Genomic DNA, 144,179 nt, shown 5'->3' with positions numbered 1-144,179 from the left:
AATTTTGCACGGGGCAGAATTAGGATGTGGTGTGCGTGCATACGGATCAATATCCTTCCAGTACTGCACAAGATTTTTCTCACCTTACAGTTTAAGATTTACTCTCATTCCGTTTGGAATTCAGGCTAGCGCAGGGACAGTATTATTGAACTTTGAGATTCGTGCCAAGTTATATATAACGGGCCGGATTCACTAATTGTAAAAGATTCCCTTTTTAGGTAACTGGGAGATGTGAATTCCGTGCCTACGGGCTATCCTAAAAAATGAAAAAAACTATTGGGCCGCAGCCTGCAAGTCTCTTTCGGCCCACAGATAAATATATGAAATAGCGCGAAAAGAAAACACGCTAGTAAACAACAGACGAGTTAAAAGGGGAGGAGGGTTTTACTGTAGACTTTAGGCAGTTAGGCCGAAGAGAAAAAAGAAAGAGAAAGAAAGAAAAATGGGGGCGGGGCGAGAAATGGAGGTATCGCTGGATGCCGTAAGAGACAAGAACATGATGCAGCTGAAGAAGCTAAACACTGCCATCTTCCCCGTCCGATACAACGATAAGTACTACGCCGACGCTCTCTCCTCCGGCGACTTCTCCAAACTAGGTTTTTTTTTAACCCCCTTTTCCTCTCTACCTCTCTCTCTCTCTCTGTAATTTGTTCTCTCAGATTCGATCTATCTGAGGTATTTCTACTTTTCCTTTTTTTTTTTTTGACTGGTTTCTAGTAGGTGATTGGGTGTAATTGAGGCTTGTACTGGAACTTCTGGTAAAACCCTTGGTTCCCTTTAGTTAGTATTAGTATAAATCTGGATAAGTGCTGTACTTTTTTTGGTTCCAGAATGAATGTAGGATTTGATTGCCTTGATATTAAGTTTAAATGAGATTGTTCTATTGACACCGCTTTGATATGTTTTGCGAGTGCTCCGCTTGAATGATACTTTATGCTTCTTTTAAGAAATTTCAGACTTAGAGCTTTTTTTTTTCACATTATTGGATAATCGTTTGTTCAGTACATTCAAGTTCTTCCTCTTGTGCAGCAGGGCTGGAGCCAGACTTTTAAACTATGGGGGTCAACCGTGAATGGTCAATCATATAACAATTTTATACTTAGAATGGGGATCAATCTTACAGTAACCAGGACATTTTGCTCTAAATTATATAGAAAATCATATATAAATATAATTTTTCTTTCAAAATGGGGGTCAATTGACCCCCATTCAACCTATATGCATCCGCCACTGTCTGCATTGTTAGGACAGAGGATCCTTATTTTTTTCAAAAAAAAAAAAAGTGACTCAGTTTTTATATCATGAGGATTATGTCTGGCACATGACCCGGAGATATTATTTTTATTTAGATCTCTCTCTTAATAGTGGTCTCAGTTAATAATGCATTCAAAATTCAGTAGTAGTTATACATGGTTATCTCTTTCCTCAATCAGACGTATAGTCGCACGTAATTGATTTAGTGATTGCATCATGTGTTTGTGATTATCTCTATGACCAAAGTAGTACTGTACAATGGTGGTAAGTTGAAATATTTAAAAGTTTACTATTACTTCTGAAGGACCTAAAAAACGTGAGTATTATATTAATATAATTTCATATCTTGTTCATTGATGAAGTAAAATGATCTCCATTTCTGGCATCTTCTTAGGTTTCTTTTTTTATGCGCACATCAAGGAAAGGATCGCAATTCCAGTAGTTATGCTGAGAATTTGATTGGGATTTATCTTGTAGTGAGCTAAGTAACTGGTATAATACCTGACCAATATGGAAATTGTTTTTTACATGTGATCAAACCCCAATTTAGCCTCAAAATAAGCCCAATATACTTTTAGTTTACCAACGCAGTTACAAAAGGAAAAAAAAAATTAAAGAATGCTAAACTGCAATTTGTATCATCAACAAGGCACCTGACTGACTGCAGCAGAGGAAATAATTTACTAGAGGCATAATATTACTACTATGTTCGATTGCTCGATAATTTTGAATCTTTTTAAAATACCAACATAAAAATAAGCAAAGGGTGTCTTCTAAAAAGGTAAGTGCCAAAATTGCTATATTAATTACTGCTACAAGGAAAAAAAAAGTGAGACTAATGGCAATGCACACCCTTTTGACGATTTATTTTTATTATTCTTGGTTGTGTTAGCTTACTTCAGTGACATATGTGTTGGAGCAATTGCTTGCCGCCTTGAGAAAGTCGAAGGAGGTACAGTTCGGGCTTACATTATGACATTAGGTGTTTTGGCACCTTACCGTGGGCTAGGGATCGGTAAGTTCTATCTTATACTGTGTACAATCATTATAATCTGCTATTGGGCCACAAATCTTAACCCAAGTTGACCTCTCAGTTAAGCATAATCAATCTGCCAACCCACATAATGAACGGGTATGTTTTTTGAGTGATATAAAAAATGATACATTAATCCTTCAATTTTGTTATGTCCATGGGATATGGCCAGGTCAAAAATAAGGGTACAATTTTGCTATATTATCTTATTACGTTTTAGACTATATTGTCTTACTCCTTGTATGTAATGGTTGGGGCAATGCAATAGTTTGACAGTTATATTACTTTCTCCCATGTGCTTATACATCTTTATCCTTTTTTTCCAGGAACAAAGTTGCTGTCGCACGTACTAGATTTATGTGCAAAGCAGAATATATCAGAAATATACCTTCATGTGCAAACAAACAATGATGATGCCATTGCCTTCTATAAGAAGTACGGGTTTGAAATAACTGAGACAATTCAAAACTACTATGTGAACATTACGCCGCCTGATTGCTATGTACTTACCAAGGCTATTTCTGGTACTGCGCCCAAGAAATGATCATGAGGTGCCTTATATTTGTTTCCTTCGGATTTACGAGATGAGATGTTTTTGCCTATGATGTAGTCTTGACATTTGTTTTAGATTTTCATCTCTTGGAAATTATTTAAATCAAATTATGCTTGATAATTTGTTAATCTCTTAATTCTGAATCTATGTGAATTATTTTATGTTTTGGACAGTTCTTTAATCTACGAATGATACTTCTCTCCAAACTTAGAATATCCTGATAAATTTACGGCACCTTTTTGAAGTTCTTTAAAAGTGGTAATTACATAAAATTACCTCCTTGATGAACATAAATCGTCACAACTTCATGTAAAAATTGGACTGTAAGGAGGGATGTCAGTAACGAGGTCCTTGAACATTTTCTTCAGTTGTACCGAAAGCTATTTGTTATACTATTCTTTTTTGTAAATAAGTGATGGTATTACAAATGTCTATAATTTTTCAAAATATATATACTTATATTAAAATTATTTATGCCCTACATCACTAGATGCAAAATCTAAAGTGCATCTTTACCTTCTCGGCATAATGTTTAACTTGAAAATTCTCGTTATCGTTTAGAAAAGAAAAGGCGATACTCACGTATTGTAAGTGTAAATACTTTTAGAAAACATGTAAATGTGTACAATCTAAAATATGAGCGCACAAATATTTCTCTTTTGATAATTGCTAACACTTGTCTGATTGCTCAGTATTAATCTTTGATTGCTTTTTAGGCATCTCAGCATTTAGAATTTTCAAGCTTACATTTGAAGTGCTAGTCATGCGACAAACTTTGGCTTGAAAAAAATCTGGAGAACCAAAGGTAAAGCTTTTTTTTTTTTTTTTTTTTCACTACACCTAGTCGGACAGAAAACAACATTACAAAAAAAAAATTCAATAAATCCATAATATTTTGCTGCGTGATACAAATTAAGACAGTATAACTAAGACCTCACAATGACTTGGATTATGGTTGTGACAAGTCACTGCAACATTATAGAATCAGCACAATATGGTTAGGGTCTTACAATCCAGTGTTAACTAAGGTAAAAAACATGACATAAGATAGCACTACAGTCACTACTCCTAACTGATAATATTTACACAATATCCAGCATTACATTCGATGGTAACTTCTTTGCCATGACAAGCAGCCAGGTGTTATGACAAACCAAGCAGACGATGATGCTGCCTAAAGAAGTAATAAAAAAAAAGAATTAATCAAAAGAAAAAAAAAAACAAGGCCAAGTGTCAGAATGAGATTACAAAAACAGCACAGTACATGTTACATAGCAAAAACCATTGGAACCGATATTTGATATATTGGAATAATGTGTTTTGTTATTGATTGACCCTAGACACTGAAAAGAATAACTGAAAGAAAATAAATCTAACCCATTAGTTATTTTATTCAATGAGCTGAGTGAGACGAGGATATATAGCATGAAGACATCGAAAAAAAAAATCATTCACTTGTATCAGGTTTTAGAGGAGCTCATTCAAGACATACTCGAATGATTATTCAACAAAAAATAAGAGGTTTGTTTTACTCTCGTCGAGATAGAGGCAGGAAAAAGAACTCCCACTTATTCAAACCCTACAAACCAGAACTATACCATATGGCCCTACTAAACAAGGACCTCCCATCATTTCAAAAGAACCCAGTTTATGGCCGCTTTGTCTTGCTAGCAGGGGGGCATTAGTATAGCCTCTTTAAAAAGATGGTGAATAAAGCTGCATGGCAGTTTCCTCTCATGTTTGAGCAAACAGGATCCTCTCTTTGGGGGCTTGCAGTAAAGATGAAAAAAAAGGTAGCAAACAAGAAAAGGCAATAAATAATAAACTGACATGTTTACTTAAGCAATTTGGGCCTGGTCACGCTCGATGAAATCAAGAGCATCTTCCTTGGTGATAACATTGACATGGCTTACTCTATTTTTGTGGGTCACCCCATATATCTTATCAGCCACCTTCACCAGCTCTGGCCTGAAGGTTGTGGTTATGAACTGTGTGTTTGCCATATCAGCCAGACGACGTACCATATCTAGCACACATTAAAGAATATAACATGGGGCAACAGTTGATATATGTCATGCACAATTCAGCTAGCAGGCTTGGAATGTCTTCTATGTGAAAAAAAGTTTAGTTATGATAAGAAAATGAGAAACATGTTAGCTTGAAGAAACTACTGCAGTTACAAGAATGTACAGACAGAAACCTGGGACAAGGAATAAATATTCATTCAGATAGGATAGTTTGGAAAATGTTTAAAAAATTAGAGAATAAACAGGGGATTCTGCTTGTTTTTAAGGTACATATGATAACCTTCTATGAATTTTTCTATAAGAAGGATACTGCCAACAGCTGTTCTGTACTGAGGATCAAGTGCGGCATCAATCTCATCAAAGAGATAGAAAGGCGCAGGGTCACATCTTTGGATGGCAAATATTAAGGTGAGTGCCACCACTGTTTTTTGACCACCTGACAGCTGCTTCATTGACTGGGTTTCTCCTTGGCCCGTGAATGACACCTAAAAAGATTATAATTTATTTTGCTATCTTCAATTAATTTAACATTCTAAAACTTTCACATAAGAACAATAATAATATCTGCGGGGAATTTGTATCAGTTGATTTCCGGTTTGTACAACAAGCAAGATTCTTTCAGTCTTTCATGTTTACTCAATTTTGTAATTGTAAACTTTTAACTCAATGAAATTGTGGCTTGGCTCCACTGATGCATCAACGCTATAGTATAAAACAGTATCTCCACATTATTTCTGATATACCTTTCAATCCACTTCCATACCACAGTAGTGTAATCATGGTCTAGGTCCTCTAGGATCAGTTGGATCCTCTTTTTTTATTCAATTATTTTTTAATTACTCTCCTTGGTTTTCTTGGTGCTTATTAGAGATTTTCGGGACTCAATGATTGAATAAAAGCTCAAGAACCAAATTCTGTGTTACCTTCACTTTAACACCGATATACTTCTCCATTCTCCTTTCAGGATCTGTGTCGTGGACATCATCATCATCATCAAGGTCATCAGGGGTATCACCATCCTACAAAGACAAATCAAATGAAAATCTTAGAAAAAAATATTTCTATGATTTCTACGATGAATGATTGTAGGTAGACATCAGAAGGATTGCACTGGATCTAGTCATATTTTAAAAAACAAAATAAAATTTCCTAGCAAATTGGCATCTCTATGACTGCATCTCATGTTATGTTTGGTCTTGCAGTTACTGTAAAACATGGTTTTTTGGTACTATGTTAACTTATAGGCAAGAAGCTATTAAATTTGTGTTTTCTATAAATTAAGCAAGATCTTGGACTGATATGATCTAAGCAAAGAGTGCGGTTGGGCTTGGGTATCAGTAGATACTGCCATATTTAACCAAACAAATCCAAAAAGATACAGTAGCTTTCTTTATGAAAGTAAACAAGGACCTTTTTCTTCATCATGACAAGATACCCATGGCCACCTTGCACAAGCTCGGAGAAAACTTCCCGAAAATGTCTCGCAACTCCCTTAAATGTGCGCTCAATTGACTCATCTTTCCTTTGGTCCAAGACTGTTATAAGCTCTCTAATTTTCTGCAATATCAATATCAAATCAACATCTGAGGATAAATATCAACTCATAGCTCCTTTTGCCATTTTTAAAATTCCTATAATAGATTAGTTCAGGATTTTCCAACAATAACCAATGAGCATCCTTTCTCTAGTCTCTCATCAAATTTCATGTGACAATTTTGGGCCATGCGCTTATATAATGCTATCCTGATTTAGCATTCTCCATACAAATAATAACCTAATAGCATTAACTAACCAAATATTTCCTTAATAACCCTCAAATGTGCAACTAAGCCCAAAAAGAACCCAACCTTCCGAAGTGATCAAACCCCAACAAATCTGCCCCCGCACCCCCCCCACAACCCACCCACAAAAAAATAATAATAATAACAATAAAAAGTATCTCTGACTCATACATCATCACCAGAATCCAGCTCAGCACGTCTTTGTTGCAGTTGATCGCGTTGTTCCATGAAGCTCACATATTGGTCCAGAGCCTTTTTGTTGACATGACTGAATTTCTTCAAGTCCTCGTTGCATTTGTAAAGCATCTGTGTTAGTTGCTTCTTGTTCTTCTTTTTGTACCTGCATAAACAATTCTATTTGTTAAATATTCAGTCTAAATGCTGCTGAGAAGATCAGTTGATTAATCAACCAGACCTTGACGTCCTTAAAATTGGAGGGATCAGTGTATTATTGATGCCTAGGAAAGATTGTCAATAAAATAACAAGCACCTTTTCTCCTGTGACCAAATAAGTATTTTCCATTATGGTCGTACATTCTAATTAATACCATTGGAATCATACTCTAAGACATTCTGCCTACAATTCAGAGGTTAGCTAAAACACCAATATTATGTTACATTGCCAGCATTAGTTAACTTCAATTAGAACTGTTGAACCCATGCGCTTAATGTTGAAATGTGAGTTGCAACCTTCCTCAAGAGTAATACATTCATACTAAGCAGATAAGGAATCTTGGAACCTTTTAGGACAGACTGGATGGTACCAAATCATCACTATATCCAATAACCAACAGGCAGGTACTGAAATTTAAAGATACCAAAATGGAAATTGCAGCATTGCTTGCACTTAAAGACACAAGTATCTACTCAGATGGAAAAATAGTGCTCCAAACAATTCAGGAGGTTATCAAAGTTCAGGTCTGAGGGAGAAAAAGAAAATTTACCTAACAATTCAGGAACCAATATGCAATTTTATTTGAAAAAATGTCATATCCAATTCAAGGGAGAGAACTCAGAAGAAGGCTTACGTATCAAAAGCATCAGATGGCAAGGAACCCAAGTCACGTATCTTTTTCATGCACTCTTCTTGCTTTGCAAGGTGGGTTTTCCTGTCGAGAATAAACCGCTCCAAGTCTTGTTTTCCATTTTGAAGTGTTTGTTCATGTTTCACTTCATCTGACTGCATTAATAGAAAAAACATGAACCATAGCTACTCTTATCTCCATCGAGGACTGAAATCAATCAGGCCAAATTACCTACATGTACAAGCTCCGGCCAGGGAATATGTCTTTTGTAGGTACTCAATTTCACATCTGAGGTTAAAAACAATGGCATTTTCTGTTAAATCACACTAAGCCATAATTGCAATGAAACCCAATGCAACAGTGCTTTTTATCTTAATTTTTATTTTCAGATAAATATGGGGGGGTCAAAGCCTCCTAACTTGAGTATCTATAAGGGATCCCCTAGTCGGATTACAAACCACTAGATGGCACTTTGATTTTAATTAAAGAAATATATAGACAAGGCTTGGATATCTCCTTCGTTAGTCCCGAACCTTAAGTTTTTCTTTTCTCCGTTTACATTCTTCAATCTTCTTTGCTTCCTTATTTATCTCGTCAATGATATCTGTAAAAAGAATGTTACTCAATCAGAGGCGACACTAAAAAGAGCCAGATGTGTGCTAAGTTGCTAACACACATAAATAAGACAAGTAACGCACAAATTGCACAGCATTGCGGTAGAACATGCCGGTTACCTGCCGTTGCGGTATAATACCGGCTGGTGTGGTTATATCTCATAGAGAAACCATACTTTAGCACATCCAGCAACTATATACCATGAAATCAATATCATAATTTACCGTCACTTATTGGAGTCCAATATTCTAGTGTACCAGTTCCAGTTGAACTAATTTAAGTCAAATTTTCACTCAACGTCTCAAGCTAGCTACTGTACAGATTCATTTCTCTCCGAACCTGATACAATTCGACAGCAACAAAGAGGAGGATAAAAATACAGCAAACCTTTAAGCTGACGAGTCAGAGCATCAACTTTTTTCTTCGAAGTGACAAGGTCCTCTCTTTTCAATTTTTCTTCCTGTCTAAGTTCCTCAGAATCAGCAGGATTTATGCAATCATTCAGCTCTTGTTCCCGTCGAACAAGATTGGTTGAAAGGTTTGTCTCCAGTTCCTCCTTCCTTGTTTCAAGCTATTTTTTTTTTTTTTTAAAAAATATATATATTAAACTAACAACTAACAGCATTACTAATCAACAACAATAATCAATTTCAGAATGATACATGTCAAGCTAAGAGCATTTTGCTGATCCATATGCAGCTCTGTTTTCCCCTCACCAGGTTATTACTTATTAGAGTGTAGTTCCTTTTCATTTCCATTTACTTATTTGGTTTTGGTAGCTGAATAGTTAAATGGGTTTTCAGTTACAATCACAATTTACGAATACAATCAATGCTAAGACAGCAAGGTATGGCTAATTAATACTGAAATATAAAAACTCTTGCTGAGTTTTAACTAACATCTATTCTGCTTGTTTTACATTGGAGAAGCATCTCCTTGAGTTCACTGATTTCAGGGTTGAGCCTTGAGAGCATATGCTTTTCTTCAGGGGTTAATTGATCAATGAGCTCTGTCCCCATCTCAGCTTGTTTCAATGAAATGCCAGCTTGGATTTGTTCAATTTGGTTATGAATATTTGTCAAAGATTTTTGCTGCAGACAGATAAAATCAAACATTAAGAAAGAGGCAAAAGAATGGATGCATTTCGTGCCATTCCTTTGCGCAAACATACTCACTAAAGCAAGGGTTGCAAATAGCAGTGCTTTCAGTAAGGTTGCTTCTTTTAGGAAGAGGTATGGTGTGTTGTTAAGTTATTTACTAGCCTAACCAAAAGATTCCGCCTTTCCTAAAATTTACTTGTTTGGAGCTTATTTATACATTTCAGGTAAATTGAGCTTGGCTTGGTTAAATCGGGGACCATTTAGGTACCCCTTAACAGTTAGACGGTAGCTTTTAGTAAACTGAGAGTCAACTGGACTAATACTGGCCCAAAATTGTGGTATGACAGCCCAAATAGAATTCTCATAGTTTTGCACCAAAAGCTCCCATTTAACCATTGAAATTGCAAGTATGAATGGTTTGTTTGCATGTACCAAACAGAAAAAAGAATAACCTTCTTCTCAAGTGATTTAGCAATTGTTGCTTTCTGCTTGTTGGCTAAAATGAAGTCACTTCTGATCTGATTGATTTGTGTTTTCACATGATCCTTGTCAGCATCCATTTGTTGTTGCCTTGTAATTAATTGCGTAATTTCCTGGTCTATCTGTATGCAAGAGTTAACGAAAAACAGCAGTGGACCATTCTCAGCTATTGTGCTGTTCAAGTTCTTAATTGAGTCTTTTTAAGTAGGCCATTTTCAGTTCCATTGAGTACAGTTGAGCATTCAAGCTGACTTAGAGGATTTAAACCAGCTTTTTTGGCACAAATAACAACAACAAAGCCTTTAGTCCCAAACAAGTTGGGCAGGCTAGAAATGAAACCCAACCAATCGTGAGGGTTTCATTTCCATAAAAAGGCTGTATTTTATGTTGGCTCACCACACCTATCACAACCCTCCTCTTTTTTCCTGGCTTGGCACAAATAAGGACCATTAAATAATCTTTCATCCATAAATTAAAAAATTTAGATTAGCACTAAGCAAAGGATATCCTTGAGCATTACTTCAATTTCTTTCAGTTCTGCTTCCTTCTTTTTAATCAGTGTCTTATTCTCTTTAATAGTTTTCACAAATTTCAACTTTGACTTCCTATAGTCATAGTATCCACCTGTCATGCCTCCTTTCTTGTTTACTTGATCCCCTGTGTAAATGAACAATTGAATAATTAAGCTAACCAAATAAAAGCTCAATTTATATTTTGAACTCTTAGAAATTAAATTTGATTTTTCTCCATTTGCCAGGTCATGCTATTTAACATATAGAGCTGCCAATGCCACAACAACAGAAAAATGATTGTACGTGATAAAGGATCCACGAATATATCACAATAGGGTGTACCATAGGTAAAATTCATACAGAGAAAAGAGTAGCACATCAGCAGTTGTATGTTACCAACAATATTTCGTAACACACTAGGCAATTCAAACAGTACTTGACAAAAAAGACAATTGATACAGGAACAAAAAAACAGCAAAAAAGTTGAATGAATGCTTTGCAAAAGAACCTAAAGTCAATAAATTATTAGTATCAATAGAACATTCAGTATGTAACCCACCTTCTAAGGTAATGCAGTCAAGGTTATTGCTGCGCGCAATTCTAGTCGCAGTATCCAAGTCTCGGCATATGACAGTTCTCCCAAACACCTACCAAAGACATTACAGTATTGAGAATGCTCCTCAAGATTCAAAGAAAATCAAATATCCAAGAGCTTGTGACATTATTAAGAAAATGAACAACAAATACCAGAAAACCGCCTACTCTACCAGAGTAGGCTTTTAGCACAACTAATTGGGTAACTTGGTATTACAGACTCAAAGATTGCAATACCAGTTATAATCCCTAAACTTCTCCTAACATCTGGTGCTTTGTCCACAGATCCATCACATGGGGTTAAATTGTTTATTATAGAGACCATGCAGAAGATGAACTCAGGACCTTTAAACCGTCAAGTTGGTCCTAAATTTAGCACTCATTTAGTTTAAGGAGCCATCAATTACCTTATTGAGTATTCATCTAAAATAAATTTCTCTTTAAGTATTCAAATATAAATCTATTTAAAGGTTCAGGTAACAAAGCAGTACATGAGAAAATTTGTGAAAGAGCAATAAAGAAAGAAATATTTACTACTTGCAGGAATTACACCAAAAACAGTACTGAAGTAGATATTAGTACCAGTAAAAACACAATACTAATCTCGAGAGAAGAGTACCTGCTTAAAGGCATGGGAATACTCGGCCCTGTACTTGAGTTTCTTCAAAAGAGGTACAACATCAGGGCTTTGGGGATAGTTTGTGTCCGACACTTTCACACGGTTCAAGGGTATAAATGTCACACGGCCACCCTTCTCTGAGGTCAAGTGTCTTATTATCTGTGTGGAAATATCGTCTGACTCAACTACTACATGGAATAAACTGTGGCAAGAAAAAAAATGGGATATGCTGTGAATACTGAAAACATGATGATGAAACAGAGAAATGAAGATAACTAATGTATGAGTTAATTAGAAAGAGGTGGTAAGATTGTACCACTTTTGTTAAAAAAGAAATGTACTCAATATATACAATTGATTTGGCCAACTTATTGCTCATTATTCGGTTAAGGAACCAAGCATGGGATTGCAATGAACAAATTCTTTTTCCCAGATAAGGACAAACTCAATCCAGCAATAAGTGCCATCGAACTGGCACGTATATATCGGTCAGAGAATGTTTGGCCATTTGTTTTCCCTTTTCCTTTCCTTTTCTTTTTTTGCTTTCCTTTCTTGACCTTCACAGTGCCTTATTTCAGCCTTAAATTTCACATTAATGTCTATTCTTGAGCTGCAAGTGAAATTTCAATTAGAGTGTACATACTGGTCATACACTCTCAGAATGAAGGCCTTATTCCAGAAATGCTGTTCTATTACTAAAAGGAGCTTAAAGCAATGCCTGAGAAAGATAAAGCATGATTTATAAATCGATTTTACCACAATTTTGTAAGTAGATAGTACCTATTTCCAGCAGTGACTTCAACAGCAGTGAAAAACTTCTCCTCACAGTCAATCAGTTCTAAAATTGGGCCATACACTCCCTCTATGTTATAATTATCAACAATCCTATTGACAGAATGCAACCCCCTTCTAGTATCCTGTTAAAATTAATCACCATAGTACAGTGATATATGAGAGAAAGAACTTTCAGTACAAACAAGCTTACGTTAATGACTTAATAGCACATTTTAAACAAAATGCACAAGTTTCATTCTGGATATTCAATGGATTCATTTTGAATTTTCAAAGAAGTCATGTCTGTACGCTTTTTTCTTTTTTTTTTTCTAATTGTTTTTTTTTGTGACAGTATAGGCAATGTTAAGGCGCATCACTGAAATCCAAGGCTCATTTCGGGCACCGACTTAATTCAGTTGGCCAAGTGAGAATTATCTACTTGTTTTCTAGAATACTAGGTATCATCCATTACCAATTCTAGACAGTCGATCTAGTAGTGTAAATCGGGATGAGTATTTGTTTGATTAAAGCCTCCAAAGAAGAAGGCATAACAGAGAAGCGTAAAAGAGTGACACTGGTGAGTTCTCTCCAAGTTGAAGTGAGGTAATCCTCTCCAAGTGTGGGGAGACAGAGTAAGTGAGGAGATGAGTTTTTGTGATGTCAAGTATTTGAGTAAATACTGGTCATACAAGAGTTACTATGTAATATAAGCAGAGTTGTTGTATCGGTGCTTCTGCATCCGACTCTAACAGTACTTGCAAACAAATATATATCTGTTGCAAACAAAAATATAACTGACCCCCGGTTGTGCCATATCAAGATTCTTCTGCGCCTTCACAATTTCGGAGTCCAGCCTATCTATCTCATTTTTAAGTTCTGTTTCTTTCTTCCATAGTGACCTGAAATCAGATACCTTAGTAATTAAGCAATATATGTCACTAACCCCATACTACCATTCACAACAATCAATAACAACAATGAGCATGGCAATTATAATACAATCATAATAATCATCGTACTACCAGTACAAGCAAGAGTGGTATAAGAATAATTATAGTAAGGGTGGGCATCCATTGACAACAAATATGTTTAACAATCCTGACAACTGTAATAAATGACTTGTAATTTTGAAATCCCGCAGGTGAATGTAATCTTGACCCATTGGTTAGTCAACATAATCCCAAACTTAAAATTTATTTCTGTCCCTTCAGTTAGTCATATATTCTATGATTTCATAGTGTACTTAATTTACAAATTGACACACAGCAACAGCTAAATGTAACTAAAGGGAGGTGCAATTTGGAAAGAGGAAAAAAAGGGACAGAAACAGAAAGGTCAAAGAGCAAGCAAGAAACCCAAGTACAGAGTCCAATCTTACAAAAGAAAACTATTCTATGGATTTCTAGTGGACTTAATTTACAAATAGAGAAATCACAGCAACAGCTAAATGTAACACAAGATAGGTGCAAACTGGAAAGAAAGAAAAAAGGACAGAAAGAAAAGTAAAAGAGCAAGCAAAAAAACCAAGTAAAGAGTACCAAAAATTCTCCCAAATTCTATATCTAAAAGAAGAGTAAATTAAATGACCCTCACTACCACTGGCTTCAATTTTGGGCGCTCAAGTTTAAAACTATCCACTTTCGTTCTTAAAAATTCCGATGTCCCTATTATCCATCTGATCAACAATGATATCAATACTCAATTACATTGACAATGGAATGGGTACATTGGAGGCATATTCTCAGACAAAAATAGGCCCATGGACATCAGTGACCAATGGGTTCCCATCCATCTTTTTATGAAACAGGATGGGGCGGAAAACTAAGGTACAACATGGAAATTTAGCTACCACGACTGGAACTTTGGTAATTTGACAAACAAGCAGGAGATAGGTGATACTTTATAACTATTTCGGAAACTTTCCATTTAAAAATGAGGAACTTATTACGTACTTCCTCTTATCTTGTAGCGCATTTCTCTCCTCTTTCAGGCTCTTGTGATCATACTTGCTGCTTTCAAGCTCTTGAAGCGTCTTCAGTTCACCCTCCCTTTCCTTAATGTGTGCTTCTAAAGCAAATAGCTCATCTTTTAGCTTCTTTATTTCACCCTGAATTAGACCCTCCTGCAGAAATAAAAGGATTGAACAAATTTACTTTAACAGGTCTTTGCAAAAGAATGAAACATGGAAGTACACGTGCCGTAAAAGTCAATTTCGTCTGACAAAACAACCACGCTGATAACAAAAAATAAAGGAATCTAAGTGCTAGACTGGTGTTTCGAGTTCTTGAGCAGCGCTGGATGTTTTTTTTTGAAGGACAGTTGGCCAGTAGCCAGCTGTCAATATATTGAATAAGAAAATTTTATTTACATCTCCCAACGGGAGCTTTTTATCCTACTTTACACAATCTTAACTCGTAAATAACACACTGATTAGGGGAGCGGCGCTGGATGTTACTAGCCAGATCTCAGTTTGAAGTTGTTTTTCAATTCTTTTGCTTTTTGCTTCTTTTGAAACAAACTTGGTATTGACTACAGAAATATGCAACTCAGACTCAACAAAACCAAATTTAAGTATGTCTTGGACAATGCAATAAATTGGTATATATTCCCAATTTTCACCATATATTGCAGAACACAACAAGGAAGAGATGCGTTCGCTTCTTGTTAATGCAAATAATAATCATAACAACAAGACATTGAAAAACATTGCGTATTACCTGTTTGCGTGTTTTGAAAGAAAGTTATTACCTGCTTTTGGTTTGAAGAAAGCACACGTTCAAGATCATCAATTTCCTTCTGTAGCCATTTGTCCCTGTGTGCTTTATCACCAAATTGGGTCGCTCTCCCTTGCTTCTGGTAGAGAATGCTCAACTGTTTCTCCTTCTCCATTATCCTATTTACAATCACCCCCACAAAAAAAAATTGATGTAAATGACTGATCGGCAAAGTATCAGAACAACAAAATAAACCAGTGGGACAAATGATTGAGTGAATAACAATTGCTCTGAAGGAAAAGAAAAGATCAGCTGTAGTCATTGCCATGAGATTATGCCACAAACTTCCCATGATGTAAATTACTGGGAATAGCTCTATCATAGAGAGTGAAAGATAAAGAGCAGATATCAGTACAGTACAGCACATATGGTCTGTGCAAACTGAGGCAGATTTGAACTTTGAAAATATTGTATCTGTGGTTACTTCATGCACCATATTTGTACATCCTCAAACTTCTTAAAATTCCATCCAAGTTTCCTAGAGAGAATTCCCAATGCCCAAGTTCTCTATCAACCCACTTGCAAGTGTTTCACGTACTGGTATCCTTTGTTGAAGGTAAGAACGAGACCCACATTTGTAAAAAAAGCTAAATAACAGACTCTGTGAACTGAGAACCATCATTTGGTCTAATGGAAAAAGACAATGCTCTCCATGTGGGAGTTGGCAGGTTCAAACCCCAACCTCTACTCAGAAAAAAAAATAAAATAAAAAAAACCAGACTTCATGAACTTAATCAATTTATAGATAATGGAAAATTCACAGACTTCTTGGAAATTTCTTCTTCTTCAGTTACTTTAGAGTGGTGCAAAGGCTTGATTTTGTTGAGATCATCCCTAGATTTTTGGATTTCCTCCCTTAGGCTTGCTAACTGCTTTGTTGCTTCTTCCTACAAGGTATAGAAAATATATAAAAAAGATAATAGATAACGCAATGAGCTTCGCAGTGCACTAAACTTAAATTATTATACACATTGCGAAACTAGTTTAGATATATTCCTGTAGAAATCCAACATGGAATGTATGCAATCCGAAAGCAATTATGTTCAAATTTTCAGTGATAAGAAGCTTCAGAAGATATGCTTGCAAATATCTATAGATTTTTTTTTTCGTATTAATGAAAGAAAGTTTACAACTGAGGTATAGTTTGCAAATATATATAGAATTAAACCAAAGGAAAACATACGGAGAATGTAGAACCTTCAGAAAACATACATAGCGTAGCTAGCTCTTATAGTAAAATATAGTTAGTTGCAAGGACATCTTAGCAAACCAATTTTAAAACAAACTGACGAAAAAGAAGAACATACATAATAATTAAGAATATCTGACACACAAAGCAAATATCAAGTTAGGGCTGCTGTATGTGCAAATTATAGAAACTGCACGTTATTTATATAAAGAGAGCATGGGCAAACCTTGGAACGAAGTTCGGCCTGAATCTTCTCTTCAAGCTCTCTTAGATCCATCTCGATTTGTGCATGTTCCTTGAATGCTTTGGTTTTGTCCTCATTTTTTTCTTTCTTGATCTTCTCAAACTCATTCATATTATTTGACAAGGCTTTGGACTCCCTTTCCAATTCTTTGGCCTTTTGATGTGTTTCCGCCAACTTGTTCTCGGCAATAGCCATGTCTGCACTAACTTTCTTACGATGCTCTTCTATCTACAAGAAGATTTTGCATACTAAGATCAGGGAAACCGATATAATGTTATAAAATGTGAAACACTATCTTTTTGTTTACATAGAGAATTGGATACTAAAGGAATTCAAAAATCTGAAGAAACTCAATAAAAATGGGACCTCACAAGCTCAGCTAATAGGGGTATAGCAGAGTACTCATCAGCTGTAGCACCTACCCAAGTGGTAAACAGATGAATTCATTTTGTTTCTCAAGCTAGTTCATATGGCTAAAATGCAATTATGATCTTAATATTCCAATGGAAAAATGAAAAATGGATGAAATTTTTGTGCTGCATGTAGCTATATACTCATTGTCAGTGACGTGATAACTGTGGTCAACTCAATCACTATTACAAACATGAAGATGCAGGTAATCCAAATTGCAGACTATTACCGGTTTGTGGGCAACTTTGCAAATGTTAGTTGGCCATAAATTTAGGTTCAAGCTTTACCTAAACGACTAAATCTGAATCAGTATCTTCGAAGTGAGAACAGAGGGGGTTGAATAAAATAAATAAAATACATAATATCAAGGATCTAGATGGATGCATCATGTACTCGGCTGGTACAACACTCATTGAATTAAATTAGTGCGCTCACCAGAGAGAGTGCATTTCTGGCTTCATTTAGTTCATGGTCTAAAAGGGTATACTCAAGGGCTCTCCTTTGTTTGTCGAGCTTTTGGTATTCTCTGAGCTCTTCTTTCTCTTCATCCAGTTCCTTTAGCCTCTCCTCCAGGTAACGAACCACCTGGTCTATCTGCTTCCTTTTGTTTCCTGAAAAGAAATGCATTTCATCAATTAATATTTATAACTGAAGCCTCTTTTGCTTGTATCTGTCTTCCCTTGACTTAATTGCTGTTTCATTGAAAAATTCAGAGCACTTGATTTGAGTATTGTTGAAAATCGATTGAGACTAAATTGATTTAGAAGCAGGGATATGCAAGTCTTCATGGCACATGAGCAAAGTTAGCACATAATAAAGTGATTTGTTGATTGCATCCAGTTGACAGCATAGATTTAATCAAATCGATCCCTTCTTATATCAGCAATTTGTTTTGCACTATTTGGCCTCATTTAATGACAACAAATTTGAGCCTAGTTTAATCTGAAAACAGTCGGGGCTAAATTCATTTTTATTATCAATTATTTGCAGAGGCGTCAATTGGTTCAAATTATGACAGACTTGTAGAGTCGAGCTTAATTCAATTATCAAGGGCAGCTTTCTAATGTACAAAGATTTTAAATTGACCCTAACTATGACAAATGATTTTAAATTGCAGAAATGAGGGTCAATATAAATTCACTTGGATAAATTTCAGAAATGAGTTTTAATGGAAGAAACAAGGCGTCCATTTGAGACTAAAATGGTGTGTTACCATACTGGTCAAGTCCACTACACAGACCAACCAATATATATGATTAAGTGAATTGTCTGCATTATATGGGTATTCAAAAAGTTAAGAATGAACTAGCCTGTTTCCTGCATTATCTTCAAGCTCTCGCGCCTTCTCTCTTCATAGACACGGGTCCCACCAATCTCCTTCAACAGATCTAAGCGCTCTGAATCTTTCATTAAGGTCAGAGATGAAATCTGCAAAAATCAATTTTGAAGTTGTTAGTAGAAAATGAGGAAAAAGGAAACAGCAGGAGTTAAATACACACAAATTCCTTATTTGGTCGACTTCAAACTTCATACATTTTTTGAAACAAAATTGAAGGTAATTTATACATTGATGCCGTTGCTATTGTTGATATTTTTCTGATAATAAATTAAATTGTTCATATGAAACATGTTTCAACACGATATGATAGGAGTTATCACCACATAAAAAGAGTGTTTAAATGGATGTGCATAAAGAATAAAAATTTCTGGCACAAAAATCTAATTTCAGGTGTCCAAACACTAGAAATAGAGATGGATGCAGTTACATCAATTTGTAAAGCCAAGAAACAAATTATCTATAATCATACTAACCTTGCCCTGTTGAACAACATAGTATGGGTTTGATCGAGAAAAACCAGCACTCTCTAACAAGTTCATCACCTCAGTTTTACTGATGCATGCACACAAATCAAGTATTATACAAAAGGAGAAAAAAAATATTGTTATTATTCATTCTTCAATTTTATAATCCTGTTACCTGACATGCCTTCCATCCAGAAAATACTCATCCTTCTTCAGAGCAACAGTTCTTCGCAATCTCACCTCCTCTTTATCAATCTGGACCACATATGCATTTAATTACATGCTGGTATAGACAGGTCCAATATTTTTACAATTGATCCACACCTATGCTATTCACGGAACAACAATAAAATTGTACTATGACACTGGATGGATTGCAAGACGTCAAATAAAGCATTAATAATTACAAGGACAAGGTAAATTATAATCTAACCAATATACGAATGAAGAAAATAGAGGGTTCTTTCTGCATTTGATGGTTTAACTGGGGGCTCAAGACTGAAACCGGGACATAAAAAATAAGAAACATATGCCAGATGGAAATGCGAGCTTGAAATACACAAGAAATTTTTTACAACATAAATTACCGGGATACGGTTGTCAGAGTTGTCAAACACTATCTCAACAAAAGCAGATACTACTTGATGGCCGGCCCCTTCCTGTTAATCAGAGAAACAAAAGAATCAAACAATTAGAGGGTGGGGGGAGGGTAGGTGGTCTCCAGCATTCCCTTATAAAACCCCAATTATGTATACTCTGCAAAATGAGAACGTCTTGCAAAGCTTATAGTATATGGGAGATGCCATTTTAAAATGTACCCAAAAACCAAGCTCTTCCTTTCATGTTGTTAATGAGGGACAGAGGATGTGTGGCCACCTTAAACAAAATGGAACAACTAAGGTGGAGACGGTACTCTCCGTATTTTGCATAAGCATCATGATATTCCCATCTTATGTGAAATTGCCCTTGATAAATTGGTAATTTGGCCCAAGTTCAAAAAAAAAAAAAAAAAAAAAACATACATGGAGAAGAGCATGTCTATCCTCTGCTCGAAGGTTCTGGAAGAGGTCACTGAGCACAAACCGAATTGCTGCAGATGTAAATAAGTTCTGCAAATCAGCCTAAGTAATTTTAAAATTAACAGATACTGGAAAGAAACTCAAATTTAGGAAGCTTACCGTGGAAGAAATTTGACTTCCCAGATCCATTTGCACCAACTGACAGATGAAATAAAAACTTCATTAAAATTTGATGTGTCTAAGGGTTAAAATTCCAGCTTGAACACAGAACCATACCTTAACTGGTATGACATCAGTATTGGACTATAGAGGTTATTTTTTTTCTAGGACATTGTTTCGCCATATATTGAAGCAACCAACCAGTAAAGAGGAGAACATTAGATAATAAAAGGATAGAGCAACAATACACTAATGATGCAAACCATTGGAGGTTAAGAAACTTCAATAAAAGCCAACAGAAATAAGACTTAAGAAAAAGTATTACCGACTACATTTACTTTCGGGCTAAATATCTCGGTAGAAACTTCCTCTTTGTAGCTCTTAAACCCTTCGATTATAACCTTAATTGTGAAAACAGAAAAAAAAAAATGTTACAAAAGTATGTAAATAGAAAATAGGGGGAGGATAGTAAATTCACAAATTGAGAAAAAATTACCTTCTTTATGTACATCTTCTACAAGCTATTCGGGCACCAAAGGCACCATAAAAGTCTGCACGAACAGACCAACGAAAAACAACACAAATCAGTACCGAGAGAAGTAGATTATCCTTGGGGCTTATTGTGAAACTATGAACGACTAATACAAAGAGACACGAAACCCTAGCTCCACCTAAAAACTCCTTCAAACAAGGTCAGAGTTGGATTTCCCTTTCTCAGGTGAACTCGAGCAAGGGGTGGAAGAGAAAGAGAGAGGAGTATTTGCTGCAGGCGGGAAAAGTAAAAACTCTAGCCAAAAATGAAAAATAAAGGCGGGAAAGGAAGTTGGAGAGAGAGCAGCGGGAACGGAAATTGGAGGAAAGCTAAAATTAGATGAGAGAGAGAAAGAGAAACCTTATAAAAACCGAACGCTAGGTTAAAATTTGGTTGAGTCGAGAGAGAGGGGGGGGGGGCGATCTGAGAGACTGGTAACCGGTAAGTGGGGAGCACGGGAGTGCCTGGGTAGCTTCTGAGGGAAGCTGAGTGAATTATTTTGGTAGTTCCGATCTGCAAGAGATTTTGTTTTTTAATTATAAGGCCTACCACTGGAGGAGGAAGTAAATTTTCTCTTATTCCGATCACAACCGTTAACTTCATTGAGATTCGTGTACGACAAACTTAATTTGTTAAGATTATCGCATATAAAAACTTTAACGGTTGGGATCGAATAGCAGGTTCCTGTTATTCATGAGAATAACAGAATATTTATTTCCCCCGGAGAATGGTACAAAATTGATATGGAGTTCGTATCCTCTGAGATTATCTCATATTTTACGCGACTTTCTGGAAAATCTCAACCGTTCAAATAGGTTCTGCACGAATATCAAAGATCAGAGAATACTGGTCCCGTGCGCTATCCCCAAAAGGCATTGAACACGTCGGTCACGCAAAATATGAGATATCTCAGAGGATGTCCCGTCCTTCCGTGCAATTTGCGTGTTGCGAGTTGCGAACCAGGGTTTCCTGGTCACTCCGGGTCGAACCAGCGAATTAGAGCAATCAGCTAGGCTCGATTTTCATCAAAATTCTTTCAGGATTTCGCAACGCAAGCTTTTACTGATAATTATGTAGAAGGTATTTCAGAAATTCGAGTTGGATACATAGTGACAAATGAATTATTCGGATTCGGTTCGGCGAGGTCAAAAATTTGTGATTCGGGTATAATTCGGATATAATTCGTGAATGATTTGGTACAATAAAGAAAAAAAAAAACCAGAAAAAACCCCCAAAAAAATAAAAATGGAAACGCTTAATAAATGATTTTTATGTATCTAATACAAATGTCTATATTGTTTGTTCATAAAGAATCTCTGTAGAGACTTGACTCAAACAAAAAAATAAATAAATAACATTTCCATCTACTCGGTGCAAACTCCCAGGCAGTGCACATGGATAAATAAATAAAATAGTGGCATTTGTTATAATATTTCTTAAACAAAAAGGATAGTTTCTCAAAAGAAAAAAAATCTGGAGGTTTGAATAAAACGCGAGGGCGACGAATTGTTTCGAAAAAAACACGTATTAAAAGTAAAATTCATCAAAATCATGAATAATTCATTTAATACGCGAATTACCGTTATATTCGTTGTTTGATACGTTGGTGGGTCAAATCCGTTTAATTGCGAACTGTGTCACTATACTTGAATACGGAAGTAATCTGTTATGCTTTTACCTGATTATCAACATCACATAAAATCGAGTAACATGACAGCACACGGATTTCTTTTCTTAAACCGCATGAGATCATTTGTGGATGTACTTCGTGTAACTTTCGTGTAGAACAGAATTTAATTTAATGATTCCATCATTTCCATGCTTCGCAATTCGCATCATGAAAGAATGCATAATTATCTCCACTTCTCCGTCATAAATCAGACATTTTATTTATTTTCTTTCTTCGTTTAGTTTAAATATTCTTGAAAATTGTAAAATCTATTTTTAATAAATTTTGAAAATTTTAAAATTAGAGCACAAATTTTCAAATATGAGTCTTTGACCAATTGAACTTAGCTTTGCTCAATTTGTCAGAATAATTTTATAGGCCGAATTTTTTATTAATAGAAATAAAATAAAAGAAATATCGAAAAACGGGGTTACTTTTGAATATTTGCGAAAAGTAGGTAGATCGGGTTGTCACAACCCGTCCCACCGGACGGGTCTAATTAACCCGTCCCGGTTACTCCCTCCTTAATCAAATTCGCGAAAAAAAAAAAAAAAAAACCCGGACGGGTTTACAGGGCCCATCCCAAATTAAAAAAAAAAAAAAAACCGGACGGGTTTACAGGACCCGTCCTGAACTTAAAAAAAAAACAAAAGAAATATGCAAAGTAAATATCTTGAGTTAGAGAAAATACTTTTCTATTTATGAAAATCAATAATTTATGTTTATGCTGATGGTAAAGGGGCTGGGAGAGACCCTTATAGGAGCTTGTCTAGGTTGTGCCTTGAGCTTTGTTTGTAAGAAAAGTGACCTTAACTCACCTAAGGTAACCATAAACTTTTATTTTACCATCTACATCATGCCAAATACTTGTCAATGTACTGGCCTCTTTTTCATTATTAAATTCTGAACTTCAAAAACAGGTATTGGGATACCCAAGTAAGCCCAATGGCCTCTTCATCAAGAGATCAATAATATTCAGATCAGACTCTAATGGAGAAGATTTAGAAGGTTATGCTGGTGCTGGGCTCTACGACAGGTAAATCCGCGGATTTTTTTATACAGTAAAAAAGTGAGGAATTCAAATAAGAGGTTCCAGTTCAAATTAGTCTCTATGGTAACTTCTGCTGGGCTCTACGACAGGTAAATCCGCGGTTTTTTTTTTTTTTTTTTTTTTTTTTTTTTTTTTTTTGGGACGGGTCCTGTAAACCCGTTCGGGCTTTTTTTTTTTTTTAATTCGGGATGGGTCCTGTAAACCCGTTCGGGTTTTTTTTTTTTTCGCGAATTTGATTAAGGAGGGAGTAACCGGGACGGGTTAATTAGACCCGTCCAGTGGGACGGGTTAACACAACCCATCCTACCTATTTTTCGAAAAGACTCAACAGTACTCTCGAATTTCGATATTTTATTTATTTTATTTATTTTATTTCTATTAATAAAAAATTCGGATTTTATAGGCGCTAGCACTGTCAGTGTCAATAAATTTTTAAGAGCACCTTCGCTGACACCATCTAATTTTTTAGTGAGATCTGTTAAACTGACAGGTTTTTGCTGATACTTTAACTGTATTTTCTCTATTTATCTGAGGGTGCGTTTGAATGAAATAAGAATAGTACTAATTTAAAAATAACATTATTTTATTAAGCTATTCGATGTTTGGATGGAACAATAGCACTAATTCACTATTTTTTATTTGTCTTGTATAGATTAGCTCGCTATTCTACTAACCGAATTAAAAATTTGATTAACTACTATTTTCAACTTGGAATTAACTCTATCAAAAGTTGTATTCCTTGATTCATCCAAACGTACCCTTAAACAAAAAAGATTGGCACAGCGTTTCTTGTTTGCAGTAAATATTTATCGCATTACAATTCTTAATTGGAGAACTGTACGATAACTATAACAGTATATCAGGGTGCAATAAAACAAGTAGGATGTAGGTACAGGAAATTTTGTTGTTATGTCTGTTCAAGTTTATTTTCTGGAGGGAGCCAAAACAAAGTTTTGAATTGCATTACAGAATATAGAACTTAAATATTCATTTCTAGGTAAGGGTTGGGCATTTGAAGTATTGTAATTTGAATTATTTAGTAAGTTATTGTAATTACTGAGTATGATTTGTAAGATGTAATTATGATGTGCAAAATGCGAGCCTGTTATTGCCTTCACACTATTGACATCAAAGCAGATTTTTTTTTTTTCTTGGGAATTTTCTTTCGTGTACCAAAACTATCGGGTACCAAAAAATTTAATACAAGTAAGACGTAATTTAATTCAGAGCATGTTGTGCAGAACTGGTATAAATATACTTTCAAGCTGAATCTAGCATCATAAAGTTTCAAATAATTTGACACGCATCAGAAATATAGTAGATTTACTGAATCATGTCCAGATTGATAATTGATTAGTACTAAATACTTTTTGAATATGGACTACACAATACACAATATATATGACAAGGTGTCTGTTTCTTCATCCCAATACAATGCATTATGTTCATGCGTGTGTGATTTTTAAATTAAAAACATAGAAATGTAAAAATGTGATATTTTTACCGAAGATCATTATATTCGGAGTGCATCCACAATTTATTTTGATGTGCGAATTCACACTTGGACCAGCGAACTAGCAACGCGGACAATCACTTTTATAGAAATTTCAAGCATCATACTTCTCATCAATTATTCAGTCCGGGAACCTGTGCAGCAAGTTGTTTTTAATCCAAACTCACCTAAACTGTACATATACGAGAACGACAAGAAAATGTTGGACTACACAATAGGCTGGGTCGGACATTTGAGGCCCGAAAGCGAAGTGCTCGTCTAAAAAAAAAAAAAGAAACTATATTGCTTAGAGAGAGATCCAAATAAGAATTCGGATCCTCTGCATCAACTCAAAAGGGAAATATTTTGAGTTAATGAATTCTGATCATCTGATCTGTTTTAAGATTTGTGCAGACTAGATCTGCATTAATATTAAATACCCTCTATATCATAAGCAGGAGCCAGATTAGCTCCGTTTAAAATCAGACAATTAAGATTCATTAACTCAAAAGATTCATTTTTGAGTTAATGCAGAGGATATGCACTCTCCAAATAAAGGGCGAAGTGAGCAGGTTGCGTGGAAGCAGAAGATTTTTTAATGGCTATTGTATCGAATTTGGTTTGATCTTTGATGGCATCCGTCCGATTTGTATTGAAATTCGTGCAAATGAATTTAAATTTGTATAAATCTATTTTTTCATGAATTTAAATTGCTCGTACAAAGTTACGAAACATGGTTGAAAGTTCACGATTAACCATATTTTTACGGACAGATGCAGTTTATCTTTAATGCATATAATGCGATGCAAAGTTGAATTAAAAAAAAAAAAAGCTTATGGAGAGAACCGATTAAGGGGTGTCAATGGGTACGGTACGGGCCGGGTGGAGACATTTTCATACCCATACCCTACCCATACCCATTAAAAATTGATCTTACTCTATCCTACTCTTACCTGTTAATATTATCGGGTAACGAAACGGTAGCGGATGAATAACGGATAATATTAGTATAATAATTAATTTTATTATATTTTACAAATTAAACATCAAAAACTCATTCATTTTAACACATATATAATTGCATTTCTAATAAAAAATAAAATAAATGTGTAATCAATTCCAACTAAATTATTTTTTATAAAGAATAAAAATTCAAAAACACAAATATACATTTAAGTGGGTTAGAAATTGAATTAAATATACATTTAAGTATGTTGGAAATTGAATTGAATATATATTTGGATTTTATAATTACCCTATAGGGTAACGGGTACAAAATAGTCATTACCCATACCCTTACCCATTTATTTAACGAAAAAAAATTCTTATCCATACCCATACCCATATCCAATAAGCTAACGAAAAAAAAATCTTACCCATATCCGCCTTATCGAATACGATACGGGTTGGGTAAACGGCTAAAAAGGTACCATTGACACCCCTAGAACCGATACAGTTACACAAATACACAATTCACTCAAAATCAATCACTTTCCTTTTTTGAATAAAAAGTACAGACTTAATACTCAATTAACAAACATGCAACAACAATATCTACTATAGTACAATGCACTCTCTGCACAAACCAGAACAATAACAATGTAACGATGATTACTCAAAAAAAAAAAAATGTAACGATGGTACTTAGTACCTGTGGTGGGAAAGGAGGGATTTTGATGGCCACTGGACCGAATTCGATTCGATGTTCGATTTTAATCGTTTAATCCATACTGTCAATTTAGATTTACGAAACTTTTAAAATTTATGCATATCAAAGTCTTTTTGCATAAATCTAAACACAAATCGAACGACTAAAATTGAGCATTGTATTGAATTCGGTCCGAGACCCATCGAAAATCCCCCAGCTCCCATATACTGGTTGCCATGTTATGAATTTGAGTTAACCTCATACAACCCGACAGCGAACACGAGCATAATCTGGGATGCACGAAGTGCCGTCTTGGTCGCAACATTGTAATCTCCATTGCCATCAGCTACGAGCCAGCTGAGCACTATGAGCCCGATTCCAAAGACAAGGAGAATGGCCAAAAAGATGTAGAACACATGGAGAGCGTACTCATTTCCAAATAAACCAAAATTCGGTGGAGAACCGAGGACAGTCAGCATGGGAGCCGAGGCAATGAAGATTCCCAGCTGCACCAGAAGCACCGGTCGATTTGCGTACTCTGGGTTAGGATTGAATGCTTCATCTGGCAATCCTTCAAGAATTCTATTATTTGCCATTTTTTTTTTTGGGAGTATTTCACAAAAGAACGATGCGGTGAAGGACGCTTCGATAAGAATATTTATAGAAGGGGGAAAACTTAAGTCCCGGTCTATTTCAAAAGAAGGAAGGAAAAAAGAAAGGGTTTAAAAGAAATTGATAGGAACTAGTCGGGCTCGGGCTCAATCGGGCCTCTTCATTTGACCTTCGAAGTGTAGCTTAGATGTCTCTCTATTTCTTATTTCTATCATTCAGATTCTTTTTCTAACTTCCGATCTTTAATTTCTGGCTCCTTTACATTCTCTCTGCTCTTTTGATTTTCAAGTTTTATGTATGATATTAAATATAAAATAATGATACCAAGTACTTATTCTGTGCAGTGCAGAAGATGAGAAGGGTTCAAATGCCTTGTAGTTTTTATGCTTGATCTTGCTTTATATCTTTTATTTTTATTTTTAAAATTTAAATAGTTAATCTGAACCAATTAACATGGTCTCTATATTAAAATGTGTTTGGAAATCAAATTTTATATTTTTTAAATTTTTTTACTAACTTTAGATAGGTACGTTTCAAAAAGCAGTACGATTTTATTTTCTGAAAATTACTAGCTGATTACAAATATTTTTCAATTCTTGGGGACATTGAATAATAATAGTTTTTGATGAATTTAGAACACCATCTTGTTCATTCATCGGCCATTTTTATTAATATCCCTAAAAAAATAGAAAATTTTAAAAATAACCCTGTTCCTCATTTTTTTTTAAATATGCCCTGACCGCCTGGACCAGGGGCGGCCCAAAACACCAAGTGAGGCGCCCCAGGGCCCGGCGGCCCATACCCCAAGTGAGGCGCCACCCCCTGGGGCGCCCCATTAGTAATTTGGTTTTTTTTTTTTTTTTTTTTGAGAAATCTTAGTATTTTGATTTGAATAATTTTGTTGAAAAAAGTGTTGGGTTTATGTATATGTGTATGTCAAAAAATAAAATATTATGTATATGTGTATGTGTATGCCAAAAAATATAGCATAAATATATTTACGAAGTGATGTCGTAAATTTTTATAACTTTAATTTTTATTTTTATTTCTTTGGTGAACTATATGTATAATATACACACATACACATACACACATGCACATACACATACACATACACATATACACATACATATATACACATACACATACAAAAAAACTCACATATACATATACACATACACATACACATACACATACACATACACATAGACATACACATACACATACACATACACATACACATACACATACACATACACATACACATACACATACACATACACATACACATACACATACACACACATACACATACACATACACATATACCAAATAAATCAATTCGCATAAGCAAAATAGCAAGTTTATCTGCCACCACGTCTGAATAAACCTAACAAACGACTAGTTCTTCTGGTACCAGTGGCAGGTGCGGCATTACTTGTAGAGGCTTGGCTACTAGATGATTGGCTTACAGGAGGAGGGGGTTGTGTTCTACCGGTTGCTTCAGCAACAACTCTGGCATTTTCTCTTTCGTTGTGTTCGTTTATTGCATCTAAATGTAACAATGCAATTTGTGGAGAGTTGTGTATACTCAATTTGTAGCTTGTGGGGTCCCGGTAATGGACATATATTCGAAGAGGGTTCCCCGCACGAGGGCTGGACCTTCAAGTTCGGCTGGGGCTGGACCTTCAGGTTATGACAACCAGGGGTACCATCAGCACTCCCCTTATGACCACCAGGAGTACCACCAGCAATCCCCTTATGACAACCAGGGGTACCACCAGGAGTATCACAGCCCCGGTAATGACAACCAGGGGTACCACAACTCCCCAGAAAATACTGAAGAGTTACCACTACCACCCAGACAGACACCCATAATCCCTAGATTTCCAACTATGCCAGAGTCAGGACCGGTACCCGTTAATCGAAATGATGTTGATGTTGATGTTGATGCTATTGATGCCGTACCAGAAAGAGAAATGGAAACGGGGGATGAATACCAAGGGGTTTGGGAAGATGATGACTTATCAGATGGTGATGCAAATGTAGCAGGGTTGTCCAGGGCAGAAAAATTCCCGATTAGAGGTCGGGGGAATAAGCATCCGGTTGCCACATTCAACGACACCACAGCTTTCGAAGAGGCAGACATTAGTTTTTTTGGTCCTCGTGTTGTATACAACAAAGAACTTGCCGCAGGGCAAGTTTATACCAGCGTAGACGAGCTTGTAAAGAAAATATATGAGACTCATGTTCACGGCAACTGGGAATGTATAATACACAAAAGGGACCGAACAAGGTTAGTTGTGCTTTGTTCAACTCACCCGCACTGCGAGTTCCGCCTTTTTGCAACCCCTGCGGGTTCAGGGGAAGCATGGATGATTAAGAAGTGCGAACCACCTCATACATGCAAGTCTGCGTCCACAAGGACAGACCATTCAAATCTGACAGCATCACTAATTGCCGATGCAATTGAGGAGGACATTAAGTTGGATCCATCGATGAGCATCAAGGCGGTGGCTATGACCGTCAGACACAAATACAAATATGTAATCCCAAAATACAACAGGCTGTGGAGAGGTCGTGAACTTGCGATTTGCAGGATATTTGGTAGTTGGAAGGACTCATATGGCTATCTGGCACCATTGCTCCAGGCCATGGCAAGTACAAATGTCGGCACCGTATATGAGCGATGGCATGGCCCTTTTTTTGATAAAGACGGTGTACTAATAGAGGGAGCTAAACAATTCAAGGGCATAGCATGGGCTTTTGGGCCTTGTATCCAGGCTGTGCCATACATCAGACCTGTTATCAGCATAGATGGAATTGCAGAAAGAAAAAGCCGAGAAGGGTGGTAGAGATGACTAGCAGTTTTGCAAGGGTACATGCATTTCAATTGTTTACATATATTATTGTACTTTAAGAAAACAATTTTTTTTTACTACAATTGTTTACTTACATTATTCTATTTCCTTATTTTCTATGTAGTACATGCCAAAGGCAAATCTCTACTTAATGAAGGTGGGGAAAAATAATCCCCGAGATGTCAACGAAGATCCAGCATACGAGAAAATATATCAATCCCGGGATGGAGGTTGGCGTTGGGGAATTATGACCACCAACGGATCCGAGTCGCTGAATGCAGTATTCAAGCAGAGCCGGATGTTGCCTGTGGCTGCAGTTGTAGAGGACACATTCTACAAGTTAAATGCCTGGTTTCAGGAACGGCGTGCTAAGGCCGCAGAATTAATAAGGATGAACCAGTCATTTTCAACAAGGGTGGAGGAGAAACTAAGACGACACAGAGACAAAGGTGCAACCATGACCGTGATCCCGATGGGTAACGATGGAACAGAATTCGAAGTGCAAAATCCAAATGAGTACGTTCCTACCAGCCGTAAACCAGACGGCACTATGGCGTTTGTCAAGAGGGCTTGCAAGTACGTGGTTAAATTCGGAGATGCCAGGGCGGTAACCTGTACATGCCAAGGACCCCAGCTAAGTCACATACCCTGCAGTCACGTGATGGCGGTATGCCGAGTGAGGAACTACTGTGAGGATCACTATGTTGCTGACATGTACCGTACCGATTACCTTGCTTCCACTTGGGGTGGATCTTTCCATTCTTATCCTGATCAGCATGAGTGGCCTGCATATGTCGGAGATAGAATATTACCTTCAGAAGGATGGATAAGAAAGGGAAGGAGGAGACACAAGCGTATTGTAATGACCATGGACGAGATGGGTGGTAGGCGACCGTCGGGAAATCGGGCTCGCCGTTCTGTTTCCGACAAGCGCAGGGCAGGTACGTAGAATTGTACAAAATTTATTTATGCTTTAATTATATTACTAACTGAATTGCATTGTTACATTTAGATGCAATAAACGAACACAACGAAAGAGAAAATGCCAGAGTTGTTGCTGAAGCAACCGGTAGAACACAACCCCCTCCTCCTGTAAGCCAATCATCTAGTAGCCAAGCCTCTACAAGTAATGCCGCACCTGCCACTGGTACCAGAAGAACTAGTCGTTTGTTAGGTTTATTCAGACGTGGTGGCAGATAAACTTGCTATTTTGCTTATGCGAATTGATTTATTTGGTATATGTGTATGTGTATGTGTATGTGTATGTGTGTGTGTGTGTGTGTATGTGTATGTGTATGTGTATGTGTATGTGTATGTGTGAGTTTTTTTGTATGTGTATGTGTATATATGTATGTGTATATGTGTATGTGTATGTGTATGTGCATGTGTGTATGTGTATGTGTGTATATTATACATATAGTTCACCAAAGAAATAAAAATAAAAATTAAAGTTATAAAAATTTACGACATCACTTCGTAAATATATCAAATATTATATTTTTTGGCATACACATACACATATACATAATATTTTATTTTTTGACATACACATATACATAAACCCAACACTTTTTTCAACAAAATTATTCAAATCAAAATACTAAGATTTCTCAAAAAAAAAAAAAAAAAAAACCAAATTACTAATGGGGCGCCCCAGGGGGTGGCGCCTCACTTGGGGTATGGGCCGCCGGGCCCTGGGGCGCCTCACTTGGTGTTTTGGGCCGCCCCTGGTCCAGGCGGTCAGGGCATATTTAAAAAAAAATGAGGAACAGGGTTATTTTTAAAATTTTCTATTTTTTTAGGGATATTAATAAAAATGGCCGTTCATTCATTTACACATAAAAAAAAAAAATGAAGTTTGGACATTACAATCCTATCAAACTCAGCAAATAAGATATTCTTATTAGCACCAAGTCAAAAGTAACTATATTTTGCCTACTGAGCATTGCAATAAAGCAACTGGCTTCAAAGCCCGATCACCTCGTCAACACAGGGTTTGACTATAAATTACTAAACTACGATAATTAATGAATTAATGAAAATTGGATATCCGCTCTCTTCGTCTTCGGGCCTCGGGCCATCGGGTACCCGAAGTCTGACATGGTGCCATGTGGCACTTCGTTTAGTTCACTTTCTCGTCATAGAAAAAAAAAGTTTTTCTATAGCAATTGCGTATTATTGTATTGACTAGGCTTAAGGGACTTGGTCCCCACTCAAGTCGAATGGAATCAATTCAACTATTCTTCTAGATCTGGACCGTTCATCTGAGATTGGACGGTTCAGATGGAATCTTGTTATATAATATTTCAGAAAAAAAATTACATACAATCAGAGAGGAACTGAATCCTGAGTTGTAATTTCAACTGTTGAGGCCGCACGCGTCCTACCGATCTCTCTCATTTTGATGATTCTTTTCAATTTTGGTCCTTGCGTTAATCATTTGCAAATTATTTTCTAGTGGTCCGTATTTTTTAGTTGCTTCTAATAAAAATATTATCCTCGTAAGCAATTGAGCGTCGATATTCAATTAATCATTTGATGGTGAAATTCTCAAATTTTCTTTACTATTTATAGTGTCATATTTAAATAAAAGGGTACGTATTTTTTCTTCAAAAAAGAACGGTAAAATTTAATAAATATACCACGCTATAGAATATATTTAATTTAAAATTTTAGACATATATGTATCCAAATAAGAAGCATTGATTGATGCCCGATTGATTAGGTGATGGTCCGGAATTTTTTTACTTATTTTGTAAGATGGGTAGGAAAATTATTGTTTTTAGATGCTTCGGAATTTTCAGATAAAGTGATTTTTTATCTATTTTAAAAAATACTAAAATGATTAAAAAAAAATTGGGTATGTAAGTATATATTTATATGGAATCATGTTGAATGATTTGGATCGACATTTAGAATTTTAAAATAAAAATATTGATCCGTATTACGGACTAATCATGTTATGCATAGTACTATAGACTCACACATTAAAAAATATATAAAAAAAGTTGTGAGAGTACATAAAAAAAATATTCTTTTATCATATATTAAAAACAATTAGCTTGCTAGACTACTAATAAAATATGTCCACACATAAAACATATATGTTACAAAACTAAATACCGGGTGCATCCAACTAAGAACAATGAGATTGACACTTAAACATGGACTTGACGCATATATTTTTTTTCAAATTTATATCGTTCTTGTAACGCTTCTGAATTCGGGTATATTTTAAATTTAGAATCCAATTTGAATCAAAATAAAAATAAGAATAATATATATAGTTCAGAAAATAAATAGCAAAACGTTTTATTAATTTACATGAAAGTTATATCTAAATTCTGCATATAAATTTTAATTATGCATTTCTTAGCCCAATTAGTAAGCCCAAATTAGAAATATGCAATCCTAAGTTTAGCCCACATCCAATAATATAACCAACCAAAGTCTCTCCTCTCTTCTCATTCCCAATTGTTTCATTTTCAATTATTCATGTAAGTCTTTCTCTTTCTCTTTCTCTCTTCTTGGCCGCCCCCCCCCCATCTCTTTTTGGATGCCGCCGGCCCTCCCTCTCTCTTGTTCTCCCTTGTGCCGCCGCCCCCCTTCTCTCCCTTGGCTGCTGACCCGCTGACCCGAGCCCCACCCTTGGCCGCTGACCCGAGCAACCCCAAGGCCGCCAGCCCCCTAGGCCGACAGCCCCCTGGCCGAACCCCTCCCTCTCTCTCTTCTTCCCCTTGCCGCTGCCGCCGGCCACTACCCTAGCCGGACCCCTGCTGGCCGAACCACAGCCCTAGACCCGAACCCAAACCCTAGACCCGAACCCATTAACCCTAGACCCGAACCCATTAACCCTAGACCCAAAACCCATTAACCCTAGAGTGTGATCCTATGAACCAAAATTTTCTTCAGGGGGCAAGCCCCCTAAGACCCCTGTAAGGGGGGCCGCCCCCCTCTAACCCCCGGCCCGCTTACCAGCAAGCGGAACCGCCGATTTAATATACGGGGTAAGGAAACCAAAACCTAAACCCAATAACCCAATATCCGAACCGAACCCCTTCCCTCTTTAAAGTCAATCAAATTAGTACGAGGATCAAGGTTAATACCAATTTAATAATATCAAATTGAATTGTGGGGGAAACTGAATTGAGGGTTTTAATTATGTATAAATTCTTTGGATTTAAAAAGAAATAAGAAGTTAATTAAGCGTTTAAAATTTAGGAGCAAACCGCGTGAATTTAGGAGACGCTGAGAATACGCGAGATCCTGACAACCGCTCAAACGAAGGCACTGAAAATACAGGTGCGGGTTCCTGGTCTTTTTACAAATAATACAAAAAATGCATGGATTGAGGTAAGTAGTCATTTTTCTTAATCTGGTGGATAAACTGCATGTTGTGAATGTCGAACAATCGTTTGAATTTGTGTAGAATTGCATGATAGGAACTCTTGATGCATGAAATTGAATTGATAGGAATTGAATTGTGAATTTGAGAATGGGGAACTTGAATGAATCGTTTTAAATTGGGGCCGTCCGTGTGAGGCGGCTCTGCATGTGTTTTTGAAAAGCGGGCTGTCCATGTGTGGCAGCCCAGTGTGTGAACAGGACAGAACAGAACAGAACAGAACAGAACAGAACGGGTCGCCAAATTCGCGGCGGTTCTCCGGATGGGTCCCCGAAATGGCCCATCTAGAGTGTGATAATTGGGTCGTCCTTGCGTGGCGATTCGCCGGGTTTTCATGTACGGGCATGGATTCCCAGAGTGTGGAATTTTAAAACCTTTTGAAATGAGTTAAAAAGGGGCGGGAATAAAAACTGGTTATTTTAAAGTGATTTGCATATCCGAATTGATAGGGACATGGGGAAAAATTCAAAAACCTTCTTTTTATGTTATTTGGGGAATTAAATACATTGATTTGTAAAAGCACCGGGCTGGAACTAAATCCCGCACTGAGAGTTAGTTCGATCTCTCACCGTACCACATGTTATGTGGGTTCCAGGAAACGAAGAAGGAAGCATGGAGGAAGGCCGCGGGTGAGGAAATTAGCGGAAGTTGTTAAGATAGCCACTCTCTGTTTATTTTATATTTGTATGAACAATATATTGTGTGGACATGGCAGTGACTGTTTGACTAGCCATGTCTGACATATTGTTCCTTTTCTGTTTGTTTGTGAACTCCATTTATTTTTAAATAAAGTGGCTTGTTGAATGTTTTTATTGATGATGTATGTGATGTGCTTAACGCCTAGCGCATAAATGCGCGGCGGGTTGTCCGGGGGTGTGACAGTTCTTCTTTCAGATTCCAAGCAGATATATTAATTATTTTGGTCGATCTTTACTTTCGTACAGGACTAAGCTGCCTATTGATTTACAAAGCAATTCTATCTTAAGTCAGATATATCGCTAAATTTACACACGCGATACAAAAGCTTAAAACCCAGTTACCACTACGACTTGTGAACTTGTTTCCGTCTCAAAAATTTATCACGCTCTCAATCAATAGCTCTGCCTATCCCGGTATTGCTTATATAGTGGGCACAAATAATAATAATTAATTTAAACAAGAAGCGTTACGTTACCGCCAATCGAACCAGAAAATAAAACAAATGATCACAACAAAAAGCCTCAGTATTTCGTCAGAAATATTCAAACAACAATTAAGGAAAAAGGTAAGATTTTAGCCTCTGATAGAATTTTCAGATATTAACATAAAGCTTTTTCCCTACACATTTCCATGCCAAAAAAGAAATCCCAATAGCTGTGACCCGTAAACACAAAAAAAAAAAAAAGTTCCAATCTCTACCTCATAAACTGTCTTTCTGAACAAATTAACAGGTCTATGAACTTACGGTAACAGTAAAGAAGTAAAGCTTCAAAATTACAGCTAAAGCCAGCTGAAGAAGAAATATACCAGCAACAATCAAAAACCATCTCTCTCCAGCTGAAGATATGTGGGCCCGCATGTTGACAGATATAAATGTTGCCGACATGAAACCAGCAATGCCTACCACCAGCCACCTGAAGATCTCCAGTGGTACTACGGAGAGGAACTGTTAAAATTCACAGTTAGTCAGAAAAAAAAAAATCTAGATCACCTGTATCTAAGGTTTCAAATCCAGCTAGTAAGGCCCAGACAGAGTAGAAGGTGCCTGTTGGCCCAGCCAATGAGATTAAGGTATAGTGATTGAGCTGTGATTTCAAATGTTTAGCACAATCTACCCTCGAAATATATTTATTTCAATTGTGCAATAAAATTTTTTTAAATCAACATAAGCTGCTAGTAACATTCAATTGTGGCAGTAATCCTCAAAGCAACCACATTAAGCACCCAATTATGCAATAAATCTCAGTTTACTTACTGTATGACCAAAACCATAATAAAAATCCATGTGGCCCAATTTAGTTCACTCTTCTCTCAATGAACAAATAAAAAAAACCAAAGCCGAGCAAAGATAGAGAAAATGAAAACTGGCATTAAGTAGCATATCAGACAGTCAATACCAGTACTAGGCCTAACCAGATGATTACCAGCAAGGTCCACAAGCAGAAAAAAATCACTTATCAAGAAGCACGCCAATGGCAATTGCTAGGATGAAGATAGAAAAAGAAGAGGTATACAGGGGAAAGACATGTATGGGCAAAGACTAGGCCAAGGAATACAGAAGAACAGGGAAGAAATGGAGATCCCCATAATAATAGCGATAAAGACTTGACCCATCTAATCACACATTGTAAACAAAGGATCCAGATCTTGATAAAGTTTTGTACCGTGGCTGGAATGAAGACGAAGAGGGAGTATCCATAAAGGCACCAGAGCTGCACGAGCCCATAAGGTGCTGAGAAGTACTTGAGAATGAGATACAAGCCGAGAGGCACCAACAAAACATAGCCATAGAACAATCCAAAGGACCAGGTGACCAAGTTGATGTCATAGCTCCAGTCTTTTTTGTGCCACTTGCGCTCCAGGTAGGTCACAAATGCACCTATTGCTGCTGCCACAAAAATCAGGGTAGTGCAGATCCAGAACGGCCCGTACCTGTTCACCCACCAAAAGGAGAATAGCGAAAAAATATAAGTCATTATGAAATGTTTTCATGGGTGTTCATACACAGCACCAAATAATTAAGAAATACACCCAACACAGTGCACGGAAAGATATGAATCTTCTACCATTTTCTTAAAAACACCCAACCTTTTGTATTCATTCAGGGGAAATAAAAAGAAAGAAGCAATGGCTATGCATTTTTCAAGATGATATGTTTTTAGTTAGATGGGAGGTTGTACATCATACTCCTGACCCTTTGACAGGCTCTTACTGGAATTCAGTGTTTTTGTAGTAAAAAGAAGATGCTGTTAATTTGCTTGTGAAATAAAAATGATGTTCACCGACTGCAATATAATGAAGCAAGCTTGTGCAAAGGAAGTGTATACTTGTGACATATATACAAACCTAGGTCATTGCAGCTAGCACCCAATTGCTGAATTTACAAATCAACAAAAAAATAAATAAACAAAAATGCTTTAATCCATAAAATATTTAATAACTTCGACCTCATCCCCTCCCATTACCGGACCTTTTTTTTTGTCTCCTTATATAAAAGCAAGCCAATTCTGCGCTTTCATAATAGGACCAATTGGCAAAAAAATAACTGTCTTTATGCTTTTTCTATAAGATTGTATATGAAAATTTAGTTAATTTTAATGTTGTTTGTTAAATTCAATACAAAAGAGTGATCAATTCGGTCAATGCATCTGGCATGACTTAAAATGAAGTGAGGAACCTATAAAGGGTATTATTAGTCAATTACAAGTCAGGATTCTCAGCTGTCTTCTCCTGGAAGCTCCCCTTGAAAGGAAAAAGTGACTCTCTGATTCTCTCCAGTACGTCTGATGTGTCGATATCAAAATAGGGTTTATATGCCTCGATTGTGAACATTCGAAACCATCCACTGTTCTGAGATTCATCAGGGCTGCCACTGCCTCCTGGGCCCGAAAATGTATCTGAAAAATTGACAACAAAACCCAATACACACTAATGATGTACCGAAACTGGCTTATTTGAATCAGAGTTTTATGCAATTTTCCCTCAATTGACCATCCATTACGCAATCAAGCCTGGAGTTGGTTTTAAATAAGCAGTACACCTACCAAAACAATACAGTATCAGCATATGTATTGTAGCCAATTACAAACTAAGCCCTGTTGAGTAACTCGAGCAATTCAGTTTTGCATTGGCAAGCCTCAAATATGCTTCATTTAACCTCAATTTTTAGACACTCTCTACCCATTGGTCACTACAAACCCTAAATAAACATAAAAAGAAAAATAACATTACCATCAGCATCTCGTGGAGGCTGGTAACCACCAGAGATCTTTCCCCTGGACTCAGTAGGTGGGAAAGTTTGGAGGTTTGAGGCTGCAGAATTACACAAAAATAAACAAATTATAAAAGACAAATGCAAAGAGAAACAATCTAGATGGCTCAAGAAAACTCGGAAACTTCGATATAATTTTCAATATATCTAACATTCTGCAACTTGGTCCTGATTCTTTTTTCTTTTTTTATTCCCTTATTTGAAAATGACAAGCTGAGCTGAAAATGGGATATACAGAATATTACCAAATCAACCTTGGAATCATTTAATAAACTAGCCACCCTAATTACACTCAAACATGCGAGAATCTCAGAAATAAAGTAGACTTGATTGCAAATACGAAGATCATCCGTATCATTTGCAAATATAGTAAAAGTTCCGCAAGAAAAAGTAACGAAGAATGGTACCACTGGTACCAGTTAACTTTGTAAGGGTTTCTTGCAATGAAAATCGGTGGCATAGCCCACTTCTTTCAAAAAAAAAAAAAAATAAGTAACGAAGAATGCGCAAAATATAAAAAAAAAATCTAAAAAATCTAAGGTTAAATAAACCTAGTCCGAGTCTAACCTGCGAACTGGACTGGAGGAAGATCTGAACCAGAGGCAGCCTAGAGAAAGAGAGAGAGAGTAATAACGACAGTGAGACGGATTAGAAAAGAAAACAACAAGAAATTAGAAAAGGAGAAGAGGACAGGAGGTAAGATTACCGGTACGGATCCGGAGACCTTCTGGTTGTCGATGGAGGTGTAGCCACTACCTGACATCATCTCGACAGTGTTCAAGCTTTCAAGAGAGAAGAAGAAGAACTCTCTCCCGTACGCGCGCCAGAAATTCAGAGAGGAAGAGAGGAAGAGATGGAAAGAAAGAAACAGTGCGCGAGAGGGGAGAATGAGGAAGCCGAGCCGAAGCCGAATTCGCGTCCTCTGAGATATCTCAAACTTTGAGTGTTTTTATGGAAACTCGAAACCGTTCAAGCACGTTACGCACGAATCTTAAAGCACAAATAATACTGGCCCCTGCGCTATCCCCGAATAGGCATCGGATACGTCGGTCACGCAAAATATGAGGTATCTCAGAGGATACGCAAGTCGAATCAGAATCGGATGAGGCAAGAATATACTCTCATTTTGTACTGCGAGTCAGCTTGAATCCATTTTCTCAATTGACTCGACCGAAATGCCCATGAAGTAAATCTGAATCTTAATCGCGTTCGTTCCCAGACTTTATAAATATTTTATTTTTTGAATATACACTTTCTTTCCCTTTTTTTTTTCTACTACTTTTTTCCAGTCAGTTATTTACTTTTTTCACCTTCCTTCTATTTAAATAATTTATTTTTGCTCACATGCATATGACACAATGAAAGGAAGCTGATATGAGTATCCGTATCTTAACTGTCATAACTATTTGGAGATCGCAAAAACTAAAACACTGATTTTTTTTTTCAAATTATCTATATTTATGTACAGAAGTATGTCTATGTATGGAAGTATTATACCTATGAGGTGAACAGTTTTTATATAAATAATTGTCTTCCCAACAAATCTCTAAAAATGCATCTACACCATAAAAACATGTGGAGACCACTCAAACTACATGGAGAATCATATAAGTTTTTAGAGATGGTTTTTTTCTCCATTCAACCTCACTCATATTTCTGAATCTAAAACCATGAACGTCTTCTACGTAAGTTTCTTTTTCAAATGAGATCCATAATGACATATTTTCGGACACGTCGTCACATAAGTATATATTTGCCAAGTTCCAAGTTACCGCCGAACTATGAATTAAAATTCAGTTTTTAGAGCAAACACAGTGACTCCATATGGCCAGATTCCACTATGTGCGGCCGCACGGCTGAAGAAGAGAAGATGTAGATTTCAGACTTAGAAGAAATTGAAGAAACAGGATTTTGTGCGGCCTGAAAAGATCTAGTGCGGCCGCATGTCTGGGAAATCCTACAAATCAATTAAACTCAGAATTCTGCAAGTTTTGCTCCAAACAAAGGTGAAAACTCCAGCAGCTTCGTGCGGCCTAAGCCTCTCTTTGTGTGGTCGCATGAGCCGAAAACCTGATAAGTGTTGAGATTTCACGTGTATGACTATATGGTGAGAAAATTAAAATTTTTCTATCACGTTTTCAAATTCAGTGCAGAAAACCAAATTAAGTACAAAAAAACCCTTCCCAACTCTTCTTCGAACCATTGTCCGATTGAGTACCATGCTTCTACAGATTTTAGAAGATCTTATATATTCATAGTAAAAAACTTTTGTCTTCAATCTAATCTGTTCAAATATTTTATCAAAGAGTGGTTGAAACAACCTACAACACCAACATCATTGCAACTTCATGACAAAATTAGTTATTTACAGAGGAGCATCACGGCTTGGACAAAACAAAGAATAGGCAATATAAAAAGCCAAATCAAGGTATGTATTGATTTCATTGGATGGGTTGATAAGGCACAAGAATTAAGACTGCTAACGGATTTGAAGAAGTTGGTGAAGGCATTGATTAAAAAAAGATACATTGATTTGGCAATCCTTGAAGAACAGATGTGGAAGCAAAGAGTGAAAATTAAATGGGAATTAAACGACGATTAGAATACGAAATTTTATCATGCTTATGTTTCGAACAAGAAAAGATATGACACAATCGGCCAAATTGAATATATGGTGTAGTTTGCGCAAATCAGAAGATGAAAGTTGATGTTTTCTTTGATTTTTATGTTAACCTAATGGGAAAGGTTCTAAACAATGTTGATTAGAGTTTCTTATACGATTATACCCGCACCAATTCAATTTTCAATCATTTTCAAGGCCGATTGAACAAGAAGAAGTATTGCAGGTTATAGCAATGTGGCCAAATAACAAGAGCTCGGGACTCGAAGGTCTGACAGGAGAGTTCTACAAGATGTTTACAAATGACCTTTTATCGGATATCATGTCGGTATTCAACAAAGTCACAACCGAACCCTTAGACCTCTCACCACTCAATTCCTCTTATATTACACTAATACCAAAGAAAGAAAACTCTTCAACACCATAGGATTATCTCTTTTTTTTTAGTTGAAGCCCGTAAGCGTACAGCAAGATTATCAACCAATCAGTTTGGTGCATGGAATTCAAAAAATCTTCCCAAAAGTTTTACTAAACAGATTGCAAGGAGTAATTCAAGAACTGTTATGCTCATCTCAAACCAGATTTGTAAAAGGACGGCATATCATAGATTGTTTTATTTATGTGCAGGATAACCTACATTTTGCTAAAACACAATCGTGTCTCATTGGCTTTATTCAAAGCCGATATGCACAAAACTTTCGGCACGTTAAATTGGAACTTTATTATTAAGATAATGGCAAGTTTGGGCTTCACAAAGACATGCATGGAAAAATTGGATTAAGCGGCTTGTATTACAAGGTTCTTCTCAAATTTTAGTTAACGATTTGCTTGGAAAAAAATTACTTTTGAAAAGAGGTGTACGACTAGGTGATCCACTGTCACCGTTCTTGTTTATTTTGGAAATTAGGGTTGTTCATTGGATCCGATTTTTGAACTAAACCGAATTAGTTTGGACTAAATGGTTCGGTTTTTTCAGTTTAATGGTTTGGTTCGGTTTGTTTCTTAAAATTGAATTATCACTTCGGTTCACTTTGGAAATTTTTAAATTTGAAATAACCGAACCGACCAAACTTTTATATATTATGAATTTGGTATGGACTGTCCCGGTTTATTTCTTAATACCCCGATTTATTTCTTAATCGATTGCTTTAAATAGTACAATTTATTTCTTAATACCCCGGTATATTTCTTAACATACTTCGGTTTGCTATAAATCAATTGCTTTAAATAAAAATTTAATATATTCCGATTTGAACCAAACAAACCGAAATAAACTTTGGTTTGGTTCGGTTTGCCTAGTTTGGTTCAGTCCCTGTGACTGTGTGTTTTACTCATTAACGAGTAAAATATTCCCCTGCTAATTGTGTGTTTTACTTGGTAATGAGTAACAGAAGTTATATGGTTCACAGACCTGAAGCTCTTAATAAATTACATTTAAGGCAAGCAGGGGGATATTTGGGTATGATGGAAAACATAGGGAACAAAGGATATTTCTCATCTTTGCTAAACCTGGTCACTGGAGCTCAGCTCTCCCTCCATCATGTCACTGTAACATGTAATACCTTTTTCCCATTGTATGTTGGTAAAAACCTAGTCAAAAACTTTGATGACATGGTTAAAGCTTCCGTTCACTTGAAAAGGGGAATCGTGTGGGCTACTGGAACAAAATATCAAGTAATTGGATTATAAAATAGGATTTTTCGGGCGAGGCAATAATATTTTACAAAGGAAGGGTCTTTACCTATTGTAGACACTTACACTGCACCAAGGTGACTCCACTGGAAAGTGAATATGAAGTTATCAATATAGCATTTCCTGATAATGTACCTAAGTTTTCTTGTTTAGTTCAAGTTAAAGATGATTTGCTCGGGATTGTGGAGCGTTCTCACGTATCCAGTCAACTCGAGCAAATATTTTTTTAAACATACAAGCTCGACGAAGAAATAACCCCCCATTGGATCAAGATCAATAACATTGGTAAAAATATGATATTTCTACATTATAGGAGTAATGTTTTCTCCATATTGTCGAGTCATTTTGATGATGAGAGAATAAAAGAAATTTTCATTTATTTCACAAAATGGGCATGTGTTACGTTAAAAAAAAAAAAAATTTCCTAAAACGTTATGTAACGTTTTTCACCGTAACACTTGATAAAAATGGCAATTTTATGAAGGCTGGATTCAATTAAACCGTTATAACATTTTCAGAAAACGTTATAACATTTTATACACTAAATTATGCGTTTCATACGCTATTTCTGGCGTTTCTCTCCAGCTGAATCGTTATAACAATTTACCAAAACGTTATAACGTTTTATACACTAAATTATGCGTTTTATACGCTATTTCCTACGTTTCTCACCAGCTGAATCGTTATAACGATTTACCAAAACGTTACAACGTTTTATCCGACAATGTGAGGGTCTATTTAGCAAAATTTCTGTTGTCTCTCCTTCTTTCTCTCCATCCTTCCCCCTTCTCTTGTGTGTTCCTTCCAAAAGAAAAAAAAAAAAAAGAGCCCCTCTTCTCCATCTAAAATCCATCAAAAGCTTGGGGAAATTGAAGAAGGAAGTCAGAACTTGTTGATTCTCTCCCTCGTAACCATCCATTGCTTCAATTGGTACTTCATTTTTCTCATATCTTCTCAAAATCCGAAATTTCACCATTGTTAGGGTTTTTGCTTAAACCCAAAATTCGTGTACAAATTGCGAGTAATCTATCTCCCTTGAGCTTCCATGTTGTTAATTTGGTGATTCTCTTCTCGAATTCATCTCAATCTTGATTTTCAATTTAGGGTTTTGCTCAAATTCGAAAATTGGGGAAGAATTGTGATTGTTTAGTCTAATCCAATCTAATAGAAGTGTAATCGGTAAGTCCCTTTCCCTATCTTTTAAACCTAGAAATTATTTCAATTTTTGATCAATTTAGGGTTTAAGTGATCGGGAAATTGAATTGTTATCTCTAACATCTTTTAGATGACCAACCACCAAATTAGCACGAGAATGAATTAATTAAATGAGTATAGTTGAATAAAATCGTTCGGTTATCTTTTAGAATTCTTACACGCTCAACTCTCAAATGTCTACAAAAAATAAATTAGCAAAATAATGAATGACCAAAAATGGGTATGCTTGCAAATGGTTGCATAAATGGAATTGTGTATGGTTTAGAGGACCCAGATGTAAAATTAGTTGAATTTTATGGATATTAAGTGATAAAGAAGAATAAAGATACTCAATACAAAAGTATAAGGAATTGGTTAATGAAGGTATAAGTCATTACTAAACTCGAGTAAGCATGTCGACCGTTGAACCAGGATTAAACCAAGTATGTATATGCAATATAGGCATAGGCTCGGTTGAGCACGATTTCGTGGGACCTCTCGAGACGTCTGAACCTTAAGCGCAAGATACGCTCCTCGTAATCAGGTGCGGGGTTCTTGGACTTGTTTGATGTTTCATTTTCAGAAATTAAATTATCTTTTTCGATTGTCATGTTGTGTGATTGATTGTTGCATACTTGGAATTGTCATGTTGTGTGTTTGATTGTTGCATGATTAGAATTATGTGAATTGTGTGCATAATACATCTAAAACCGAATTGTTGTGGTATGGTTGATTTGCATATTTGTATGGTTGCCATTTTTATTGTTCTCTTATGAATTGACTATGGATAAAGGTCACCACAAATTGATGATTGTGAAATGATATGTGAAAGAAATGGCAAGGTTGAGCTGTATCAGCTGACCTTGAGATGATATGTGAATGAATTTGCAAAGTCTGGCTAGCTGACTTTGATCCCAGGATCCTAATGGCCTTAGGTGAACGGCCCTCGATGTTTCCCAGTACCGGTTGGGACGAGGGGTGGGTGACTATATATATGTGTTGATTGTAATTGTGGGTGACTTATGTGTGACGTCTGTGGCTCGGGGGCATTACCCTACGTGGTAATGCATTTGGACGGTCAATTGACTATGACGACATTCTGAATTATTTCATGTGAATTTTCATTTTATGACTTGGAACCAGACTTTAGTAAATGGTTAAGCCAAAGCATTTACAGATGGGTGTTAGACAAAGGGTCCAGCTCGGTGGAACATCTGTATGTGTCTGTAACCCTACAGATGAGGTCAGATAAAGGGTCTAGCTCGGTGGAACATCTGTAGATGCTACCAGCCATAATAAAATAAGTTAGGCCAAATATGTGTTTGTTTGAACTTCATCTTGGAAATTCCTTAAATTGCTTTTCATTCGATTATTGATGTTAAGCATGTGCATCCATATATATAGTGTAATAGAACTGCTAATGTGATTTTGTATGGATTTCATTTTTGTACATGGAGTATGATTGCAAGTCTAATAACCTGATTGTGGCAAATTCGCACTGAGAAATTTATTCTCACCCCCACCCTTTGGGTTCTTTTTACAGGTATCGGTGCGGCTGGGTCTGGAGAGACACGCTAGTAGTTGACCCTTGGTATAGATCACCATATTACCTTAGTATATGTTTTGTTATTTGACTAGAGATGTATATATGTTGTGTTGTTATATAATTCTCTATGTCATACCTTATGACTTGTATCCGTATGAGATACCATATATATGTTCTACCTTTACCGGATATTTTGTACCTGGACTGTTATGTATATTCTTGTTTTACGTCTTTTATTGTAATATTGTGAATTATATTTTAATTGCCTTGTAACCATACATGAAGTTGTATGCTTACGGCGGGACTCTGTCACTACCTGTGGCTGCAGGGTGTGACAGCATGTGTCAGCTAGGAAACAATTTTTCTAAGATGTTGGTTACCGGTCTACCTAGTATGATCAAATTAACTTAGATCATACGCTAATTAATTATCTTACATTCATATTTTTGTTTTCAGTTTTATATTATGTAATAAATTTTGTATGTTGGTAACAATTTTTGTTCTGCATTTTTGTTTTGTTCTGTTTTTTTTCTTATGGATAAATGTAACCATACATCAAAATGGGTTTACTTTTGATGATTTTGGTTCATTTACTCGGTAATGAGTAAAACACACAGTTATAGGGAAAGTGCTGACTATGTGTTTTATTCGATAATAAGTAATAGAAATTATAGGGTTCAAAGACCTGAAACCCTTAATAAGTTACATTTAAGGCAAACAAGGGGATATTTGGGCATGATGGAAAAAGTAGGGGACAAATGATATTTTCCTTCTTTGCTAAACCAGTCACTGGAGCTCAGTTCTCCCCCCATCATGTCACTAGAACATGTAATAACTTTTTCCCGTTGTATGTTGGTGAAAACCTAGTCGAAAACTTTGATGAAATGGTTATAAGCTTTCGTTCGCTTGAAAGGGGGAATCATGTGAGCTACTGGAACAAAATATTAAATAATTGGGTTGCAAAACAGGATTTTTCAGGCGAGACAATAATATTTTACAAAGAAAAGTTCTATACCTGTTGTAGACACTTACGCTGCAGGATTTCTCAATGATGTACCTAAGTTTTCTTGTTTAGTTCAAGTTAAAAATAATTTGCTCGGGATTGTGAAGCGTTCTCATGTATTCAGTCAACTCGAGCAAATATATTTTGAAGCAAACAAGCTCGACGAAGAAATAACCCCTCCTCGTTGGATCAGGATCAACAGCATTGGTGAAAATATGATATTTCTAAATTACAGGAGTAATGCCTTCTCCACATCGTCGAGTCATTTTGATGATAAGAGAATAAAAGGAAATTCCATTTATTTTACAAAATGAAATATCTGATTGTTTCCGACAATAAGAATTAATGAAATTGGCATGTGTCAGCCATAGTGACAAATGAAAAATATGAGTTCAGTTCGGCAGGGTCAAAAATTCATGATTCGGATATAATTCGGGAATGATTCGGATATAATATGGGCTGCTAAACTTTGCCAAGTGGAGATATTTAATGCTATGGATCAAAAGTTAATGTGTAAACCAAGTCCATACAAGTTATTATTGTTTGTAAAACTCAAATCAAAACTTTGCAAAATCAAACGTTCCATCACAGAAGACAAGAGGGAACCCACCATGTGACCAACCTCAACCACGCGGCCTTCTACAGTAAATGAGATGTTTTTTTCTTTGACGAGCGCAACAATTTTTTGAGAAGAAATCACGTATAAAACAGAAAATTAGTCAAATACGCGAATAATTTACGAATTGACCGTTTAATACGCGAATTGATTCGTTGATGACTCCAAAATGTTTAATTTGTGAATTAAACCCGAACCCTGTTACTATGGTGTCAGCTAGGGGACAATTTTTCTAAGATATTGGTTACCGGTCCACTTGGTATGATCAAATTGACTTAGATCATACCCAACATTTTCTAGTTAATTAGCTTACTTTCATATTTTTGTTTTCAGTTTTATATTATGTAATAACTTTTTGTATGTTGGTAATAATTTTTGTTCTGTATTTTTGTTTTTTTTTCTTATGGATAAATGTAATCATGCATCAAAATGGGTTTACTTTTGATGATTTTGGTTCATTTACTTGGTAATGAGTAAAACACACAGTCATGGGGGAAAGTGCTGACTGTATATTTTACTCGGTAACGAGTAACATAAGTTATAGGGTTGATAAACCTGAAACTCTTTAATAAGTTACATTTAAGGCAAGCATGGGGATATTTGGACATGATGGAAAAAAGTAGGAGACAAAGGATATTTCCCTTCTTTGCTAAACCCAGTCACTACAGCTCAGCTCCCCCTCCATCATGTTACTGGAACATAATAACTTTTTCCCTTTCTATGTTGGTGAAAATCTAGTCGAAAACTCTGATGACGTGGTTATAAGCTTCCGTTTGCTTGAAAGAGAGAATCATGTAGGCTACTGGAACAAAATATAAAGTAATTGGGTTGCAAAACAGGATTTTTCAGGCGAGGCAACAGTATTTTACAAAGGAATGGTTTTTACTTGTTGTAGACACTTACGCTGCACCAAGGTGACTCAACTGTAAGGTGAACACGAAGTGATCGATATATCATTTCTCGATGATGTACCTAAGTTTTCTTGTTTAGTTCAAGTTAAAAGATGATTTGCTCAGAATTATGGAGCGTTTTCATGTATTTACTCAATTCGAGCAAATATTTCTTGAAGCATACAAGCTCGACGAAGAAATAACCCCTCTTCGTTGGTTCAAGATCAACAACATTGGTGAAAATATGATATTTCTACATTACATGAGTAATGTATTCTCCATATCGTCGAGTCATTTTGATGATGAGAGAATAAAAGAAATTCATTTATTTCAAAAAATGGAATATTAGATTATTTCCAACAAGAAGAACCAATGAAATTGGAATGTGTCAGCTAGGGGACAATTTTTCTAAGATGCTGGGTACTGGTCCTCCTGGTGTGATCAAATTGACTTGGATCATACCCAATTTTTTCTAGTTAATTATCTTACTTTTATGTTTTTATTTTTAGTTTTATATTATGTAATAACTTTTGTACGTTCAATTTTTGTTCTGCATTTTTATTTTGTTTTTTTTATTATGGATAAATGTAACAATGCATCAAAATGGGTTTACTTTTGATGATTTTTGTTCATTTACTCGGTAATGAGTAAAACACACAGTCATAGGGAAAGTGCTGACTGTGTGTTTTACTCGGTAATAAGCAATATAAATTATTGGGTTCAGAGACCTGAAACTCTTAATAAGTTACATTTAAGGCAAACAAGAGAATATTTGGGCATGATGAAAAAAGTAGGGGACAAAGGATATTTTCCTTCTTTGCTAAACCCGGTCACTGGAGCTCAGCTCTCCCCTATCATGTTATTGGAACATGTAATAACTTTTTCCTGTTGTATGTTGGTGAAAACCCAATCGAAAACTTTGATGATGTGGTTATAAACTTCCGTTCGCTTGAAAGGGGGAATCATGTGGGCTACTGGAACAAAATATAAAGAAATTGGGTTGTACAACATGATTTACCATGCGAGGCAATAATAATTTACAAATGAAGATTATTTATCTATTGTAGACACTTACGCTGCATCAAGGTAAGTCAACAGGAAGGTGAACACGAAGTGATCGATATAGCATTTCTCGATGATGTACCTAAGTTTTCTTGTTTAGTTCAAGTTAAAGATGATTTGCTCGGGATTGTGGAGCGTTCTCATGTATTCAGTCAACTCGAGCAAATATATTTTGAAGCATACATGCTCGACGAAGAAATAACCCCTCCTTGTTGGATCCAGATCGACAACATTGGTGAAAAAATGATATTTCTACATTACATGAGAAATGTCTTCTCCACATCGTCGAGTCATTTTGATGATGAGAGAATAAAATGAAATTTTATTTATTTTACAAAGTAAAATATATGATTGTTTCCGACAATAAGAACCAATGAAATTGACATGTGTCTGCTAAGGGACAATTTTTCTAAGATGTTGGTTACCGGTCCACCTGGTATGATCAAATTGACTTAGATCATACCCAATGTTTCCTAGTTAATTAGCTTACTTTCATATTTTTGTTTTCAGTTTTATATTATGTAATAATTTTTTGTATGTTGGTAACAATTTTTGTTCTGTATTTTTGATTTTTTTTTTATGGATAAATGTAACCATGCATCAAAATGTGTTTACCTTTGATGATTTTGGTTATTTACTCGGTAATGTGTAAAACACACTGTCACAGGGAAAGTGCTGACTGTGTGTTTTACTTGGTAATGAGTAATATAAGTTATAAGGTTCATAGACTTGAAACTGTTAATATGTTACATTTAAGGCAACCATGGGGATATTTGGGCAAGATGGAAAAAATAGGAGAAATGATATTTCTCTTCTTTGCTAAACCCGATCACTGGAGCTCAGCTCCCCCCCCCCCCCCCCTCCCCCATCATGTCACTGGAACATGTAACAACTTTTTTTCTTTGTATGTTGGTGAAAACACAGTCGAAAACTCTGATGACGTGGTTATAAGTTTTTGTTTGCTTGAAAGGGGGAATCATGTAGGCTACTGGAACAAAATATCAAGTAATTGTGTTGCAAAACAGGATTTTCCAGGCGAGGCAATAGTATTTTACAAAGGAAGGGTCTTTACTTATTGTAGACACTTACGCTGCACTAAGGTGACTCAATTTTAAGGTGAACACGAAGTGATCGATATAGCATTTCTCAATGATGTAACTAAGTTTTTTTGTTTAGTTCAAGTTAAAGATGATTTGCTCAGGATTGTGGAGCGTTCTCATGTATTCACTCAACTCGAGCATATATTTCTTGAAGCATACAAGCTCGACGAAGAAATAACCCCTCCTCGTTGGATTAAGATCAACAACATTGGTGAAAATATGATATTTCTACATTACAGGTGTAATGCCTTCTCCATATCGTCGAGTCATTTTGATGATGAGAGAATAAAAGGAAATTTCATTTATTTCACAAAATGAAATATTAGATTGTTTTCAACAAGAAGAGCCAATGAAATTGGCATGTGTCAGCTAGAGGACAAATTTTTTGTGCTGGGTACTGGTCCTCCTGGTGTGATCAAATTGACTTGGATCATACCCAATTTTTCCTAGTTAATTATCTTACTTTAATGTTTTTGTTTTCAGTTTTATATTATGTAATAACTTTTATATGTTGATAACAATTTTTGTTTTGCATTTTTGTTTGATTTTTTTTCATATGAATAAATGCATCTATGCATCAAAATGGGTTTACTTTTGATGATTTTGTTTCATTTACTCGGTAATGAGTAAAACACACAGTCATAGGGAAAGTGCTGACTTTGTGTTTTACACGGTAATAAGTAATATAAATTATAGGGTTCAGAGACCTAAAACTTTAATAAGTTATATTTAAGGCAAACAAGTGGATATTTGGGCATGATGGAAAAAGTAGGAGACAAAGTATATTTTTCTTCTTTGCTAAACTTGGTCATTGGAGCTCAGCTCTCCCCCCATCATGTCACTGGAACATGTAATAACTTTTCTCCGTTGTATGTTGGTGAAAACCAAGTCGAAAACTTTGATGATGTGGTTATAAGCTTCCGTTTGCTTGAAAGGGGGAATCATGTAAGCTACTGGAACAAAATATCAAGTAATTGTGTTGCAAAACAGGATTTTCCAGGCGAGGCAATAGTATTTTACAAAGGAAGGGTCTTTACTTATTGTAGACACTTACGCTGCACTAAGGTGACTCAATTTTAAGGTGAACACGAAGTGATCGATATAGCATTTCTCAATGATGTAACTAAGTTTTTTTGTTTAGTTTAAGTTAAAGATGATTTGCTCAGGATTGTGGAGCGTTCTCATGTATTCACTCAACTCAAGCATATATTTCTTGAAGCATACAAGCTCGACGAAGAAATAACCCCTCCTCGTTGGATTAAGATCAACAACATTGGTGAAAATATGATATTTCTACATTACAGGTGTAATGCCTTCTCCATATCGTCGAGTCATTTTGATGATGAGAGAATAAAAGAAAATTTCATTTATTTCACAAAATGGAATATCGGATTGTTTCCAACAAGAAAAACCAATGAAATTGACATGTGTCAGCTAGGGGACAATTTTTCTAAGAGGCTGGGTACTGGTCCGCCTAATGTGATCAAATTGACTTGAATCATACCCAATTTTTCCTAGTTAATTATCTTATTTTCATATTTTTATTTTCAGTTTTATATTATGTAATAACTTTTGTATGTTGATAACAAATTTTGTTTTGTATTTTTGTTTTTTTTTTGTTTTTTTTCTTATGGATAAATGTAACCATGTATCAAAATGAGTTTACCTTTGATGATTTTGGTTCATTTATTCGGTAATGAGTAAAACACACAGTCACAAAAAAAAAAGTGTTGACTGTGTGTTTTACTCGGTAATGGGTAACAAAAGTTATAGGGTTCACAGACCTGAAGCTCTTAGTAAGTTACATTTAAGGCAAATAGGGGGATATTTGGGCATAAAGAAAAAAGTGGGGAACAAATGATATTTTCTATCTTTGCTAAACCCGGTCACTGGAGCTCGGCTCTCTCCATCATGTCACTAAAACATGTGATAACTTTTTCTCGTTGTATGTTGGTGAAAACTCAGTTGAAAACTCTGATGACATGGTTATAAGCTTCCGTTCACTTGAAAGGGGGAATCGTGTGGGCTACTAAAACAAAATATCAAGTAATTAGGTTGTAAAACAGGATTTTCCAGGCGAGGCAATAGTATTTTACAAAGGAATCGTCTTTTACCTATTGTAGACACTTACGCTGCACCAAGGTGACTCAACTGGAAGGTTAACACAAAGTGATCGATATAGCATTTTCCGATGATGTACCTAAGTTTTCTTGTTTAATTCAATTTAAAGATGATTTGCTCGGAATTGTGAAGCATTCTCACGTATCCAGTCAACTCGAGCAAATATTTTTTGAAGTATACAAGCTCGACGAAGAAATCACCCCTCCCCGTTGGATCAAGATCAACAACATTGGTGAAAATATGATATTTCTACATTACAATGGTAATGCCTTCTCCATATCGTCGAGTCATTTTGATGATGAGAGAATAAAAAGAAATTTCATTTATTTCACAAAATGGAATATCGGATTGTTTCCGACAAGAATAACCAATGAAATTGGCATATGTTAGCTAGAGGACAATATTTCTAAGATGTTGAGTACTGGTCCGCCTGGTGTGATCAATTTGACTTGGATCATACTCAATTTTTTCTAGGTACCTTACTTTCATATTTTTGTTTTCAGTTTTATATTCTGTAATAACTTTTGTATGTTGGTAACAATTTTTGTTCTGCATTTTTTTGTTTTTATTTTTTTCTTATAGATAAATGTAACCATGCATCCAAATGGGTTTACCTTTAATGATTTTGGTTCGTGATGTCTGCTAAAACTTCTTAATTGCCATCATCTGTCATTGATTTAGATTATATTAAGAAAAAAATGATCATCGTTTTATGTCAAAAGATATAGTAATAGGAAATAATTCATGAATAGTGTTTTTCTTTTTAAGAAAATAGAAGAGGATCTTTATAAAAAAAAATAGTAAAAATTATAAAATTTGGTTTGAAAGTAAAAAATTATATAGAGATTATTATTTTGAGCGGGTTGAATCGATTGTTTGGACTTTGAAGAAATTAACGTTTCATAAAGAACGTATAATTTATATTAATTATATTTAAAAGTATAATTTTAGATACATATTTTTTAGATGTATTAAACAGCTGGAGGGGCAAGTGTCCCCATCTACCTACATATTTATGATTTCGTTCCTGACATAAACTTGAAGTTCATGTTCAAAATCACGTTGTTTTTATTTGAAGAGCACATTCAACTTTTCTTTACTTGAGAAAGCTATTAATTATATATTTCCACATTATTTTAGCTAACTTTCGATTGAAAACTGAATATTCAAACAATTACTCATCAATCTCCCTACAAATATTCTATAAATTATCAAATTGAAAACATCAACACACCTATTAAGTTCGTTAATTATTTTAGCTATTCTTCGATTTGAAGAAAAATGAGGATATGACCTCACCTGCTACAAACTGAACTGTTAATCAGCACCGAAGTTAAAATTCGTAACTCGCAGCTCGTTCATATTTGATTCGATTTTTGCTTAATTAATAAATTAATCGTTTATCCGATCAGTATCGTATTTGAAGACACAGTAAGAGTAAGATTTTTCTTCATCAGCTTATAGGATACAAGTAATGATTTTTTTGTTAGTTTACCCATTATCTTATAAGATAATTTAAAAAAATAAAATTATATATATAGATATATATTTGTATAAAGATGATATATCAGACGCTGAAGTTGTGTATTTTATTAAATTTTCCTAATACAAATTAGTTCTATTCATTATTATTATTTTCTTTTTTCTTGTTTTAAAACTATTATATCTAAAACACAAATTAAGATATTAATGACACTTTTTATCCGCTTACCGATCCGTACCGTATTAAAAAAGACAGGTAAGGGCACATATTTTTTTTCGTTATAATAATTAGTATAGGTCTGAAAATGTCTCCACCTGACTCGTATCGTACCCGTTGACACCCTAGTTGATTATAGTATTACCCTTTGCAAATTTACCATAATAAGTTGATTATAGTATTACTAAAAGGACAAGTAGCTGTGATCCTCAACAGCTTAACAACTTCCATGCGAAGAACAATTTTGTAAAAGAACGAAAAATTGTTCCCTTTTTCTTCCCAAGACAAACAAAGTACTAAAATTTATTGATCACAAATTGATCATGTCATAGGGTCAGCGTCTGCTGCTATCTTAAATCATGTTAGCAGGACTATGGATTTTCATGGGAGCCATCCATCAATAACTGATCCAAACTGTCTGATAAAAATTGCACAAACCCCATCCATCTCTGTTGAAAGAATAGTAGCAGAGTCCATGCCAATCCTCCAATTCTATTTATTTGTAAATGCCAATTCACAAACCAAGGCAATATGATCACTGCCCCATTTCTGCATAAAAATAAAGCTGCATTTAGAATATACCTGTGCATGTCACATAAGTTATATGTGTCCTTGAATAATGGGAAATGTCGTGTATGACTAGAAAATATATGAATGTTTCCCATACTTGCTTTAAGCAGAGGACCAAACTACCCCTCTGTGGATTAAAATGTAGGCTGGGTAGTTTTTATTTTGAAAAAGAGAACAAATAACATGACCAAACTACCCTCCAGCCTCCAACCCTGCCCTCTCACAAGAAAAGGAAAAGAAAAGAAATGATAATTCTAGTGGTGTATAGATATTTTTCATGTCAAAAAAGAGCACAGGAGATTTTCATAGAAAATAAGAAGAAGAAGAATTCCTGTCATGTTGTGCAAAAATATCAGTACCTTCGTCGGAAATCCTTTTGTTTCTTGTAAAATATGTTTAGGTATTGTATCCAACACCCTCACTGTCTTGAGACCTTCAGAACGCCTACAATATTTCAAGCAACTTGCAGTTAAAAAAGGTGAAACAGAAAATCTGTTTTTCCTTCACCAGAAGGATCTCCAGTATAGTGCTCATGCTAAAAATTGTCTAAATCAGATTTGCTCCATGCAACTACAATAGCACAATTTACCAGAATCAAGAACACAGTTTAGCCAAAATTTCACCAAATTTAGTAACATTTTACCCCCAGTTCAACAGTTACACACAAATCAAGCTAGTCACCAAAAAAAAATGGATATAAGGCCGCAATGAACCATTACACACCGGCACCAGCTCGAAAGATCCTTGACATAATACTTAGAAAAACACAATTACTAAGGAGCATTAGTAAAAAGTTACCATGTATAATCAACTGTGCCAAGAAAATTCTGATTATAGGAAGTGGCTTCAGGTTCTCCATGGGATCCTTTTGTACCGTCATGATCCTGCACAGATTATGCATGATTTTCTTAATTCTTATATGCAATGAAGCTTAACATGGAAAAATAAGATAATAATGCATGCCTCCACATCTGTATAGACACTTCTAAGTTTCAAGCCGTGTTCAACAAAAGTGCAGTCTTCACTTCCAGTGGCAGCTTTTATCTCATCAGGGGTCCATTTGTAGGGATCATAGTTATATGGTGGGTAACTGTTTGAAGAACCTCCTATAATTTCAGGTGAGTTATTCATCTCAGATGCAAACTCATCCTGCGTCCATTTAAACCCAAACTCATCCTGGGTTCCCTGGAGCTCGCTCAGGAAATTGGGTTCAGGATTCTCCTCATCAGCACTGTCAATTACACAATTGCCCTTGAAAATCTCGTAATCACCTCGCAAGGTTTCAGCCTGGCTGATTTCTCCAGAATCTGAATTTTTACCAGCAGAATTGGTAGATGTAGCAGTGTATTCAGGTTTTTGTGATTCCTGGCTTGCATCAATATCTGTGCATATTGTTTCGTTTTTCTTCTGAATATGGGTTTCCTCCGGTTGTTTCACGATAACAGCAATAGAATCAGTAGTATTTATGAAATCATCCTTGACATTATCATTATCTTCTACCAAGGACTTAGACTGATTGACTTCTCCAAGATGCAACTTTTCAATCAGAGGGTCTTTGTAATTTGAAGAAATAACACCACTGCTATCATTGCCCAATTTTTGCAATCCTTGAGCTGCAACAAAATCCATGCTCAGAGGTACAATTGCTTCTTGAATAGGTTCAACCACGTGATCATTTCCTATTGAATCTGAAATTTCTGTGGCATCTGATTCTGTGCTTAGAGTTAAACCTTCCTTCTCACTTGACTGCACTCCTTTAGTTACATCTGGATCTTTTGAATGAATTGGAGAACTCGAGGTGGTGCGAGCACTAGTACCACTACCAGTACCAGCATTTTGGTCAATACTCTCTCTGTTTCCATTCATGGTATCAATTGAAAAACTTGACCTGCAGTTGAAAGTTCTTCTGTCAAATCAGGTACTTCTAGAGAATAGTATTAATTATTACATGATTACAGAACCAAACTGGTGAAGTACACTTCTTCAACAAGTCTGACGATAATTTATCGTTTTCCTTTTTCTAATTTGTTTTGTGCTTTTTACACAATTAAGGTTAAAAGGAGGCTCAATTGAGTTCAAGTGAGCCAAATAGAGCTGAAATGGATAAAATAAAGCTTAATTACAAAACAAGTTAGTGTCAAATGAACCAACACTGGCAATTGGGTTAACTGGGACTTGGCATATTTTGGGGATGCAACTGTAATCCTTGCTGTATGTAAAGCAGTACAGAACTAGTTAAATACCTGGGAAATTTATGGTTGCCTGGCACACTTGCTAAGGCATTACCAGTTTCTTGTCCTGATATCTGACTTCGGGCAAGCCCTGACAAATCCAACTGAGCATATTTGAGAAATAGAATAAAACAAAATTAGTGCCAAATGGATGCCTTAAACAACTGATCTGGAATAATCAAATGGAAAAATTGCAGAGAGGTTTTGTACCTTTTGCTCCAATATAAATTTATACAATGGGCTCTGGATATGAAAAAGATGTCAGTATATTCATTGCTAATGCTAGAATCAATTATCTTTTTTATGCATTCTTGTGATCAAGCAACTAGCCTGCACATTCCATGAAGCATTAACAAATTTATATTGGGTATGGAATTTAAATGAATTGCTCATAGAGCAACTAACATATATCAGTTTGAAAAAATCAGGAACATTTTATTTAACATCTGCTTTACTTGGCCACCGCTTTGATATTTGATGCTATTTGTGGACAGTCAAAAGATTTGCTGTTAGTTAGCAAGAATAAGAACTCATGAAAATGCTGCAAACTAAGCCTAATTGAACAGCCAAACTAATCCAAAGAAAGCTTACATTTGGTGTGGCGTTAAAATCTCCACAAAGAACAACTGGAGCATCACCCCAGCCCTTTGAAACGGTGAGGGCTTGGTCGATAAGAGTTCTAACCTGACAAACATCTAACCAGCATATTAAAAAATATATAAAAAAAAACAAAATTAGAAGTGTGTATCATTTATGGTAAGAGGGTCTAATTTAAATTTAGTCTTAGAGTTGCTTGCAATTTAGTTTCCTTTAATGGAACATAACAAATTCATCTCTTAAAAAAAGAAATTTAAATAAATAAACAAAGGTGCTTTATACGGTTTGTGGGGAAAGATGCCATACCTGGCCGAGCTTGATATCTCCTCTCTTTGGATTGAAGAGAACATGAATATTGCACACAACAACTCGACTGGAGCTAAAATCAAGCAGTTATAGTAGCATATTAGCAAATATGGTAAAAACTAGAAGAATATTCAATTATGACCAATTGAGGCTCCATTAACTCCTCAGCATTGCAACTAAAACATGGTAAAACTTTATCTCAATCAACTAGGACTAAACAATCATCCTGAAAGAAAATTCAATTGGCCAAATTTAATAGCAATCAGCCAGAATTAACATTTTGTATCTACAGCTTTCCAACCATTTTGCCTCGATTAACCTTGAATATTAAGTACACTCAACTTAGCCTCAATTTTACTGCCAACATTTTTGCTAAATAAGCACCACCCAGGATGAGGAAGAAAGCAAAGAGTGATCAAACCACCAAAAGATTGAAATACCTAGTTCCTGTTGAAGTGGAATCATTTTCAGAGGTCCTCTGGACTACTGACTGTTCACAAAAAGGAAATATATGAAAGAAAATGATATTAGGGGAACTGGCAATTAGTAACCTAAAAGAGAGAAAAATAAAAAGTGAAAAGGCCGAATTATCTATGTTTTTGCAACATCAATACAGTTCTAGATTGTAGCTCAAGTACTATGGCATTGCCCAAACTCAATCAAAACTTGCATTAACCTCATAAGAATGATTTTAGGAAATAAGATACATTCTGCAGCCTTCATTTATGATAGGATAGTGCAAATTAAAAAGAAAGCACTCAGATACTGAATCTGGCAAGTATATATAATCAAGTCAATCTAAAGTACCTCCAAAACACAAATCTGAGCAACATTATCTCTAAGCCCAAGTGGCCTAAACTCAATGTACTCATGATGCAGCAACTTGAACCTGAGTACCATAAACAAAAGAAGAAATAAAATATGGTTAAAGGTGAAGTTCCACAACAAGGTCAAAAGCTTTCCATGAATCAAAACATACTTCTCTTATCAGGTCCAGAAAATTAGAAATTCACATATTGTCGTGACATGGGAGCATATGATGCTTATATGGCTTAATTGTAGAAGTGCTTTATATTAAGACTCAATCGGTTAATTGTGTGTGCTCAAATGAGGGAATTAGTGAGGAAAAACCTATTTGTTCTCCAAAAGATTGCACATCCATCAATGGCATTTCCAGTGCGAATCTGCAAGTGTATTACATTAACATCTAGATGGAAAATGAGCCTGAAAGTGAGCATACATATCAAGAATTGCAATGAGTGGTATGCTGAAATTCCTAATATTTAGAACAGACAAAATATATATTAAATATTCCCAAAATTTCAGCAATTGACCACAATAAAATTCAAATAAGGCTCAGTTAACCCTTCCGTTCATATGATAAACCCTTGATCATGCAGTTAAACACCACAAGAGCCTAAAAAGTTATGGCAAATATTGGTTCTGCACCACTATTGTCGTAGGCTGGTTCTTACTGGACCAGATTTTACCAAGTGCAATAATAAATCTGTTTATCCTCTATGTACATGGGATAAGAAATTATAGGGTGTGCATGAAATTATTAGTGTTTAAGATGTAACATAAATAAACATTACCTTCCAGATACCACTATACCCTCGACTTTCCAACACGGTTTGCAAATCAGGGAATCTATCAACTTCCTGTAATAAAATGGACACATTAATTTATACTTCTCAGTTCTCAAAATTGCACCCTTTATACAATCTGTCTAAATTCAACACTCAAGTACTTCCTCTAGACCATCACCGTGTGAGGCTTTAAGCATCATCAGCTGCCATTTCAGATATTATCTAAAAACATACCCTTCTTCCATTATTGAAGGAGGATTGAGTTTGAATCTGCTGATTTTGACTTTTCTAGCCAAAACTTCAGAAATTATCTTCCATTGCACAACGGCATTTGATGATCTCCTTGGTACAGCATTTTACCAGTTTTGAATATATCTGTTAGAGGCTTATTTGAACAATTCTTGATATTTAAACATAGAAAAGCTTTCAAACAGTCTCGATTAAAAAATAAACTAAGAAAATAATAAACAGAAACTGCAATGAAAATTGAATTCCCTGATTCACTGAATGTTAGAAGAAACCAAATGACCTTCAAAAATAAAAGAAGAAAACAAATGAAAGAGAGAGAGAGTACCTGGAGGCACAACACATCAGGAGACCACAACTGAAACTCGAAAAGTAGATTGTTCATGCGCCACTGCCAGCTCAACATATCAAACGGTAAATGAGAATAAAGCTTTGAGTGCTCTATTGCTAGGTAGTCAGCAAGGATGTTGTATGAAAGCAGTCGAAACCTCTCTAACATAAACAAACATTCAAGCGCAGTGCAAGAGAAGATAACAAACATTAAAAAATATATAGATAATTACTCTAACACCATCTACAAGTGCAGTTGCAAGATAAGGTAACGAAATAAAATCAACATGGCACTAATTCCTTTTACATTTTTACTTCATATTTTTTCCTACTTGGTCCATACCAAAACACATCAGCAGTAATATACTGATACCAAACTTGTGGTGTATATCTGGCTGGCCAGTACTGTACAATCTGTCATACTATTGAAGTCTTGAAAGAGACCAATACCAATAACATAATTATGTTACATTGACATATTTTTTCCAAGTTAGAAGGCTAGCAAAATGCATGCTACTTTGACATGTATATTATATTAATCATGCATTTACCACATTGAGGTGGAACTCTTGAAGGAGGATACATCCATTTCCTCCTATAGAGTGCCACTTTATTCACTGCAGCAGGCCGTTGGTGCTTCTCCTTATGTTGTGATGCATTTGTTTGCCTATACATGCCATTTGGCGCGCCAATTCTATACCACTGAGGTGGATATTGCCGATTGTAGTATTGTTGAATATTCAACTGAGGTTGTGGCCCCATATATGGTGGACCTTGTCCATGGAATTGAGATGGTCGCTGATGGCTATGACCCGGACCTGGTGCTCCTGGACCCGTATAAATGGGACCTTGTCCATAGAATTGAGTAGGTCGCTGATGGCTATAGCCTGGACCTGGACCTGGTGCTGGTGGGCCGTAGAAGTGAGTGGAGGGATGTGGGAAGTCCTGTGGCGATGGTCGATGGGAGTACGCTGGACCACGTCCCCGCAGCGGCGGATAATAGTGGCCGGTGTAAGGACGCGGTCCACGTGGACCGTCCGGGCGAGAGTTGGGCTTGAGTGGCTCAGAGGAGGCATTGGGGGTCCCATTGGTCAGAGGCGACGGTTGTTGAGTTGGTCCAGTTGGACGGTCACTGTAGCTCCTGTGCCATCTGCCACCCCTCCCTGAAGTCTGAAAATGAAGAGAAAAATAAAGGGAATGAGAGATATTTTAGGATCAAATTAAGGGGTTTAGAAATGTAATTGGGAAAATGAGATCAGTGAATCAGTAGATAGATTTATTTAATTTTTGTTTGGCAATACTTTGAAGCCGGGGTTAGAAGACATGGATATGAAGAAGCGCATGAGAGGAAAAATAAATGAAGTGCATATGTGAAAATGGAGGGAAGCGTATCCTCTGCGGCAGATGGATATGAAAACTTTTTGGTATTTCCTTCCCACCTCTTTTGGAATCGACTCTGTTGGAACTGGGAAGTTGGAAGAACGATGGAGAGATGGGGCGGGGACAGGAGAAAAGACGGAATTCGCATCCTCTGAGATATCTCATATTTTGCGTGATTTTTTGGAAAATCACAACCGTTGCAATACGTTCTGCTCGAAGCTCAAAGTTCAAATAATACTGGCCCCCACGTCACTCCCGAATAGGCACCGGACACGTCGGTCACGCAAAATATGAGATATCTCAGAGGATACGCACTCGACAAGACGGCGAGCAGTTTGAGTGCGTATCCTCTGAGATGTCTCATATTTTGCGTGATCGACGTGTCAGGTGCCTATTCGGGGGTAATGTGGGGGCCAGTATTATTTGAGCTTTGAGATTCGCGCAGAAGTATTGCAACGGTTTTGATTCTCCAAAAAGTCACGCAAAATATGAGATATCTCAGAGGATGCGACTTCAAGCAGTTTTGTGGGAATGTGTATCCTCTGCATTAACTCAAAAGGTAATCATTTGAGTTAATGAATCTCAACTGTCTGATTTTAAACGGAGTGAATCCGGTCTCTGCCTATAACATGGGGCTCTTTAATATTAGCGAGGATCTAGTCTGCACGAATATTAAAGCATATTGGATGGTCAAGATTCCCTTTTAGTTAATGCAGAGGATACGAATTCGTTTTGCGGGAGGGGCTCGTTGATCGACTGTTGAAATTCTTTTGTGTCCGTTGTTGCAGCGGGCTACTTCGAGGTTCGTTTCCTTCTTCTAGGATAATTAGATGTGCAGTACAAAATCCATCACAACTTTTGTTATTTAAAATTTCTCCATCCAAATTTTATATTTGTTCGTCCAAATTTTTTATTGGATGTATCTCCATGCAAACTTAAAATTCTCATAGTTTCTCATATTTAACCCATAAATAATATATTGAAAAAATTTACAAAAATCACTATCTTATTCCTACATAAAATATCTTTCTTATTTTTTTCTTTGAGTGAGGCTATGGTACTTTGCAATCTGCGGATCGTTCCGTGCATTAGATTCATATCTCCATTTTTAAAGTCTAAATAGTCAATCCGAACTGTTCAATATTATTATCATATGAAAATATACTTGGAGACCAAATTTTATATTTTTTTGAACTTTTTTACTATTTTTTGAGATAATTAGAAAATCACTTGATCTAAAAATTATGGTCCATTCGAAAGTGGTGATTTTATACCTACAAAAAAAAATATAAAATCTGGTCTTCAAGTATATTTTCATATGATAATAATATTGAGCGGTTCGAATCGACTATTTAAACTTTAAAAATAGAGATATGAATTCAATGCGTGGATTGTGGAGATATGAATTCAATGCACAGAACAATCCACGCATTGCGAAGTACATAGCCTCAATATTTGAAACCTTTCCTTTGGGGATTACGTTGTTTCTTGGATTTACAAATTCCCCCCAATTTTATTATCAGTTTTTATATTTATTTTTCTTTCGATGGTTTGAAATTATTACGATACAACACATTAGCTCTATACATATTTTTTGTTTGAAATTGTACACATCCAATATGCAACCTATCAAAAACTGTGAATCATATACTAGGCAAATTGTATTACGTACAAAATTCACAGGTATTTTGTAAAGGCAGCACTGTTTTTGTTCTTTTTCATTCAAATACCTTTTTATTCAAATAAAGGCAGTACCGTTAGACGAATCGATGTGAATACCCCATATGCTGTTGTTAACGAATTCATTCTTAAATTTAAATAACTTGGTAACTGAAAATAGTGACAGCGTCTTACCATCATTTTACAGAATATTCCATCCATCTAATCATTTGCTCCATCAAAAACTGAAATAACGAAAGGTAAGCATTCTCTATATTCATATTGGCACAAGTTTCAGTACCTAAGATCAATATCATTTTCAATTGAATACAAGCCCACCCCCCCCCCCCCCCCCCCCCCCAAATTTGTTGAAAGCTGTTATCATTTGTTAAATTCAACTCGTGAAATCAAGATGCCTCTGTCTTACGAAAACTTCAAAAGATGTTCCTGCCCAAAACAGGCAAAATTAACATGCAAGCCAAGAATTTTGTGAGCTTTTTATCCTATATACATTCACACATCGGACCAAGCTTGTGGGTTTAATCTACTCATACGTAATTTGGATAAGAGTTAAAACAACGATCCACTAATAATGTTTATCAGTGGCCCTATTGAGACCTTTTTTAATTAACTGGCCTTCGTTCTATACAAAGAAGAATTACTCAATGGTTGTTTATAGCTTTAGATTATTGCCTGAAAGCATATATATTTATAGAAGCTGGAGCATCTTCAAGCGCCGCTCATGCTCTGGGTCCATTTTTGGAGGCGAATAGCTGCCATGGAGATCTTCAACCACATACTCCTGTCAGTATCACAAATATAACAACAATAATTTAAGTAACAAGTACTTGGTCTTATAAAATGGACATTATAAGTGAACCCTCAAGTATTAGCAGCAAATATACCACAGCCATTTATTCCAGTGTTTACACTCTACACCTAAGCCCACACGGTTATTTTTTTAAGCATTAAATCCATACTAGCAAACTTGTGCAATTCACCACAAAATTCTCATCACAGGAGCAACTCAGAACAATTTCACATATTTGAACTTCCCAGACACAGGTCAGATATATGATCTATGCCCCTTAAATAACAGTAACCAACTATTTAGTCCACTCATAAAAAACAAGAATCTACATTGGCCGCGCATCATCCCCGTAACCTGATATAAACAGAAAGGACAGATACTTTGTGCATCTTTCAAAACAGACAAGGATAAAGCGCATAGACAATATCTCATGATTTGGAGTTCATGATTAGCTCCCTATAGGAGAGAGTCATACCAGGTTGGTACAGGCAGGGGCGGGGCCAGACTTTCAAGCTATGGGGATCAAACACACATTGCGGGTTAAATTTTATAAAACTTTCATGCTGAGTATGGGAATCAGTTTTACAGTACCCATAACATTTTACTCTAAACTATATAGAAATTCATGTATAAGCATAGAAATTTTGAAAATGAATGGGAGTCAATTCACTCGATGTAGATACGCCCCGGGTACAGGGCAAATTTTAACAGGTAATAATTTGAGTAATCATGGAGATTAAAATGTAAAAAAGATTAATATGGAAGCATTAAGTGCCAGGATATTTTTCTCAACTAGTCTAAAGTATAAAAGTTTGAAGTGCATTTGAATTCACAGTTTTTTTTTATTTCCCTTGTGTGTGCTCTGTAAAAAATAAACAGGAAAACAAGGCAGCAAAGTAGCAGAGACTTCACTATAGGCAATTCAGTGTTATCGAACTACTATATTTCGTGACCTTATACATCATACTTCTTGAACAGGGGTTTTGCTTGCACATAATAGCTTTATAAAATTTAGTGATATGCATAATGACATCCACCATGCACATGTGGCCCTATATGAGCAAATATCTTAAACAGGTATACTGAACTTCTATTCTATGCTTCCACACTGTCAGCTTTTGCTTTCCCTCTTTCAAAGGATAAAATAGACAGTTGAAGATTAAGCACAAATTAATTTACCTTAGTAAGCTCACGCTTTGTAAGTATATGATAGTGACTCTGCCAGATCCTCTGGACAGCCATGGTTGCAGCCAGAAACCCATACGCGATCCCAAGAATGGCAAAGACGATGACAAAAACAACAACAAGAGCAAAACATGCCTCCATGGAGGCCGGGAAGCAGTCAAGGATGCCCCAGCCATAGCAGCAGTTGCGACAGCCCGCTAGACATGGGTCGTTATTGTTGAATGATGAACAGTGCAGTATCATCCCAAAGAACCCCAAAAGCACGAAGAACAGCAGCACACCTACAATTTTGAGAGCCCCAAAGTTAGTATGTCATAGCATGGGTTACTGACTATGTGTTTTGTTTAAAGGTGGGTTTTTGTTATTGTTGAAAAAGGAGTAGAACTAGGGTGTTCTTTAAGCTCACCAATCCTTTGGTAAGCTTAACTTCAAAACCTATCGTAATGATTTCAAATGATGAATCCAAACTGTTGAAACCGATCTACTTCACGATTTATGCGTTTACACACCAAATTTATTATTTTTTGAATCTACAAAGTCAAGTGGTCAAAAAAAGGTTTATAAATTAATTTTAATACGTTCATTTTTTACCGCTTGCCTTTTATTAAATTAATTGAAAATTTTCAAATTTAACATGTAGCAATAGATCGATTTCAAAGGTTTGGATTTGACATTTGAAGTCAATCCGATAGGTTTTAGAGTTATATATGCTCACCAGAGAGCTTGGTGAACTTAAGAACACCCTAACTTTACTCGTTGAAAAAGTTCTGTTAATTAGTAAACTTCTTTTTATGTAAATTGGTTCCTTAAGTTTTGGATGCAAAAACAGCAGACACAAGTGTCCACACTGTTCAATAAATGCAATAATATTAGGCGCAGCAGTTTTAATATTGTAATTAATGAAACAGACAGTTAGTTAGTTGTAGTTAGTTGAACAAACAGTTAGTTAGAAAGCTGTTTGATGTTCTGTCACTTGATAGATGATTACAGTGTGAATATGCTGGCTATATAAGCTAGGCTATTGTAACAATCCATTACTAATGAAATCAAGAGATTCATTCTGTCATCTCTCTCTATCTCTCTTCTTATCTCTATCTCTCTCTGTCTCTCTAAATCTGAATTCTATTAAATAATAAGGAAAACAACCCAGGCAACATAGAGAACATACTTCGACACTCCTGACACACAAAAATTAATTTAGATGAAGTTTAAGTTTGTCCTCAAAAAGAAAGAAATGTAATTAAACCATCTGGTTAACAGACCTGTTAAGACCATAAGATACTACCAAAAGGAGCAGCCAGGCTTGTTGCTGTAGTTTAAGCTTACATAGCAATTGATTAGCTGATAGGCACTATCTCGACTGAACACAAAAAGGTTCCTAAACTTTTAAATGAGGATCCACATGTTCCTATATTTTCATGTTCATACGCTTTGTTCCCAAATAGTACAAGGACCTAATTCAAAATAGTGAACCTAGGAAACATGACTGTAGGATATATGTTCAGGTTTCAGTAGTCAAACAATGAAGTTCATGAATAAGATTTTTAATCGCCTTTGAACCCAAAAACCATGCCCACTCCAGCTGATAAGAATTGATCCAAAGAGTATGGTACTTTTAAGGCATACATAATGCTTTTTTTTAAATTATTTAACCTAGGATCGACAAATCGTTAACTTAAATTTAAAAGTTCTCATTCCGATTGTACAAAAATAACACATCACTCGCAGAAAGATAAAAAAAGTAAAATAACCTATGCAATAGTAGAAGGGGACTGGGTGCTTTGAGAGAACCCGGTCCCAGCTGTCACTGAAACTGTTTCTGAAGTCTCCATCACGGTCTAAGAAATATACAACACCACCAAGACAGGCAATGATCTAAAATGACAAAAAAAAACACCCTTTCATTAAATATACAATTGTCATTAATAACAAAAAGAGCATGCCATTCTGGTCAGATTTAGTATTCAACTAAGAGGCACGACCTTAAGCATAACAAAATTCATCTAGTAGCACTTTGCCTTGAGGTAAAAAGAAAGTATTGCACCAGTTTTAAATTGATACACCTTCTAATCCTAAACAATAATTCATCTTTGTCTCGGTAAACCTTTATATTTAATCCATTATCAGCTTATCTCATTCAGGGCAATGAAACAACGATAGTTCCACACGAAAAAGGCAAACACAAATACCCAAAGAGATAAAAAGTGGTAGAACAGGTAAGACTGAAAAAGGACATACTAAGGGAATTGTGATTGCATGAAAATATCAGAGAGATGTGGTTTCTTCTTACAGTCTGCACAATGAGGAATACAAGGAGAACATCTCGGGCCACAAATAGGCGAAACTTAATTTTACGCCAGGGATAGTCTTCAAGAAACTCAACACGTAGGTGAAATTGCGCCTTGCATGTGGTGCAATGCGAGAATGCAAACCCTTCCTGTAGCATAAAATTGAGCTAAGCTTCAGTCCACTAAAAACTCTTTAGGTATGCAATTAAGCACCAAGATCAACCAAGAAAAGGATCCTACAGAACTGCACTGGCACAATAAAACCGATACAACCAAAGAGATATCAAAATATCTGAATGCAATTCCTGAAATCTACTTATGGAATTGGTTTTGTTACCTTAACTGACCGCCAGTGGTCGAGACAGGACCTATGAACAAACTGCTGAGTACCTTTGCACATGCACGGTGAAATCAATTCATCGCCTACATCAGATAACAAAATTGCATTATGTAAAGTAGTTCCCAGGCATATAATTGAACTCTGTTTTTCCTTTAGTGTTGAACCATAACCAAAAAATTTACCCTAATAACTAGCAACAAAATGTGCCTGATCCATCCACTTTAGGTGTAATTAACCCCCATTTACCAAAGTGTTACTTAATTGATCTCCAGTTTACCCTGATGGCCAAAATTATCCTGATTACTTATTAAAAACTCAGTCCGCACCTAGTTCAGCTAAATTATTCAATTAAGCACCACGAAAGGCAGGATAAACAAAACAAAGCACAAAAAATGGTCAAATCCATGGTCAAACTGGTAGTTTCAAAGGCTAATAAATGAACATTCCACACCAGTATAAACCTAACCAGTATGGTGCTGAAATTCTGTACTATAATCCTAGCTCAGCACAACTCAGATAAGACTAAGGAGAAAATTTGAGAATATTTACATTGTCTTGAAGTATGGTTCATAACGTTTTTAATATTTAAATCAAATATATGCAAGAGGAGCTGCCTCATGTCTTGACAACCTAAAAGAATCCACCAGGAAATAAAAAACTGTACCTGGTTCAGAATCGTACTCGAGGCAAATACGACAGCACGCCGCCGAAGAAGACTCGATCTCCTCATCCTTTGTTACCTCGCCCGATTCCGCTTCATTAGACATCTCCGCCTCTTCATTAACGGCCTTCTTCGCCAGAAGCGGGTCCGAATCTTTCGGGTTCGGATCATCCTCCCGAACGATTGCCATACTCATCGGTGGCTCTATCTGCATCTTGATCAATCTAGCAAACTAGAAACAAGCAACACAAACCTGGTAATGAAATGAGGAGAGAACAATTCTTTCTTGAAACGATGACTATGGAACAGGATTTTTATGCAATTGACCTCGGGAATTTAAGAAATTGGATAATAGAAGGGTCCAGAGAGGGATTTAAGGGGAAAAATGATTTCGGAGGATTTATCAGGAGATGGCGAAAGGTTTGAGCAGGTCTGAAAGTCGCATTTTGCAAGACTTTAAAAGGCCGACTTGTATCATGTCAATTGTACGTGATCATGATAACTTGGGACTCACAAAATATGAAGAGGAGGGATCTGATTATTCTTTTCTTTCTTTTTTACTTCAGTTATATTTTATATTTTTAAAATTTAAATAGTTGATTCAAACTATTCAATATGATAAATATATTAAGAGAGGAATCAAGTTACAACAATTTTTGAGTTATAACAAGTTATAATAAGTGTTTTTTACGTTTTCAAAGTCCAAATTATCGATCCAAACCGTTAGATGTGATCTCTACAATAAAATGTGCTTGGAGACCAAATTTTATATTTTTTGGAATTTTTTACTATTTATTAAGATGGGTACAAAATTCAACGATCTGAATTTGACTAGTTTTTGTACCCATCTTAATAAATAGTAAAAAAATTTCAAAAATTATAAAATTTGGTCTCCAAACACATTTTATTGTAGAGATCACATCTAATGGTTTGGATCAACGATTTAGACTTTAAAAATGTAGAAAATACTTGTTGTAACTCAAAAATTGTTGTAACTTGATCCCTCCTCATATATTAAAATGTGTTTGAAGATAATTCAATGATATGAAAATAATGATTTTGTAAAATACTTAGTAAAAACCTTCTCTGGACCCCATTGAGCTTCATCTAGTAGGATAAAGCTTCGTTCAAGATGGATTGGCATCAGCAAGTGATTGAGTTAAGTAGTTTCGCATAGAAAATTATTGACTCTCGAGATATGGTAATATGGAGAAAACTGTTTGAAGCACGCACAGAACTAGAAGCGCACTTTCTTTCAAAGAGAGGAGGGTTATTCACATTTCATTTGATGATCAAAGGCGAAAATGATTCAAAAAATTGTAAAAATTTGATTTGCAATCACATTTTAATAAATCCATAAACGGTTTGGATTAACTGTTTGGATTTTGAAAATTTTAAAAATGTAAGGTGTAATCGAGTTTCAATAAAAATAGTGTAATTGGATCCCTCTTCATATATGAATTAAAATATGCTGCTGAATTATGCGGCCATTTTTATTAATATCCCTAAAAAAAAAGAAAATTTTAAAAATGCCCCTGTCCCCCAATTTTTATCGAATATGCCCTGACCGCCTGGGCCTGGGGCGGCCCAAATAACCCAGTGAGGCGCCCCCCCCAGTGGCGCCCCATATCACAAGTGAGGCGCCACCCCCTGGGGCGCCTCACTGGTATTTGTTTTTTTTTTTTTTTTTTTTTTTTTTTTTTTGAGAAATCTGAGGATTTTGATTTGAATAATTTTGTTGAAAAAAGTGTTGGGTTTATGTGTATGTGTATGTCAAAAAATAAAATATTATGTGTATGTGTATGTGTATGTGTATGTGTATGCTAAAAAATAAAATATTTGAAGAGTTTTGTGAAGAAAAACAGATTAATCTGGACCGCACATCTTAATGGGTAATTTGACTAATCTGGACCGTCGGTTAAAGAATTTTCATGCAATTGACTTCTCTGAAAATAAAATTCTCCGGGACGTAGCCTCAGACATCGCTCGCAGGGGGCTGCCGCCCCCCTGCCACCCCCCGCATACTCCTACAATCAGGTCACCAAATTTTATATTTTTTGAATTTTTTTTACTATTTTTTTAGATTTATTGAAAATCACTGTTTTTGGATGGTCCCGAATTTTCACATACACATACACATACACATATACACATACACATATACATATACATAAATAATATACGGTTACCAATTTTTTTTTTTAAATACCAACCGTAAGAACAGAAATTACATAAAAGACCCTGAAAACGCTAAAATTATAAAGAACGGTCCAAAACTCCATAAAGGAAGACTTGGATCGCGAATCTGAGCCATCCGACGGTCGGATCGAGCTGGAAACGAAGTTAGCTTGGATTTGGGGCTATGGAGCTCCTGTCAAAATTTCAGCACGATCCGACGGACGGATCAAAAGTTACACGCCTTTTCGTAGGACCATGTTGCATCATTATTATTTTTTTTTACTTTTTTTAAAAAAAAAATTTCATGTATATTTTCAATAGAAAAATAAAAAATATTAAAATTTTCTGTTTTTAAAAAAAAGTAAAAAAAAAAAAAAAATTGGTAACCGTATATTATTTATATATATGTATATGTATATGTGTATGTGTATATGTGTATGTGTATGTGAAAATTCGGGACCATCCAAAAACAGTGATTTTCAATAAATCTAAAAAAATAGTAAAAAAAATTCAAAAAATATAAAATTTGGTGACCTGATTGTAGGAGTATGCGGGGGGTGGCAGGGGGGCGGCAGCCCCCTGCGAGCGATGTCTGAGGCTACGTCCCGGAGAATTTTATTTTCAGAGAAGTCAATTGCATGAAAATTCTTTAACCGACGGTCCAGATTAGTCAAATTACCCATTAAGATGTGCGGTCCAGATTAATCTGTTTTTCTTCACAAAACTCTTCAAATATTTTATTTTTTAGCATACACATACACATACACATACACATAATATTTTATTTTTTGACATACACATACACATAAACCCAACACTTTTTTCAACAAAATTATTCAAATCAAAATCCTCAGATTTCTCAAAAAAAAAAAAAAAAAAAAAAAAAAAAAAAAAAAACAAATACCAGTGAGGCGCCCCAGGGGGTGGCGCCTCACTTGTGATATGGGGCGCCACTGGGGGGGGCGCCTCACTGGGTTATTTGGGCCGCCCCAGGCCCAGGCGGTCAGGGCATATTCGATAAAAATTGGGGGACAGGGGCATTTTTAAAATTTTCTTTTTTTTTAGGGATATTAATAAAAATGGCCGTGAATTATGCATATAATGCACTATGCGGCTGCTTATGTAGGTTCATGCAGTCGTATATGCAGTGTTATGTAGAAAATTAAATATTTATTAGAATACTGTTTTGTAATTTATTTTGTAATGTGTTTTGATTATAATTAATCAAATTTATTACTCAAAATTTTAGTAGTATTTTTTAATCTGTAGTGGATGTTTTTTTTTATATTTTTTGTAACATTTTAACTTGTATAACAATAAAATTAAATAAATTAAACTGTATATATAAGTTCACATATAAATTTGCAAATGCGGACGCATTCTATACAGTTTCAAAAACGCATTTAAAAAAAAATGTTTCTGGATATAACTTTCTGAAACATAAAAAAATTGTCATATAATAGCTTTGTAATGATAGTAAACTTTTCTTATTCGGATTGGAGATTTAAATTGGAATTGCACTGCATTTTAAAAGCAATTGTCTTATATAGGACATCGTTAACGAATTCTTGTTTAAATTTAAAACTCAAATATTAAAATAAAACTATTAGATGTGATTTGTATTATTTTTGAATACATACAAAAAAATTATCGAATTTTAACTTTGTCTTAATTAACACAAAAAACTTAGAAAAATACAGTAATTTCTACATGTTGATTTGTAAAAAAAAAAAATTTCCATCAAAATAAATTTGAAATAACATAATTTTATGTCCATATAGAAACAGATCGCATCTGTAAAATAAATTTATTATTACAATTCTATACTTCCTTTATAAAAAAATTAAAAAAGTTCTCCAAAAAAGTAAGAACTACGATGACACAATAAAAATATAAAAATAAACTTGATTTCTGTAAGAAAAAGGAAAAAAAATGTCCCTACCAACTGCGGGGATGATTTGGGATTTGGATATATATACTTTTTAATATAACTAATTTTAATTTTGATGATTTTAACGGAAAAAAAACAGAGGAGTTGGATTTTATAAAAAATAGCTTCATCGATTCTTTGTTTCGGTGGAGGGAGAAATGTGTTTGCTCCACTAATTCTGTGGATTGCTGGAGCCATTTTCTATGAAATGGTACTAAATAAACTTCACAAAATTTAAGTAAAATAGCTCCACCAATTATGTGGATCGGTGGAGCAAACATATTTCTCATTGACTGGGATAAGAGATCGATAGTGCTATTTTTTATAAAATCCAACTCTTATATATTTGTTCCGTTAAAAATATTAAAATTAGTTCTATTTTAAATATTAAAAATTTGAGCTCACTGAATGCTTACTATTAATTTATGACAAAATTGCAATAGATAAAGAACTGTACCGAGTAGTATGGGTTCCAGTAGAATTCCTTTTCGATCGGCAAAAGATAGTTAATATTCTTTGTGTCACATTATCCGTTGTAGTATGGGTTTTTTTTTCTTCACGGTGAACATAGTAATATGATTTGCGAAAAATTCCCGAATTATTCGTGTTTTATTCGTTTTTTTTTTTACATTTTCGAATCCAACACCGAATAAAATGTAAAAAAAAGTATAATACGTTTTATTTGCAAATAACACGCAATGATATTACTCTCGATTCTCGAATAATATACGTCAAATTTAACAGTTCTATTTTGATATTTAAGTTTAAATTTTAATTTATTAACCTTTAAAATGAAGACATAATGAAAAAAATATATATATATAAATGTATTTGAATCCTGCTCGTCAAAATTAGCTAATTTAATTTTTTTAATGAATAAATATCTAAATCTTAAGGTTCTGATCAGCATATAAAAATATTTCTCTTCATCTTTACCGGTAGGGGTGTTCATTGGATCCGGTTGATTCAGTTTTGAACTGAACTGAATTAATTTAGATCAAACGGTTCAGTTTTTTTCGGTACTTTTTAAAACCAAATTGTAACTTCAGTTTGGTTTGGTTTGCTTTTTAAAACCAAATTGTAACTTCAGTTCAGTTTGGTTTGGAAATTTTCAAAACCGAAATAACTAAACCGACTGAACTTTTATATATTATGAATTTGATCCGAACCGTCCCGGTTTATTTCTTAATCAATTACTTTAAATACTTAAGTTTATTTCTTAATACCCAATTTATTTCTTAATATACTTCGGTTTATTATAAATTAATTGCTTTAAATAAAAAATTAATATATTTCGGTTTAAACCGAACAAATCGAAATAAAACTTTAGTTCAGTTGCAATACTAAATCGGTTCTATTTTTTATATTGTATTATAACTTTAATTTGTCTAGTTCAACTGAACCGAACCGAAAAACACCCCTATTCACTGGCATGTCAAATTTCAATTTAAAACTATTAATTTTGATTACATTCTACTATTCGATTTCAGTAAAAAAAATCTGGATGACCGGCACCTGGTAAATTCTAGTCCTCAGATCAACATAGATTGACCTGGTAAATTCTAGTCCTCAGATCAACATAGATTATACCTAGATTATACCTGTTACTAATGAACAAGCAACCTCCATCTAAGTTACACGGAACCTGTTACAAACGAACATGCAGCCCGTGCAGTTAAGATCATGGCTGCTTTGGTCATCCTTTGAAAGGATCTCTCGCATAGGCAATATATATGATATATAGCTATTTTATTTCCAGTGGTGGGACTAATTAAAATCTTAAACCGGAACAAATCATCGTATAATTAGATTTCCAAACAAGTCAAAGCTGCCGATTTTCAGCATCCAATCTATCTTTGTGCGTTCACAAATATAGATTTTAAAATGACATAATTTTATGTCCATATAGAAATAGATCGCATCTGTAAAATAAATTTACTATTTCAATTCTATACTTTCTTTATATATAAAAAAAAAAGTTCCTTCAAAAAAGTAAAAACTATGAAGGCTAAAAATTTAAAAATACACTTAATTTCTGTAAAAGAAAAAAAAATCTGTCCCTACCAGTTGCGTGGATGATTTGAGATTTTGATATATATTTTTTTAATATAACTAATTTTAATTTTGATGATTTTAACGGAAAAAATACAGAGTTGGATTTTAAAAAAAATAGTTCTATCGATTCTTTGTTTCGGTGGAGGGAGAAACATGTTTGCTCCACTAATTCTGTGGATTGCTGGAGCCATTTTCTGTGAAATGGTACTAAATATACTTCACAAAATTTATGTAAAATGAGGAGGGTTCAAATGCCTCCATTTTTTGTGCCTCCACCATACCTCCATTTTTTAGAACTTTAATAACTCAAAATTTAAAACTTAAAAGTCAAAATAAAACCGTTAGATGTGATCTATGTTATTTTCTCTATTTGCTCATACAAAATTATGACATTTCAATTTTATTTTAATGTGAATCAATAAGTTCAAAAATCAACGTCTAGAAATCATCCACATTAATGCATATTTTACAAGCTCTTGATGACAATCAAAATAAAATTGAAATGTCATAATTTTTTACACGTGCATAAATAAAATGACGTAGATCATATCCAACGGTTTTATTTTGACTTTTAAGTTTTAAATTTTGAGTTATTAAAGTTTTAAAAAATGAAGTAATGATGGAGGCACAAAAAATGAAGGCATTTGAACCCTCCTCATGTAAAATAGCTCCACCAATTATGTAGATCGGTGGAGCAAACATATTTCTCATTGACTGAGATAAGAGATTGATAGTGCTATTTTTTATAATATCCAACTCTTATATATTTGTTCCGTTAAAAATATTAAAATTAGTTCTATTTTAAATATTAAAAATTTGAGCGCACTGAATGCTTCCTATTAATTTATGACAAAATTGCAATAGATAAAGAACTGTACCGAGTAGTATGGGTTCCAGTAGAATTCCTTTTCGATCTGCAAAAGATAGTTAATTTTCTGTGTCACATTATCCGTTGTAGTATGGGTTTTTTTTCTTCACGGTGAACATAGTAATATGATTTGCAAAAAATTCCCAAATTATTCGTGTTTTTTTTGTTTTTTTTTTACATTTTCGAATCCAACACCGGATAAAATGTAAAAAAAAAGTATAATACGTTTTATTTGCAAATAACACGCAATGATATTACTTTCGAATAATATACGTCAAATTTAACAGTTCTATTTTGATATTTAAGTTTAAATTTTAATTTATTAACATTTAAAATGAAGACATAATGAAAACAAAAAATATAAATGTATTTGAATCCTGCTCGTCAAAATTAGCTAATTTAATTTTTTTAATGAATAAATATCTAAATCATAAGGTTCCGATCAGCATATAAAAATATTTCTCTTCATCTTTACCGGTAGGGGTGTTCATTGGATCCGGTTGATTCGGTTTTGAACCGAACTGAATTAGTTTAGATCAAACGGTTCGGTTTTTTTCGGTACTTTTTAAAACCAAATTGTAACTTCAGTTTGGTTCGGTTTGGTTTGAAAATTTTCAAAACCGAAATAACCAAACCGACTGAACTTTTATATATTATGAATTTGATCCGAACCGTCCCGGTTTATTTCTTAATCAATTACTTTAAATACTTAAGTTTATTTCTTAATAGTCAGTTTATTTCTTAATATACTTCGGTTTATCATAAATTAATTGCTTTAAATAAAAAATTAATATATTTCGGTTTAAACCGAACAAATCGAAATAAAACTTTGGTTCAGTTGCAATACTAAATCGGTTCTATTTTTGATATTGTATTATAACTTTAATTTGTCTAGTTCAACTGAACCGAACCGAACCAAAAAACACCCCTATTCACTGGCATGTCAAATTTCAATTTAAAACTATTAATTTTGATTACATTCTACTATTCGATTTGAGTAAAAAAAATCTGGATGACCGGCACCTGGTAAATTCTAGTCCTCAGATCAACATAGATTGACCTGGTAAATTATAGTCCTCAGATCAACATAGATTATACCTAGATTATACCTGGACCTGTTACTAATGAACAAGCAACCTCCATCTAAGTTACACGGAACCTGTTACAAACGAACATGCAGCACGTGCAGTTAAGATCATGGCTGCTTTGGTCATCCTTTGAAAGGATCTCTCGCATAGGCAATATATATGATATATAGCTATTTTATTTCCAGTGGTGGGACTAATTAAAATCTTAAACCGGAACAAATCATCGTATAATTAGATTTCCAAACAAGTCAAAGCTGCCGATTTTCAGCATCGAACCTATCTTTGTGCGTTCACAAATATAGATTTGAAAATGACATAATTTTATGTCCATATAGAAATAGATCGCATCTGTAAAATAAATTTACTATTTCAATTCTATACTTTCTTTATATATAAAAAAAAAAAGTTCCTCCAAAAAAGTAAAAACTATGAAGGCTAAAAATTTAAAAATACACTTAATTTCTGTAAAAGAAAAAAAAATCTGTCCCTACCAGCTGCGTGGATGATTTGAGATTTTGATATATATTTTTTTAATATAACTAATTTTAATTTTGATGATTTTAACGGAAAAAATACAGAGTTGGATTTTATAAAAAATAGTTCCATCGATTCTTTGTTTCGGTGGATTGCTGGAGCCATTTTCTGTGAAATGGTACTAAATATACTTCACAAAATTTATGTAAAATGAGGAGGGTTCAAATGCCTCCATTTTTTGTGCCTCCACCATGCCTCCATTTTTTAGAACTTTAATAACTCAAAATTTAAAACTTAAAAGTCAAAATAAAACCGTTAGATGTGATCTATGTTATTTTCTCTATGTGCTCATACAAAATTATGACATTTCAATTTTGTTTTAATGTGAATCAATAAGTTCAAAAATCAACTTCTAGAAATCATCCACATTAATGCATATTTTACAAGCTCTTGATGACAATCAAAATAAAATTGAAATGTCATAATTTTTTACACGTGCATAAATAAAATGACGTAGATCATATCCAACGGTTTTATTTTGACTTTTAAGTTTTAAATTTTGAGTTATTAAAGTTTTAAAAAATGAAGGCATGATGGAGGCACAAAAAAATGGAGGCATTTGAACCCTCCTCATGTAAAATAGTTCCACTAATTATGTAGATCGGTGGAGCAAACATATTTCTCATTGACTGAGATAAGAGATTGATAGTGCTATTGTTTATAATATCCAACTCTTATATATTTGTTCCGTTAAAAATATTAAAATTAGTTCTATTTTAAATATTAAAAATTCGAGTGCACTGAATGCTTCCTATTAATTTATGACAAAATTGCAATAGATAAAGAATTGTACCGAGTAGTATGGGTTCCAGTAGAATTCTTTTTCGATCTGCAAAAGATAGTTAATTTTCTTTGTGTCACATTATCCGTTGTAGTATGGGTTTTTTTCTTCGCGGTGAACATAGTAATATGATTTGCGAAAAATTCCCGAATTATTCTTGTTTTATTCATTTTTTTTTTGGACATTTTCGAACCCAACACCGAATAAAATGTAAAAAAAAAAAGTATAATACGTTTTATTTGCGAATAACACGCAATGATACTACTCTCGAATAATATACGTCAAATTTAACAGTTCTATTTTGATATTTAAGTTTAAATTTTAATTTATTAACATTTAAAATGAAGACATAATGAAAACAAAAAAATATAAATGTATTTGAATCCTGCTCGTCAAAATTAACTAATATAATTTTTTTAATGAATAAATATCTAAATCATAAGGTTCCGATCAGCATATAAAAATATTTCTCTTCATCTTTACCGGTAGGGTGTTCATTGGATCCGGTTGATTCGGTTTTGAACTGAACTGAATTAGTTTAGATCAAACGGTTTAGTTTTTTTCGGTACTTTTAAAACCAAATTGTAACTTCAGTTTGGTTCGGTTTGCTTTTTAAAACCAAATTGTAACTTCAGTTCGGTTTGGTTTGAAAATTTTCAAAATCAAAATAACTAAACCGACTGAACTTTTATATATTATGAATTTAATCCGAACCGTCCTGATTTATTTCTTAATCAATTACTTTAAATACTTTAATTTATTTTTTAATATACTTCGGTTTATTATAAATCAATTGCTTTAAATAAAAAATTAATATATTTCGATTTAAAATGAACAAATCGAAATAAAACTTTAGTTCAGTTGCAATATTAAATCGGTTCTATTTTTGATATTGTATTATAACTTTAATTTGTCTAGTTCAACTGAACCGAACCGAAAAACACCCCTATTTACTGGCATGTCAAATTTCAATTTAAAACTATTAATTTTGATTACATTCTACTATTCGATTTAAGTAAAAATATTATGGATGACCGGCACCTGGTAAATTCTAGTCCTCAGATCAACATAGATTGACCTGGTAAATTCTAGTCCTCAGATCAACATAGATTATACCTGGACCTGTTACTAATGAACAAGCAACCTCCATCTATGTTACACGGAACCTGTTACAAACGAACATGCGAACATGCAGCACGTGCAGTTAAGATCATGGCTGCTTTGGTCATCCTTTAAAACTATTTCTCGCATAGGCAATATATATGATATATAGCTATTTTATTTCCAGTGGTGGGACTAATTAAAATCTTAAACCGGAACAAATCATCGTATAATTAGATTTCCAAACAAGTCAAAGCTGACGATTTTCAGCATCCAATCTATCTTTGTGCGTTCACAAATATAGATTTGAAAATGACATAATTTTATGTCCATATAGAAATAGATCGCATCTGTAAAATAAATTTACTATTTCAATTCTATACTTCCTTTATATAAAAAAAAAAAGTTCCTCCAAAAAAGTAAAAACTATGAAGACTGAAAATTTTAAAATACACTTAATTTGTGTAAAAGAAAAAAAATTCTGTCCCTACCAGCTGCGTGGATGATTTGAGATTTGGATTTTTTTTTTAATAAAACTAATTTTAATTTTAATGATTTTTACAGAAAAAAAATAAAGAGGAGTTGGATTTTATAGAAAAACAGCTCCACCAATTCTTTACTTCGATGGAGGGAGAAACGTGTTTGTTCCACTGACTGTAGATTCCTAGAGCCATTTTTTGTGAAATGGTACTAAATATACTTCACAAATTTTATGTAAAATGGCTCCATCAATTATGCGGATCGGCAGAGCAAACATATTTCTCTTTCACTGAAATAAAGAATCACTAGTGCTATTCTTTATAAAATATAATTCTTCTATATTTGTTCCGTTAAAAATATTAAAATTAGTTCTATTTCAAAAATTAAAAATTTGAGTGCACTGAATTGCTTACTATTATTTATGACAAAAATTACAATAGATAAAGAACTGGACCGAGTGGTCCCTATATTATCAATAGAATCCCTTTTCGATTTGCAAAAGATAGTTGATTTTCTCCGTGTCACATTATCCGCTGTAGTATGGGTTTTTTCTTCGCAGTGAACATAGTAATATGATTTGCGAGAAATTCGTGAATTATTCGTATTTTATTCGTTTTTTTTTATATTTTTGAACCCAACACCAAATAAAATGTGAAAAAAAGAGTATAATATATTTATTTGTGAATAACACGCAATGATATTACTCTCGAATAATATAAGTTAAATTCAATGGTTTTATTTTGACATTTAAGTTTAAATTACAATTTATTAACATTTGAAATGAAGGCATAATGAAAACAAAAAAAAATAAATGTATTTGAATCCTCGTCAAAATTAGCTAACTTAAATTTTTTTATGAATAAATATCTAAATCATAAGGTTAAGATGAGCATATAACAATATTTCTCTTGATCTTTACCGGCATGTCAAATTTCAATTCAAAACCATTAATTTGGATTACATTCTGCTATTCGATTTAATTAAAAAAAATCTGGATGACCGGGACCTGGTAAATAATTCTAGTCCTCAGATTAACATAGATTATACCTGGACCTGTTACTAATGAACAAGCAACCTCCATCTAGGTTACACGGAACCTGTTACAAACGAACATGTAGCACGTGCAGTTGAGATCATGGCTGCTTTAGTCATCCTTTGAAAGGATATCTCGCATAGGCAATATAAATGATATATAGCCATTTTATTTCCAGTAGTGGGACTAATTAAAATCTTAAACCGGAACAAATCATCATATAATTAGATTTCCAACCCGAAGCCGAAGCTGCCGATTTTCAGCATCCAATCTATCTTTGTGCGTTCACAAATATAGACGCAATTTATGTTTAAAATACAAATCAAATATAAGTTACACTGCTATAGAAATTGCGCAATTGCCAGATAAAAGATCAATGATAAACTCGAGCAATAAAATGTGGAGGCATTCCGACGTCCATCGGACCAATATAAATGAATCATTGCACGTTATTCACAAATAAAACGTATTATATATATTTTTTTATATTTGAGAGTAAATAAACATATTATATTTTTTCCGAATAATTATCATTGCGTGTTATTCGCAAATAAACGTATTACACTCGTAAATGTATAATACATGTTATTTGCTTTCTTAGGTACCAAATTATTTCTGAATTATTCTCGAATCACAAACTTTTGACCCTGTCAAACCGAACCGAACTATTCGATCTGTCACTGTAATTAAGGTTCTGAGAATGTGGCAGCATTGTTCGTCGCAAAGAATCCATTGCTGAAAATGTGAAGTGAAAAGTAAGATAGAAATTGTGTCCACTTGGAACTTGTCCAAAAGTCCTTGCTAAAGAAAATCTGAATAAAGAAGAAAAGTGGGGGGAGATGAAAGAAATAGGAATTGGGATAATTTCTGGAGTATATGCAGTTACGTCCTTCTTATTTGAAAAGTATGCATATCTGAAAATGAAGATTTTTTAAAAAAAAATAGAAGTAATTTTTTTATTTTAACGGTACAAGTACAGGAGTTGAATTTTATAAAATTTGTGTTTCCTCCAATTTTGATCTGCGAAATTTTTTTTTTCAAAAATTAGTTCAAAAATAGTAAATATTAGTATTCTACAAGTTTATTATATAACCAATTTATTGAGTTACTTAAATCAAAATTTGAAATTTATACGATAAGTTTTTGACGCCGTAGCACGGATGACCTTATGCTATCCATGTCACCCAAGCCTTACTCTTATTGTTTTTAAATGCTAACAAAAAGAATTGGCATCTCTTAGTTCTCATATAAAAAATAAATAATATGTTTTCGGACATTTATTATTGATTGAACATAAAAATGAGAACATGTAATGGAATATATTATTTATAGTTCATATATTCATCTTTTATTAAAAAAAATCTCTAAATAATATTAATCTCTTTTTTATGTTCTATTCCTAAGTAATATAAATTAGGAATACTTCTTATTAGATAGAATTGGATAATCTTTCTTATAACTTATGACATAAACAATATTAATACAAAATGCCATTAGCCCATTAGCAAATTAAGAGATTATGAAAGAAACATGTCCAAAGCAACAATAATTTAGCGATCTAATTTCAAGTATTTTATGTACCACCATTCATAAATAAAATCTTCAAACTTAATTTTTCGTCCAAGTGATGGTTGAGTTTAATTCTTCTGTTAGCGACTTTGAACTCATCTAAATTGTAATAATGGTGATGATGTTAACGTGCTGCTAACTACCTACATATTGATAGCTATAGCTGATACTATGTGGGGATTTTTTTAATCTTAGAACTGTAATTCAACAGCGTAAGATTTTCTTTTGTAAATGTAATTATTATAATTTGTATGGGGATGAAAAATTGAGGTGGCCAGAGGACAAGGAAAACCAGGACTTCCGCAAATGTTTTTATTTTGTGTTTTCATTATATTTTTATTTTTTTAACAATATTATTTTAAATTTAATATTTAAACATCAAAATAAATATATCAGACATGAGCTGTATCATTTTCTTTATCCATATGTAAAAGATTGTAATATTTTTTACTTTGTTCGATTGTTATTCAGAGCTACTAAAATAAACTGACGTAGACAATTTATAAACACTGATTGGTTTCACTTATTATTTCATACAATATATATAATATATATATAGAGTGAGGCTATGATACTATGCATAGCACGTATTGATCTGTAGTACGGATTAATATTTTTTTTTCAAAATTCTAACGGTCAATCCGAACCGTTCAACATGATTTTCATTTGAATATGTACTTATAAATTAAATTTTACATTTTTTATAACTATTTTACTATTTCTTAAGATGGATAGAAAATCACTGCTTTCAGAATTTTCAAATCAAGTGATTTTCGATGGTCCAGAAAAATCATTATTAAAAGTGTTTGAAAATTGCTGATTTTTAATAAACAATAAAAACTTATAGACCATTAAAAATAGCGATTTTTAAACTATCTTAATAAATAATAAAAAAAATATAAAATATAAAATTTGGACTCCAAGCACATTTTAATATAGATATTATGTTGAATGGTTTGGATCAACTGTTTGGACTTTGAAAATTACAAACTAAATTGGTATGACCACAGCTCATAAACTACCATTTTTATCTTAGCCATAGACTATGTAAGATTTTCAAAGTTGGATCCAAACTATTAGATGTGTATGTAGAATATGTTGGATTTATTGCCAACTTCGTTGGATTTAATGTCAACATTGAGCATATATGTAATTTAATTATGGATTGTTTACTGTCATATATTGTCAATCAAAGTGATCAAATAAGGTAATAGACAATTAATATATTTATTAGGATGTGGTCCATAAATGTGTAGAACAATTTAGGCAAAGATCAAATCATTGATGGACTGATTCTGAAATTTGCAATTAAGGAAACCGATTCTCCAGCTGCTGCACGGATTTTGATGCAGTTGCACGCTTTTTTATGCACGTTTTTTTTAAGTTGGCATGTGGCAGAAAATCGGTTTAGGGTTAGTGTTTGGCAATATGTCGACTCTACATCTCTATAAATAAGGATTGGTCCGCAAGACACAAGATAACCAAGAAAAGCACAGAAACTGAACATATGTTTTTTTCTTAAGAAAAATACAGTTTTGTGTGTCTTCTCTTCTTCTTCCACCATCAAAGAATAGAGAAGAGAAATATATTAGGAAAATTTGGAGAAGATTTCTCAAGGGCCACATCTTGCTGTCTTGGAAGACTTATTCCTCGACTCGACGACAAAAGACGAGAATGACTTCTTGCCATTGAAGACTTGTCTCGTGCTCACGGAGACGGCTTGTTCTACAAGGCTTTGGTTATTCCATGACAAATATCATAGAATCAGGTATTATGTTCCGCACTTATGATTTATGTTTTGAGTCTTTTTGGCATAGGACGGTCCTTAGGTCAAGGTGGAAAACTGTTTCTCCTTCCCCGGGGTGTAAGTGTTTGACCCCTAGATGAAATGTAATTGTTTGATATCTAGATAAGGTGTAATTGTTTGGCCTTTATGATTCCCCAACATAATATAAAGATGAGGGTTCAAATGCCTCTATTTTTGGTGCCTCCATCATGCCTCCATTTTTAAAAGCTTTAATAACTCAAAATTTAAATCTTAAAATTTAAAATAAAACCGTTGGATATGAACTACATCATTTTTATCTATGCATGTGTAAAAAATTATGGCATTTCAACTTTATTTTGGTTGTCATCTTGAACTTGTAAAAATGTATACTAATGTAGATAATTTCTAGATGTTAATTTTTTTAACTTATTGATTCAAATAAAAATAAAATTAAAATGTAATAATTTTTTATGGACACATAGAGAAAATAACATAGATCGCATCTAACGGTTTTATTTTAACATTTAAGTTTTTAAAAATAGAGGCACAAAAAATGGAGACATTTGAACCCTCCTCTAATATAAATGCATCTAAAGAATTTAATGGACAGTTCCTTCTTACATGCCGACTATGTATTTCCCGCTGATATAATGTATGTTTGTGTGTATAAATATTAATAAATATGAGAGGGTTCCAATGCATGCATTTCATATTTCATCATACCTCATATTTTATATCTTTGTTTTCAAAGTTTCAATTATTGATCCGAACCGTTCAACATGATATATATACTAAATATGATTAGGGATGAAATTTTATAATATTTTTATTTTTTTTAAGATGGGTAGAAAATAATATTTTTTAACAGTTCAAAAACAGTGATTTTGTATTATCTTAAAAATTAATAAAAGATTTCATCTCTATGCATATTTTAATATAAATATTATGTTGAACAGTTCAGATCAACAATTTAAACTTTGAAAACAAAGATATAAAATATAAGATATGATGAGGTATAAAAAAGAAGAGGCATTTGAAAACCTCAATAAATATATAATTCATACCTTCATTCAATGCATATTCATGAGCACCTTGGATTGGATAAGATCTTGTTGACTTTGGATTAGCAATGAAATGTCATAATCAAACTAATAAATTACATGTTGGCAGCCAAACTGCCAAATTGGGAAACAAATAAAGAAATGCAGCTGTTCACACCAATTCTTCGCAGACACATCCTCTACTAATTAAAAAAAAAAGGAAATGGAGAAATGAAGATATTAAAATTAAATAAACAGGAAAACTGTTCAGCAAGCACATGCAACATTGCAGCTGGCCAAATTTGGAATCTGTTCATCAGGTCAAACCCTGCACATGGGAGAAGAAATGGGCATTTAATTAGCCTTTAATTTCGTTCAATTATTAAACAGTTTTGAAAACTGGGACTTATTACTAACGACGTGAAGAATCATCATCGCCCGTGGAAATTTTCTTCTTCTACTGAATTTTCTTATATATGCGCATTCAGTGACATCAGTTCTTTCTAGACGAAATTTTTATTTATGTCTTCTCAAAAAAAAAAAAAAAAAATCTAAAACACTTCAAAATATGCGGAATTTCACATCTATCCAGCCGTTAAGTCAATCTGCGATCTTATTTTTGGGGGAGTCACATATTGGTTTGGAGGTCTCTCAAAACCTAGATATATTTAATATTACACTGCAATTTTGGGCTTTTTAGGAGGCCGCCAAGTCAATCTGCGCTCTCCAAGAATGAGACCGCAGATTAGCTTAGCAGTCTGGGTAAATATGAAATTTCTCTAAAATGAGAGTGTTTTAGTTTATTTTTTTATTATGGTATAAATAAAAAAAAATCAAGCCTTTTTAGCTCGGATAATTTATTTGGATCTGAAACATCCCCAAATATCAAAACGATTTCGAGAATACTGAAATTGATAGAAATGAACAATATTGTTCATTTTACAAGTGTCAAATAATTTTTTATTTTTTTTATAAAATAATATTATACTAGTAATTGCACATAGGATATTATATTTGTTATTATACTAAAAGTTAGTTTTTTTTCTTCTGAAAGTTAGTGCCTTTAAATGTCAATTAATAATCTCATTGATAAAAAAAATGTATCTACAACAGTGTTCTAAATAGCGCATTATAGTGGGCTATAGTGTTTTTGAACCCTAAACGCTAAGCTATGGCATTAAAACGGGCTATTTGAGCTACGGATGCTATAGCTGTAATAGCGGTCCGTTATAGCGCAAATAGCGCCCGCTATGCAACATAAGTTGTTTTTTTTTGTTTCTTTTCAATTTATATGTGTTTTAAATAAAGGCTCGGATTGGATTTTAACCGTGATTTTTTTTTTTGCAATAGACGTACTAAGCTTTATATTAAAATATTAATTATTAAATGAGAGATCCATCAAACAAAATCAAATAAGAAAGCTACAGCGCGCTATGCAACATGAGCTGTTTTTCTTTTTATTTTTAATTTATATGGGTTTTAAATAAAGGCTCAGATTGAATATATTAAGATATTTCTTGAAGTAACAAAATTATACTTACTATATGGTAGTTTGAATATTTTGAATAGATTAAGATAGTTAATTATGCCATGATGTCTAGGTTATTTTGAAATTTAAATAAAAAAAATATATTATATCATGATGCTGAATATATTTTGAATAGAAAAAGATCGATAGTTTATGATATTAATATTACTATGGATATTTTGAGTCGCAATTTGGACTTAATTTGTATTTGTTCAATATGAATATTATAATTTTTTAATCAATTTGATGTTATTTATTGTTCTATGAGACTTAGATAATGTTGATATTTAGTACAAATATATGATATAATTTTTATAAAAATAAAAAAACACTATGTAGCATAGCTTTCGCTATAGCGACACTATTCGTTATAGCTTTTTTTTTGTAGGTTTTCCGCTATGACGCGATAAACGCTATTTAGAACCTTGATTTACAACGAGTCAAATGACCCTAATTTCTAGATCTACTATTTAATTCTCACAAAATTTTCTACACTACTATACTATAATATTCTAATCTTACATATACACTCTTCATTATCCTAATACTTTAATCTACATCTCTCTCCACGACTAAGCAAAGACAATTTTTTACGCTAAGCAATTACTAATTTACTATCCTAATAAGTAATAAGTACTAATAGGATAATGTTATTTTGTTTTCTGGAAGTAATAAATGATAGAATATGTATATTGAATTGAATCCATGCCTTTCATCAATACTAGTTTCTCATTGTCTCACTCATAATAATAATGTTTGACGACCTTTTATACAGGTTGGGATTTTGTCTGGAGACATTTGAACAAAACTTCTCTCCAACCACATGATCTAATTTTATAAAAAATAATTAAATTAACAAAACAAAAAGTTCTCTCTCTCTCTCTCTCTCTCTCTCTATGCTAATTTAGAATCAATTCACTGAGCAGAGCAACAATAGAAGAGGAAGTTTCTCTTCTCTTTGCATCTTTTTTCTCTAACTTATTATCTTGTGTCGTTCAATCATTCTCATTGAGAATCAAAATATCCTCTCATACTTTATGAGGTCACATGTTTTCAACCTCTTTTTATACTTTTAATAAGATCTTATCATGGGTCTGGAAAGGTTCATATCAATCTATAGCAGCTTAGAAAACATGTTTCTCGTGAGAGGAATGATTATAACAAGGATTTATGGGACAACCCTGCTCAAATTAAAATTCCTTTATTAGAAACTTCCCCCTTTGGACCTTTGGATCCTCATTAACATGGAATGTTTGATGGACATTTGATCAATTTCGATTCGATAGATATAAGATCATATTCGGTTCAATGTCTGATAGAAGCTGTACGATTTGTGTTAAGATTCATGCGCATTTGATATGCACAAATCTTGATGTAAATCAAACAGCTTTGGCCGAACAATTCGGTATGATTTCCCTCGGTCTGCCCTACATTCCCATTAATATTTGTTTATGTATTCGTTTTGAGTGAGGAATGAGGATATGATACTATGTATAGCGTTGATTGGCCCGCACAATGGATTCATATCATTATTTTGAAAGTTCTAATAATTATCTGAACTGTTCAACATGATCTCAATTCGCGAGGATAAAAAAGTGATTTTTTGCGACGGACTATTCTCATTGTTCAGCTTTTTCTTTTTGCGACGGACGACCGTCGTAAAAGCATTTTTTCTCTCGCAAAAAGTGCCTACTTTGTTGTAGTGATATGAGTATGTACTTTCAAACTAAGTTTTATATTTTTTTTTGCATTTTTAATAGATGGAAAATTACTGTTTTTGGATGATCCATAATTTTCAGATCAAGTAAATTTTTAACTAACTAAAAAGAATGTAAAAAGATCCTAAAAGGTATAAATTTTAGATATTCATATAAAAATCACGTTGAACATTTTATATCGACAGTTAGAACTTTCAGATTAAAGATATGAATCCTCTCCATTTTTTATTGTTTGAATTACACGAGTATTTTTGTATTCCTCCTAATTAATGTTCTAAATAGTGATTATAGTGCTATAGCTTTTAAGATCTAAAAAATTTATAGCGCAACTATAATTAGCTATTTAGAATTATTATAAAATAAAAAACAGTTAATAGCGTTATAGCTTTTGAAATTTGAAAAAACTATTACGCAGCTATTGCATAATTATAACTAGCTACGTAGAACCTCTCAATTTTGAGAACCAAATCCACTCCTATTCTTAAGAATAGATTAAGAACCTCTCCTCTCTCCTCTCTCTCTCTCCTTCCCTCTTTTCTCTCTTCCTTTCTCTAAAATAGGGTCAGGAAAAGGAGCAGATTCTCACCCCCAATTTTGTACCGTCACTCCGTCATGATTGCATGGATGCCTATGTCATGTGGTATATTGCAATTGATTATCTAACAAGAAAAGTATATTTTGCTTCTTGAATATTACTGAAAATTTTATTTTATGGAAGTTTATTAGACAAACAGCGACCGTAGCTTCCTTAATTTATGTAAAATTATTGCAACAACATTAACATAAAACAAAGAAATTAAGACTCACCTTAATTAATCCTATGAAGGAGGAATGCGAGAAGATAAACAAATTAAAATAAAAACACCACTCACTGTGTAAATTCAATGTTGATCGAAGCAGCCGACAGCGTGGCAATGTCGGCAAATGCACGATTAGCGAGAACCAATGTCGTGCCGTTCTTAGAAGGCATCGAGTTCAGCATGGAGGCATGGTCTACAATGGTGACTTGTACTCTTTGGCCGGCAATACAGGCGCCTGTTGTTGCTGAGCTGAGACACCTGACAAGGTATTGCCGGCCACATGATGCACCATTGTCCCATATCGCGTCCCCCGCTGCAGCGAATAAGTCGCCTGGTGGGAACTGTTCTTGGTCATTCCCATTACATGTTGTTGCTGAAAGAGAAAATTCATGATTTCTTCTTAAACAAATAAAGCAAGCACATTGGATTTTCTCATAATAATTAAGGATATTAAAATATATGGCTTACGGAGATAAGGAGGACCATAGGAGGAGGCAGTGCCAAGGTCGGCTGAGGTGAGAACCAGGAGAGAGAATAGAAGAGAGAGAAGGAATTGGAGACAGAGAGAAGGACACATGGGTATTGTGAGGAAGAAAAATATCAGAGAGGAGGACTAGAGGAGAGAATGCTGTGTGTACTATTTAGCAAGATTGAAATTTTTTATTGGAAATGATAATCTTTTGTTGTGTTTTGCTAAGGATCACCAAAGGCGAATTCATATCACCCAAATTAACTCAAATTTTGAGTTTCGGACCGTCAGATCAGTTTTGGGCCTTTTGGCACCATTCATGCATTCCATTTCGAGACAGATTGATCCGGATTCTGATCGGACGATGGTCAGAATCTAAACTCAAAATTTGAGTTAGTTGAGAGGATCCAAACTTCACCCAAAAAAGTCTTTTAAATATTATTTTATGAAGTCTAAATAATATTATAGTATTCGATTTTATTGTAGTAGAATTCTAACATTATTTAATTTGAGTTGATTAATTAAAATTTAAATGTATACAAAAACATCTTAAAATTTTAGGAGTTCAATTTTAATTTGATTTCAACCATATTGTGTTGTTCGCGACCATCACAGTAAGTATGGTAATGATGATAGTAAATTTGAAATTATAGTTTATCCTGAAGAGATTAAAAAAAGTACAGAATATATAATTATATGGCTTAAGTGATAGTTAGAATTTATACTTCTAGTGTCCAATATAATTTACCTTTATCAATAACTTGGAAAGAATTTTGTATGCTATTCTAAAATGTATAATTAATTTAATTTAATTTAATTTTCATGCAAAATACTAACAAGATTGTTAATTGTAGTAATAATGTAATATCAATACAGAAATCGTAGAGAAAATATTACATGAAAAGGTAAATTTGATGTATGCTTCAAAAATTCTCTGGACAATTCGAATCAAACTTCAGCCATCTTGTAAATTCTCACAATCTTGTTCTTTGCACCTTTAGTTCTATGATTAGGAATGTGAGGTAGCATTTGGTGATGTGAAGGAAATCGCTTTCTCAATTTGCCAAAAAAAAAAAAAAAAAAAAAAACACTCTTACACTTCCAAAGGAAAATTAAGGAGAATTTTTATCTATAGAAAATATTGTAAGGTAATAGAGGGAATAAGAAAGAGAACCATGAAATTTCGAAGCATAGATGGATCGGAGAATTTTTTTTTCACCCATATAAATATTGATCTGAACTCGATAAAAGGATTTTTTTTTTTATTGCCACAGGTTTACATGATGGAGGTCACAACAGATTAAATGGAATTTTTTGTAATTTCTATGATATCAGCTTAATAAAATACAGTTAGTTCACCATCGCATAAAAAATATTTTTGCGGGCTGCATGTGCAATCTAGGTTAAAAACGGGTTCAAAAATATTCAAAACCCGTTATGAACTCATTATTTGATTCCGTAGACCCAAAAATATCCAGAACCCATTATTTGAGTCTCGAACCTGAGTCCGTTAAATTTCTAGCGCCTCCCTGTGTTCTTTTATAACACTTCAGTGCTTTGATAACATGTGTTTTGAAATTGTGGGACTAAATGAATGAGTTACAAACCGGATGGACCGCTAGGCTGCTAGCTGGAGGAATTGGGCTGCCGCTGGACTTTATTAAGAGACGCAACACAGCTTGACTTTAATGCAATAATACTTGATTGTTCTCTACACATTAATACATCTACCCATTTATTGCCGCCTAATAAATGTTGGTAAATACTTGACAGTAAATGATCTTTTAATGTTTCTCATTAAAGAAATATTTAGTAAATACTGGACAGTAAATATTTGACAAGAAATTGAGGTAAATCTACTCATTTATTTTAAAATTCTTCATATATAAGTCCGCATAAAAATCCGTATATAGAGTATGTAGTGGCATTTCGCATACCGCATGAAAATCATATTTTATAACACTGATGACATGTACATGTGACAACCGGAAGAAAAAAAAAACAAAAAACTCTTTGGATAAAAAAAAAATTCTCCGATCCATCTACGGTTAGAAATTTCATGATTATGTTTCTTTTTCTCTATAATGTTTTATAATATTTTCTATAAAAAAAATTGTCGAAATTAAGTCGATCGATGCCAGTGAGTCAGCGAGACGTAGATGGGAACCAGCATTACCGGTTTGTGCCTGCGTTGACTGGTCAACAATAGGAAAAGACCGTCTCAGCCTCTCAGGTCTTCGCCTTGCCCCATGGGCCATGGTTGCCGAACTCCCAATTGATAAACAGCTCCCAATATGTGTTTTCAATACCATCGCCTAGTTGGGTCCGGATCATCTATATTAACTCAAATTTTGAATTTGTCAAAAATCGAACCGGACCAAAAAAAAAAATGAATTTGATTGAAATTAAGGAGGCAACTTTAAAAGAAATAAACAGCTTTAAGATTTGTACTAATTTTTAACGGTCAGTCTGAAATTAAACTCAACTTTGTAACGGACAGTCCTTGGAGTTCTGTAGCAAAGCAACAGTATTATAATTTTCGCAATACCATGAGCGTTGTCTTTTAATTTTTTAATTACAAAAAAATAAAGCAATTAGCTTACCTTTGTCTTTTATTTTGTCCTTTATCCAGAGATTAGAAAAACTTAATACATGTTAAACAGGGGCGGAACTAGGTAATTCTCAAAAAATCGGAAGTTGCTTATTGGGGTAGTTATTTTCATATAATTTTTTACAGATGCATACCGATTGACACCCTCTATGCGGTTGTTCTTTTATCTTTCGGCAGCTCGTCCCCCCCCCCCAAATTCAAATCCTAGTTCCGCCCATGATGTTAAAGGTTCCGCAGTAAATGTTCTTATCCCCAATGAAAAGTTTGAGGACCAGGGGCGGACCATAGTTATGATTGGGGGTGCTAAGTCATTCCAAGATTTGATTTTTTTATTATCAAGTATATAGAAACCACACTAATTTGTTTGTTTTACATGTATAAGCCCCTCTAATAATAACATAACAAAGTTAAAGGACTTGAATATAAATTTTGAAAATCAAAATCAAATTCATTTCTATTTGGACAATTGGATCAATGGGTCTTTCATGCGTGAGCAGTGAAAAAGAAGAAAATTAAAACCCTTTTTTAAATTAAAAAGATAATACATAGAAAGAATTTGAAACAAATGATATTTTAGAATATCACCGATAAAGCTCCTTAAAAAGACAATTCTGGTATTTTATTATTAACATCCGATCTGCTGAAATTGAAAAAGACAATTCTTAAATTTCAGCATCTCCGTTCTCCACGACTCCATCAATTACTCAGCATCTCTGTTCTCCATCAAATTTTAATTCTCCGGTTCTCAGAGGCAGTACGGCACCTTAGAGAATTGTAAGAATTTCATATCATTAATTCTGCATAAATTATTCATACCCAATGTTCAATAGGACCTGGTACCAGTTTAGGATAGAAAGAAATATTCAATTTTCATGATTATAATCAAACTTGGAACCAGTTTTAGGATACAAAGGAAATTTAAATTTCCATGATTGCAATTGACCTGGTGTTAGTATATAATAGAATGAATTAAGGATGAAGTGAATTTATTTGTAAATTGACATCTTCATCTATTAAATTATTAGATTGTGTCATGGAACTAAGGATGAAGTAATTTATCTCATGAGGAGGGATCCAATTACACCATTTTTTTGTGATATCAGATTACACCCTATGTTTTTAAAGTTCAAACTGTCGATCCAAATCGTTCAACATGATGGATATGTTAAAATGTACTTGCAGATTAAATTTTATATTTTTCTGAATTTTTTTACTATTTATTAAGATGGGTGCAAAAATTCAATGGTCTGAAAATAACGATTTTGTAAAATACTTAATAAATAGTAAACAAATTAAAAAAAAATCTAAAATTTGATCTGCAAGCACATTTTAATATATCTATCATGTTCAACGGTTTAGATCGACTGTTTGAAATTTGAAAACTTTAAAAATGGAGAGTGTAATTCGGTGTCACAAAAAAATGGTGTAATTGGATCCCTCCTCTTTTATCTCATAGACATGACACTTTGTTGATGTTAGTTATTTATTGTATCTTTTTGGAAATTCAAATAGTGAATGATATTCTTATCTTGTGTTATATTGTATTATGTATTTTTTAATTACAAAAAAAGTAATAATAGTCCCCCTATACTCAAATTATGGTTCCGCACCTGTTGAAGACTACAAAAAAGTGCATGTGCTGATCCGAAATTTTTAATTATATTCTCGACCAAAAGAAATAAATCAAAAGAACATTGTTTCTGTATAATTCAATATTTTCGAACCGTAACGTGATGCTCCCCAAGAAAGGAACCACTATTTGTCGTTGCGACCCCTATTATGAGGCCGCCATTTCACGTTGTGACTTTTTTTATTTCAAAAAAACATAATAGGTTATAAGATTTTATTTTAGTTTATGTGTTTCATATATAATAAATTTGAATTTATTTATTTGTTTCATTGTTGATTATATCATTATTTCATCATATACTAATGATATTTCAAACGGACGATATTTACAAATAAACGACATATTCAGAATTTTCATCTGTCAAACAAATGACATATACAATAAACAACATTTAAAACAAAATAACAATTAAACATAATAACTAAAATATACAAAAAAAAAGCCAAACCACATAAACATTATGTTAAAAAAAAATAGGGCCGCAACGACAAATGGCGGCTCCATAATTGAGACTGCAACGTTTGGGGCCCACCATTTGTCATTGATACCTGGATAAATATGGAATTCTGAAAAATAAAAGGTGGTTTTTGATATATTATTTTTTGGAGGAGGGTATTTTTTAAAATTCCGGTGCGTTTATATTAAAAAAAGTATTTATAGTAGAAATATATTTTTTTTTCTAAAGTTATGGGAGAAATTACTTTGATCTTAGAGTAACAAAAGACTTAGCAATCAAATGTGAGCTAGACCTTTATTTTTTTTTTCAAAAAACGTTTTCTAGAATTGATATCCGACATCATCAATCAAAATCAAAAAGATAAATCCAGAATAGCGAAAAAACATTTCCATAGATGCAATAATAGACATACCAAAACAAAAGATTGCACCGAGTCAAAAGAGGCATAATTGCAACACTTGGATGATGCTTAATTTTTGGTCAATATCAGTACAGCACTTTCTTACAAGAACCATTAAACTCAAATAGCGACGCTGAATTTGACCATATAAAACGAACGTAGATTAATTTTTTATTACATGCACCAAACAGTCAAATAGTCAATGAATTTTTTTTGTTGTATATTCAGTAGTCCCTGCACAAAACGCCACTCTATTTTTTTATTATTATTATTTTAGATGCTGTACTTCCCTTATCCTACGAATCAATCGCAATTACAAATGCTTGACATCTCCAATTCAAGCAATTATTTATATTCAGAATATCCTGACTATTCTACGGATTCCTTATTTTGTAGAATAACAGTTCCAAGATTATGGCTGCGTATTGTGCGGATATCAAAACAAAATTCCTGTTTTGGTGTCTGGTGATTCAAGGGTATTCCTGTGGCGGGTGATTCGAAACAAAATTCTCACGCAGCAGGTTTTGGTGTCTAGAGGATGTCACATCGATTATGGCTGCGTACTGTGCGGATATCAGGACCAAGAGACGAAAGATCACATTTTCTAAGCGCGTATTCAGAAATATTCTGGAGAGGATTGCTTCACCACTTGGCAATTATGAGGACCACAGGACCGGACTCTACGGTGGTGGAATTCTGGTTAACTAATAGAGAGCCGGGTAATAGGGAGGCAAGAGTTACATGGGACACAACGTGGGCAACGGGCGTGTGGACTTTGTGGCGGGTGTGGAATTGGAGGACGTTTGGGGGACATGAGAAGAGTGCGGACCAATTATTAAGGAATGAAACTATCGCGCAGGTACAGCAGTGAATCACGGGCATCTGAAAAATGTAGTCAGCTGAGCAACAATTGTGATTCTGCGTTCTCTGTATTTATTGGTGTCCTCTACACCTTGTAATTTTTTAGATTTATTTACAAATATCTAGTTTGAGGTATTTATTTTAGGGGGTGGTGTTGTAAATAATCCTGTATAGCACTTTTTAATTTTTAATCAAAATGTCGGTAGTAATTGCTACCCGACATTCTCAAAAAAAAAAAAAACAGTTCCAAGATTCATAACTTGTTTATTTATCTTGGAAATAGTAATAAAATCCAATAAGACATCAGGTACAAGGTCAGGTACATTGAGTGGATTTATAGAAGATACAAACAGGATGCTGTCACATTTGCAAGAATATATCACAAACCTCAAGTCACTTCTTCAAGAGAATAATCCAAGGAAACAGAAGAAAAAAAAAATGAATTAAGATAACAGAGCTTCACTAGTAACCTTCCAGCATGATATAAACAAAGCCATTTGAAGAATTTGTTCTCCTGTCATTAGAGGTAAGTCGAATACAATTAAGTTTAGAAAACCATAAGCATAATGAATAATATTCAAATAGAAAAAAAAAAGATCAGTTCCTTCACAGAACTGCATCTGATTATGGTAGGCCAGTTACTCTAGAATCTCCTGACCACAATGACGTTAAAAAATATTTTTGGTTAAAAAAAAATTGCAATTAAACCGGTTTGTGTGTGTTAGCTTGGTGTAATTGTTAATTCTAAATTGGAAAAAGTCACATAAGCTTTACTACCTCTGATAATAAGCGTAGCCAGCAAATCCAATTCCTCCAGCAGCCGCTAGCCCCAGAAGAACAATCAATGCTACAAGCCAACCCGACATTCCTGTTGCCTTCTTGCTTTCATTTGATAGCACAGTGGAAACAGATTCACTGCATCGCCGTGTGTTACACACTTCCTGTCTTGCTGGCTGCAAATATACGTTAGTCCAGTTATTATTTATCAGGATTGAAATATGCACCTCTTTTCCTTTCTACTTTCTTTTTGTTTCTTCTTCTCTGTCCCTCTGATGCTATAAACAGGTTACAAATTGAAAACTTTGTCTTACTATTATTGTGCAATATTGTACCTGAGATTCCTAATTTGGTAGTTCTTAGGTTTCTAAAGTTGGATAAAACCATACATTATTAAGGTGTAAAAAAAAAAAAACTAAAAGTGGGGTCCACATTTTAGCAATTGGATGGCAACTACGGCACCCCATACAGCCTTGTATTGTAAATGTACCATATCATGCGAAGAACAACTGCCATCATCCACGGGATAGTGCTTGATTGATGCATCGGATATGCTTCCATAACAACCAACATCACGGTAGCGGACCCCACCATCGCATGGGGAAGAACACTCCATCCATGGGCCCACAACCCACTTAAATGTCTCTGTGTACATGTAAACAGATCAAATTATATCCAGTTTGGCCATTACCTGCTGGGATAAGTCCTTCTCCATATGTTAAGGTATCCCAAATCCCAATTCTAATAAAACAAATTATGATCAAGCCTCAGCTGTTCAATTAGGTCTTAATTTAATCCAGGTTTGCCCCAATCAATCCCAAACACTCTCAATTTAATCTGATTTTGCCTCAATTGATCCCTAAATTATGTCATTGTGTAACTAAACAAGAGATTGCCACCCACCTAACCACCCCCCCTCCCCTCTCCTGTCCCACCCACACAAACAAGTTCTTTCGTAAATGCAGTGATAAAGCTGCATACCTTTTGGTTTTAACTGCATAGCAAAGTCTGCACCGGTCTTGCAATAACCTAATTTAGTTCCTTTATTTATGATAGTTGGGTCAGAGCAATCGGTGCAACATATGTATTCTTTGCCAAAATCCAGCTTGCTCTTACATTGGGCACACTTCTTCGTCACTTTTGGTGTTTCTGTGTTAAAGAAACACATTGTTGATAGCTAAATCTCAGTTAGAAGAACTATCCATATTTCATTCCAGCAAAGTAAAAATACTAGTATTTAAGTATGTATTTTTTTCTCTTATTGAACTAATCTGATCATTGCTAGTTTTGCAATTCTATCATGGCTCCAAAAGGATTAAAGAACTAGAAAAATTCTTAAAATACAACAAAAGTGCATAAAGACTATTACAGCAAACCTTACAGCGTTTTCTCAATACTTTGCATATTATTTTCATGATCTGAATAATTTACAAGATTGGCAAGGCATAATAGTTAACTCCTAAAATTCAACCCCCAAGTAAAACCCCGAAAGAACCAAGCTGCAAAATAAACAATTAAATGTTTAAAACAAGTTAACCCCAAAACTAAAGTTTCACATCCTAATCAAGCAAGATCTCTTCCAACTACATTACAGAAGTAAAACGATTCTTGAGAAAACACAGTCCTGCTATGTATAGATCATTTCCTTTCCAGTTTTGGTTCCTTCTTCACTAGGCATGCAACTCTCGTGCAACACTCTTCTATAAAAGGGAAGCACAGAGAGAGAGAGAGAGGACCTGGTATGCAACAGTGAAAATGGGAATGAAAGGGAAGGCAAGGTGGGTCGGTGGATTCGCCACAGAGACCATTGCAGTTATCTGATTGGTCGGCAGTGACCTGGCCAGCTCCACATCCTCCCAACCATTTGCTCTGACATGCGGTCCAGTAACAGCCTGCATTTTATCTCAACCTAACTAAATAAATTTGTTCTTTTCATTTTTCTTTCACATACTGTTTAGTTGTTTAATGTGCTTAACTGGCTCTAAAAGGCTACGGTGAAACCTACACATAAATATCGATGAAATAACAAAAAGAAGTATAAGAAATTATATTGTGCTAATGATGTTTAATACCTGTAAGTATCAATTGAATTTTCTAGAATAATGCAACAATATCATATTCCTAAAATAACAAAAGGCGGAAATTCCACCGCATTATGCTTCGGCGCCTTTCACCAATCAGACTCACTGTTGGTATTTACAGAGGTCAATCCGACGGATCAGAGATGCAATTCTAAAACAAATGGAGGCAGGATATAGAGAGAGAGAGAGGGTGTTACCAGTGGAGAGAGAAGTGGCGGAGCTAAAAATGGAGAGGAAGCAGAAGGAGAGAATGAAAGAGAAGAGAAAGGCGAGGAGGCGTGGTACCATCTCCGCTCCCCTCGCCTCGCCGTGCCAGCTTAGATTGGGTCTAATAGGCAGACCCCTGCCTCTCTCTCCTCTTTCTTTGGTGGTGTGGTGTCGGTGAGACGGTGACTGTACCCTTTCGCTGTACTTTGAAGTAAACCGTAGAACTAAGTCATGGGACCGAATCTGTCACTGAGAATCCGAAATTTTAATTTATACCCTTCCAACAAAAAAAAAAAAAAAAAATTAATTACGGAAAATTTCACATTTCCTCGGCTGCAAACCTAATCTGCGACTCTATTTTTATAGATGAGCCACATGTTAATTTGGAAATTTCTCAAAATTTAAATATATTTAATATTATAGTGTATTTTTTTTAATTTTTGTGGAACCGTCAAGCCAATCTGTGATTCATTTATGGAGGGACGCAGATTGACTTGGCGGCCCGAATAAATATAAAATTCTTTCAATATTAGAGTATTTTTTTTTAAGGATATAAATAAAAATTTTCAGGCTGAGAATAGTACAGCCTAGTCAACAAAGTTGATTAAGTTAATCAGCGACTCAATTTGTGTTAAGAAGGTATTGAGTTAGAAAGCTTAATTCATGCTCAACTCGTTAACGACTTGAGTTAATTAATAGTTTGTTAAGTAACTATTAAGATCAATTAATGTTTGAAATTTAAACAATTTGAATATTTTAAAGGGATTAGTTGATGAGAGAAGAAGGGGGATTGCGATTTGGGTGAGGATGACTTACTGATATGGGTTCGGATTTGCAATTTTAAATTCGCAGTTCACTGCTAGTCTATTCATTGTCTCATTAGAGCATTTACATCTTTGATATTATTAGAGTTTCTAATATAATGTGGAAGTTCTTAATTCAGTTTCAGAGATGTGAGAGAGTTTCTTATTTATAAACTATGCAATAAAGCCTCTTATTAAGAAACTGTTTATAAACTCTATGCTAGCCAAATGATTGGCTCAAATTATTTCTCTTTTTTAATTTGTTGCTGACATGACTTAATAGAAACTATAAAATTAATTTTAGAGATGTGAGAGTTAGAAACTTTAGAGACCGTAATTTCTAAAAAATAATTAACAGTTATTTAAAAACTCATTTGAGTTGCTAGGATGTAGATGAAATGAGTGAGTTGGATTCTACTTGTACTCAATTCATTAAATTAATGAGTTAGTCAACTTATATTAGTTTCGACTTGAATTGGTAATGAACAAGTTTTTAGCGAGTGAGTTAGGAATTATGAACTATTTTATCAACTTTGTATGAAAAGTTGAAAAGAAGCTTCTGTTTTATTTGATCTAAGAAAATAATTTCATAAAAGTTGAATATTTTTCTGAGTGAGGATAAGGTAATGTGCATATTGCATATTACAAATTAATTTGTTATGTGGATTCATATCTTTATTTTTAAAATTTACACAGTTGATTCGGATAATTAAATAGGATTGCTATATGAAAATGAATTTTTAAACTAAATTATACATTTTTTGAATCTTTTTATTATTTTTTAGATATGTTAAAAATCAGTGTTTTTGGACGGTCCTGAATTTTAAAATCAAGTGATTTAAACCCATTTTAAAAAAAAAGTAAAAACCGCTAAAAATATAAAATTTGATATGCAAATACATTTACATATGAAAATAATGTTGAATGATTCATATTGACTATTTAAACTTTAAAAACAAAAATATAAATCTATAACATTGGCGTTGTATAATATGCTTATGCTTATTATTATTATTATTATTATTATTATTATTATCATAGCGTCATCTTTTTATTATAATGATTATAATTATAACATATAAATGTATTTTACAGCATTTATTAATTCTTTGTCATTTAATTTTTAAGGTACTTAAATATAATGATATAGTTATAGTTACATGAATAAAAATGTAGCGATGATAAAAAAATTTATATAAAATGTCATAGGATTGAAACTCGTTAAATAGTAGTTGCTACTATTAAGTAAAATTTACTTTTGTGTTTAAAACGTATGGTTTAGGATTAGAAAAATATATAATAATTAGTCAAGTAATAACACGGCACACAACCTGTCTTGTTTGAACTTTTAGTTCCAATGATAGAATTCTTATCCTCTGCATTATCTAAAAAAATGAATCTTTTGAGTTAATGCATCTGGACCGTCCGATTCATTTTAAGATCCGTGCAGGCTACAATCTATACTAATATTAAAGAGCTTCAGAAATATAGGCTGTGGCTGGATTAACGTTGTTTAAAATCAAACGACCGAGATGCGTTAAATGCTCTTTTTAATTAATGCAGACGATGCACACTCCCAATGATATAATGAATTTGTATCTTCTGCATCAACTTAAAAAAAAATATATAGTTAATGCATCTGGACCGTCTGTTTCACTTTAAAATCCGTGCGAACTAAATTCACACTAATATTAAAGGGGCCTCTGATTTGTAAAATGTATATGAATTGGCTTCATTTAAAATTAGAAGGTCGAGATGTGTTAACTCAAAATATGCTTAGCATTGTGTACATTTTAAGCACGTGGTTAACAAATTATCAATTATAAGTTTATAACCGTGAATATGGGACCTTTAGATATGTATTAAGCAACTTATTGACTTGCAATAACACATCTCAAAGAGCTTGTTTGCATTTAATTTGCTCAATCTTTATCAACTGACGCATATCCGATTTTGAAAATCTTTAAAATTGAATTAGATAAATCAAAGAAAGTAACTATCAATGTTATTAAATGCGGTTCCTATGCAGTATGCAGAACGTCACCGAATACTGCATATATGGATTTTTATGCGGATTTTAAAATAAGAATTTATATATATATAAACAAGTATGCAATAATACATGGTCATATTCGACCCTATGTGATATGCCGTAATATATGGTAATATGTGGCTATATGCGATTATATGTGGTAATATTTGGTATCATACAAACAAATATGCGGTAATATGAGGCTGAATATACGGTAATAATATGCGGCCGCATATGTAGAACTGCATATATTGACCGCATACAGATTTCTATGCGGATTACAACCGAATATGTATATGTGATCGCATAGACCACATTTTATTACACTGGTAACTATAACTGCATTTTAGAGGTCTTTATTTGCAAAATATCTTAGATGTTAATCCTATAATCTTTCTCCTCGGCATGCATTTCTTATTTCGTTCATGATTTTCGTTACTTGTCGCATGACCTGTCTAATCGGAGTTAAAATTATGCGAACAAAATTGAATTTTGTGTGAAGGCTTTCAAAGCATATCTTTTTTTATATATATATATAAAATTCAAAGCAGAGTGAATACATTGGTTATGGTCTTATTGATTATCCAGTGTATATAAAATTTTCAAAAAAGATATTTGAGCAAACTAAATAATAAATAAATTTCAGTTTTTAAAACAACTAACAATAACTCCATAGCTTAAAAATATTATGACAAATATATATATTAAAAAAATTATGAAATTATATAATATTAGTAATAACTAAAATAGCTTACAACTTGAAACTCATATGACGTCCATCTTGCAAATATAAAAAATTATCTGGGAAAAATTGTATTTCATTTTATGCATAGGTTTCTCTAAACAACAATTACAATATAGTTCGTGTGATGTATGGATTGCTGATTGTCCATTCAAACAACATTATAGTACTCGCCATGAACGGTGTGGGCATAATTATCGAAGGTACACGGAAGAGCAATATCATTTCTAGATTGTGGATCCTCTTTATTTTTATAAAATGGTACTTTTTCAAAAAAAAATGATACATTTCTAAATATATATAATTTTTTGTTAGTAACGTCATAACATTTATATCCTTTTTTTTAAAAGAATATCCAACAAATTCAGTTTTTATTGCATTTTTATCTTGTCGTTTAATATGTGCAAAGCATGTGTATCCAAATACTCGAAGATGACCTAAGTTAAATTTTCTTTTGTTTAAAATTTCTAATGGACTTTTATTGTTCAAATTTGTGCTAGGTATTATATTAGTAAGATATATAGCAGTTAAAATAGCATCCGACTAAAATCTTTTCGAAACATTTGATTGAAAAACAAAGATCTAGTAACTTCTAATATGTAACGATTTTTCCTTTCTGACACTCTGTTTTGTTCAGATGTATGTATACATGTTGTTTGATGAAAAAATTATTTTTGTTTTAAAAACTCTAAAAAGGTTTTATTAGCATATTCAGTACCATTGCCGGACCTAAATATTTTAATTTTGGTACCATCTTAATTCTCCACAAGATTTAAAAATTCTTGAAATTTAGAAAAAACTTCAATTTTTGATTTAAGAAGGTAAATCTAAGTGATGCGTGAAAAACCATCAATGAGTGTGACAAAATATTTAAAACCATTATAAGAGTCTATTGGTGCTGGTCTTCAAACATCAGAGTGTATAAGTTCAAATGCTTTTGAGGTTTTATTGGTAGATAATGGAAATGATAGTCTAGTTTGTTTTGAAAAAGGACAAATCTCACAATGACTTGAATCTAAATTTGAAAATGAAAATAACTTATTTAATACCTTATCGGAGGGATGACCAATCCTCCAATGCCATAATTCATTTTGTTCTACATTATTATTAGCAATACAGGCTTTATTCGAAAAATTTAAAATATAAAGACCATTTTCTAATCTTCCTTCACCAATCGTCAACCCTGTTGTTTTATTCTAAAATATCACAGCTTGAGATGAGAAAATCACATCACAATTTAAATCCTTTGTAATCTTACTAATTGACATGAGATTAAAATTAAATGTTGGTAAATGTAATACATTTGAAATTTTATTTAATAATATCTAATCTAATATGATATGATATTATATCTATTTAATACTAATCTAATATTTAAAATAATATTATATTACATTCAACAATTAACATTTACACTAATACTATATTATATTAAATATTTAAATTAATTTTATATTATATTTAATCTAATATTTTGTTTAATATTAATCTAATTTGATATTATATTATTTAATACTAATATAATATCTAAATTAATAATATATTATGTTTAATATTTAAACTAATATTATATTATATTATATTATATTTTATTTAATAGTAATTTAAGCTGATATTATATTTATTTAATACTAATCTAATATTAATCTAATTTTTTATTTAATATTAGTCTAATTTGATATTATATTTATTTAATACTAATCTATATTTTAAATTATATTATATTACATTTAATATTTAAACTAATATTTTATTTAATATTAATCTAATCTATATATGTATCTGAAATTCATATATACTAAATTTTGAACTAGCATCCTCCGACTAGGTGTGCCAATAGCACTCTTTTATCTGTTTACTTGATCTGTACCGTATCTGATAAGACGAGTACGGGTAAGATTTTATATTTTTTTATAAACTTATTGAGTACGGGTATAGAAAAAGAATTTTTTCCGTTATCTAAACAGATAAGAGTATGGGTAAAGCCTATTTTGTACCCGTCATCTGATCAGATAATTATAAAAAAAATTATATATATTATATTTATTAATAAGCACTGAAAATAGTACTTTAATTAGTTTATTTGCGCTTAGCATGATCATAATTTTTTTCAATAAAGTACTATACATGTGTGAAATAAATGTATATATTTAAATGTTTTATTCAATAAACAATGATGTACATGCTTATATTTTTATTTTTATTTTAAATATATAAAAAAAACTCAATGTCAAAAATATAAAAATTTGCCTGTCCTTGATTCTTTTTCCAATATATGTTTCAATTTTTATATTTTTCTTATTTTTTCACCAGATTATTGCCATGTTATCAGTTATTGAATTATTAATACACTCTTCATATGTAGTTGATTTTTGTAAGTTAGGTAAGTAAACCATTTTTTGAATTTTTTTTTTAGAATGAGATGAATGTCAAAATTGTTGATTCAACATTGCTAGGGGTGGTTCTCGATCTCCTTCTATTTTGAAATTTACATAAAATAATTTTTCCCTTGCGAAATTAATTCATTTTAAAACAGAATTTACATAAATCAAATGAAGTAACTGTGAATGAATTTTAGAGGTATTAATTTATTGGCAAAATTTCTAGAAGTAATTAATAATATAATCCTCTCCTATGCACAATTCACATTTCGTTAATTTCCATTACTTGTTGCATGACTGATCTAATCAGTAGCTAAAAATTTGTGAACAAAATTGAATATGTGTGGATATACTGTTGCTTGACATCCATATATATATAAGATTGAAAGAAGAGTGGATTCCTTGGTTGGTATTATATATGGATTATTTAGTGTATATCAAATTTTCATATGAGAATGAAATATTTGAGCAAACCAAATAATAAATAATTTTCAATTTTTAAAACAACTAATACTAACTACATGGCTTAAAGTAGAGCGGGTTATATGTTGGTCTGGAAAAGCCAACTTCGACAGCTTAAAACCTGCACTGCATTTTTTATATTAGATATTGAAAACATTGTCTGAAAAAAAGCTGTGGAATTTAATGCATAGATTTATCTAACTTGTTACATACCATTTCGGTTTCGGCCAATTTGATGTTAAACACCTCTAACAAATCTTGTAATGAAACCTATGGTGGATTGAAAAACATCACCATATGATCCATATCTCAGCAATTGAAGTTAGTCGTTCATCGAGTGATCACGGTCACCAGGTCAGTTCTAACAACCTCTTCATATGGCTGTGTACTCAGCAGGCCACTCTTACAATATTTTGATATGGGGTGTGTACAAGAGAATAAGTAGCATCTTTTTTAAGAATATTATAATGACTCACGACGTGAACAACTTCAGTAGAATTTAAGATTTTTTAACTATATATTATTGTTATTTTTTTTCTAAAGTTTTGAATTAATGTGTATTTTTTTTTCATTCTTGTCATTTATCTTTTTCATTTTTGAATATTAGTTTTTAATAAGTAATGTTATAACCAATATCTCACTAATTAATGCAAATTTTTGCATTGCTTTACAATACAAGTATTGAAATGAGAGAAAGAGCGTCGCCACGTTTGTAGCCTGGCCTGGCCCGTCACTATTCGTCTTTTTGACCCACTTTGCATTGATGCAGTCTCTAATTTAATTGGGGGAACGCTTTTAGTTAAGGCTTTATTTTCTACATAAATCGTTAAAATCATAAAAAAAAATTCTCCGAATAAGAAGCAAAGTTAGAATATAATCAGCACAACTCTCTAAATTTATCGGATTTGAATTCAAACCGTTTAATTCATCTACTTATAAATGACGCATTTACATATAAAATTTTAAAAATTTCCAAATTAATTTAAAATAAAATAAAAATCTAATAATTTATTAATATATCATAGAAATAAATACAGTATGAAATGTATTAATAAATAATTACTAAACATAGTGATGCAACAAACAAAGGTGGATTCAGGGGCCAAGAAAATATCGAATCGTGTTTAAATAGTTAATCGGATTTAAACCCATTAACTAATTAGGTACTTGATCGATAATAAATAACATTTTGACTTATACTTTTCAATACTCTGACTTGTAATTTATAATACTATAATTTATACTTTTAATTACCAATTATAAATAAAAAAATTTATTTTTAATTTTAAATTAACCTGAATTACAAATCAAATATTCAAAGGAGGGCAATTTTTCTTTCTAGAGAAGAGTAAAGTCGATCAAGATCGATAGATCACCACTAAAACTCAAAATTCACAAAATTTACAAAATCCAGAGGAAACAGCTGCCTCCGGAACCATGTAACTTATGATGCATTAATTAGTAATTAATTATTATCTAAAAGACAACCAATTGTAACTTATTGTTGTTCAGCAAGCTCAGTGTGAGTTTCTTTAGAGCACTTTAGTGCTCTAAGGAGTCTTAAACTTATTGAACGGGTACTCCTTAGTGCAGCTTAATCTCACTTCCTTAATGCTCCTTTTGCACATCTTTCTTAAGTTTGTTCAAGTGTTTCTTAAGAAAGTTACTTTTCAACTTTATTACTATAAATACAAATTAGTGCAGCTTAAAAATTAAACTTGGACCTAAAAAAGTAAAAATAAAGTGTCATTTTGAGAGCACTTGGGCACAGTCTAGTGTGGACACTTGCTCATTCTTGACTCAAAATGATTAATTTAAGAATATGCTTATATTTTTATTTTATTTTAATATACAAAATAAACTCAATGTCAAAAATTATAAAATTTTGCCTGTCCTTGATTCTTTTTTCAAAGTAATTATATAATCATATCTCATCTAAAATTGTTGCCCCTTTTCTTCTAAACTAGTCCATCCAAGGAAGGAGTGACAATATATTGCTGAGGGGCGGTGGCCAATCATGGGTCGTGGCAAGGAGGCAAGAAAAAAACCCTATCCCGGGTTGTTGTATGAAGCCAGATTATTGACATGTTTTTAGTTGTTGAATTATTAATCCACTCTTCATATGTAGTTGATTTTTATAAGTTAGGCAAATAAACCATTTTTTTAATTTTTTTTTAGAATGAGATGAATGTCAAAATTGTTGGTTTTTTAGAATTTCGCATTTCGTTGATGATTTCCATTACTTGTTGCATGACTGATCTAATCAGTAGCTAAAAATTTGTGAACAAAAATTGAATGTGTGTGAATATGCTGTTGCTTGACATCCGTGTATATATAAGATTGAAAAAAGAGTGGATTCATTGGTTGGTATTATGGATTATTTAGTGTATATCAAATTTTCATATGAGATATTTGAGCAAACCAAATAATAAAGAATTTTCAGTTTAAAAAAAAACTGATAATAACTGCATGGCTTAAAGCATATATAGTAGGTTGTAGGTGTTGCTGACTATGTCAGAATCAATTGTTTAAAACCCGCACTGCATTTTTTATGTTACATATTGAAGACATTGTCTGAAAAAAAGCTGTCGAATTTAATGCATATATTTTTCTAACATGTTAAATGCTATTTCAATTTCGGCCAATTTAATGTTAAACATATCTAACAAATCATGTAACGAAACCTATAGTGGACAACTTCTCCAAATGGTTGTGTGCTCAGCAGGCCACTTTAACAACATCTTGATATGGGGTGTACAACTTTAGTAGAATAAGAAGCATGTTTTTTGAAGAGTATAATGACTCACGGTGTGTACAACTTTAGTAGATTTTAAGATTTTTGAACTATATATAATTGTTATTTTTTCTTTCTAAAGTTTTGAATTAATGTGTATTTTTGTTTCATTCTTGTCATTTATCTTGTTCATTTTTTAATATTGGTTTTTAATATAAGTAATGTTATAACCAAATATCTCACTAATTAATGCAAAGTTTTGCATTGCTTTCCTTTACAAATATTGAAATTAAAGCCTGTATCTTTTGCTCCCTTCTAGTTAAGGCTTTATTTTCTACATAAATCATCAAAATCATCAAAATTCTCTGAATGCTATATGTAGTACTATATAGTGTAGTTTATTTTTGCTAATCAAATTGAAAAATCAATTTTTATGCGATAAAAAACTGCCGGAATCAATTCCTAGTCAATTCAAATTTTACTATAAATCTCAAAATTATTAAAATTTTAAGGATATTTTGCAAATACTGTCTTATATAAGAGAAAATTTTATTTTACTAATTCAAATTGAGACATTAATTTTATGCCATCAAGAACCGTCAAATCACATTTACGCAAATTCCGTAATACTAATTTTAGTAAATTTAGAACTCAATCTAGGTCATAAAATTACCAAAGCTTATAAATGTTCTGCAACTATCTAATAGTTGACTAAAAATTTATTTGTACTAATTCAAGTAGATACATTATTGTTTTTTTTTGTAAGATAGACTTAATTTAATTCTAACTTCTAGTAAAGATCTCACACAGATTAATGTAGCATTTCGGATGGAAATTATGCGATCACCCAGATTATTGATATGTTATTAGAAGCTGAATTATTAATCTAATATTCATAGTTGATTTTTAAATCAGGATTCTAAAAAGCGCGCTATGGTGTTTTCAGATTATAAAAGCTATGACGTTATCAGCGCAATATAGCAATAGCGTCGTTTTTTTGACCGTTCCGCTATAACGCGATCAATGCTATAAACCTTTGTTTTTAAGTTAAGTTAATAATTTTTTTTTTTAGAATGAGATTAAAGTCAAATTTATGAAGCATCTTATTCTTAGGTGACATATGCTGAATTTTGAACTAGCATCCTCCGGCAGAGAGGATTTAAAAAAATGATTTTTTTGCATCAAGCGAAGGAAGTAACTATAAATGCAAGATGTTAATCATATAATATATCCTCTCCTCGGCACATTTCACATTTCATTGATAATTCTCATTACTTGTCGCCTGACCTATCTAATCAGTAGTTAGAAGTTTGTGAACAAAACTGAATTATGCAACAGTGTTTTTGATGGTTTAATTAGATTATATCACCAATATGGGTGAGGTTATGGTAGTATGCATATTAGTGATCGGTTCTCCGTATGGACTAATATCTATCATTTCTAAAATTTAAAAAGTCATCGATCTCCACGTGAATTCAGTGCCATTTATATTCAACTTTCGAAACACAATATGAAATTTATTAATAAATAATCACTAAACATACTGATGCAATAAAAGAGATCACTATTTACAATTTAGAAATAAAGATGTTCTTCAATATCCGATTGAGATGAACATCATCTAGATTGTCCGATCAGTGCACGGGTAATTTTTGAAACGCCTGTCGGTTTTGAAATTCGTGATGATAATTCGGATCGAATGATCCAAATATTAACGAGTCCGTATTCCCCCAGATATATACCTGAGGGCTATATATATAAACGGACGGCCCAGTGGGCCGAACTCAGGGGATCCGTTTAGAGATTCGTGTCAGATTAAAATAACGATCCAGATTTATTATTGCACCTCAGGGGATCCCGAATCCATATTAAACCACATTACCACACCGTCAACTACCTTCGGGCTTCGGCGAGCCGCACGATCGTAGCGCAGGTGAACCAACCGAGTCGATTCGACTAAAGTCCGGCTCGTTTGTAGCCCAATAAACCCGGTTCACGGTTCACCTGCTAAATTTCCCCAGTTTAGTGACCAAAATTAATTATGTAATAATTGATAGTAGACACAGAATCCAAACCCTTCTCTCTCTCTGTCTCCTTCTTTAGCAGTTACCATAACTTCCCTATTTTGCAAAACCCTAGCCCCCTCATCCCCTTCTCCCTCCTCCCCGCTCCTCTCTTGCTGAAAATCACGCATCTTTTGACGCTTGCTTACTCCTGAAGTTTCCTGTCGAACCGACTAATGGTCGTGGGTTCGAGAACGGAGAGTGGCGACGTTTCTGCGATCTCCTCAAAGGATCGTAGCACCGTCAAATCGATCAAGGAGGTCGTCGGAAACCACTCTGAATCGGACATATACGCCGTGCTAAGGGAGACTAACATGGATCCCGACGAGGCTACTCAGAAATTGCTTAATCAAGGTGTTGTCTTTAGTTCTTTACGGTTTAGATTTTATGGGATTCGGCTTATATCGTGTTGTTTTTTGTTAGTTGAATTTGAGGGGTTCAGATAGCGCCGTCTGTGTTGCGTTTTTTATGTAGCATAGTAAGGATTTGGTCTTGGCACCAGGGAATGGGAGGGTAGGCACCAAGATTCAAATTAGAATTGTAATTCTAGTATTAACGACATCTGCTATGATTTCTTCATAACCAAGTTCTCTTTGTTTAGTTGAAAATTAATCAACCATCAGACTGGGATAATCTACCAATAGTCTTGTATTTACCTTTTTTTTGTCTTGCTGCTCAGTCCACTAAGCATGTTTCATCTTTGACCTAGTTTTTGTTATGTTTATTCATGTAGACCCATTTCATGAGGTTAGGAGGAGAAGAGACAGGAAGAAAGAGGTACAATTTTTTAGGGGCCACTGATGTAATACTTGTTACCAGTTACATTAGTATATGCATCTGTAAACCATTTATGCCTCCAGTATTTCCTCTTCTTTTTCTTTTATAATCTGTCGTAAGTTTCATTTGGCTTTCATGTTTTGAGATGCCCCTACTTATTACCAGTTGGACATTGGTACTCACTAGGCACCACCAGGCAACAAATGATGCTATCCATAACCATAAGTACCTTAAATTCTATTTCATGTGTTTTTCAATTTGATCAGAATGGACGTCACAGCAATAATGACACTGATGATATAAAAGTTCATGAAGAAACTAAAACAGAATCGAAAAGGCCAGATAGGTTGTGGGAACACAATGGTAGAGCTGGAAGAGGTGGTTATTCTAGAGCTGGTAGAGGTGGCTATTCTAGACCTACGCTTCCTGGTACTACCACCATTTCTTTTGTATATGCACAGTAAGCTAATGAATTCAATAAGAATGAGGGTTATCTATTTATCTGGTTGGTGTATATTTAGCCTTACCTTAACAACAAGAGCAGGCATGTTCCTGGATCTTGGTTTGTTTTAGCCTTTCCATAACTACTGTGATTAGTTTGCAAAACACCGAGCTGTTCTTTTATCTGTCTTTACTTTGAATTGCTTGATTGAGCCTGAAGCATTAATCCTTAAACCACATAAGGCTCCATTAACTTCTAGCAATTCTTACAACTCATGAGGTCTCCCTGTAATTATGGTCCTGGCATGAACCGATACAAAAAGCCTATTTTGCTCGATTACTAAATATTATTATATTTTGACTATCAGGGCCTGTAAAGGAATTTCGTGTGGTGAGAGACAATAGATTTAAGCAGAAAGTTGATGAGAATGTAACGCCAGCTGTTGGTCAGAGCTCTGATTTATGTAACGGCAAAGTTGCACCAGATAACGTGGATAAGAGGTTTTTATCTGATGCATTGCTTTTCATTTATTTTTCAAAAGATCTTGTGTTCCTAGGATAACACTTGTGCAACTTTATCATTGCTTGCTCATATCAAGAACGTGTTGGAATCTATATTGTAAAAGTCAATACAACTTTTTTAACACAACATAGTTGAAAATTATCTTCTAGTGTTTAAAGGTTCTAAGTTCTCATTATTTGTCTTAGTGCTTTACAGTTGTTGGGAGGCAAGCTGAGTTGAATAAAACATTCTTATGTTAAATTAGGTGTAGAGCCATTATGTACTAGTACTGTGTAACTTGTACTGGTTTTTAACTTGCCTATTAGAAAAGCTTCCAAAGATATAACAACTTCTGAAGAAATTTGTAAATGTTTAAATCACTTCCTTAACTTGTAAATGTTTAAATCACCAAGTTCTATATTCCAATTTTGATTGAGCCAATTTATCTTCAGTTCCAAGGAAGAATCCACCACTCATAAGCTCTCTCCTCTACTCACCACCTCATCACCGCCAGTAGTGGACGGCAAGGATTCTGCTCAACCCAAGTCCAACCATGTTACATCCTTGCCGCGAAAAGAACCACGTGCCGAGATCTGCTCTTCATCAGATCCAATCCATATTAATGTGGGATTGAGGCGCCGTGAGGTTGGGGTAGTTGGATTGCGCAAGCCCAGTGCTGTTTATGAATCAAGAAATTTGATTTCAGCTTCAAATAGCAATAAGACTTTTGCAAGTGAGAGCCAGAGATATGCTAGGCCTAATTCAAGAGGCAATCGTCGCCCTCAGCCTCTTGCATCAGAGGGTGCTACCAGATCAGTCAATGTGAGCCAGTATAACGGAAAGGTCTTTCAGCATTCTGCATCCCATCAGAAAGGTTTTTCCTCTCATTATTAACATGCTCCTTGTCCTTAGTGTCTGGTGTTCCTTTCTTTTTGAACATGAGATCTGCAAGTAATCGGTTGTTTTTTTACTTGACCACCTCTAATGACCAGGCGAGTTCAACTTAAAGACGGCAAACTTCAGGTACTAATGGGTTCTGATGTGTGATAGCTATTTTCTTGCTGTGTACTAATGATGAACCTCCTGTATGTACAATTGGTATTAGTAAGCAACTTGGGGTTTTGTGACAAGTTCATTACTATGTGCTAATTTCTTGTTTTGTTAGTTACCTTTTAGAGGTACATTATTGAACTGCTTTGCCTAGCAAGAGTGATAACCATACGTGAGATAATATGGCGGTAATCTAATTTGTTTGGATTTTTGACTTCTTTTTTATGACATATGATTGCAGCTCAGCAGCCCAACATGGAATGGAGGCCGAAATCAAGCCAAAGTTCCCGAGCTAGCAATTCTTTAACCAACCAAAACCAAACGGAGGTGGCTATCCTATCTGAAAGTCTTGCTAAATCTAATGTCTCGGATGATCAGCATGTAATAATACCTGAGCATCTGCGTGTACCTGACTCTGAGAAAACCAGCCTCGTCTTTGGCAGCTTTGATTCAGTGAAATGTTCAAAGGAGACTAACAATCAGCCTTCTTTGGGGTATAATACTGTTCTTCTCATTTTATTGTTATGATAAGAAATAACCTATATCCTCTTTCAATTATGTGCATCTACTGTCTAGATGTCTCATGCTGGTATGGGTCCAGTACAAAACGTGGCCCAGTAAAATAAAGTCAATGACAAAAATAAAAGATTAACATGTTTTTTTATCTGTACAATTTACATGCTCTAATGTTAAGAAATCATGGTGAAGGATGTTGCTTCCGTGATATAAACTTTGCATTATTACTGGAGAATGACACTTTTCTGCTATATACTCTTTGGCATACAGATATTTATTGTTGTACTAATTTTTATTATAAATTTGTAGCGATGTATTGGAAACTCCAAGTGAACTGGTAAATTCTGGCATTGAGCACATCGAGCTTAATGAAACACAGCTAAGAGCAGATTCAAATTCACAGGGGCTTTCTGATGAGAGCCCACAAAATATTTCTGATCCTGCCCCTGAAAGTGTCTCACAATATGAATCTACCCTTCCCCATGATCTCCAAGAGAACCCTTCTGATATACAAAGCTTCAAGGTACGTATTACCATATCATGTCTTTTGATAGCTTCCTTGAGATAGTTTATTTTTTATTCTAATGGACTTGTGTGTTTGGACATCAGGAGTATGACCCGCACTCTAGATATGACATGCAGTTTCTCAGTTCGGTTGGTGCTGATAGTGTAGGTCCCCAGGATGCTACAGTGATTTCAAATGAGGTAAACAGCTCAGTATCTATATTCTCGCTGTACTTATTGCTCTTATAATGAATAAATATGATACCCAGTATCACATCTATCTTAACTAGCTATACCTATTGTATATTTTAAGCAGGCAATGAGCTCAATAACTGATAACGCTAGCCATATATTGACTCATCCAGTAGCACTGCAACAACATCAAAATGCTGTACAAAATCAGCAGCATCAACAGGTCCCTCAAATGTACCAGCAAGTGCAGCTCTCGGCATTCCCCAACTACGTGCCATATCGTCATGTCTACCCTCCTGTGTATGTGCCGCCACCACAAATGGCTGTGCAAAATTACCCAAATAGTCCTGCATATCCACACCCCAGTCACGGCAACGGCTACCTCTTGATGCCCACCAGTGGCCCAACACAGGCAACAGCTGGTGGGTTGAAGTATGGTGCAAACCAGTACAAGCCAGTCTTCACAGGTAATGGGTATGGGAATTATACAAATCCAAGCAATGGCTACCCAGTTACACCTGGTGTGATTGGGCCTGTTGGTACATTTGACGATTCTAACCGAGTCAAGTTCAAGGATAATAATCTCTACATGCCTAGTCAACAGGTACATATTTCTTCTTGAAATATCTATTTTTCAAGAAGTATCATGCTTACCCTAGGAAGGTTATATGTGGAAACTTTTGTAGAACAACATAGACCTCATGTTCAAAACCTAGAAAGCATAAAAGTATTATCATTTCCCCTTCTTCCCCAAAGTAGTATGTATATAATTTAGGGAAAAGTAGTTGTTTGGGCATTTACAAGGAACACTTGATTGTTCCATTTAATTGAAATCTACTTCTTTATTCTGTCTCGCCTTGTTAACATTTGATCTCTCTTGCTGCAGATGGAAGCTTCAGATATCTGGGTTCAAAATCAAAGAGAATTACCAAACATGCCATCAGGAACATTTTACAACGTACCTGCACAACAGCCAACCCCACATGCTGCAGCATATCTACCTACCCACAACGGGTCTGCTTCAGTAAATGCAGCCCCACAGCCGCCACACATGCAGTACTCTCCTTTGCACCACCCAGGTCAGCCTGCTTCGATGGCTCTCATGTCACCTGGTCCCCACAACATGATGCACCAACAGGTACCTCCGTCGGGTTTAGGTCCAAACATGGGGGTTGGTGTTGTGGGCCCAGCTGGGGCCTTCCAGCAGAACCACCAGCTGGGGCCCATTGGATGGACTGCTAATTTCTGAAGATTTTGACTGCTGTAGTTGCCTTCTGATTTTCCATAAGGGTGATGGTCTTTATATGGTGATATAAGTTTGAAGTTCTGGTTGTAACACAACAAGTGCCTTTGGCAAAGTTTATGTTAATGATTTGGTTTCTCTTTTATATCGGCTTTCTTTATCACAAGAATCCATAATTTTTCCCAATTGCCTGTTGGTGTTGCAATTCTGGTCCATATACTTGACCAATGCAAGTATTTTACTTTTTAAGTAATATTGATCCAATAAGCCAGGGTAGATAAATGCCCTATAGTAAATATAAACCACAGCAAAAAGTTGAACAACGTATGCAATTTCCAAGAAACAAAACGAAATATGTGCGAGTTTTTACTTCAGACTTTATCTAATATATTCGTTTGCATTGTACTCTCTTTATTGTCTTTAAAGTTTAAATAAAGCAAACAATTTGAATACATTTTGACTGTATTAATCGATCTGAATTTGCATCGTACGTCATTGCATATTCGAGTACGAGTTTGAATATTTTATGCGATTCACTGATTCTGAAGTTGATGAGTTCACAGTACTTCTCACCGTGAACGTGTGAAGGACACAGCGTCCAAAGCCCAAGCCCAAAGGCCTAAGGCGTAAGTTCAGAGTCCAAACTCCATCTCTTTTGTAAGTTGCACAAGCCATTGAAGCAACCTAACAAAGATATTTGATATCATTTGAATTCTTTGAATTAATTGCAAACTTCAGGCAATGGTTAAGCATTTAAGTATTTAAGACAAGACCCTCCTTGCTGACTCTAAAGTCTAAATCATCCTAGCTTAGGACACAACTATATCTATGTGCTATTGCTTTACGATTGTTTACTGGGGTGGCGCTGCTTCATTATTATAGCAAGAGGATTCCGGTGCCAAATTATTGTTGAGAAATGAGAACTCTCTTTTGTTAACTAATTCATTGTTTTTTAAGCTTTATTATCTTGTACAAAATAAGGTAAAGAAATTATTTGGAAGTGTAAACGTGCTTGTGAAGAAGATCAAGATTTATGATTAAAATGTCATTTCAATTTCAGGTTTTGAAATATTAATACGAAAGAAAGAGGTTGCATTGTTGCAACAACTTATCACAAGAAATTCTCTCCTCCTAGGACAATGCTTATCAATTCATATAATCATACGTCTTACGCGATTTTTAATGCTATTTGTGTGAATTGTCTAACAAAGTATTATATATTATATCAATGCAAATAAATTGTGTGTAACAACTTTTTTGTTATCTTTAAAATGATTTGTTGAACTTCCGAAGTTCTTCTAATATATATTTCAAATTATATAGAAATTTATTAGTAAAAGTACTTTTGGTATTATAATATAAGGTTGGCTAAAATCAAAACGTTTGTTCCGGAGCCGTGGTGCAATCAATTGGTTTATCATTTTTTAAAGTTCAAATGGTCGATTCAAACCGTTAGATGTGATATCTATATTAAAATGTGCCTGAAGACCAAATTTTACATTTTTTTAGAACTTTTTTACTATTTATTAAGCTAGTTTTAAAATCACTGATTTTAATAAACAATGAAAATTTTCTAAATCATTGAAAACAACAATTTCAAAACTGGCTTAATAAATAGTAATAAATAGTAAATTTATAGATTGAATGTTGAACGGTTTGGATCGAGTGTTTGGACTTTAAAAATATAAAAATCAAAGCATTTGTTCCATGATCTAGGAACAAACATTTTAATATTAACCAAACTCATATAACCTTAAGATACATAGTATTGCTTTTATAATTTCCTCATTTAAGATGTTAGAAAATTTCAAAATAAAAAATATTAGCAAATGAAGAATAATACTTTGACTTGGATCTTACTTGGGTCCGTTGATAGTTATAATTGTTAGGAATCTTGTCTTTTCCTTCCTCTGGATTCATTATACACTTTTGGGTGAAGCTTTTAATTGTTCAGTCATATTTTTATTGGTTTAATAAATAAGCTATTCTGTTTTGAACAAGTTAAGAATGTTGAGGCCTAATAAAACGAGAGTAATTAAAAATGGTAGGCTATATGACCATAAATTTATATAGGCCTTTTATTGAGAATTAGTATTTTTATGGACTAAGTAATTTGGTTTTAGTTATACTTTAATTATTATTTTATTTTTACACAATAAATAATTGAAAATTATCTTTCTAATGATTTCGTTTGTCTATTTTGAACCATTCGTTTATTGGTTTAATGGGAACTATAGTAACTTGTATTTTTTTGCTGAGAAATATATTCACGAGCAAATTTATTTGACATTAGGAACGATAAAAAAATCATTAAGAATAAGAACTAAAGTTGTAGATTTCTTAGTGTTAGAAATAATTGAACCGCAAAATATTCAAGATCAGAATTATCGCAGCGGAATACGACTTTATCTTGGAGGTTCCTTTCACGTCTAGTCCTTCTAAGTCTTCTAGTAGTTTGTCTAGTCCATCCTTTTCTCGTCTATTTTCTTGAACGCTAGTTGGAGACACGCCACAGCGATATACCGAACATGTCCCACTGATTCACAACCGAAGTACCTAGTTTCTCTCTTTTTTAAAATTTCTGTGTGTGTTTCTCTTTATTTGAAACTGTTTTTCAAATGAGAAGTATGTCATCCTATTTATAGAGGATGAAGAGGCTCTTGCGAAAGGTCACATCCTTCCACGAAAGGATACATCCTTTCAGTGAAATGACACATCTCTTCGACGCATCCCTTTGTCGAAAGGAGGCATCTCTACGACGCACTTTTTCGACGCACAATCCTTCGTCACATTAAAAAGTTTACATATCAAAAATTCCAACACTTATAAATCATTTAGATAAACCATTAATCAATGATTAAAATCCATTAACAACAACTTATCTTGAAAAACTATGTCAATAATGTTAAAAAAAAATAGGAGATTGACCAAGTAAGTCATATTTAACCATATCTCAAAAGTATTGATAGAATTTTGAATGAAAAACTATCTGGCTCAGGTGTTCCATTGGAGTCTGAGTCAAAGATAACTTTTTTCAGTTCTTCCTCAGAGAATGGATTTTCTAGATACATTTTTTCTGCCCTGTTAAAATTTCCCCCTCGATCTTGCCAGAATTTGGATCCTGAGAGGCATATTTGATGCCTGGTTCTCCCAAAAATTGTTTGTACTATGTACTATCTTTGTAAATATTTTATTCTAGTCAGAATTGTATCTCCATCTAATAATCTATATATTTTACTTTGGTTTCTTCTATGAGAGGCTACTGTATGAAATAAATTGGTGTTGTAATTACTCTCAGCTAACTTGTTTGACCCTTAATTTTCAATAGGCGAACATATATAGACAAACATATATAGTTAACAATTTTTTTCATTGTTCCATGCGACACTTTAATTCTAACCCAAATCGCTGCTAAATGAATTTGTTGCATAGGAAGTTCAAAAGGATTGTGAACTTCAGGATATCAGTTAAGCTAGATTACAGTGGCAGACTTTAATCAGAGATAGACAAAAAAATATTATTAATTAATTGTTATTTTATTATTTAAAATTTTCTTATTAAATACTAAAATTGCTAACACACTCTTTCTTTAAAATGAAGATTCATTTTATTTCAAAACAATTCGATGAAAGGTCAAGATAAAATCACGGTTTTAAAATCGGAATCACAAGTAGAATCGATAAGTTGACCATGAAATAGAAATCAAAATCAGATGAGTTTTCACACATAATAGAAAAATAAATGAAAAATAAATTATTGTATTAAAATTATAGGAAAAAATAGAAAAAAATAATTTGTTCAAATATATTGAGACAAAAGAATGTCACCTATGTAATCCACTAGTATAATTAAATACAAGCGTACAAAAAATTATACTAATTAATCGATAAGTAATATATAGCATATACATAAAATTCTAAATTAAAGAAAAACTATAGGAAATAAAGAAGTCAGTTGACCACATGTAAGAATCCACTAGTTTGTATTTTGTTTTTGTATGGTGTGTTTTTCTGACCACTAATGTGGCAATTCATGAAAATATATGAAATTGACCCGCTACGTTGGGAGCACCTAAGCACCGTAGTTTAGAAATAGAATAGGAAAACTAATGTACTCAGTTTATACAACCGAACCTGGTCTATTGTGAACCATGCAACATATTTAAAAGTGTTGGAAGAATAATATAGTGAAACAAGTCTACTCAAAAATCAAATGAACTATACCCCTTTCCCAACAGCACGCCTTCTTCTTCAGTTCTTCTCCAAAAACACTTCGCTGTTTTGTCCCAAATGACCAAATCGTAAACCAACAATCTTCTAATAAAGCTTCTTATTGAACTATCCCCCGACTTATTCACAAAGAATTGAGACCCAGTTCTGGGATAGGCAAAAATCTAAATTCAGGGATTGACAAAACTCAAATCTATCCCAAGTATACACGAGTATGGTAGCGTTTTTGAAAATCCAGGGGTAGGCAGTTGCCTACCCCTGCGTTACTGTAGCTTAGCCCATCGTATCTGCCATGGCATGGTGCAGTCGCATGCCAATGAATCCACCACAGTACTGTAACCTAATTACCTGCATATATTAAAGTGATCCAAATCAATACGCCCTCACACATGCTCTAACAGAAATTGACAAAAAGATCCCTATAAAACATTACTTGAATTCATTTGTATCATACAGTTTTTAAGTCAATGCTCTTACATGAATTCATTTGTATCTTACTATGTTGAACTCATCAGGAATTACCTGCACAAGGAGCAAGGGCAAATTATTCGTCTCCAGAGCGGGGAATGTCAACCATGCTTCTCGAAGAACGGAAAGGGAGGGCACAGCAAATTGCCAAACTGCTCAATGCGTACATCGGCATAAGCCTCAACAAACAAAGCATCTTCACCGGTGCACTCGACCACTAGCCTCCTCGACCCATCTTGCACTTCTCTTAACCGGCCAGCTATCGGATAGTAAGGAACCAATGCCTTACCCAAGGCATGCCGGATGATGCTAGAAGGGTCTTGATCTTTCATGGAGGGACTGTGATGATAGAACTGGATGACAGGCAGGTAGATGCGCAATCCCTGTTGGCCGTCTATGTCCGAAAGACGGTGAACTCGTACAGAGTTGGCTCAGCTGGAGAGACCCGCACGGCATCGCTCCTGTGGACATGGAAGGTCAATGGCTCAATGCATTCCAGTTTGCTGCCATTTTAATCTGAAAATATTTTTGTTAATTAAAATCTTTCGCAACCTAGTATATGGAGGTGTAAAGCATAGTTGTGCTATGTTTGAATGTTTGAGAGAGGTTTCGCAGCATGCTTATATTATACAGCGATATAATATTAAACGACTTAGCTGTCTAGAATGGGTCATTTAATAATATTTATATAACATATCCATCCAAAAACATTACGCAATTAAGCACATGCAAGTAGGGGTGAGTAAATCGCTCATAACTCGTGAGCCGCTCATAACTCGCTCATTAAAAGCTCATCTAAACTCCCTCATTTATCCGCTCATTTAAACTCGCTCATTAACAACTCGCTCATTTATTTAATGAGCGAGCATGAGCATGACCCAACTCGCTCATAACTCGCTCATTAAGAATTTGGCACACCTAATCCCTGCCACATTTAATTCTATGTAATTCTGTATAACATCAACCTTGCCTCATTAAAATTGATAGATAGTGAGCATAGTTTCATATTTAATTATGTGTAATATAATGAGTACAATGTAACATTTAATCCTGTGTAATATACTAATATTCATAATTTCATATTCATTTTTTTTGTAAATCGGCAGAACCAAAACCTCCGCCAAAAACCCAAAACAAGTAATAGTCATAACAACTCACTCATTTAAATGAATTATAACAATTTGTTGGATTTTATTACGATGACTTTTAACAAATTTTGTTATGCGTGGACACAGTATATAATTTTGTTATGAGTCATAAGTCATAACTCGTGAGCCGCTCGTAACTCGCTCGTTAAAAGCTCGCTCATTTACAACTCGCTCATTTATCCGCTCATTTAAACTCGCTCATTAACAACTCGCTCATTTACTTAATGAGCGAGCATGAGCATACCCTAACTCGCTCATGCTCGCTCATTAATCACCCCTACATGCAAGAGAATACGTGACTGTAAAAACTGTGTGCAACAGTGCAAGCACAAGAGAACTCGTGACTTTAATGACAAGGAATGTCAGGACCGGCCAAATTAACTTTAAATGTAGGATCAGTATCAGGCCGGAGATTTCGGAGTTCGGGGCGAGAGAAAAATTTGTGCTCTTAATATAAATAATTTTTTTTATTGATATATTAATAGATCATACAAAATATAAGGGACATAAAGCCAATACCCTTCAAAATAAAACACATACAACGAGTCAATGATTAACATACCCATATCATGCTTCTTGCTACTTGTTTTTTGCTCCTTACTCCTTGCTTATTGATAAACTAATTCTAAAACCTTCCTTGTATTTTGTACCTACACAAAAAGCACGTATAAACCACATCTTATCTGAAATGACCCCTCCTTGTATTTTTAGAAGCAAAATCATCAATTATATGTTCAACATCAATAGTTTTCAACATATTTTTTTCAACACTTAATATTGTTAATCCATTCAACCCATCTTGAGTCATAGTTGTTCGTAAATAAGATTTTATCAACTTTAATTTTGAAAAACTCCTTTCTGCAGATGCCACGGTAATAGGTACAGTTAGTAAAACTCTATAAGCAACCAAAACATCATTTTCTATTTCTTTTTTCGCTACCTAATGCATATTTTCTAGAAAATATTATTTTAAATTAAAAGATAAAACAAAGTAATAGAACAATAAAACCTAGGCAATGAGATAGAGCAGTCCAATATAGAGGCCGCGCCGTTGCCGCTCTCGTTGACAATTTTCTAGGTTTCTGGAATCACGTTGACAATTTTCTAGGTTTCTGGAATCACGTTGGATGTCTCATCGTTGATTGTTGAACAATAGTGTTGATTGTTTCTTGGTATAACCTCAATTAATTTCTTGGCATATATGCTTTCGTATAATTTAGTGAGCAATATTGTTGAAGAATATATTGAAAGTTTCAAAATAAAGAAACTTTGACCAACAGTGAAATGAAAAAACAAAAAAAAGGAATGATTAAATCACGGATATCAATCAGATTTTAATACAACCATTCACGGATATCAATCATAGATTTTTTAATAGCAACGTATCACAGATATAATTGATCTTCTGTTTTGCAATTTTAATACATACAAATTTTTTATTTATTTTCGGGGCCCTTTTGGAGTTTGAGGCCCAAGGCCATTGCCCTGGCTGCCCTGGATCAGGGCCGGCACTGATCAGTATAACTTTTAACAATTTTATACAAAACAGTCATCTTATAGAAATGAAATTGAGATATAGGAAATTTACTTTATTGGATAGAGTGTTTATTTCCTTGGAATGGGAAGAACAATTTCCACATAGTATAAGCTAGCTAGGACCTAGTGCAAGTAGTTTTGGATGGAATGACATGTACAAATTCATAAGTTGCGAGAAAGACGTATATGATTATTGGGTTAAGGTAAAGAATTTGATCGAACTTGATTTAAATAAAGCACTCTCTCTCCCCATGACCTTTCGCCTAAAAAAGCAAGTCTATGGTTGAGCGATACTGCGCACTATCATTTAGCTATTGCGGAAATAAATCTGCTGTGATTCTAAAGGGATCGCAGGACCCTGTGATTCTAAATTCAGCCTTTCACTTTTTGGAATGCACAAATCTCAACAACACTTATTTTTTATGCACGAATCTCCAGACAGATAAATGGATAGATTTGAAATAACAGGTCCTGCGATGCCTTTAAAATCACAGCAGATTTATTTTCAGCTATTGCCATCTTTTTCGAACTTTCTTTGGTAATTCCTTGTGGTGGAATGTGTACAGGGCCTTCCCTTGAGAAAGAAGGTTCCCGGTCGGACTAGTTCCTCAGGGAGCGCAACTAATGCAGTTAGAAGTGTGTAAATATACAATAAAAAAACAAAAGTGTGTAAATAGAAGTTTCTAGAAGGTACGTTTGAGGTTGGTTACATATATACATAACTCGTATATGATAATTCAAAATAAAGATACATCGGTGGTTAATAAAAATCGGTTAGTTAAAAAGTAACGAACTAAATACAATATTAACAGTTCTGTTTTTCACCAGAAATATTATCATTTATCATATCGTGGGCTGAGCTGTAGTTTTTTATTTTTATTTCTACCAAAAATATTAACAATTATCATAACGTGGGTTGAGATATATGCACCCAACAGCCCAAAAGAGCGGCCCAATTTCTCTAAACAGCCCAAACGGTTGACATGTACTTCTCCAGTTGACCTAATTTGCAAACCGCTGTCATCCACACTCGCTTTATTCCTCTTCCACTTTTTTCTTTTCCGCTTCTTTCTCTTCCGATCACCCCCAATTTGCCCTTTCCGTTGCGCACGGAGCAAAACCTGCGCAGGGAAGTAAGTTGGGGGGGAGTAAATGAGGAGGTATAGTCCGGAGGGAGGATACAGGAGCCCGCCGCGCAGGGGTTACCGCAGTCCACCGAGAAGAAGTCATGCTTACGGTGGCGGTGGCGGTGGAGGTGGAGGTGGCGGTGGAGGTGGAGGTGGTGGGTCCCGCAGGGAACACACCACCTGCAGTCTCCTCGTTCGCAACATCCCCATGAGTACCCGGTCTCTTCCTCTCTTTCCCTTTTGGGCTTTCCTTTTTAAAAAAAAAAATCTCTAATTTGCCCCCTTTTTTCTGTCAGTAGATCATAGATTGTATATGTACAGAAAGGAAGACAATTGTCTTTCATGATAGCAACCAAATACTAATTGCTATTTTACAGCACAATTTTAATATGTATATTTTTATTATGCAGAGCTGAAGACTTGAGAGTGCCTTTTGAAAGATTTGGCCCAGTGAGGGATGTTTATTTGCCCAAGGACTATTACACTGGGTTAGCATTACCATTTTTTTTAATTTACTTCTTCTTCATATAAGTGAAACAATTGTATATGTGTAAATATTATTCGTTTAGCTGGGTACCGGAAGTATTTTTCCCCCCTTGTATTTAAAATCGTGCTTATTTTCAGATGAGTTGTCTATTGAAAAGATTCCCGTGGGATGTGTAATAATTGATTTCAAGAGAAGTACAAGCCTTTATTCAAGCAAGTATAAGACTTGGATTTGTACCTTCTCAAGACAAGCTGCTTGTTTTTATCAAGAATACATACACTGATTTTAGGATGTTGATTTGCGTGACAAGATTGATTCTGGTAACAAGTTTAGAAGATACAAGTATATAATACGTGTGAGAATAGGGGAGATAATTTAGAAGATAAAATTCGGCATACGCGAACTCAATGTCAATGAGAAGCTAACTTGAAGGGGACAAGATTTTTTTTTGAAGCGCTTTATGATTTTTCAAATGGTTTGAAGAATCCGAAGCTATTGTTTTTTTTTGGAAGAGTAATTGTAGAAGAAAGGTTGCTTAGTAAGTAACTCTCTCTTCAACCAACAATTCACAAAGCTGTCCACTTACTGTGATCGGTTAGTTTGAGTCGGTAAGAAGTTATTATAGTATTCAGAGTAAACTGCAAACATTCTCTACTGTACAATGCATTCCTTAGTTGTTTGTTCCTGAAAGAAAATTCCTACTCTGTTCTTCCTTGTCACTTCTCCTTGGTGAAATAGGGAGTTAGTTTGGGCATCTTTTGGAAAATATTTTGTTAAGAATGTAAAAATCCAAATGACAGCCTTCTCTAGCAGCTTAAGCTAGTTGTTAGTGTAGTGGTCATTGAATATTTATATTCTTAAAAATATATGGTCTAGGATGGAATTAAAAAAAGTTTCTTGTTTTGAAGGGATTCACATAAAAAATATAGTATTTGAATCGTCCTTTTCTTTTGCCTTCTGCTAATTTTAATTTTTGTTTCATGAGAACAGAGAGCCCCGTGGGTTTGCATTTGTAGAGTTCCTAGAGGCTTATGATGCGTCTGAAGCACAGTATCACATGAATCGTCAGATCTTCGGTGGCCGTGAAATCACTGTTGTTCTTGCTGCCGAGTCGAGGAAACGTCCTGATGACATGAGAAGACGTACAAGAGTCAGGTGCGTTTGTTTTTCTTTTTTAATTTGAGAATCTTTTTCCTTTTAATTTGAGAATCTGTGTAGTAAGAAAAGCATTTCACACTAGGTGAAACATTGATTGTTAGATGGTATGGTACCATATCTATAATTTTGGTAAAGGAAATGGATTTCTACATATCAGATTGAGAGTTTGTTAACTTTGATGTTCCTACATATGGTAAAACATTATTTATCATCAACTTGACCTTTGTTGAACAATGGAATGCATTCTGTTGTGAGTTTGGTGGTGGTTATTTTATGTCAATATCATTGCTTTATCATGCATGAAAGTTGAATCAAGTTTTGATTTTATGTTTCAGTCGGGGCAGTTCTGGATATGAAAGCCGGGGAACACACTATGGTAATTCTTGTTTTTCTCTCTTCTGGACCTGTTTAAAATCATGATCACAAGTTTTCAAGGAGATTATGTTAGGGTGTATATGCAAATTCGTTGTTTTAAGTTTTGTTAATTATACAAAATGTCATTATACATGCAGCTCGGCGGTCGCGTTCCCGGTCATACTCACGTTCCGCTTCTCCTCGTTATCGGGATCGTCGCTCTAGGTATCCTTTCTATCTAGTTTCATTTTCTAATTGTGCCTTTAATTGTTTGGTGTATGGCCTTGCATTTTGTGCTTTATTATATATAAAAGTTTAACTCCTATGGTTGGGTTGCAGGTCTTATTCTCCTGCTCCAAGGCGTAGAGAGAACTACTCTGTTTCACCACGCTATTCCAGGTCGCCACGTGATAAGCCTGACAAAAGGAGGGTCGAAAGGTCAGAATTTGCCCTCAACTTTTGTAATCAATTTTTCGTCCCATTTTGAACATGTTTTTAGGCATGAATTTTCTCCCTCCCTAAAATATTTCTATATTTAGAATATTGTGTGTTGACCAGTTGCTGTGTTATGCTGACAGGTCGCCTCCACGAGGGTCCCGTTCAAGGTCGCCTGACTTGTCACCTGCTCGCAGCAGGTGATTTGGAAGTTGTAGTTTTAATTATGCATCTTTAAGTGTACCTTTTGCTTGAATTATAAACTCTTAATCTGTACTAGGATATTTGTTTTGAGCTGCAAACAGTAGCCATTGTAGTGCTACCTGGTTTGTGTTATGTTTCTGAAGTCTTAGACAAAATTATGATTAAATGATGATGGGTATGTGATTCCATATAAACTAGGAATTGAATTTAATAGCTAGGAGCTAATATAGAACATAATTGGGCATGTGATGCTTCTAGACCCTGCCTTTGGTCTGGTGGTGAAGGGCAACACCTTCTGTGTGGATGGTCATGTCGTGGGTTTGAAACTCAGATGGATTGTGTATGGATAGTAAATTAAAGTTAATAAGTTAGACACACTACTTTATATATAAAAAAATTGAAATTACTTTATATATAAAAAAATTGAAATTACTATAGAAACAGAAGATCTGAAAGGAACTATCATATAAAAAACTGAAACAGTAATACTCAAGCAATTCTCCACCTAAGCCTCTTGATATTTTTGGTGATATCTTTTGAAAGGTTCAAAATTGGAATTTACTTGGAACTTATATTCCTTTGTTTGATGGCAAGGATCCAATAGATTGGGCCATCACATCAAATGTAAGTTCTTTTTTGATGTTTATGCGGTACCCGAATTTGTGCAATGAATCGAGGGGAGAACAAGTAAAATGGGCTTCAGCTTATACATAGAAAATTTTAGTGGCCTTTTCTAATTGGATTTTTTGGGCCTTTTCTAATTAGATTTTATAATTTTAGTTCCAGTTGTTTGCAACTTTTAATTGGCAAATGCTTTGAAAGGATAAGGCAGTCTCTAAGAGTAGAACTAGGGTGCTCTTAAGCTCACCAAAGTTTTGGTGAGCTTAACTTTAAAACTCATTAAATCGATTTCAAATAACGAATCCGAACCGTTGAAACACGCTTACCTTACGTGTGATGCATCTACATGTGAAATTTTTAGACATTCGAATTAATTTTGTATAAAGTCAAGCGGTCAAAATTAGAAGGTTAATAAATTAATTTTAGTGCATTCATTTTTTGAACGTTTTTTGACCGCTTGACTTTATACTAAATTAATTCGAATGTTTAAAAATTTCACACGTAGATGCATCACACGTAAGGTAGGCGGGTTTCAACGGTTCGGATTCGTCATTTGAAATCGATTTAATGAGTTTTAGAGTTAAGCTCACCAAAACTTTGGTGAGCTTAAGAGCACCCTAGTTCTACTCAGTCTCTAATACTAGCAATAAATGTAAACAGACTATATGACCGGAGAATGTATACTAGAAATTTACATGAAACTAATAGACAGATTCTACATTTTACGAGGATCCTTTTAAAAATGTGTCAGATTAAACGAAAGGTTTGGATCTCATTTTACGAGCGATACCTCAATGGATCCAAATTCCCCTATTTTATCTGTTAAGAAATTCGGTAGGAGCCATTTGCGAATTTGATGTTAATTGCTCCACAACAATGCACATGTAGGGATGCAACGAATAATTTGAGGTAGCGATCTTGGCGAAAAATCAAACACATATAGAAGGGTCAAGCGGATAGAAGAAGATAACTTTTATTTTCAAAGCCTTAAAAAAAAAAAATTATTTTCATAATATAAGTAATAATACTAATTATTGATCTTTCATACATCATGCGGTGATGTACACCCATACAACATTTATTTTGGACACCAAAACCCTAGGCCTAGTGCATGTTTCTCTTTTCTCCAACATCAATTGTAGAGTTGTAGGAGGATTTTAATGTCCCAAAATAGCAAAACATCACGGCCATATCTTTTATGTATATTTTAAAAAATAAAGTTTAATTTTGAATCTAAGCTATTGATATAGTTCATTTTCATGAGAGATACAAAAGATGAATATATTTAGTTGGTCTATCATAGTTAACTAGATTTATTAATTTTAATGATCATGTAGTACAAAATAAATTCTAAAAATCACAAAATTTTACGTTTGAACGGTTTAAGTTTTGAGTTTCAATTTTAAAGAAATAAAATAGTTAACCTACATACCGACATCTTGGCCATATGAATGATTAACGTATCAAGAAATTGCATCTGCATGATCCTGATCAATTCAACGTAAAGTCGATTGACGCGTGGGTAGCTTGTTTTGTTTGGCAAGATAACTATAACCCCTTGTCTCTCCAGTTGAGAGAAATAGCAAGTGACTTGCTTGGACTAAAGTACAAGTTATGCATATGACCATATAAGTGCTTGTGCAAAGAAAGATTATGGATACTTCATATCATTTACTATGGTTTTCAGTAATTTTGATTATGTCTACGTGATGAGACATAAGTCTGGATTCTTTAAATAGTAAGGAGTTCAATAATGAAGTTGAAAAACCAACTTAACCAAAGTCTTGTAAGTCGATTAAGGTCCTAGAGAACCTAAGTCATGAATTTGATAATTATCTTGAGTATGAATTAGTTCATGACTCATCTCTATGAGAGCTTCAGTGGAAGCTTAATTATGTGGAAGGATGATAATTAAAATTGTGGTGTGTGGTAAGGATAATAATTAAAATTGTCATTGTCTATGTGGAGATTTGTGTTTGATACTGCCGCTTTCACTCTTAACATAGTACCATTGAAGTCGATTGAAACCCCCATATGTTATATGGACTGGAAAAGTTTTAGATGTGTCATTCATTAAATCTAAGATTGAGAACCTTATGATAGTTGTTAAAAGTTAATGACTATGCTTAAATCCAGATCCGACAAATATTTCTTTGTAGGATATCCAAATGAAACAAAATGGTATTGACAATATATGCAAGAATGAATAGTTTGTTGCTCGATTTGTTGTATTCATGGAGAATGTTTTTATCTCCAAAAGTAGTAGGAGTGATATGTGACTTGAAAAAATTCAAGACACTGCACAAGATGTCCAAGTAAGGGACATACCCTCAATTTATGTGATGGATGTCGGAGCTCGTGAGAGTCAAACTAAGCCTTGTCACAAAAGTTGTGAAATCCACCACCAAGTTTGTGGAGGTAGTTCAGAGTTTTGTTCAGGACGATAAAGCTCACAAGAATGAGCAAAACACAAGTTTGTGGAGGTAGTTCAGAGTTTTGTTCTAAGTGAAGGGCCACTGCTACTTCTTTTAGATCCTAGTCGGCATAGTGTTTGATCGGACTAAAGTTGCACCATGGTATGATCTAAATCGACTAAGAGCCAATCAGATCTGGTCTGTCACCACCTCCACCACATGCACCTATACTACGAAAGTCTGAAACGGTTATCAGTGTAGTCCCTAACAACACTTGGAGGTTTAAAGGAGTTTCGAAAACTCTTTGTACGTTTTTCGGTTAATCCCTCTAAACTAATAAGTCGAACAGTTGTGTACAAGTAAAGTAAATAGATAATAGTTTAGAAAAAAATGACACGCATGATGATAATAGAGTTTAGCATAAAATACCTATGTCTCCGGGGTAGATCAACCTCGTCAGCGGCCTTTTCTTGTTACCCAAATAGAAATGATACAACTAGTGGCATGTGATATCAAATTGTGTGGGTTGCCACGGCTAACTTTGTGTACAGGTTAGGCTTAAAAGCTGCAGCTGGCGAGTCATACGGAGAGAATCGTCGCACATCTTTAAGTGTATTGAGCGAAAATACTCAAGCTAGTGTACTCCTTCGCGCCCTACAAGTAGACCACACTACCTAGGATGAGAAGGCTCTAGAACACTAAACTATCTCCTAGAAGATAAGTTAAGTGGATTTGAGTGTGTTGAGAAGATATTGAAGTTTAAGCTCACTCAACAATGAAAGCTGGCAAGAGTTGCAAATTAATGCGTTTTGAAATGTGAGAGGCGGCTAGCTTAGTAAATATGAAGTGATGATAAATATTTATATAGTGATGGACTTCAGATTTGCTAGATCCACTCCAATGGAAAGAAACTCGTTAGGTTGGATTGTTCGGATATTGAATAGAGGGTTTTTGCAAAATAATTCAAATTCATATTGACCATTCCGTACGTTTATGCTCGTGCAGAACGGTCAACACAATTTGTCTCACACAACTTGTCAGGTGTACTATACGGATAGCATCTGTCTTGAACGGAACCAAATTGGAACTCTCTGACTATTTTATTTTTATTGGTTCCATCCGATTTGATCCGCTCAAGCCATATGCTCCAGAAATCAACAAGTCTCAAATATATATTACTTAACTACTTGATTATTGCACAAATATATAGCTTCAATTGGAGACATTACTAGAGTGCTCCAAACAACTTCAATTGGAGTGTTGTATTAGGGTTGTAAATGCCCTATTATATTGCCATATAGAGACACCATTAAAGTGCTCCAAACATCTTCGATTGGAGCGTTGTATTAGGGTTGTAAACACCATATAATCTTGTAATCTGGAGACACTACAAGAGTGCTCCAAACACCATCAATTGGAGTGTTGTATTAGGGTTGTAAATGCCCTATTTTCTTGCTATTTGGAGATACTATTAGAGTGCTCCAAACACCTTCAGTTAGAGTGTTGTATTAGGATTGTAAATGCACAATCATCTTTCCATATAGAGACATTACAAAAGTGCTCCAATCACTTTTAATTGGAGTGTTGTATTAAGGTTGTAACTGCCCTATTATCTTGCAATCGGGAGACATTACTAAAGTGCTCCAAACACATTCAATTGGAGTGTTGTATTAGGCTTGTAAATGCCATATTATATTGCCATATGAAAACACTACTAGCGTGCTCCATACACCTTCAATTGGAGTATTGTATAAGCATTGTAAATGCCTTATCATCTTCCTATATAGAGACACTACAAGAGTGCTCCAAACACGTTAACTTGCAGTGTTGCATTAGTGTTGTAAATGCCCTATTATCTTTCTATCTGGAGATAATACTAGAGTGCCCCAAACACCTTCAGTTGGAGTGTTGTATTAGGGTTTTAAAAGCCCTATTATCTTGCCATATAGAGACACTACTACAGTTCTCCAAACACCTTCAATTAGAGCGTTGTCTTAGGGTTGTAAATGCCCTATTATATTGCCATCTAAAGACAGTACTAGGGTGCTCCAACCACCTTCAATTGGATTGTTGTATTAGGGTTGTAAATGTCTTATTATGTTGACATATAGAGACACTACTAGGGTGCTCTAAGCACCATCAATTGGAGTGTTGTAATTGCATTGTTATGTTGCCATTTGGAGATACTACTAGAGTGCTCCAAACACCTTCAGTTAGAGTGTTCTATTGGGGTTGTAAATGCACTATTATCTTCTCACAAAGAGACATTACAAGAGTGCTCCGAACACCTTCAATTAGAGTGTTGTATTAAGGTGTTAAATGACCTACTATCTTGCAATCTGGAGACACTACTAGAGTGCCCCAAACACCTTCAATTGAAGTGTTGTATTAGGGTTGTAAATTTTTAATTATCTTACAATCTTGAGACACTACTACAGTATTCCAAACACCTTCAATTGGACTGTTGTATTAGGGTTGTAAATGTCATATTATTTTGCCATTTAGAGACACTACTAGAGTGCTCCAAACTCCTTTAATTGGAGTGTTGTATAAGGGTTGTAAATTGCCTATTATCTTCATATATAGAGACACTACAAGAGTGCTCCAAACACGTTCAATTGGAGTGTTGTATTAGGGTTGTAAATGACCTATTATCTTTCCATCTGGAGACACTACTAGAGTGCTCCAAACACCTTCAATTGGAGTGTTGTACTAGGGTTGTAAATACCCTATTTTCTTGTCACATAGAGCCACTACTATAGTGCTCCAAATACCATCAATTGGAGTGTTGTATTAGAGTTGTAAATAACATATTATCTTAATATCTGGAGACACTACTCGAATGCTTGAAACACTTTCAATTGGAGTGTTGTGTAAGGGGTGCAAATGCCCTATTATCTTGCAATGTGGAGACACTTCTAGAATGCTCCAAATACCATCAATTGGAGTATTGTATTAGGGTTGTAAATGCCCTATTATCTTGCCATATAGAGACACAACTAGAGTGCTCCGAACGCCATCAATTGGAGTGTTGTAATAGGATTGTAAATGCCCTATTATCTTGCTATTTGGAGGCTCTACTAGAGTGTTGTATTAGGGTTATAAATACACTATTATGTTCGCATATAGAGACACTACAAGAGTGTTCCAAACACCTTATACTGGAGTGTTGTATTAGGGTTGTAAATGCCCTATCATCTTGCCATTTGGAGACACTACTAGAGTGCACCAAGCACATTCAATTGGACTGTTGTATTAGGGTTGTAAATGCCATATTATCTTGCCATATAGAAACACTACTAGAGTGCTCCAAACACCATCAATTGGAGTGTTGTATTAGGGATGCAAATACCCTATTATCCTACCACCCGGAGACACTAATAGAGTCTTCCAAACATGTCTAATTAGAGTGTTGTATTAGGGTTGTAAATGCACTATTATCTTTCGATAGAGAGACACTACAAGAGTGCTCCAAACCTTTAATTAGAGTGTTATGTTAGGGTTGTAAATGCCCTATTATCTTGCAATATGGAGACACTACTAGTGTGCTCCGACCACCTTCAATTGGAGTGTTGTATAAGTGTTGTAAATGCCCTATTATCTTGTCATCTGGAGACACTACTAGAGTGCTCCAAACACCTTTAATTGGAGTATTGTATTAGGGTTGTAGATGCCCTATTATCGTGCTATATATAGACACTACCAGAGTGCTCCAAACACCATCAATTGAAGTGTTGTATTAGGGTTGTAAATGCTCTATTATCTTGCCAGCTGGAGACTCTATTAGAGTGCTCCAAACACCTTCAATTGGAGTGTTGTATTAGGGTTATAAATGCACCATTATCTTCCCATATAGAGATAATACAAGAGTGCTCCAAACACCTTCAACTGGAGTGTTGTATAAGGGTTGTAAATGCACTGTTATCTTCCCATATAGAGACACTACATGAGTGCTTCAAACACCTTCAATTGGAGTGTTGTATTAGGCATGTAGATACCCTATTATCTTGCTATATAGAGACACTACTGGAGTGCTCCAAACACTATCAATTGGAGTGTTCTATTAGGGTTGTAAATACCGTATTATCTTGCTATCTAGAGACACTACTAGAGTGCTCGAAACATATTTAATTAGAGTGTTGTATTAGGGTTGTAAATGCACTATTATCATCCCATATAGGGACACTACAAGAGTGCTCCAATCACCTTCAATTGGAGTGTTATATTAGGGTTGTAAATTGATAGGGTGGAAATCAGTGCTAATAATATTTATAACCCTAATGTTTACTCTATTGTCGATTCACAAGCGTATGAATCTATCGTATAGTATAGATTGGGGTGTCGATCCGCAGGGATGGTGTATTAAGAGATCTAAGATGTAAACTAAGTTATAGATTATCAGTTCCTTTAAGTTGGTTGATTGGGTTTTGTTTGGTTAATTGTTGGTTGCTCGGTTGTAATGTTGAATTACAACAGAGTAAGAGTAGTAGGTTATGTGTTTAGAAGATGGGCTTCTAGGGAATCAAACATTCTATCATTCAAACTCGATTAATCTAGGTTGTGGTTGTTATAACAATTGCGCTTGGTCTGTCACCAACCGCATGCTATTGATAATACCTGTCAGTTGTAAAGTTACTCAATAGCATGCGGCTCTGTCACCATCCGTACACGTTTAGGTAAACCGTACAAAGTCTGGTTTTCACTCCAGTCGGAATCGCACACGGTTTGGCCTGAACCATACACGCCATGCAATATGAGAGCTACTAATCCTATTCTAGTGTTAACCGTCCGTTGGTCTAACCAACACCCTAATTGAGTAAGCCATTGTCAGTGTACTTAGTTCAGTTGCATGAAGATTTATGATAAGTCTTAATTACCAATATTTTGCAGTACCAATAATCAAGATTACTCCACTATTAGTCATAGAATGTGACATTCGTCTGCTAACCCATATCCCAATAGGTTCCTTACTATAGTTTGAATATAAGTGGGCACCTCTTCGATCTATTCTACTTGTATCTAAGATACTTATATTCTTCTGATATTGGTTAACCTCCCAATTAAGGGTATGAATGGATTGTGCACTCCATACATGGGTACTTTAAGCACACAATAAACAAGAACATAAGGCATAAAATCTCAGTAAGAATTCAGATTATAGTGCAAAAATAATTATAAATGAACAACTAGATTAAACTAACAAGAATTCAAGATTACATGTCTTCACTCGAGAAAAGGGTTGCTTAGCTGCTTATGACGGGTTCAATAACAAAAGAGACAAAATACATAAATGAGGAGAGCAATAAAGAGAGATGGAGGGAGAACACTTATGCTGCCCCTTATCTCATGCATGTCGTCTTCACGTATCATCTCTTCTTCCTCTTCTAATAGAGACTTTGCTATTCCTTATTGATTTCTCCTTTGCTTAGCCTCCACTAGAGTGAAATCCTAGTTCTAAGTACTCCTTTGCTAATATAGGCCTTGATTGGAAAGTTAGATCTGTAACCGCTGTTCTGGCAGTTTCTACGTGCGGATGCCTGAATAGCATACGATTCGGTTGAGATCCGCATGGGAGGCTATAATTGTTAGTTTGTAATAATCTAGAAGTCAATAATACGATAAATTATCATAAAGCTTTGTTCATGAATTGAATGTTTATATCATTTTGTTGCCTTGAGTATTATTGCATTTATGGATCATTTCGAGTTCATGACTGAAATTGTGAAACTCCATAATATAGATGATATATACTCTTAAAAGCTCACTGACCAAGGTAATTAGCAGGAACACTAATTATCACTATAAGGTTAGTATGTGGATTAAAAGATGGTTAAGTTTTACAAACCACTTGACACGAGATGTCATTTTAATCACATAGATACATGTTCTAGGAACATGGTATTTGACAGACCCCGAATGAGACATTAAATAGAATTGTGTTCGTGTCATTTATGTTTTCATTCAGTGTCACGTTCTACAGTATGAGGTATTTATCGTTCCCACTGAGAAATGTGTATGTGTGATTGCTATCTACCGCTGTCCGTAAAAAGCAGTCATAACGGTAGCATTTCCATATGTATAGCTTAGCTGAGGAAGTGATAGTCTGCCAAGAATACTATTTGTCCCTCGTATCTCTATATGAGCTATAGCATCACTGGGCTCCTTGGTAGAGTTAGATTATCTACATGCGGTATAATTACAAGAGTAATTATATTTGATAATCTACTCAAGATCAATAAAAGATTCAGTAAGCAAGGATGACACACATCTACCTTGAAACTGATCTGATAGCTATGAGACAGAAGAACAGACACAAGTAAATAGTTTACTGGATCGTGATATTGTACAGTACAACATCATCTGTGTAATTGGATGGTCATGATGTGTTGCCAGATACCACTCATGATTATAGAAGTTAAAACAGTTTTAACTCTGTTTACCAACATAACACAGATCCTATTGGGTCACACCATATAGGAGCTACTCGGAGAATCTTACTGATTAATTATTAATTGATTATAATTAATATTAAGATGGTTATAATTAATTATACGTGATATAATTAAATTATAAATGTCATTTAGAATGACAAGCAGAAACAACGGTTAATTTATAAACGTACACGTTACGTTGTATAAAAGTTATCGAACAACAACCGAAAAGAAATATAATTGTATATGACAATTATATATATTTGATTTGGATTTTAATTTGTTAATTATGGATTTGAATTATGGGTTTAAAAGCCCAAAAATAATCAAAGCCTTAATTAAAATTAAAAGCCCAAAGTCAAAGCCCAAAATCAAAGCCTTTTACTATTCATGCCTTAATGGGCCAAGGGCAAAATGGTCATTTCACACCTATGCCACCTTGCATGGCACCTTAGGGTATAGAAGCATGGAACCTTAGGGTGTAGAAGCATGGAGAAGAGTGTGGAAGGGGTATTTTGGTCATTTCACATATTAAAGCATGAGGTGTCAAGGTATTTTGGTAAATAGATTTGTTTTGAGGGGTATTTCGGTCTTTTGCGAACCTCCTCAAAACACTATAAATAGAGGGGTGAGGGTAGAGAGAAAACTTACTAATTCACATGTTAATCTGATTAATTCATTAATCGGAATTTCTCTCTTCCCCGGTTTCGTTTATTACGAGATTCGGAAAAATATATTTTTGCAAACTCTGCGGTATTTCTTGTTTTGCTTTTAAGTGAAACGGAATAACTTGGAGTCTTAAATATATTTAATCTGTCCCTTTTTGGTGAATAGTGTTTCTGCAGAATTCTGCGGTTTACGGTATTTCTGGCAGAAGAAATAAACTGCTCTCCGGTTAGTCCTGGTGGATAACCGATAGAGATATCACACGTGTGATACTCCGAGTCGATTCCTTCCCTGGTGTAGCTCTTCTCGCTCGGTCTGCATTCCAAATGTGATTTGGAAACAAGGTATAAACATGTTATATTAATCTATTTAATTGATAAATAGATTTAAAGCTTTAGAAAATCAATTATGGAGTAGATCTGTAAATAGGATTAAATGGATCTTCCTTATTCATTTAATCTGTAGCTTAAGGTAGATGTAAAAATTTTTGTTTTACTCTTTCCTCACCTTAAGTTAAATCAATGGGTTTGAACCGTCAAAAACCCAACAATAATCGTATGCGTAGCTCTTCTGGGAAGCATGAGGATGAAGGCATCCGTGCGGCTGAGGATGAGATGTCACAATTGCTTGTTTTATAGCTGTTTTTGCTCCAATATTATTGAAAATCTGCAATTATCAAAAATCAAGTGAAATAACATAAAGTAATCTAAATCTCTAAAAAATAAGCAATTGTAACTCGATAAATGATAATAATTTAGGCTAAGTAATAGGAAAACTAATGACTTATTTGACCCCTATCATAAATGCCCTCTTATCTTGCCATATGTAGACACTACTAGAGTGCACCAAACACCTTCAAATGTACTATTATATTAGGGTTGTAAATGCCCTATTATCTTGCCATATAGAGACACTACTACAGTGCTCCAAACACCATCAATTGGAGTGTTGTATTAGGGTTGTAAATGCTCTATTATCCTGCCATCTAGAGATAATAATAGAGTGCACCAAACATTTTCAATTAGAGTGTTGTATTAGGGTTGTAAAGGCACTATTATCTACTCATATGGAAACACTACAAGAGTGCTCCAAACACCTTCAATTCGAGTGTTGTATAAGGGCTGTAAATGCACTATTATCTTGCAATATGGAGACACTACTAGAGCGCTCCAAACACCTTTAATTGGAGTGTTGTATAAGGGTAGTACATGCCCTATTATCGTCCCATATTATTGTCCCATATAGAGAGACACTACGAGAGTGCTCCAAACACCATCAATTAGAGTGTTGTCTTAGAGTTGTAAATGTACCATTATCTTCCCATATGATGACCATACAAGAGTGCTCCAAACACCTTCAATTGGAGTGTTGTATTAGGGTTGTAAACGCCATATTATCATGCAATCTAGAGACACTACTAGAGTGCTCCAAACACCTTCAATTAGAGTGTTGTATAATGGTTGTAAATGCCCTATTATCTTCCCATATAGAGACACTACAAGAGTGCTCGAAACACCTTCAATTAGAGTGTTGTATTAGGGTTGTAAATGCCCTATTATCAAGTTATATGCAGACACTACTAGAGTGCTCCAAATACCATCAATTAGAGTATTGTATTAGAGTTGTAAATGCCATATTATCTTAGAATCTGGAGGCACTACTAGAGTGCTCCAAACACCTTCAATTGGAGTGTTGTATTAGGGTTGTAAACGCACTATTATCATGCAATCTAGAGACAGGACTAAAGTGCTCAAAACTCCTGCAATTGGAGTGTTCTACAAGGGTTGTAAATGCCCTATTATCTTCCCATATAGAGACACTACAAGAGTGCTCCAAACACCTTCAATTGGAGTTTTGTATTAGGGTTGTAAACTATTATCTTGGAATCTGGAGGAACAACTAGAGTGCTCCAAACACCTTCAATTGGAGTGTTGTATTTGAAAGATTTCATGAACAAAATGCATGTAGCATCCAATTCATAAACATAACATATAAAGTGATCAACATAAGATAACTTTTAGAACACATATCTAACAGTATTAGGGTTGTAAATGCCCTATTATCTTCCCATATAGAGACACTACAAGAGTGCTCCAAACACCTTCAATTGGAGTGTTCTATAAGGGATGTAAATGCTCTATTATCTTCCCATATAGAGACACTATAAGAGTTCTCTAAACACGTTCAATTGGAGTGTTACTTTTGTGTTGGAAATGCCGTAATATCTTGCCATATAGAGACACTATTAGAGTGCTCCAAGCACCATCTATTGGTGCGTTGTATTAGGGTGGTAAACGCCCTATTATCAAGCAATCTAGAGACACTACTAGAGTGCTCCGAACACCTTCAATTGGAACGTTATATTAGGGTAGTAAATACCCTATTATCTTGCCATTATAGGGACACTACTAAGTTGCTCATATCTCCTTCAATTGGAGTGTTGTATAAGGGTTGTAAATACCCTATTATCTTCCCATATAGAGACACTAGAAGAGTGCTCCAAACACCTTCAATTGGAGTGTTCTATAAGGGATGTCAATGCCCTATTATCTTCCCATATAGAGACATTATAAGAGTTCTACAAACACGTTCAATTGCAGTGTTACTTTTGCGTTGGAAATGCCCTAATATCTTGCCATATAGAGACACTACTAGAGTGCTGCAAGCACCATCTATTGGTGCGTTGTATTAGGGTTGTAAATACATTATTATCTTCCCATATAGAGACACTACTAAAGTGCTCAAAACTCCTTTTAATTGGTGTGTTGTATAAGGGTTGTAAATGCCCTATTATCTTTCTATATAAGGAATCAACAAGAGTGCCCCAAATATCTTCAATTGGAGTGTTGTATTAAGATTGTAAATGCCCTATTATCTTGCAATCTCGAGACACTACTAGAGTGCTCCAAACACCTTCAATTGGAGTGTTGTATTAGGGTTGTAAACATGCTATTATCATGCAATCTGGAGACACTACTAAAGTGCTCAAAACTTCTGCAATTGGAATGTTCTATAAGGGTTGTAAATGCCCTATTATCTTCCCATATAGAGACACTACAAGAGTGATCCAAACACCTTCAATTGGAGTGTTGTATTAGGGTTGTAAATACCCTATTATCTTGCCATTACAGGGACACTACTAAGGTGCTCATATCTCCTTCAACTGAAGTGTTGTATAAGGGTTGTAAATGCCCTATTATCTTCCCAGAGACACTACAAGAGTGCTCCAAACACCTTCAATTGGAGTGTTGTATTAGGGTTGTAAATGCCCTATTATCTTACAACCTGGAGGCACCACTAGAGTGCTCGAAATACCTTCAATTGGAGTGTTACAGTATTGTAATCTCCCTGTTATCATGCAATCTAGAGACACCACTAGAGTGCTCCAAACACCTTCAATTTGAGTGTTGTATTGGGGTTGTAAACGCCATATTATCATGCAATCTAGAGACACTACTGGAGTGCTCCAAACACCTTCAATTAGAGTGTTCTATAATGGTTGTAAATGCCCTATTATCTTTCCATGTAGAGACACTACAAGACTGCTCCAAACACCTTCAATTGGAATGTTGTATTAGGGTTGTAAATGCCTTATTATCTTGCAATCTGGAGGCACTACTAGAGTACTCCAAACACCATCAATTGGAGTGTTGTATTAGGGTTGTAAACGCCCTATTATCTTGCAATCTGGAGGCACTACTAGAGTGCTCGAAACACCTTCAATTGGAGTGTTGTATTAGGGTTGTAAACGCCCTATTATCATGCAATCTAGAGACACTACTAGAGTGCTCCGAACACCTTCAATTGGAGTGTTGTATTATCTTACCATCTGGAGATACTAGTAGAGTGCTCCAAATACCTTCAATTTGAACGTTGTATTAGGGTTGTAAATACCCTATTATCTTGCCATTATAGGGACACTACTAAGGTGCTCATATCTCCTTCAATTGGAGTGTTGTATAAAGGTTGTAAATGCCCTATTATCTTCCCATATAGAGACACTACAAGAGTGCTCCAAACACCTTCTATTCGTGTGTTGTATTAGGGTTGCACATGCCCTTTTATCTAGTCATCTGGAGACACTACTAGAGTTTTCCAAACACCTTATATTGGTGCGTTGTATTAGGGATGTAAAATACCCTATTATCTTGCCATAGAGAGACTCTACAAGAGTGCTCCAAACGCTTTCAATTGGAGTATTCTATTAGGGTTGTAAATGCCATATTATCTTCCCATATAGATACACTACAAGAGTGCTCCAAACACCTTCAATTGGAGTGTTGTATTAGGGCTGTAAATGCCATGTTATCTTGCCATCTGGAGATACTAGTAGAGTGCTCCAAACACCTTCAATTGGAACATTGTATTAGAAATGTAAATACCCTATTATCTTGTAATATAGGGACACTACTATGGTGCTCATATCTCCTTCAATTGGAGTGTTGTATAAGGGTTGTAAATACCCTATTATCTTCTCATATAGAGACACTAGAAGAGTGCTCCAAACACCTTCAATTGGAGTGTTCAATAAGGGATATGCCCTATTATCTACCAATATAGAGACACTATAAGAGTTCTTCAAACACGTTCAATTGGAATGTTACTTTTGGGTTGGAAATGCCCTAATATCTTTCCATATAGAGACACTACTAGAGTGCTCCAAGCACCATCTATTGGTGCGTTGTATTAGGGTTGTAAATATATTATTATCTTGCCATATATAGACACTACTAAAGTGCTCAAAACTCCTTTTAATTGGAGTGTTGTATAAGGGTTGTAAATGCCCTATTATCTTTCCATATAGGGAAACTACAAGAGTGCCCCAAACATCTTCAATTGGAGTGTTGTATTAGGGTTGTAAATGTCATATTATCTTGCAATCTGGAGGCACTACTAGTGTGCTCCAAACACCTTCAATTGGAGTATTGTATTAGGGTTTGAAATGCACTATTATCATGCAATCTAGAGACACCACTAATGTGCTCAAAACATCTGCAATTGGAGTGTTCTATAAGGGTTGTAAATGTCATATTATCTTCCCATATAGTTACACTACAAGAGTGATCCAAACACCTTCAATTGGAGTGTTGTATTAGGGTTGTAAATGCCCTATTATCTTGCCATTATAGGGACACTACTAAGGTGCTCATATCTCCTTCAATTGGAGTGTTGTATAAGGGTTGTAAATGCCCTATTATCTTCCCATATAGACACTACAAGAGTCCTCCAAACACTTTCTATTCGTGCGTTGTATTAGGGTTGCACATGCCCTTTTATCTAGTCATCTGGAGACACAACTAGAGTTCTCCAAACACCTTCTATTGGTGCGTTGTATTAGGCTTGTAAAATACCCTATTATCTTGCCATAGAGAGACACTTCAAGAGTGCTCCAAACACCTTCAATTGGAGTGTTGTATTAGGGTTGTCAATGCCCTATTATCTTGCCATCTGGAGATACTAGTAGAGTGCTCCAAACACCTTCAATTGAAACGTTGTATTAGGGTTCTAAATACCATATTATCTTGCCATATAAGGACACTACTAAGGTGCTCATATCCCCTTCAATTGGAGTGTTGTATAAGGGTTGTAAATACCCTATTATCTTTCCATATAGAGATACTAGAAGAGTGCTCCAAACACCTTCAATTGGAGTGTTCTTGTCACACCCCGCGGCCCCGGTATACGACAGTCTCCCGCCGTAAGCATACAACGCCGTGTATACTTACAAGGTTATTCAATTTATACTTAACAATTCAAAACTAAATAATATAAACCAAGTTTATATATACACAAATCAGAGTACACAGTCTGGTCAGAGTATAATACAACAAAAGTATCTCATCCGGATACCAACCATAAGGCCTACCCTAAAACTATACATCGAAACATATCTAGGGTCATGAGATGGTAAGCTATTATGGCCTACTACTCGCGTGCCTCTCCGGAATCGGTCGCACCAATACCTGTAATATAACCCGAAGGGTGGGGGTGAGAATAAATTCTCAGTGCGAATTTGCCACAGTTTGAATTATTGGACTTGCAATCAAACTCCATATTAAAAAATGAAACCCAAACAATAACAATGCAAACAGATATATATATATATATATATAATCATAAATAACAGAATGCCAGTGCTCGACAACAATTTATCAACCTGAAACACAGTTCACGGAATTTCCAAGATGAATTTCAAACACAACATATATTTGGCTTAACTCAATTCATTAGGGCTTGTAGCAATTACAGATGTTCTTTCGAGCTGGACCCTTGATCAAACCCACATCTGTAGGGTTACTGACACCTACAGATGGCCAACCGAGCTGGACCCTTTATCTGACACCCATCTGCAATTCCTTGGCTTAACAGTTATTAAGGTCTGGTTCAAGTCACATAAAGAAAATTATCTTGAGATGTCGTTTCCAATAGTCGCAATATTCAATTGACCTTCCAAATACATTAACACGTAGGAGAATGCCACCGAGCCATAGACGTTACACACTAGTCACCCACGATCTCAATTCACACATCATAACATAATCACCCTCCCTCGTCCCAACCGGTACTGGGAATCATCGAGGACCGTTCACCTAAGGCCATTTAGGATCCTGGGAATCAAAGCCAGCATACAGCCCGACTTTGCAAATTAATTGGATCCAAGTGCTTAACTTCGTAAATCCATTCACATACATATCAAATCGTGGTGACTTTCAATCAAATCAGATCATAATAGATCGACACAACCTACAACCATACCAACATGCAAATCACTCAAGTCACATCAATTCGAGTTTAATTTGATTGGGCTATGCAAATGCTTTACACAATTCAATGATGCAATCAATGATATTCAACATCAAACGAATAAACAGTTTAATTCCTGAAAATAAAGTATCAAACAAGTCCAAGAATCCCGCACCTGATTATGACGAGCGTACCGCTTAAATTATGGTTCAGGCGTCTCGAAATGCCTCGCAACGTCTTGCTCGACCGAGCCTACACCTATATTACACGTATACTAGGTTTAACATTGGTTCACGATCGAGAGGTTTACTCGAGTTACTTCTAAGGCTTATACCTTCTTTAATCAATTCCTATGCTTTTGGTATCAATTCGTTCGGTTCATCATTTCCCACCAAAATCCTCCAAAACCTCACACAATCTCATATAGGTCCTATGGACCATACAAACTCTCCATTTTGTAACAATTTAGGTACCGGTTCTCTATTTTGGTTCTCGTAACAGTTCGATTTACCGTTTGGTTAAACCTTAATTTGGTCAAATCTCAAATCAGTCGTTAAATGTTCTAGAAATTCAAGATCAGGAGGCAACCCTACCGATTACAAGTCTAATTGGTTGGGTTAAGAAAATCAATTCACGATTATGCCCAGTTTCAATTTTTGGCACGAAACCCTAGAAATTAAAATCCACAAATCGGAAGAAATCGGGAAAAAGATTGACAAATAAACAAGCAAGGAGTGTAGAGGAACCAATCCTCAAGCAATTCTAACACAAATCTCGAGTTTAAAACGAGAATCTGAGAAATCGAGAAAATTCGAGATTTAGAAAGAGAAAAGGAGAGAAAAGAATACCGAATCAGGGAGTTAGGAGAGATTCACGGGCGTTTACTCGGTTCCAGTTTTGATTTCTCGCAACAATCGGGGGTTTGAGAGGAACGGGAAACTCTCTCGCTCTTTTTCTCTCTCTGGGGTGAAAATCACTTGAAAATGGGGAAAGGAATGAAGTGGGAGAGAGAGAGAAATCGGATTTGAGTTTTAGGGTTAAATCACCCTGAGTGCGGACGCACCCATCCGCAGTGCGGGTGGCTTCACCCGCACGCAGCACTTAGTCGGTTTAAAACACAGAGAAATAACTCAGTGCGGATCGTTTCATCCACAGTGCGGGTCAACCCATCCGCACTCGGGACCTAGACATATTTCGGAAAATGAAATTAACACAGAAAAATCGCTGAGTGCGGATGCATTCATCCGCAGTGCGGGTCACTCACCCAACTTAGTCGGTTTAAAACACAGAGAAATAACTCAGTGCGGATCGTTTCATCCGCAGTGCGGGTCAACCCATCCGCACTCGGGACTTAGACAGATTTCGGAAAATGGAATTAACACAGAAAAATCGCTGAGTGCGGACGCACTCATCCGCAGTGCGGGTCACTCACCCGCACTCAGGACTTAGGCAAGGGTTCAGGAAAAAGTCCGAGCCTAATGCGGATGCCTTCCACCCGCAGTGCGGGTCCATCCATCCGTATTCAATACTTGGAAGAATTTCAGAAAATTCAGTTCAACACAAAAATGCATGAGTGCGGACGCACCCACCCGCAGTGCGGGTCAATCCCATCCGCACTCAGCCAATAACGTTTCAAAATCTCGAAATTTCAACGCGGTTTCAATTCACACTTGACTTACTTACTTAGATGAACCTTAATTAAGGTTTTAAACTCCTATTTTGTTAACACGATTTTCGATTCTTGCTTTTAATTCATTTGAAATTAATTATAAAAATTTCGTAACGTAACAGTTCTATAAGGGATTTAAA

The 144,179-nt window shown here is 34.5% G+C and overlaps 9 protein-coding genes across 18 annotated transcripts; 3 read left to right on the top strand and 6 right to left on the bottom strand.

The window, feature by feature from the left end:
- Positions 1-353: 353 nt before the first annotated feature.
- On the top strand, positions 354-3,021 carry LOC144563319 (Acyl-CoA N-acyltransferases (NAT) superfamily protein). Its single transcript, XM_078312787.1, has 3 exons — positions 354-596; positions 2,147-2,269; positions 2,614-3,021. Exons 1-3 carry the CDS (start codon positions 443-445, stop codon positions 2,829-2,831), a joined length of 495 nt encoding a protein of 164 aa, XP_078168913.1. The 5' UTR covers positions 354-442; the 3' UTR covers positions 2,832-3,021.
- Positions 3,022-3,701: 680 nt separating this feature from the next.
- TTN7 (Structural maintenance of chromosomes (SMC) family protein) lies at positions 3,702-21,025 on the bottom strand. 2 transcript variants are annotated; one of them, XM_078311991.1, is made up of 30 exons: positions 20,859-21,025; positions 20,463-20,517; positions 20,292-20,367; positions 19,967-20,005; positions 19,811-19,878; positions 19,376-19,447; positions 18,964-19,043; positions 18,798-18,876; positions 18,296-18,413; positions 17,421-17,596; positions 16,557-16,802; positions 15,907-16,028; positions 15,116-15,260; positions 14,320-14,489; positions 13,167-13,266; positions 12,374-12,510; positions 11,594-11,795; positions 10,940-11,027; positions 10,376-10,525; positions 9,841-9,992; positions 9,188-9,379; positions 8,676-8,859; positions 8,207-8,277; positions 7,677-7,828; positions 6,820-6,988; positions 6,278-6,424; positions 5,791-5,886; positions 5,178-5,352; positions 4,671-4,866; positions 3,702-4,014 (listed from the first exon to the last, which is right to left on the bottom strand). In XM_078311991.1, exons 2-29 carry the CDS (start codon positions 20,475-20,477, stop codon positions 4,679-4,681), a joined length of 3,609 nt encoding a protein of 1,202 aa, XP_078168117.1. In that variant the 5' UTR covers positions 20,478-20,517; positions 20,859-21,025; the 3' UTR covers positions 3,702-4,014; positions 4,671-4,678. The 2 variants fall into 2 exon arrangements, with proteins under 2 accessions (XP_078168117.1, XP_078168116.1); XM_078311990.1 differs by lacking the exon at positions 20,859-21,025 and having other exon boundaries at positions 20,463-20,857.
- Positions 21,026-35,438: 14,413 nt separating this feature from the next.
- Positions 35,439-129,435, bottom strand: LOC144563204 (uncharacterized). Of its 2 annotated transcripts, XM_078312631.1 has the most exons (7): positions 129,431-129,435; positions 38,913-39,052; positions 38,774-38,813; positions 38,167-38,247; positions 37,640-37,832; positions 36,600-36,867; positions 35,439-35,881 (listed from the first exon to the last, which is right to left on the bottom strand). In XM_078312631.1, exons 2-7 carry the CDS (start codon positions 38,970-38,972, stop codon positions 35,669-35,671), a joined length of 855 nt encoding a protein of 284 aa, XP_078168757.1. In that variant the 5' UTR covers positions 38,973-39,052; positions 129,431-129,435; the 3' UTR covers positions 35,439-35,668. The 2 variants fall into 2 exon arrangements, with proteins under 2 accessions (XP_078168757.1, XP_078168756.1); XM_078312630.1 differs by lacking the exon at positions 129,431-129,435 and having other exon boundaries at positions 38,913-39,116.
- On the bottom strand, positions 53,897-61,078 carry LOC144563258 (DNAse I-like superfamily protein). 2 transcript variants are annotated; one of them, XM_078312707.1, is made up of 16 exons: positions 60,920-61,078; positions 60,518-60,788; positions 60,170-60,436; positions 59,617-59,780; positions 59,049-59,114; positions 58,585-58,637; positions 58,261-58,342; positions 57,894-57,943; positions 57,454-57,526; positions 57,142-57,234; positions 56,761-56,793; positions 56,563-56,654; positions 55,283-56,207; positions 55,118-55,203; positions 54,679-54,763; positions 53,897-54,298 (listed from the first exon to the last, which is right to left on the bottom strand). In XM_078312707.1, exons 1-16 carry the CDS (start codon positions 60,959-60,961, stop codon positions 54,242-54,244), a joined length of 2,439 nt encoding a protein of 812 aa, XP_078168833.1. In that variant the 5' UTR covers positions 60,962-61,078; the 3' UTR covers positions 53,897-54,241. The 2 variants fall into 2 exon arrangements, with proteins under 2 accessions (XP_078168833.1, XP_078168832.1); XM_078312706.1 differs by having other exon boundaries at positions 60,170-60,788.
- On the bottom strand, positions 63,143-68,265 carry LOC144563260 (RING/FYVE/PHD zinc finger superfamily protein). Its single transcript, XM_078312708.1, has 6 exons — positions 67,946-68,265; positions 67,279-67,364; positions 66,944-67,090; positions 66,405-66,528; positions 64,648-64,934; positions 63,143-63,459 (listed from the first exon to the last, which is right to left on the bottom strand). The coding sequence occupies exons 1-6, from the start codon at positions 68,154-68,156 to the stop codon at positions 63,367-63,369; spliced, it is 948 nt and encodes a 315-aa protein (XP_078168834.1). The 5' UTR covers positions 68,157-68,265; the 3' UTR covers positions 63,143-63,366.
- LOC144563162 (EG45-like domain containing protein) lies at positions 84,372-89,041 on the bottom strand. Its single transcript, XM_078312570.1, has 3 exons — positions 88,882-89,041; positions 88,486-88,786; positions 84,372-84,695 (listed from the first exon to the last, which is right to left on the bottom strand). The coding sequence occupies exons 1-3, from the start codon at positions 88,988-88,990 to the stop codon at positions 84,689-84,691; spliced, it is 417 nt and encodes a 138-aa protein (XP_078168696.1). The 5' UTR covers positions 88,991-89,041; the 3' UTR covers positions 84,372-84,688.
- Positions 95,105-98,138, bottom strand: LOC144563261 (uncharacterized). 3 transcript variants are annotated; one of them, XM_078312709.1, is made up of 6 exons: positions 97,897-98,138; positions 97,355-97,510; positions 96,600-96,767; positions 96,109-96,263; positions 95,619-95,794; positions 95,105-95,355 (listed from the first exon to the last, which is right to left on the bottom strand). In XM_078312709.1, the coding sequence occupies exons 1-6, from the start codon at positions 97,985-97,987 to the stop codon at positions 95,304-95,306; spliced, it is 798 nt and encodes a 265-aa protein (XP_078168835.1). In that variant the 5' UTR covers positions 97,988-98,138; the 3' UTR covers positions 95,105-95,303. The 3 variants fall into 3 exon arrangements, with proteins under 3 accessions (XP_078168835.1, XP_078168836.1, XP_078168838.1); XM_078312710.1 differs by having other exon boundaries at positions 96,600-96,795; positions 97,355-97,531; positions 97,897-98,099; XM_078312712.1 differs by having other exon boundaries at positions 96,600-96,795; positions 97,897-98,099.
- Positions 109,069-114,493, top strand: LOC144563257 (dentin sialophosphoprotein, putative (DUF1296)). 4 transcript variants are annotated; one of them, XM_078312703.1, is made up of 10 exons: positions 109,069-109,477; positions 109,857-109,900; positions 110,167-110,329; positions 110,710-110,842; positions 111,296-111,717; positions 112,135-112,387; positions 112,719-112,932; positions 113,019-113,114; positions 113,230-113,709; positions 113,992-114,493. In XM_078312703.1, exons 1-10 carry the CDS (start codon positions 109,300-109,302, stop codon positions 114,352-114,354), a joined length of 2,346 nt encoding a protein of 781 aa, XP_078168829.1. In that variant the 5' UTR covers positions 109,069-109,299; the 3' UTR covers positions 114,355-114,493. The 4 variants fall into 4 exon arrangements, with proteins under 4 accessions (XP_078168829.1, XP_078168828.1, XP_078168831.1 ...); XM_078312702.1 differs by having other exon boundaries at positions 113,227-113,709; XM_078312705.1 differs by having other exon boundaries at positions 109,083-109,477; positions 110,167-110,302.
- Positions 122,727-125,707, top strand: SCL30 (SC35-like splicing factor 30). Of its 2 annotated transcripts, XM_078312701.1 has the most exons (8): positions 122,765-122,978; positions 123,009-123,075; positions 123,267-123,344; positions 124,334-124,498; positions 124,837-124,877; positions 125,014-125,080; positions 125,195-125,293; positions 125,434-125,707. In XM_078312701.1, the coding sequence occupies exons 1-8, from the start codon at positions 122,882-122,884 to the stop codon at positions 125,492-125,494; spliced, it is 675 nt and encodes a 224-aa protein (XP_078168827.1). In that variant the 5' UTR covers positions 122,765-122,881; the 3' UTR covers positions 125,495-125,707. The 2 variants fall into 2 exon arrangements, with proteins under 2 accessions (XP_078168826.1, XP_078168827.1); XM_078312700.1 differs by having other exon boundaries at positions 122,727-123,075.
- Positions 129,436-144,179: the final 14,744 nt, after the last annotated feature.

This window comes from Carex rostrata, chromosome 12, assembly GCF_964058835.1.
Source record: "Carex rostrata chromosome 12, lpCarRost1.2, whole genome shotgun sequence".
NCBI lineage: Eukaryota > Viridiplantae > Streptophyta > Magnoliopsida > Poales > Cyperaceae > Carex > Carex rostrata.
The sequence above is the reverse complement of the archived record's forward strand: the minus strand, read 5'-3'. Positions and strand labels throughout refer to the sequence as shown.

Excerpts from the sequence above, each read along its gene's own strand:
- LOC144563260 (XM_078312708.1), bottom strand. The coding sequence starts at position 68,156 with ATGCAGATAGAGCCACCGATGAGTATGGCAATCGTTCGGGAGGATGAT. Across the intron at positions 67,365-67,945 it reads CGAGTACGATTCTGAACCAG|GCGATGAATTGATTTCACCG; the intron begins GTACAGTTTTTT and ends TATCTGATGTAG. Across the intron at positions 67,091-67,278 it reads ACCACTGGCGGTCAGTTAAG|GAAGGGTTTGCATTCTCGCA; the intron begins GTAACAAAACCA and ends TTTATGCTACAG.
- LOC144563261 (XM_078312709.1), bottom strand. The coding sequence starts at position 97,987 with ATGGTACCACGCCTCCTCGCCTTTCTCTTCTCTTTCATTCTCTCCTTC. Across the intron at positions 95,795-96,108 it reads GTTGTTCTTCGCATGATATG|CCAGCAAGACAGGAAGTGTG; the intron begins GTACATTTACAA and ends GTATATTTGCAG. Across the intron at positions 95,356-95,618 it reads GGCTACGCTTATTATCAGAG|GAGAACAAATTCTTCAAATG; the intron begins GTAGTAAAGCTT and ends CTCTAATGACAG.
- LOC144563162 (XM_078312570.1), bottom strand. The coding sequence starts at position 88,990 with ATGTGTCCTTCTCTCTGTCTCCAATTCCTTCTCTCTCTTCTATTCTCT. Across the intron at positions 88,787-88,881 it reads CTATGGTCCTCCTTATCTCC|CAACAACATGTAATGGGAAT; the intron begins GTAAGCCATATA and ends TTTCTCTTTCAG.
- TTN7 (XM_078311991.1), bottom strand. Across the intron at positions 19,448-19,810 it reads ATAGACATGCTCTTCTCCAT|GAAGGGGCCGGCCATCAAGT; the intron begins GTATGTTTTTTT and ends TCTGATTAACAG. Across the intron at positions 16,029-16,556 it reads AGGCCGAACTTCGTTCCAAG|GAAGAAGCAACAAAGCAGTT; the intron begins GTTTGCCCATGC and ends TATACCTTGTAG.
- LOC144563258 (XM_078312706.1), bottom strand. The coding sequence starts at position 60,961 with ATGCGCTTCTTCATATCCATGTCTTCTAACCCCGGCTTCAAA. Across the intron at positions 56,655-56,760 it reads AATTTATATTGGAGCAAAAG|TTGGATTTGTCAGGGCTTGC; the intron begins GTACAAAACCTC and ends AAATATGCTCAG. Across the intron at positions 56,208-56,562 it reads GGCAACCATAAATTTCCCAG|GTCAAGTTTTTCAATTGATA; the intron begins GTATTTAACTAG and ends TTTCAACTGCAG.
- SCL30 (XM_078312700.1), top strand. The coding sequence starts at position 122,882 with ATGAGGAGGTATAGTCCGGAGGGAGGATACAGGAGCCCGCCGCGCAGG. Across the intron at positions 125,081-125,194 it reads TATCGGGATCGTCGCTCTAG|GTCTTATTCTCCTGCTCCAA; the intron begins GTATCCTTTCTA and ends GTTGGGTTGCAG. Across the intron at positions 125,294-125,433 it reads GACAAAAGGAGGGTCGAAAG|GTCGCCTCCACGAGGGTCCC; the intron begins GTCAGAATTTGC and ends TTATGCTGACAG.
- LOC144563257 (XM_078312702.1), top strand. The coding sequence starts at position 109,300 with ATGGTCGTGGGTTCGAGAACGGAGAGTGGCGACGTTTCTGCGATCTCC. Across the intron at positions 110,843-111,295 it reads CCAGATAACGTGGATAAGAG|TTCCAAGGAAGAATCCACCA; the intron begins GTTTTTATCTGA and ends ATTTATCTTCAG. Across the intron at positions 112,388-112,718 it reads AACAATCAGCCTTCTTTGGG|CGATGTATTGGAAACTCCAA; the intron begins GTATAATACTGT and ends ATAAATTTGTAG.
- LOC144563204 (XM_078312631.1), bottom strand. The coding sequence starts at position 38,972 with ATGATGTCAGGTAGTGGCTACACCTCCATCGACAACCAGAAGGTCTCC. Across the intron at positions 38,248-38,773 it reads TCCTCCAGTCCAGTTCGCAG|CCTCAAACCTCCAAACTTTC; the intron begins GTTAGACTCGGA and ends GTAATTCTGCAG. Across the intron at positions 36,868-37,639 it reads ACAGCTGAGAATCCTGACTT|GTACGGGCCGTTCTGGATCT; the intron begins GTAATTGACTAA and ends GTGGGTGAACAG.
- LOC144563319 (XM_078312787.1), top strand. The coding sequence starts at position 443 with ATGGGGGCGGGGCGAGAAATGGAGGTATCGCTGGATGCCGTAAGAGAC. Across the intron at positions 597-2,146 it reads CGGCGACTTCTCCAAACTAG|CTTACTTCAGTGACATATGT; the intron begins GTTTTTTTTTAA and ends TGGTTGTGTTAG. Across the intron at positions 2,270-2,613 it reads TTACCGTGGGCTAGGGATCG|GAACAAAGTTGCTGTCGCAC; the intron begins GTAAGTTCTATC and ends CTTTTTTTCCAG.